General features: G+C 49.3%; 5 protein-coding genes across 12 annotated transcripts; 4 read left to right on the forward strand and 1 right to left on the reverse strand.

Annotated features, from left to right (window-relative positions):
* Positions 1–745: 745 nt before the first annotated feature.
* Positions 746–35,061, forward strand: RSPO1 (R-spondin 1). Of its 2 annotated transcripts, XM_073317581.1 has the most exons (7): positions 746–849; positions 16,453–16,845; positions 27,671–27,862; positions 29,745–29,894; positions 31,945–32,133; positions 32,217–32,349; positions 34,344–34,421. In XM_073317581.1, the coding sequence occupies exons 2-6, from the start codon at positions 16,752–16,754 to the stop codon at positions 32,339–32,341; spliced, it is 750 nt and encodes a 249-aa protein (XP_073173682.1). In that variant the 5' UTR covers positions 746–849; positions 16,453–16,751; the 3' UTR covers positions 32,342–32,349; positions 34,344–34,421. The 2 variants fall into 2 exon arrangements, with proteins under 2 accessions (XP_073173682.1, XP_073173681.1); XM_073317580.1 differs by lacking the exon at positions 32,217–32,349 and having other exon boundaries at positions 34,344–35,061.
* A 15,112-nt stretch (positions 35,062–50,173) lies between these two features.
* Positions 50,174–72,651, forward strand: GNL2 (G protein nucleolar 2). Of its 4 annotated transcripts, none has more exons than XM_073317914.1 (16): positions 50,174–50,353; positions 50,762–50,846; positions 51,808–51,902; positions 52,114–52,253; positions 55,203–55,387; positions 56,114–56,180; positions 57,912–58,070; positions 58,609–58,722; positions 59,536–59,664; positions 60,044–60,148; positions 60,721–60,879; positions 61,066–61,173; positions 62,711–63,138; positions 65,526–65,605; positions 66,341–66,438; positions 70,771–72,651. In XM_073317914.1, the coding sequence occupies exons 1-16, from the start codon at positions 50,290–50,292 to the stop codon at positions 70,831–70,833; spliced, it is 2,079 nt and encodes a 692-aa protein (XP_073174015.1). In that variant the 5' UTR covers positions 50,174–50,289; the 3' UTR covers positions 70,834–72,651. The 4 variants fall into 4 exon arrangements, with proteins under 4 accessions (XP_073174015.1, XP_073174014.1, XP_073174016.1 ...); XM_073317913.1 differs by lacking the exon at positions 70,771–72,651 and adding an exon at positions 66,592–66,770; XM_073317915.1 differs by lacking the exons at positions 58,609–58,722; positions 70,771–72,651 and adding an exon at positions 66,592–66,770.
* On the reverse strand, positions 70,318–77,384 carry DNALI1 (dynein axonemal light intermediate chain 1). The gene is made up of 6 exons (XM_073317918.1): positions 76,877–77,384; positions 75,418–75,557; positions 74,290–74,459; positions 73,103–73,281; positions 72,495–72,659; positions 70,318–70,679 (listed from the first exon to the last, which is right to left on the reverse strand). Exons 1-6 carry the CDS (start codon positions 76,955–76,957, stop codon positions 70,644–70,646), a joined length of 771 nt encoding a protein of 256 aa, XP_073174019.1. The 5' UTR covers positions 76,958–77,384; the 3' UTR covers positions 70,318–70,643.
* SNIP1 (Smad nuclear interacting protein 1) lies at positions 77,361–85,102 on the forward strand. Its single transcript, XM_073317917.1, is given in 7 exon segments — positions 77,361–77,417; positions 77,419–77,469; positions 77,471–77,779; positions 77,781–77,821; positions 78,204–78,306; positions 82,160–82,749; positions 83,454–85,102. Coding segments are annotated over 7 exon segments (1,407 nt in total). The 5' UTR covers positions 77,361–77,375; the 3' UTR covers positions 83,725–85,102.
* Positions 85,103–90,492: 5,390 nt separating this feature from the next.
* MEAF6 (MYST/Esa1 associated factor 6) lies at positions 90,493–100,919 on the forward strand. 4 transcript variants are annotated; one of them, XM_073318034.1, is made up of 8 exons: positions 90,493–90,654; positions 91,932–92,047; positions 92,653–92,740; positions 93,443–93,488; positions 94,844–95,036; positions 98,769–98,798; positions 99,604–99,637; positions 100,125–100,466. In XM_073318034.1, the coding sequence occupies exons 1-8, from the start codon at positions 90,559–90,561 to the stop codon at positions 100,131–100,133; spliced, it is 612 nt and encodes a 203-aa protein (XP_073174135.1). In that variant the 5' UTR covers positions 90,493–90,558; the 3' UTR covers positions 100,134–100,466. The 4 variants fall into 4 exon arrangements, 3 of the variants coding, with proteins under 3 accessions (XP_073174135.1, XP_073174134.1, XP_073174136.1); XR_012155662.1 differs by lacking the exon at positions 98,769–98,798 and adding an exon at positions 98,903–98,960 and having other exon boundaries at positions 90,494–90,654; XM_073318035.1 differs by lacking the exon at positions 98,769–98,798 and having other exon boundaries at positions 90,495–90,654.
* The last annotated feature ends 12,520 nt before the right edge of the window (positions 100,920–113,439 follow it).

Genomic DNA, 113,439 nt, shown 5'->3' on the forward strand with positions numbered 1-113,439 from the left:
GCTTTAACGCTCGTCTACTTAGTCTCTTCTCCCCTCGAGAGGGTAACAAGCTGCTTCTAATATTTGCTGTGTTTATGAACAGATGCAGTAGTGACTGCTGAAGACTTCATATGCCAGTTACCACTGAAATGTAAGTAACAAGTCAGAATTAACGGTCATAAATAAAACAGAAGAACCCTGTATGTTCTGTCCCCCTGCAGGGATTTACTGAGACCCTGTTGGCTTTGGATGTTACATTGGATGGTCCTTTGGTGAGCTCCAGTCCGGGTTTTGCAACAGTCACAATATTTTGGCTGGATACTGTCTTAGGAGGTGGTACTAGTCGGGTGGAATTCCCTCATGCTGGAGTATGCACTGGATGCTTTTACAAAGCTGGATACTCTGGTAATGATAATAATTTAAAAAAAACAACAAACCACAACCATACTCCTAGAATGGGGATGGAGTCTGTGGCCTTGTGGGCAGGCGTTATTAATGTGCCAGTTGCTCTGATATGATCACATACACAGGGAGCAGTGTGGGCTGATGGAGTATAAACTAGCCTGGATAATCTTTACGAGCTTGAAATCCTGCACATCCCAGAAGGGTTTGTTTCTCTCTGCAGAGTTTGTGAGGCTGCTCGAAATCTGCTTCAACCAACCAGCCAAACAACCCCCTGAAGCCCCATTGCACCAGACTTCCCCGTGAGCTCCCAGGGACGACTATTTTTTTTTTTTTTTTTTGGACAGAAACTCGCGTGTAACTTTCCCTGGAGGAACAGAGGATTTTTGTGATTGTTCTTGTGGTATTTTAAAACTGAGAAACTAAGTAGAGTCTCTTCAGCAGTCATGAGTGACTGACAGCTCAGAGGTAAGGGTTTCACAATGCATGTTTGTTGAGATTAAGCTTTCGCAATGCAGGCTGTTAGCTAGAAGTGTGAGCATTGTTGGCTTCTGACTTGTGGGTTTGCCTCCTGCAATATCGCTAATGAATTTGGACAATGGAAAGCTGTGAAGAATTACAGCAAACTCTGTGGGGATTTCCTCACTACCCCAACCACCAACCTGGGAGAAGTGTTACGGGGAAGGTGGGGTATTGCTTTTTGTTCTCTGCTTGTATGTTACATGCCAGATCTGAGTGTAGGACACAAGGGGAGTTATTCAGAAATATGTGTCAGGTTATTAAAGTGAGCTGCTGCTACTGGACCAACTACAAAATCCCACCAGCTGCTGCGCAGGAGTCTAGCACTTCGTAACTGGCTGTCCCACCGCAGCCACGGCCACCCTGACTTTCAAAGAGAGTAGCAAGCGTCTTGGTTACCTGAACAATCAGGAGGGTAGCTAACTGAGTAGGAAACTATTTGCATATTTAAATTGCCATGGATAATTCAGCCTCTTTGTAAAGGAAGGGGCCATCTGTGCATAGCAGGTACCTGCACAGCACCCGGTAAGTGCGTTGACTGGCCGTTTCTCACGGGGTAGCAGCATGGAAAGGATTAGAAGTGATGCTGGTAGTAATCAGACATCTGAGTTAACACCCCTTGCTGATGTGCAGTGGGAGTTCACCCATTGGGAAGTGCTGCTGTCTCCCTGTTTGGCTGTCCAACGGGTGGGATAACAGGGCACTGGGCTCCGCACTAGGCGGTGCTCCCAGAACCAGAGGGGCTGGCAGCTGATGTTTGGCTTTGCTTTGCTTAATGAAAGGTCAGAGTGTGGAGAAAAAAGCCTGCTTTCTGGGGAGCACCTCTGGGTACAAAGGGCTCCTGGTGCCATCTGCCTACAGCTATGAGAGGGCAGAACTCTGGGAGTTTGGGGACTTTCTGCCCCACAGATTCCTGTTGTCTCCTGCAAAATCAGGGCTACGGGGTCCTTTGCACCTCCCTCATTATGGAGAGCAGTACCCTAGGGAGACGCATCCCTTGGGAGCGGTAGGCATGTGAAGGAGGCAGGCTCTGCGGGCACTGAGCGTTCTCTCTCTGCCCAGCACTGTTGGGCACAGAGCTGAGCAATGCTAGAAACCTTTGTCTCCTGCCTAGGGATCCGTGCACTCAGTGGGACAACTCCCAGGAGTACGTACCGCTCAGGGGTGGCCCAACGGGTACCTGGGGTGGGACTGTTCACAGCTGAGGCTCCTGGGAGACAGCTGGCTTGCACTGAGACATCGAAGGTTCCTGGGTGGTTCCCATTATTTCAGATAGTCTAAGGTATTTTTCTGGGACCTGGCACCATAGCATCTGAGCACGTCGGAATATTGACCGGGTCTATTCTCAGCACCCCGGTGAGGCAGGGCAGGGCGATCCTCACCATTGTACAGATGGGGAAACTGAGACAGGGATTTGCCCAAACTTACATCAGACGTCTGCAGCAGAGCAGGTAACTGAACCTGCCTTTTCTGCAGCCTAGGCTAAGACCTGAGTATGGGACCGTCCTGCCTCTGTGTCACATACCAGTGCATGTAAAAGGCTGCACAGATTTGCACTCAGACCTCAGCTCTCCCCCCCCCCCCGACCTCACAAACACACCCGTGGGTGTGTAAAAGGAATACCAGATGTGGCAAAGAGAGAGGAAAACGAAACAACAGGGAGCAAAATATGCTCTCGAGAAGGGCAAGGTTCTCCCATGCCATGTCTGCTCCCAGCTCGACTCCCTGACCTCAGCCAGGGATCTGGAGACAGCCCTGACCCAGAGAGATGCCCTCCTTTGGGGTATGAACAGACAGAATAATCAGGTTTTGCCCAGTATCCCTGGTTCAGACAGCCCCAGCTGACAGCTCCTGGGGAATCACACCTTCTGATTTTAGCTTCCCCAAGTTGCTTTTACATGCTGAACTTGGCCTGTGTCTACTGGAGAAAACCTTGCATTACAGACCAACCCGGGCAGGTTGTGAGAGGAGCTGAGCAGTGCCAGGTTTTGGGGGCAGCCCGGCAGCACGCCCCAGGCTTGTGCTGCTGGAGTCCTCCCTGCATCTCTCCTGTCCCTGACCCAGCCCCAGCCCAGTCCCCTGGGTCCCTCTGTTCAAGTGGCAGCAGTAGAATTCCCCTAAGAAGACAGACTGCAAATTAGTTCACAGCTAAACTTGCTGGAACTCCTTGATCAGGGAAAGCACAAGACACCCACCCCCCAACCTCCTTGTCTTGCCCCAAACAAAGCTGGGGTCTCTCTTGATTTTTCCCAGTCTTGTTTTTCCATCTGCTTCTGAGGGGCAGCGCAGGACTCTGGGGCTCTGCAGGGTTCAGATTTTGAAGCCAGTGTGACAGTTAGACAGGACGGCAAGAGTGCTGGGAATCCTTTAAGAATCTTGTGTTTAGCGCATGCTTCCTTTTCATGGGGTTTCATCCTCTGCACAGACAGCGCTGCATGCTGCCCTGGAATTCCAAGCCCCCGTGTTTCATCCCTGTTTTGCACAGAGTGATTACCACATCAGCTTTTGACTCAAGCTGGCTTCTCTCAGGGCAGGTCTATACTGAAAACTTTTGCCAGCTCTGGCAGCTCTGTTGGTCAGAGGTATGAGGAGATGTGACCACAATAGCTTGCTACCAAAAGGCCCTAATGTAGACACCGCTACAGCAGCAAAACTGCGCTTTTCGTTTATTTTGCCCAGGGGGTTGGAATGAGCTCTACCAGCAAAGGGGCCGTTTTGTGGTATAAACTGTGTCCACACTAGGAGCGCTCTGCCAACGTAGCAGACTGATGTTGCTCTCCTGGCAAAATGCTCTGAATGGACGCCTGGCCTAAGCCATGGAGGCTTGGTGTGAATTTAAAGCAATTTAATTAAACGGATGCAAATCGCTGTGTGGATGCTCTTAAACCGAAAGAACAGGGGCTTGCAGAGGCTTAACCAAAGAGGTTGGTTTGTTGACCAGCCTGCAGCCTTCGGCAGTTTGCTCAGAACTGTATGGGGCTTTGCACTAGTTCTCTGAGGGTCACAGAGGAAGAGTGGGGGGTTCTAGCCTCATGTAGTGTGGGCAGGTGCCTCTTCACTTGTCTCTCAGTCTTTAAGTATTTGTGAGGGAGGCAACACTGGCTTTTGGTGACTGAGGTTAGCAGAAATATTCAGAGGATGCTTCTAAGGGAACAGCCGCACATTTAGCTCCCCCTTGGTCTGCTCTGAAAATGCAGCTGAAAACACCTCTTCTGAGTCTTCTCTCCCTCAGTCTGGACCTCTGCTTTTCATCTTTAATTTGCATTTTGTAAGTGCATTACTTAACTCAGGGACAGTTTCAGCAGATGATGCTGAAATTATGCAATGTAAAGTTCTACTGTGCAAAAAAGCACTGGGGGAAATTAGGGAACGTTTGCATTTGACCTGTCTGTGACGCTCTGTACCTCGGGAACACCCTACATCCCCTTGTTCATCTTTATAAAATGATCATATGGTATCCAATGCAAAGTTTGTCATGTTGGGTGTCTTTGGAAGGCTCATAATGCACTGAGCATGGTTGTTATAGTGATGTTATAGTAAGGTTATAGATTTCATATATATAGTTATGAGGCTGAAAATGTATCCTCATGGTTTAAAGCAAGCCCACGCAAAAACTCTCCAAGAACAGAGAGGCAGTTCACACCTCCTCAGGGCATGGATGGGACAAACCCAGCCCAGCCTCACAGGAACAATGGACACTGGCTTAGGCAGCAACAAAAGAATCTGTTAGACCCTTGAGGGAGTCACCCCGCCCTTTCTGTGGGCAGTTTGGGACTGCGATGAGGTAATGCTCACCTGACTCGGGGGCAGGGGGGGAAGGAAAGCCAAGAGGGAAGAAAGGACATGATGAAAGGGAGAGACGTTTGCCGTGCGCTCTCTCTTCCACCACATCTACAGACGCCAAGCAACTGAAGTGCTGATCAAAGCGGAGAGCCTGACTGAGAAGTAACCAGCCAGCCTGTGGTGAGAAGCATCTAAGTTTTTAAGGTCCTTGAAAGTGTTAAGATCAGCCTAGAATGCATTTTGCTTTTATTTCATTTGACCAAATCTGACTTGTTGTGCTTTGACTTATAATCACTTAAAATCTATCTTTATAGTTAATAAATTTGTTTGTTTATTCTACCTGAAGCAGTGTGTTTGGTTTGCAGTGTGTCAGAGGCTCCCCTTGGGTGCATGGTACATATCAATTTATTTGTTAAATTGACAAACTTATATAAGCTTACAGCGTCCAGTAGGCATAACTGGACACTGCAAGACGGAGGTTCCTAGGGTTGTGTCTGGGACTGGAGATACTGGCTAGTGTCATTCGCTTGCAAATAGTTGGGAGCAGCTTACATGCCAGAGGCTGTGCATGAACAGCCCAGGAGTGGGGGTTCTCACAGCAGAGCAGGGTCAGGCTGGCTCCCAGAGTCAAGGATTGGAGTGGCCTAGCAGATCACTGGTCCTGATAACACCAGATGGGAACGTCCCACTGTCCCAAACAAAATCCCCATGCACGCTCCAAATCTGCTCCTGATCCCATTTAATGGAGCAGTGCCTGACATGATGCCTCCTGTGCATTTATAATGATGCCAGAAGGCAGGTTAAGGTGCAGAAGGAACGCAGGTGCTGTGTCTCTCCCTCACTCACACACGCACCTGACCTCGTCATCACTCCCAGAACTTCAGGGCTCCTTTTTGGATTGCTGGGTCTGCTCTGGGAGGTGGCCTGTTTCACTACAGCGCGTCTGTCATAGAAGCAAACTGAGACGGTGACGAAGTTTCCTGCCTTAAGTGACTGTTTATAATGCGTTGCACTACAGGCAATCCTGGAGCACTGGTACATGCAGTGATGATTCTAATAAAGGTTTTAGCAGGTACCTAGAGGCCTACTGTGTACTAGGGGCTGTGTAGACGCCTAGTGAGAGACCGTCTCTGCTCTCCAGAGCTTACCGTCCAAATAGACCAGGCAGACGAAGCGTGGAAAAAATGGAGTATTATCACCCGCTTTTCACAGATAAGAATAAGTGACTTGCCCTAGGTCACATAGTGAGTCTGTGGCAGAACCAAGGACCAAATCCAGGTCTCTTGAGGCCCAGTCTTGCCCCTTTACTGCAAGGGCATTCTTCCCTGTCAGTCTAACCAGCACTATGGTATCTCCACCCCATGCTGATAGGTGGTGACCGCATGAGCTGCGGGATACAGCTTGGAGAGAGAATCTGGGACCCAGCTCAGGATGGTGGGTGGATGTGAAAGTGACTTGGTAATGTAGCCAAGCAAGGCAGTGGCAAGGGACAGGTGGGACCTCTAGCAGGCAGGAGTCAGTTCTAGACACAGTCCCTGTTGGTAGGCTCCCAGCAGCGCTGGTGTGAGTGCTTTGCAGAAGCTGGTGGAAGGACTCAGACCTCAACAATGCTGCTGCCAGGTTTTGTTCTTTTTCCAGTGCTTAGCTTGATGGTTTATGGTTTTGGCAGAACTTTGGCTCTGAAATATAATATCAAATAAAGACCTTCGGGGTAGGACATTTGACTTAACGCCGCTGATCTTTATTGCCTGAGGGATTAAGCAGAACAAAGTGGCTTTGCGTGTGTATGTGGACGGATGCTTGCTGGACGAAGTGATCTGACTATAAACATACGTGGCACTCTTCACTGGAGCATCTCAAAGCACTACCCTTGCGTGGGTGTTTGCACTCACTTGGTTCTCCAGATGGGGAAACTGAGGCTCAGAGAGGAAAAGTGACAAGTCCAGGGGAACTAGCAATTCAGTGTCAGCTTCAGAGCTAGAAGCCAGATCACCTGCCTCACCCCACCCCTCCTAGAAAACCTTCTAACTACCACCCCTCACTGTCTCCAAGTAACCTCATTGCACATTTTTAATGGGAGGGAAAGGCAAAGCAAAACGGAGCTGGTGTAATATAAACACAGGCTGAATCACTGCGTGCAAGCCTGGCGTTTTACTTTGTTTAACTTGTGAAGATTTATTTTAATCTGTATTTATGAAGTAGGTTTATTTAACGATGCTGAGGACTAGGCACTGTTGTCAGAAAAAGATTCTCCTGTCCACACCAAATCTCTCTGATGATTAGTTGACCTTCCCGACGAGATGTGTAAGTGTATAATAGCTGGGCCTTGCTCCTCCTGGGAACTGGCTGGGAGCGTCACACAAGCAGCTCCAAGTAGGGGTGGGAAGGCCGCCCTGGCTGCGAGATGGAGCAGAAGTGGCTGATGCAGGAGGCCTGGCTTCTAGCTCCAGCTCTGTTGCCAAATTGCTGGGTGGCCGTCAGCATGTCTCTGTGTCTCTGTTTCTCCATCCATAAAATGGGGATAATGGAAGCTACCCAGCTTTGCACAGCGCACCAGGGCCTAGGAATGCAACGGACTACATTTGTGCTAGGCATAGAGTTTAAGGCCAGACGGGACCAGATCAGCTACTAGGACCTCCTGTATGTGTCAGGCCAGCACCCGCATACTAAAGCCACGTACTGAAACGAGCCCCAAGTATCACAGCCCTCAGGAGATGGGACCATTCTGTGCCATGAGGAGGGACCAAAGTGCACCAGGGCGTGAGGCCCCCACAATGGCAGGGAGATGATTACGTGAGAGACACCCAGACCACCCTGGCAAGTGACCCGCGCCCAGCTGCAGGGGAAGGCAGCAACAACAAAAGACATAAAACCGCCCCAGGTCACTGCCAATGTGAGCGGGGGGGAAATTCCTTCCCAGCTCCACACGGGGCAATCGGTGACACCCTGAGCACGTGAGCAAGACCCAGCCAGGCAAGCCCCCGAGAGGGAGAATGCTCAATGCCGCCGCCGAGCATGGCCCACCTGTTCAGCCTCCCACCTCCAGCCACGGCCACCCTAACGCATCAGAAAAAGGAGTTAAAAGAAAACCCCCGAATACACTGGGGGAGGGGAGGGGTGGGATATCTCTTTCTGACCCCGGCACCTGGCTGCCTGAAACCCTGGAGCATGAGCTTTTCGGAACACAAGATGGAACCTGTGAGCTCCAGGACGGTTGAGTCCTGGTCCCCGCCGTCCTACAACCACACGCATACATTAGTCCAATTCTCTCTTAAAACTAATTGTTGTTTGCCCCCATAACTCCTGCTGGGAGGCTGTTCCAGAACCTCACCCCTCTGGTGGTTACAAACCTCCTAATTTCCAGCCTGAATTTGTTCATGGCCAATTTATCCCCATTTGTTCTGTGCCAGCATTGTCCTGTAGCTTCAATAGCTCTTCGCCCTCCCTGGTATTTACCCCCGATGTATTTATAGCAGTCAGATTCCCCTCTCAGCTGTCTTTATGTTAGACTAAACAAGCCGAGCTCTTCCAGTCTCCTCTCAAAGACAGGCTCTTCATTCCCCTCGTCAGCCTCATAGTCCCTCTCTGCACCAGTTCCAGTCTGAATTCATCTTTCTTGAACCTGGGTGACCAGACTTGCACACAGGACTCCAGCTGAGGTCTCACCAGGGGCTTGTCCAATGGCATTAATTTGTCTCTATCTCTACTGGAAATGCCTTGCCTGATACATCCTAGGATCACCTTTGCCTTTCCACAGCCACATAGAATCATAGAATATCAGGGTTGGAAGGGACCCCAGAAGGTCATCTAGTCCAACCCCCTGCTCGAAGCAGGACCAATTCCCAGTTAAATCATCCCAGCCAGGGCTTTGTCAAGCCTGACCTTAAAAACCTCTAAGGAAGGAGATTCTACCACCTCCCTAGGTAACGCATTCCAGTGTTTCACCACCCTCTTAGTGAAAAAGTTTTTCCTAATATCCAATCTAAACCTCCCCCACTGCAACTTGAGACCATTACTCCTTGTTCTGTCATCTGCTACCATTCAGAACAGTCTAGAGCCATCCTCTTTGGAACCCCCTTTCAGGTAGTTGAAAGCAGCTATCAAATCCCCCCTCATTCTTCTCTTCTGCAGGCTAAACAATCCCAGCTCCCTCAGCCTCTCCTCATAAGTCATGTGTTCCAGACCCCTAATCATTTTTGTTGCCCTTCGCTGGACTCTCTCCAATTTATCCACATCCTTCTTGTAGTGTGGGGCCCAAAACTGGACACAGTACTCCAGATGAGGCCTCACCAATGTCGAATAGAGGGGGACGATCACGTCCCTCGATCTGCTCGCTATGCTCCTACTTATACATCCCAAAATGCCATTGGCCTTCTTGGCAACAAGGGCACACTGCTGACTCATATCCAGCTTCTCGTCCACTGTCACCCCTAGGTCCTTTTCTGCAGAACTGCTGCCTAGCCATTCGGTCCCTAGTCTGTAGCTGTGCTCATCCTGTGCTTGACCCACATCACTCATCCTGTGCTTGACCCACGCCCCCAGGTCTCTCTCCTCCTCTGTCACTTCCAACTGATGAGCTCCCAGCTCGTAGCAGAAATTCTTACTATGAGACCCTAAGTGCATAACCTCGCACTTTGAATTTCATCCCATGATTGAAACATTCGAATGAGCACCAGTAACATCACAGTTCAGACCCTTTCCTCGTGGCCCCATGGTCTGCACGTGGTCTTAGTCTCATCACAGTGGGTCTTCTCGGTGGAGCTGCTGCAGACAGATGCAGAATGGACACTTGATGGCGTAATCCCCCTACAACATATGTACATGGAAACATTTGAATTGCACCTCACTCCTTTTCTCCTCTCCTGTGTAGTTGGAGCAGCCCTTTAGGATGAGTTGGGAAAGGCCCGTGGGACAGAGTTGGAGCAGCCTGTACTAATCTGTGGAGCTCGTGTACTGGTTGGGTTATTGTGTTGTGGGCTGTCTGCATAACTAGCGGGAATTCACTCTTGGGGTCTGTCGGGGGATACTCAGGAAAAGCACGTTATCTGGATCTTCCTGCTTGGATGAGCAGCAGTGAAGCAGCCAGCGACGTTGACATTTACACGGTCGTCTTTAGGTTTCTGAGCCGAGTGGGGCAGGTCCCACCCCTCTGAGCTATGAAAGCAGGGTCTGTGTGATCTCAAGTGGCCCATCAAGTGGCTCAAGTCTGTGCAGTGTCAGTGAGCCATCAGTCTCACATGCCGTCAGTTACTGGAACCTGACAAACAGGTGGGTGGGAGCAGAGGATAATTTCCTAGCAAGCTGAAAGTAGGAGGGTAGTTAGCTTCCTTCTAGCTTTACAATCTCGGAAGTGTCTGCAGCAAAGCCAAATTTTAGCTAAATATCTCGGCATGCCCCATCTCCAGCCAGGACACAAACTCGCTTGCTCTGCTGGGCCAGTAGCCACCCTGGCTTCTGAGGCTTTGTCTGGGGTAGAACATGGAAAATGAAAGGAATTTGCTTGGAGTATGTTGGCACCCTCCGAGGCTGGTTTCCAGGTGAAGCTCCAAGGCCTTTGCACAGCAGCAGCCCCAACTGGAGGGTTTAAGTGGGATGTAAGTGTTCCACAGACATGATGCTGGCCCTCTGCATGCGGGGAGTTTTCTCTCTGAAAGTCCTAGCAGCTGCATCTATTAGCTGGGAATGTTTGCCTAGACAGCAAATTCTGCAGGAGGACTGGAGACGGTTCTCAGAAGCCAGTTTTGAGTTCATAATCATGACTATTTGAACCAGAAACCTGCTATAATCAGCAAACGGAAAGCTACCATGTGACCTGTGGGTCCAAACAAAAGGAATAGTGCTGGAATTTTAAATACTGGACACATGCAATGAACCAGGGCTTTATTTGTAATGAAAGAGGTGTCAGGGCTCAAGCAATTTTTTTACTGTCATAACTGACATGGCAAGCCCAGAGGTGCCAGGGCTCTGAACTGCCAGACACAGAGGTGCTGGGGCTCAGCCCTGGCACAAATTAACCACTGCAATGGATAGCTTGTGGGCCGAGAATGATCTGCAGAAATTGTTCGCCGACTGATTTTTGCACCAGGAATTCCTTTGGGAGACTTGGACCCCATCTGCAGGGGGAGAAGGAGGCAGGACATGCCAGATTCATTGTTTGTTGCAAATTCTACACCCTGCTCTAGTCTGAGGGGGAGTTTTGGAAACTCCATTTCACCTTTCTCCTGAATCTGAGTCTGTTGGAGCAGCAAGGGAAATGCATCCCGGAGTCCAGCCCTCTCTCCTCTCTGCAAATTCCCTGTCTCTGGCCTGCAGATGTTACCATGAACTCCTCAGCAGCGGGGTGCACGTGGGGAGATTGGTGGGCTTCACATTCAGGTCCCAAGCCACACAAGGCTTTCTAGATCAAAAGCAATGCACAGAATTGCAGCGGGAAGCCAGTGCAGATGTCGAGGAATTGGAGCAAAAATGCTCCCTGTGACTAAAGCTAGATGGCAATCACCGCAAACACAGGGCGGTTGTAACCGTCAGGCAGTATTGTGCTGCATTTGCCCTATGCACAAGTCAGTGTTGTCTAGTCTGTAATAAGAGCCCGGCTGCCTGTTGCTCCAGTGCAAACCCTGCCGTGCGCGTCCAGAGAAGACTAGTCCCCCCCCGCCCGCTCCGTAGCTATGCTCCTGGCCTCACTGTGTCGCGGGTGGAGGCTCCCCAGGAGCCGCTTGTGGCAGACGGGATCCTGTCCTGGAGCCCCAGACGCTTGTTTAGAGGAGAATTCTTTTATCTGCCTTTGCTAGCTCTGCCTCCCTCCTACGGCGCCTCGGGTGGGAGCAGAGCCCGGGGAGGTGGGGCACCAGCTGGGCCCAAATCCAGGCCAACTCTGCCTCTCCGATGAGCTCTGTGAACCTTGCCTGGGCCCCAGGGAGTAAAACGATAACAATCGGACCAGGCCAAAGCTCTGGGCATGGGAAGTGCCTGGCTGCAGGTGTTAGGAGCTGGGAAGGTGGTTGCAGATTAGGATAAGTGTATCCGACGTTCACTTTGCTGCAGAAGGGCCCAAACTCAGCCACAATCCTCCCCTGCAAAATGTTTCTGCTCCAGGGCTGGATGTCTATGCTGCGCCACGTGACCATGCACACTCTCTCTTCGTGTCTGTGTCTGTGTCTCAGTCCGGGCCAGGGGGAAGGGGCTAGAGCTGCCCAAGGATCAGGCCTCCCCTGCACACATCCCCACTTTGGTAAACGCTCCTCGGCCCAGCTGAAGCTCTTGACAATGTTTATAAAGCAGCTTGCAGCAGACAGCCTTCAAAGCGCAGCACAAGGTGGTGTTTACCCGAGTGACTAACTATTTATTTGAAAACCCCCTGGATGCTGCTGCAGGACCTTAACGACAAGCACATGGGAAGCGCTGCGCTCCTGCCAGGGCAGCTTTTGGGGGGGCCATAGCAGGGCTGTGGTGAAGTTCAAAGTCACGGGGACCGGAGGATGACAATGACCCTTTGCCGGGCGTGTGAGAAATAGTTCCCAGGCCTCAGCATTGTTCTGCAACCAAAGCAGCCCTCAGCTTTCCATTTTAGCATGAACACTTCAATCGGAGATATGCTGTCACAGCACATGAGGCAATCCAGGGGTCGTGTCCCCCTCGAGCGGCTGGTCGATTAGAGGATGATGGTCTAGTCCTGCCACCAGCTAACAGGACTTACTCCTTCAGCTCAAGTGGTAGAGGCCTGTAGTTTGGGGCTGGGTTCAAATCCTGATGCCAACCAGTGCTCGGGGTTGTTACCCTCTCAGAGCAGGGGAGGGGCAGACTTTCCCAAATCCAGCTCCTCTGTGCAGATTTCCTCTAGCCTGTTCAGTGGAGGCCCTGCCCTGGCCCTCTGCCGTGGAGTGGGGGGGGGGCGGATCTCCCCCATCCTGGGCAGCGCCAGAGACCCCTTTCCTTACTCCCGTGCTGAGTGCCCAGAGCGGCTAGCCCAGAGTTCCTCTTGGCCATGGGGCCTGTGTTCAGCAATGGAGTTGAATATTCCCCAGCGCTGGCCCTGAGGCACGTTCTCACCCTCGCCGCTGCGGAAGCGTGTATCTGTTCCTTCCAGCTGGCGGCAGGGCAAGCCACAGTGAGTGAGAGGGGGGTAAAGGACTTCAGCGGGCCCAGAACTGTTCTCGAAGGCCCTGAGGCACTTCCACCGACTGCACTGGGCTTTGGCTCAGGTCTCAAGATCGTGTCCCACTAGATGGGACAAAAGACTAGGAAATGCACTGGGCTGGCCTAGAGGAACTAGCAGGGCTGTCGTGTCTCTGCACACCAAGGCCAGCCTGGGGTAACGGGAGCAGGATTGCACAAAAAAGATATTTTAAAGTAGTGGGTTTAACGCCCAGAGGAGTGCAGTGGAGATACAATTTCTCTGCGCTCTTGGCTGCTGTGGTGATGGGCTGGGGGGGAGTGATGGGAATGACCATCAGAATCCTCTTTGTCAGCCCGTGTGTCTCCAAGCCAGGACAGGTTCCCAGGAGAAGTCCCTGGGGTGGGGAACCAGAGGGGTGACCCCCTCCCATAGGTAATGCCTGCACGGGTTTGAAAGATCCATCCAGCCCTCTTCTCCAGGCCAGCTGTCGCTGGTTAGTACCTGCATGCTCGAAGGATTAGAGGCTGTGTTTGCAAGTGCTGGTCTGAAGCCAAAGTCTGAGCACTGTAAAAAGCCCGCTGGCTGCTCCCAGCTGACCTGCTGAGGGAGGGAGAGGCTGCCCCGCTGAGCTGGAGGAGGCACCTGCAGGTCGCTGCATAGCTGAGATGAGCAGCACGGCACTCGGCTTGAACGGTTTGCAGACTCATTTTGGAGGCCTAGGGCCAGATCCTCAGCTGGTGCAAATGGCCACGGCTGCACCACGGGAGCTGCACCAATTTATGCCAGCCAAGCACCTGGGCTCCTAGTGTACAAACTCTGCCAAAGCCCCATTCCCCTCAGCATGTGAGAGATCCTGGTACCATGGGGGGTGGGGTCTCTCCGTGCCAAGCGCCTAGCGGTTTAGAATCAGCACAAGCCCATTTCCAGCTATGTGTGGGTCTTACTGCAGCCCCCACCGAGCTCCAGCCCCATCTAGACAGGCCCTGGGAGCATCGGTGATGCAGAGTTATTTTAAAGGGATTAAAATCATTTTCCGTTTCATTTGACCTCACAGCGTGAATGTTGTCCCCTTTATTCCCACACAATGGCAGCAGTTGGTGGGGCTTTGCATTGCCAGCTGCACCCAGAAGAGCTGTGTCAGAGCTTTCTATTTAGCCGGGATGTCTCGCTTCCTCCCAGACACATAGTACACAGAAAGATCACCTCCTCGATCATTTCCAGAGCGAAGCAGTGCTTTGTTCCCTTGGCTGCACTGTCTGGGGGGGCAGTGAGCATATGTCTGAAGTCCAGGCCAACCCTGCCAGTTCTGCATGGTTGCTAGGTTTGTTAGCAAACTCTGTAGCTGTTGATCACACCTCAAATCCTGAAGCTTCCCCCTTTTATCCATCATTGCTCAGTCTGGGAAGTGTCGTGCTGGAGCTGGAAGGAAACTGCTTTTATCATGAAAACATGTTGCCCTTTTTCAGCATCTTTTGTTCAAGGGTAATCAAGATCTTCAGTTAGACCATGGAACTCACTGCCACAGGATGCCACTGAGACTAGAAACTTAAGATTCGATGCGCAATTAGGCATTTATTTGGAGGGCAAGAATGTCCAGAGTCGTCATGGCAGGTTGCAGAGTGGTAGCCGTGTTAGTCTGTATCAGCAAAAAGACCGAAGAGGACTTGTGGCACCTTAGAGACTAACAAATTTATCTGAGCATAAGCTTTTGTGGGCTAAAGCCCACTTCATCAGAGTCATTATGGTTAATCCTGAAAGAAGGGTATTGGAAGAGAGATAAAACTCCAGGCTTCAGGGCTTAAACCAATCCCTAACTATTAGGAGTTAGGATGAGACCTTCATGAGGGCAAATTATCCCGTACCTGCTACTGCAGGGTTTCTTACCCCTTCCTCTGAAGCAGTTGGTGTTGGCCCCTGTCAGAGGCAGGACACAGGCCTAGATGGACCCTGAGTCTGATCCAGTCTAGCAATTCCAACGTTCCTGAGAGTGTTACAAATATGAATGAATTAATCTGCTCTAGGGCACGTCAGTATTACTGGAGTGGAAAAGTGTCTTGTGGTTAAGGCACTGGTCCAGGACCAAGGACATCAGGCGTCATTGTCACAGACCCGTGTGACCTTGGGCAAGTCACTTAATCACTCCATGCCTTAGTTGCCCAGCTGCAAAATAGGGATAATAATTCTGCCTTGTCTATTTAGGTTGTAAGGTCTTTGGGGTAGGGGCTGTCTCTTACAATGTGTGTGTGCAGCAGCAGTTCAAGGGGGGCCTGTACTTGGTTGAGCATCACTGTAATACAAGTATTAATATAGTACGTCCATTTTACAGATAAAAGAAATGGGGCACAAAAAAGGTAAGAGACTTGTTCAGCGGTTACACAGCAAATCAGTGGTGGAGGCAGATGAGAACTCAGGGGCCCTGACTTCCAATCCCCTATTACAGACAATGGCGCAGAACAATTTGCTTTTTGTCAGAGTTGCCCTTGCCCTGATCTGTCCATCACACCACCATGGTTTTCCTCATCGAGCACATGCCGCCATTGCTTCCCGACTGGTACATCACTGTTCACTGCGGTGATGTCAGCACAGCTGTGAGAATAGTGTTTGTTAATTAACTTGGGCTTCCTCTGCTGGCTGGATCTGCAGTAGCAGCAGAGCGAAGGCAGGAGACAGCCCTAAAATGGCAACTCCTGCGCAGGGGTTGGTGAATTTATCAGTTATTTCTGATTTTTAAAACCTGAATGATCTAGGACACTCTCCAGGTAATGACAATGTTTTAAGGCTGGGACCCTGTTGGGCCTAAGCCTTGTCCCGGGCAGAGCTGACTGACACATGCCAGAAGAGTCATTTTGCTATTTCCAAGGTGTGGGGTTTTTTAAATTTTGTTGTGCAGGAAATTTTGGCTTGTGGTTCTGACCTGGGATTAATGGAAATTTCAAAATGCTGTAATTTCTGGGGGAACAGAACCTCTGAGTTTTGACCTGCCCGAGGGACAATCGTACCTAGTCTGTGTGAGGGAGCATGAGCAGCACTGTCCCTACGCACAGCATGAAATCTCAGTAGCTACAATCACATCAATAGCTACTTGCCCACGTTAGGTCACGAGACATTCAATGAGGCCCCCTTGACGGGAGACATCTGTGATGCTGGCAGCCTACAAGAGCCTCACCTACAAGCTGGTAGCGGTCAGATGAGCAGTGATCAGGATTGCTGCACTTTAAGTAAATTTTAGCCAGAAACAGGCCATCCCTTATTCAACGTCATGTTAACTTTCTCAAAGGAAATAGAAAAGGAGTACTTGTGGCACCTTAGAGACTGCCACAAGTCCTCCTTTTCTTTTTGCAGATACAGACTAACACAGCTGCTCCTCTGAAACCTGTCAAAGGAAATAGGTTGCTATTAGTTTTTAAGCAAACAGGAACTTCCAGATATGTCTGTGAAGTAATATTACCAGTCAATCTCCTCCCTGCAGATCGGCTGCCTGGGCCCCCCCCCTTTCTGCCCTTCCAGGGCTCTGTGATGTTGTTATTCCTCCTGGCCTGCTGTTTCGGCACTTGTATGTTAATTCTCGCAGCGTCCCGCTGAGCAGTTTATGCACAAGACGTAAAATAACATTCATTATTCCATAAGGTTAATCTGTTCCTTTTCCCTTCCAGTTTGTGTGGGTGTGTGTTTGGAAGCTACAAGCAGCTAACGCTCACGGCGTGGGAGCCCCCAGATGGGACTAGATCCACGCTCCTGTGCTCCTTATGGGTTTGAAGGTAGACTCATGTTACCTACTACCTAAGTTTTCTGTGGCTGATATTATGGTGTGCGGATATGGTCCTGTACCAGGCATCGTGTACAGACTTTCAGTTCTGATCCAGCCCAAGACACAGTAGCAGGAGCAAACCCAGACACCACGCTGTGGAACGGACTCTCGATCACCCTGCAGTCTAGGCACTGGGAAGTTACTATGCAGCTTGGACTATTTCTGGTGGTGGTTTTTCTAAGCTTGATGGATCTGACAGGCAGCAGCAAGGTGGTGAAGGGCAAGAGGCAAAGACGAAGTATGTATGAAATGCTTTTCTTCTCCGACTCCCTCTCGCGATGCAGAATGTCAGTGTCTGTGAGTAACAGGCCCCTGTTGTTCACTGGCACCCAAAGGGCAGGGGCGGGGAGGAGCAGCTGTTTAGGGAGAAGCTGGCTCAGGGTAAGCAATGCAGAAGGGGGTGGTAGGCGTGGGATCATTACCGCACCCAAAACATAAGGCAACAGTTTGACATGTCGCTCAGTCCCTGGCTGTGTAAGCTCCTCAGGGCAGGGGCTGGGGCTGTTTGTGTCTTGCCACGTCAGTACCTAACAAATCCCACAAGGAGCCTGGCTGGAAAGATACGTCCCTTTCTCTTGCTGTCAGATAGGGAACATCTATAAGTTTGCTTCCTCTGCACCCAGCTTTTTCTACCGGCTGGACTGATGGTTCCCTCGTCCCTTACTGAGCACAGAGCAGGAACTGGTTCCTCTGACTCTGCAGGAACACGGTGATCTTATGTTCCCCCAAAGCCTGCCCCCAGCTTGTAGCTCAAGGGAGACCCGCTGGGCTCCACTCTTCCTCCACCGCAGAGTGCTGGGTTTGTAACAACCTGCAGGCCTGTTCCAGATTTCTATTAAGGAACCTGCAGCTTCTAGGCCTGGGAGCAGGAGAGGCAGGGGTGGCCAGTGAGAGCCTGCGGTGGCTACAGAGTGTGTGGAAGAGACCAGAGGCAGGTGCATGGATGCAGGGAGGTAGGAGTAGACTAGCAACAGGGGCTGCCGGTGAATCAGGAAAATTCACTGCGCTGAGGGCTGGCGAGTGCACCCGGGAAACTGAAAAAGGGAATTTCCTCTCTAGCCTCAGCTCCAGGGATTATGAATGGGCCAAGCCCCTGCCCCTTGTTAACAAAGCACCCAGACTCTGAGTTTTCTGAGGATGGGCTGGTCTGGTCACTCAAAGCAATAAAACCATGTCAGCCTAAACTTCCTGCCTGAGATTGGCAGAGCCCAGAGACTGTCGCTCCCCCTCTGCCCTTCCTGCAAAAACCCTCTGCTTGTCTCAAGCCCAATGAGCTGGCCTCACCCTCTCTAAAGCCTGGTGAAAGTCATTTGGGCCCACCGGCCAGCATGACTCAGGTGTAAGTACCCGGCCTCTCAAGTGGGGGTAAACAGCTGGGCCCAGGTTGGCTCAGCAGCTGAGGCTGCATCTCACAGGGGCTCTGAGACCTGGTCTGCACACAAACTTGCATGGAAATAACAAAGGGGGGGTGACTTAAAACCCAGTTAGTTATTTTGGTGCAAGTCAGCATGGCATGAAAGGGGCTGCTGTTTGACGGAGTGGGAGTTGGTTATTGCTTTACAGCCTGCTCTCTGCACAGAGTTGCTCCCGTTTAACTAACAGTGCATTTTAAACTGAGGTAGTGACATGGGGGCAGCTTTGTGTGTGGATGCTCTCAGGTCACTTCGGCCGCATCAGGACGTGTGCAGGTGCAAGTCAGCAGCTGATATCTCCAGTTTTAAACTGATGTGAGAACATCCACACAGGGGTTTGCACTGGTTTTACTACTCTGGCTTTTTAATTGATTTAAGTTAAACTGGTCCAGCTAGTGCGGGTCTGTGAGTCCTAAGGGATGCCTGCAGCAGTTGCTTGCTCCAGGGAAGATGTGCTCTCTTGGTTAATGTTATAAATTACGAGTCCCAAATGGGTCTCAATTACACTCTTAGCTGGGGGGCCACCCATCAGCACCACAGCAAGGCAATATCTGCCATTGTGTCGAGCTAGCGACTCCTGGGGGCCCTGCGGCAGGGTAAGCATGGCGTCCCTGGCCTTGCGGTGACACCCTCCGTGTGCAGCTGGAACGAGCCACGCAGTGTCAGCCATTGGTGCTGGAACCACGGGGAGTTGGGGGGAGGCTGCCACCTCCTCCTGCCCCCTCCAAATACATGGTTTCCCATCAGCAGCACTCCCACTATAGACATTGTTGCACGCACACACACCCACACACCCCTCCGTGCCTGTAAGTAATGCCCGAAGCATGTACAGTTGATGGGGGAAGCCATCTGGCCTGGAGGACTTTACCCCAAATATATTGATCCCTGGTGCAACTTCAGGGGCATCAGCAGAGTTACAGCAAGGAGGAATTTGGCCCAATGCCCCTCTCTTGTCTTCCTCTCTCCTCCCCACCCCCCCAACAGAGGGGAGTAGGGGGGTGGAACAATTTGTATAGTGCGGGTGCTGAGAGCCACTGAATCAAACTGTAAACCTTGGATATGATGGAAAACACTTCAAGCCAGGGGGTGCGGCAGTTCCAGCACCTGTGGAGGGGAGTACAAATGGGCAGGCTGTATCTGCGAACTGAAGTACAGAGCTGTTCTGAACCAATCCAGGGTGAGGCCTCTGTCCCACAGGGCTCCCCACCTCCTTTTTCCCTGGCTAGCACTCACAGGCCCCTTCTCCCAATCCATAACGCACCTGGGAAGCTGCATGCCAAGCCTTGCCCTCCTGGCCCCTTCCAGTCTGATGGTCGCTGCCAGCCCATCCTGCATCAGGGCCATGTGTGGATCCTGTTCCTGCTGCGTGTGAACGCTTCATGGCAAGAGATGGTGCTTAGAGAGGTTGCTGCCCTGAGGAAACTGTGGGACCCGCTGGAGCACTCCTGAGATGTTAAAGCTGCCAGGAGTGGGAAAGCCAGGGACCCATGCTCTCCCCTGCTCTGAGGGCTCACAACAGCCCTTCCCTTTCTGCCTTGTTACATACGAACAGCCAGGCTGGATCAGACCAATGGCCCACCTAGCCCAGTGTCCAGTCTTCCAACAGTGGCTGATGCCAGGTGCTTCAGAGGGAATGAACAGAACAGGCCACCTTATCGAGTGATCCATCCCCTGTCATCCAGTCCCAACTTCTGGCAGTCAGAGATTTAGGGACAGCCAGAGCATGGGGGTTGCATCCCTGACCATTGTGGCTAATCACCATTGATGGGCCTATCTTCCATGAACTTATCTAGTTCTTTTTTGAACCCAGTTATACTTTTGGCCTTCACAACATAACCCTGGCAAGTTTCCACAGATTGACTGTGTGTTGTATGAAGAAATACTTCCTTTTGTTTGTTTTGAACCAGCTGCCTATTAATTTCAGTGGGTGACCCCAGGTTCTTGTATTACGGGAAGGGGTAAACAGCACTTCCTTACTGACTTTCTCCACACCATTCCTGATCTATCACATCCCCTCTCCCCCATAGCCATCTCTTTTCTAAGCTGAACAGTGCCAGTCTTTTTAATCTCCCCTCATAAGAAAGCTGCTCCACACCCTTAATAATTTTTGTTGCCCTTCTCTGCACTTTTTCCAATCCCAATATATCCTTTTGGAGATAGGGCAACCAGAACCGCAAGCAGTATTCAAGGTGTGGACGTACCATGGATTTATATAGAGGCAATATGATATTTTCTGTCTTATTATCTATCCCTTTCCTTATAAAGAAAAGGAGGACTTGTGGCACCCTAGAGACTAACCAATTTATTTGAGCATAAGCTTTCGTGAGCTACAGCTCACTTCATCGGATGCATTGTTGCATCCGATGAAGTGAGCTGTAGCTCACGAGAGCTTATGCTCAAATAAATTGGTTAGTCTCTAAGGTGCCACAAGTCCTCCTTTTCTTTTTGCGAATACAGACTAACACGGCTGCTACTCTGAATCCTTTCCTTATGGTTCCTAACATTCTTTTGGCATTTTTCACTGCTGCTGCACATCAAGCAGATGTTTGCAGAGAACTCTCCATGATGACTCCAAGATCTCTTTCTTGAGTGGTAACAGCTAATTTAGACCCCATCCTTGTATATGTCTAGTTGGGATTCTGTTTTCCACTGTTGCATTTATCAGCATTGAATTTTATCTGTCGTTTTGTTGCCCAGTCACCCACCTTTGTAACTCGTGGCTTCCTCATTTTTGTCTAGTTCCCCTTTTTGAAGTTAAATGGTACGTGGTGGGTTTCTGAGTTATTTCCCCCTCACAAGGGTGTTAAATTTAATTTAAATTATGGTCACTATTACTGAGCAGTTCAACTATATTCACCTCTTGGACTAGATCCTGTGTACCACTTAGGACTAAATCAAGAATTGCCTCTTCCCTTGTGGGTTCCAGGATTAGCTGTTCCAAGAAGCAGACGTTAAGGGAGTCCAGAAATTTTATCTCTGCATCCCGTCCTGAGGTGACGTGTATCCAGACGATATGGGGATAGTTGAAATCCCCCATTATTAATGGGTTTTTATAGCCTCTCTAATCTCTCTGAGTATTTCACAACCACTGTCACCATCCTGGTCAGGTGGTCGATAGTACATTTCTATTGCTAGACTCTTATTATTCAAGCATGGAATTACTATCCATAGAGATTCTATGGTACAGTTTGATTCCTTTTTTTTTTTTTAACTATATTTGACTCTATGCTTTCCTTCATATATAATGCCAGTCCCCCTCCAGCACAACCTACTCTGTCATTCCTGTGTCTTCTGTGTCTTTTGTACTTGGGTATTACCATGTCCCATTGATTAGCATCGTTCCACCAAGTTTCTGTGATGCCTGTTATATCAATATCCTCATTAAATACCAGACACTCAAATTCACCCGTCTTAGTATTTAGACTTCTTGCATTTGTATCCAAGCACTTCTAAAAGGTGTCAATATTTAGTTGTCTGTCTCGTGTGATGTCATTGAACAGGACTCCTTCTTTGACTGTTTCTCTTCAGTTCCTACCTGTACTTCATCAACTTCTATCTTCTCCTCTTTACTAGGATATAGAGCATCCCCTTTACTAAACCCTCCCCAAGGGATGGGTCTGTCCGAACCATGTGCTCCACCGCAGCTATCGCGTTTGGACAGAAGTAGCATTTCCCCCTCCGAGAAGGGAAGGGGCAGGAAAGCGATCTCCCTGTTACAGAGATCCTGGGACTCAGTGTCCCATGGGAGCAGAGCCCTGGAGCTCAGTGTTGGTGCCTCTCTTGCATGAGTTAGATCTGGCTGGATGCAAGCTGTCATCTCTCCGGAAGGGCGCGGCAGGGTCGCCATGCTGCCGGCCGAGCTGGGAATTAGCTCCCCTTTTCAGCTGCTAAGCCAGGCGGATCAGCTGGGGAAACATGCAGGGTGAGCTTCCTGAAGCAGCCCCAGTTGGGCAGCGCAGAGGGCGATGCGGCCAGAGAATGGGTGCTGCCATTCAGCCATCTGGGTCCTGTCGTGGAGCCTGAGCCTCCAGCGCCCACACCCAGGGATTCCACCTGCTTCCTCGGTCTCGTCGCCCGCTCCCACCTCTTTGGGAGCTCCTCCTGGGGAACCTGGTGCAGCAGCACCACCTGGCCGCAGCCACAGAGGACAAGCCCAGGCCTGCAGCAAACGAGAGATTTTGCTCTCAGGGGGGTATCCCCATTCTGTTCCTGACCCAGCGCAGACCGAGGGGATGTGCTGTATCCCAGGGGTTGGCAACCTACGGCACGCGTGCCAATGTTTAATGGCACACTGAGGCCTGCCGGGTCCCAGCCACCGGCCCCGCTCAGCCCGCTGCCGAACCCAGGCCGGACCCCGCCCCAGCAGGCAGCAGCGAGCCATTAAAAATCCTGCCTGCCCAGGCCCGCTCTTCCCCCTGCCCCTGCCCCAGGGCAGGGTGAAGAAGCTTGGTCCTGCCGGCTGCTGCTGCAGGGCAGGCAAGTTCCTCCTTCCCTGCCTCTTCCCCCAGCCTGCTGGGGTCCTGCCCCTCCTCCTCCCCTCCCTCCCTGCCGCCCATCAGCTGATGGCCCTTGCCAGGGAGGGGGAGAAGCGGAGCCAGAGTGCCCGCACTGCTCCGGGGAGGAGGCGGAGAAGAGGTGGTGACGGGGCCTTGGGGAAGGGGGGTGGAATCAGGGCATATCCCCTCCAGTCCAGCCTCCTGCACCAGAAACGGGATCCCCATCTTGGCCCCAGAGGTGGGCCCTGGCGGTGAGGGCTGAGGCCCAGTGGAAGTGGGCAGGCGGGCTGGGAAGCTTGCAGTGGTGCTGCCGGTGCGGATACGAGGAGATGTCGAGTTCTAGCACAACGTACCCCAAGCCCCGATTCAAACCGCTCCGGTATCCAGCGGAGCCTCGTGGAGCAGCCCCTGGGATGAGATGCCCCAGGCTGTAGCTCCGCACTGAAGCTGTCTGTCTGCGCGGCCCAGGGCTGGTTAATACAAACCATTGCACGATTTCCATTCGGGAGCGGAGCTGGGTGTCTCTGCTCGGTGATCATTGAGCAGTCACTATGTTCGGTTTGAAACTCGTGGGTCATTCGCTGTTCTGGGCGTGAGGCGAGTTGGTGACACGTACTGTGATAGTGAGCATGCCTCTGAGCAAACAAGACTTGGGGAGAAGGAGCTGATAAAAACCTCAGCATCTGGCCACAGAGAAGTGGGCTGAGAAGTGAGCACTGCGTTCGGGGACCACGGGGAGAGGAGCTCGCGTATGCCCGAGGCTGGGCTGCAAGCTCTCTGGCCGCACTCCAGAGCGGGATCAGAACATCAAGACAGAGGGTGGGCTCATTGCTAAGAGGGTCAAAATGAAGTGGTTCTCTGCCCCAGTGGGCAGTGCAGCTCTGCTGAGACGTGGGGAAAGAAGAGGGGAGGTGTCACCCCGCTTAAAGAGAGCCCCTATCCATCAGCACAGGGGACAGATGAGCAGGGCTGCTCGAAACACAGGGAAAGGGTTTCACAAAACAGTGCAAAATTCCTGTCCTGCCGGAGCAGGCACAATGAGAGAATGAAATCAGCTGCATCTCCTCTCTACAGGTAGGGGCCAGATTCTGCCTCCATGCACTCCCCCGTGGCTCCCTCTCATGCAGCTCAGTGGGAGCCCCAGCACCAATACAAGGGGGAACTTGGCCCTAAAAGGGGGAGGGGCCAAGTCCCAGAGTTAGCAAGAATTCAGTCCTGACCAGTAATTAGAATTTGTTCTGTTGAATCAGGAATCTGCTCCGATTTCTGTTACATTTTCTGTGCTTAGAACAGCCTCCGTAACCCAAACAGAACAAATGCCATCAGCAGCTGCATGGTTCTGATAAGGCAGAGCACAGAGGTTACTGAAGCGATCTCAGGGGTTTGCAAATTGCTCTGGAAGCAAGCGTGAGGTTTTTCTTTTCCTTTGCGAATCCAAGTCCTTGCCGCTCAGTTACTAGCCTGGAATTTAAAGATTCTGTCGCTCCAGTGCTTGCTTTTGAGGTATAATAAGTGCAGTATTTAAAATACAAAAAGATGTAGATGTTCTATAAACACAGACAATGCTTACATAATTAACTAATAAAAATAACCTGCATTCTAGCCTGCAGAAAATGTTAGTTTCAAAATAAAGCAGAGTTTTTTATGATAATTAGAAGCAGAAGATGTTCAGACATGAAAGTGGACATTTTTCTTGGCCTGAGATTAGGGCCTCAGCACTGGTCTCAGTTTAGGGGGTACTAAAAGCTCCCTGTTGCCTGATGTAACTGACCTATATAGGAAGTTTGGGACCTGAATCAGCTCCAAGCAGTTTGGAGAGGTATTCGGATGGTTTCCCCTTTTGGAGTCTGCAGACATGTGAGCCCAGCTTATCTGGGGCAGGACCCTGCTCATGAGGGAGGATGCTCCTCGGCTGAGCTGGCTACCTCCCCGTAAAGTATATGGCTGTAGGCGGATGAGGGCGTGTGAGTCTGGGCTGAGTGAGTTGCTCCAGGAGCCAGGCAATAAGCCAAGGCAGGCATGTGACCCTCCCCACTTTGGCCTGCTGCAGGCACATGCTCCCAGCCCACTTCAGGAGCGTGGCCGGGGACGTGCAGAGATGTGTTCCCCTGCAGATGCTCTAGGAGTGGTAGCCAAAGCCAGGCCAGGTGTTATTTCTGAGTGGGAGATGGAGTCGCTGGGCGGGGCTGATGGAATCGCTTTGGTGAGGGAGTCGGGGGGGGGGGGTGGTTATTCGGAGTTTATTACAGGGTTTGGATGCTGGCCCAAATTGCTGCTGTTGTTTTCATGATATTTATCTCCATGCTCAGAGCAACCAGACCAGGTGTGCAACAGCCCCACTCCCTCCCCACCCAAGTAGATTTGGGCGCGTGATTCCATCCACCGATGCATCCGTATGGACCAAGACAGAGTGCGAGACTCCATCTCTTTTGGGTATTAAGCAATCGCACTCGTCCCAGATATTGCTGCAGTTGCATCTGAAACGAGGCTGAGAATAGTGGCTGTGCGATGCTGGGCTGCAAGTTCAAATCACTTGCTCCTTGGTCATCTCTTCTAGCCTGCTCAGCCCGGGGGAAGGGGGCAGGGAAGGAGAGAGCCCATCTCTCTGACTATCTAATCCGGGTATCTATCGAGCACTCAGCAACGTGGTGTCTGGGTGCCGGTCCTGGAGCATCATGGGATAGGCTCTGGTGTGAGCTGTGCATGCAGCCCTCCTGGGTTGGAAGGGAGGGAGAGGAATAATGGGCAAGAACAGGGAATCCTTGAAGTCTCTTTCCCTTGTGCTGCAAGTTGGACACAGAGGAGTTTTGCAAACGTTACCTTCTCACGGCCAAATATGTTTTTCTCACAGTAGCACATATGAAGGCCAGTGCTGACCAGGGAATCCGGGATCCCGAGAATGCTGGGCCGCATTAGCTCAAGGAGCTTGCTAAATCTTGCTGAGTTGACAGATGCTTGTGTCCCATTGAGGAAGATGCAGGCCAGGCTTGGAAGGGGCCTCAGGAACAGATGTGTCTTGGCCACAAAGGACAACAGCGCTTCTAATGGCCACAGGAGCAATCAATTATTTATCTGGGTTTGACTCATTTTCTCTGGGTAGTATTTAAGCTGGAGCATGAGCTCACTCATTGCATCAAATATTAATGACAGGTCTCCTGAGAGAGGGATTTTTTTCTATGATGCTGCTGATTGGCCAGCAAAGGGTCCATTCTTACCTAAGAGCCAGCGCTAGGGAGCATTTCACATAGCAATAAACCATCTCGAAGCTGCAGGATCATTTGTGCCATCTCCCATGAGATGATGTGTGAGCTATTAGGCCCAAAGACACAGGGCTGCTTGCTGACAAGAAACATTCAGCTCTCTTCATGGGGGCTTTTGGAACTGGAGATTTCAAATGTTCTTCTGGGGCCAGCTTGAGCTGGGTCACATTTCTGGCAGGAAGGATGTCTTGTGACTCTGAGAACGTTCTAGCACAAAACCTGGGCAGCGTCAATCCCGGTTAAAATGGGAGCCTTTGGGGCGAATTTCAAATGAGAAGCTACAACAGGGAGGAGAGCCAAGGCAGACCCTGTCCAAGCATTCCCTGTCCAGCTCTGCTGATGTACCTCCACCCTGAGCTGCAGCATGCTCTGCATTTCCCCTCTCCTCCCCAGCTCTGCTCCTCCATCAGCAGCCCGACCTGCAGCAGCTCTTGCTATGCCGAGTCCTGGTTTTCCTCTTCAGCAGAAACGGCCAAATTAGCCAGTAGTTTTGTCCTAAAGACACATGAACATTGCGGAGAGGTGGGCCCAGTTTATCTCCTGCTGGGATTTGAATCTGGGTTCTCCAGAGGCATGTACCTAAACCATTATATCTCCAGGCATGTGTCAGTGCTCACACTCCATCCTCTCCACCCCATCCCTGACTTAGCAACAGTAACATCTGCTTAGAAGGAACATCAGGTTAGATGGGACAATAGGACTCTGTCTGATTCCCTCATCTCAGGGGGCTTCTCTTGTCTCCCAGAGTGTCCCATCCTCTGTTATCCATTGGAAGTTTAGCATTGAATCCTGACCAAATTAATGACGGGTTTGCACTTTTCAGGTTACATTCTCACTGGTATGAGGTTGCATTTGGCCAGGGAGGCACAGCTCTGCTGAAGGTTGGCTTGGGGTGGTGAAAGGTTGGGGTTTGACAGGCTGATATGAAGCGGGTTTCACCAAACAGAAGACAGATTGGGTTAGCTCAGGAACACGCATAGCGAAGGGTTTTCCTGTAATCTCTTCTTTCTGACAACTCCCATGTTGGACAGATTTGTGCCTGTTGACACCCACTGGAACATCCTCCTCTCCCATCGTTTAATCATAATTCTTCTACATTTCCCCTATTGTCCACATGTTGGTGCGGCCAAGGCACCATCCATACTGCGATGTCACACCTAGTAACTCTGCCATGTGTTTCACCACAGAGCCTGGGCAGATCTAAAGCTGGAGCTCGGGAACACTCCTGTCTGAAATGTTTATTCTGGAGCCACATCTGGCCTGCTGTCCCACAAAGAAAAGGTTGAAGTGAGGGGAAAATAGGAGACAGAGACAAAGGGGGACTCGGAAATGGGGGCTGGGAGGTCAGGGTTTGAGCGACCAGATTATCTCAGGCCTGAGCCATTTCGTCCATTCTGATGCCTGAGAATTTTTCTTGCAAAGAATTCCAAAAGGCTTGTCGGCTATTTTGACACTTTAATTATTGATCCCTGGGCCAGACCCACTCTCCAGGAATTCCACGCCAGCTGGTCTGCCCTGAAAGGCAGCATCCTCTACTTGTCTTTAGAAGGGGCAGTTTCCTACATGTGCTACCCCTTGCCAACTGGAGAGAGGAGTGCTGGTCTGGAGGAGGGCTCAGTCTTCTTGCCGATCCAGCCCGGGGACTCTTTGCTGAGACCGCCAAAGGGCCCAGATTGGGTTGGGGGTGAGGGATAGGTTGTGTCTTGCAGACACTTGGCCACAAGGGCTGAGTCCACTAACCACATGAACACGTTTTATAAACCTGAATAGCAGATGGAAGCCAGCGCGAGAGTGGGCCGTGTAGCAAGCTGCTGTTGTTACAGCCAGTTCCCTGGACAATCTTGCTGCTCTGCAATGTGTTTGTTAACCTGCGGGTATCTCTCTTGCCTTTTCAGTCAGTACCGAGGTGAGCCAGGGCTGTGCGAAAGGCTGTGACTTGTGCTCTGAGTTCAACGGGTGCCTGAAATGTTCCCCCAAACTCTTCATACTGCTGGAGAGGAACGACATCCGACAGATCGGGATCTGCCTGCCATCCTGTCCGCTGGGGTACTTCGGCGTTCGCAATCCAGACATGAACAAATGCATCAGTACGTGCCAGGGCCTGGGAGAGAGAAAGATACAAAACCATGCTCTGCACTTACAGGTCCTCACATCCAGGGCTTGCAGTGAGTCAACCCTTGCCTGCCCCCAGGATGTGGATCAGGGGTAATATCCCCATTATATGGATGGGGGAACAGGCCCAGAGCGGGAAAATGACTTGCCCAGAGAATATCCATAGAAAGGGATCCCTTTGCGATTTGCTGCTTGCAGCCCTGAATGCGGCATGAGAGCAGAAGAGAGATTTATCCCGTTTTGCACCTGAGATGGGAATGCAGTTCTCTCCCCTGCAGAGGTGGCTGCGTTTCCACCCACGAATGCAATGTCCCATAGGGGTTTATTTGAAACAGATTAAGAAGCAATAGCATGAGCCGAGGTGCCTTAGGCTTTCCCAGTGCCACCTAATAGCACCTACCAAGCCAGGGTCAGTAGAAGTAGCGCAGTGAGTTTCTCTAAGGTGGGAAAGAGCACGCACAGATTGTCCTACAGAGAGAGATACATCAATGGACACTCACGTAATGATGGCCTGAAAAGCCTGTCCGGCATCGGTTAGTTTGGACATCAGCCCCTTCTCTCAGCTTTTGACTTGCGTTTTGGCTACTGTGTCTTTGGTCAGGGTCCCCCAGGATCTAAGCTAGGAGCTGACTGCAGTCATTCTTGTTAGGAACTGGAAATTGCAGAAATTAGATGGGAAGTGCTGAAATGTGGCTTGGAACTACTGCAAGAGAGTGTAAATTGGTGCAACTCTGCTCAAGTCAATGGAGCTACCCCCAGTTACACCAACTAAATGTCTGGCCCAACGTATGTTAAACGTTATGCTTAAACCACGGAGAGCCACAGCCAGTGACAGACAAAATGTCCTCACGGGCCCATCAGCCAGGGTCAGGTTGCTATCATGGGTCTTTACAAGGTGGGCATGGGGCGGGGGTGGGGGGGGGCGAAGGGCTGAAGCAGTGAACTGTCAAACAGAAAGACTTAGAGACACAGTCTCTAATTTGGGCATTTCTTATTTTGTTGTGTGAATTGTCTGGCTTACCCACCGGGTCGAAGTGATGCTAACACATTGGTGTCGTAGCTGACCTCTTGAGGTGGGCATGCTCTTACTTCCAGGATCTTGTGCGGTATCTGGGGAACCATTGCCACAGACACCACCTCTTCCTTCGTCTGCCCATCCGTAATGAATTGGGTCTTTGGCCTGGGTCTGTCTGTCTTCCATTGCAAGGGGCTGGGCCGACTGAAACACCAGTGAGTGAGTTGGACCTGTGAACAATCCTGGGGTCATTTCATTAGCAGCTTCATAGAACCTGGCACCACAGGCAGCTTCTGTAGCCACACTAGAGCTGGGTAAGGAGTGACTGAAACTGGAGTCAGCTCCTTGTCTTCTTCCATTTTGGCTGATTGTCTGTCAAACTAAACAGGAGCCCAACCCTCTTGCAATCATATTGCCGAGATATAACCCAGCCTAGGCTGCTGCTGATGTGATAACTTCAGCAGAGTGGCTCTGTCTTGCAAGGGGCAATGGCAGAAGGAAACCAGTTTCCTTCGTGGTAGCACCACCAGGCCTGGCAGAGTGCTCAGAGACATACACTGGCTGTTTGCAGATTTCGTGGGCCAGGAGGGCTCTCTAGTGGGGTATCTAGTCCTCCCCTTTGCATAGCTCCACTCTTCCTTTCCCCTCTCCAGCAGATGGTGCCCAGTCTCCACCTTGAAATGTAACTTGACTGCAATACGCACTTTCCACTTTCAGTACCTAAAGGCCACAGAAGCCTGCCGGGAGTTGCTTTTCGATCATATCCATGGATCTGCTGATTTTGGCCCTGGGGGTAGAATTCAAACTATGTGGCTGGTTTTTTTTCCCTTTTTCCTCCCCAGAATGCAAAATTGAGAACTGTGAGGCCTGTTTCAGCCGAAACTTTTGCACCAAATGTAAGGAAGGTTTGTACTTGCACAAAGGGAGATGTTATTCCACCTGCCCAGACGGCTACTCTGCTGCCAATGGCACCATGGAGTGCAGCAGTCCTGGTAAGTGGCATTAAAGCTGTTAGAGCGATTGATTTTTCTGCCGGGTCCTGTAGCATTCTGAAGGCTCAGATTTGTGCTGCCTGTCTGTATGCAACAGCGTATTAATCCTTGCCCGCTTTCCCTGCTGCTCCTCCATCACCCTGCTGCATTTCAGTGACGTCCCATGAACAGCAGTGACCTGCTGGGGTGCCAGAGTGGGCAGCCCAGCAAGTATGTGAATGGAACAATTAACAGCTCAGCAGGTGCATTCTAGAGCAGTGCTACTCAAAGTGGTGGTCCGCAGACCGGTGCCGGTCCATGAGCCACCTGCTGCCGGTCCGCGCGCACATTGGGAAAAAAAATTGCCGGTCCCCCGCATCAGATAGCTTGAGAAGCACTGGGCTAGATGACCTGGAGGTACCTGAAGGGTTCGGCAACAGACAAGAAATTCCAGCTGACATTGTTGAAAAGTTTTCTTTTCCCTATGAGAACATCCTAGTAAAACTGGGGGAGCACAGGAAACACAGAGTGTATATGTGATCTTTCCTGCCTGGAGACAGATTTTCCCTGTAAGACATGCACCTGAACCCCCCTCCCTGCATCCCAGCTGTGCTGTGCAAAGCCAGGCAAACCAGAATCTGCCTCTTCATTTGTTCTTCGCTGGTGGCATATTTGCATCTGCAAAAAACAACAAACAGTCAGGGGCTTAACTCTGCAGGAAACTCTCCGCCCTTGCCAATTTAATATTTAGTTGCAAAATGCGTGATCGGTTTTCTGTGCCGGTTGCCTTAAAGCATAGTTGTGGTTTGGAAGATGTCAATAAACCCTGCAAGGGACAAGGCTAGCTGCAGCAGCATTCTAATGAGTGAAAGTACAGCCAGATACTCAACCCCCTGGAGGAGTGTAAAACCTTCTGGCATACTACAGCCCACTGTCCCGATTCATTGTTTGTTCGTTACTTCTCTGAAAACACCTGTTGCTGAGACTCACGATCTAAATGACGGACTCAAGGATATAATAGCCTCAGGAAGGGGTGGGGGGAGTACACCTCTGACCTGCTAAAGGCCCAGATGTGGGGTGCAGTGGGTGACAAAGACCCCATATGAGCACACACAAAAATTAACCATGCAGGAAACTTAAACTGTGGCAGGCTCCCCTCCTCATGCGAATGGCTCCTCGGTCTCGCCCGTCTTTGTTTCTAAAGTAAATAATTTTCGGCAGTGAAAATGAGGGAGCACCGTGTTTGTGTGGAATGCGGGGAACTTGGGGGCTAAGCAGGTTGGGGTCCCTCAAAACGAGGGACATTCGGGAGGTGTGCGAGGTGCGGCAGAATGCAGGCCACGGCCATGGGGTTATTTGGGTTAGGCAGACATCAAAAAGTGCAGACATGCCCATTGTTGGCACCCAGCTTCATGTGGGTGAGGTCTGCAGTGACCCACATCTGGGGTTGCCAAAAGGGAAAGGCCACGTGAGGCTAGGAGACAAGAGTGAGTAGAAAAAGCAGGAAGGGACTGTGGTGACTTGTTCTAGGAGAGGCAGATGTGATGCGCTCTGAGGGTCTAGGCATGTTCGAAGTGAGGCTTCCCATTCCCCTGCTGGGCCTCCAGGACCCTGTTCTGCAGGTGGAGCAGAGAATGGGCCAGGAGGAACGGTCCCCTCGGGAGAGATGCACTGAACCTTCTGGCTGAGGCCAGGTGCAGTCAGAGCCTTCTCCTCAGGCACACTGACTTGTTACGCGGTCCCTGCCTTGATCACCACAGCCCTGTGTGGTGCAGCCTGGAACTGGCGTTTGGACTCCAAGTGTCTCGCAACAGGCCCAGAAAATTCCCATCACAATAGATTTTTCCGCATTGTTTAAGTCTTTGAATAATGCCGGCGGCTCCACCCTAGAGCTCTGGCTGGGCTGGGGTGCGTGGGAGTATTGCACCTCGCCAGAGGCAGCTCTGGGGGAGACAGAGATCTGTCTGGGAGGAGCAGGCAGCCGGTGGCACTGGGGAGGGAAAGGGCTCCGGGGACGTGTCGGGGGCACTGGGAAAAGTAGTTTTCTCCTGACTCTCTTGCTGTCTGGCAGCACAATGTGAACTGAGCGAGTGGGGCCCTTGGGGCCCGTGCGCCAAGAAAAGGAAGCTGTGTGGCTTCAAGAAAGGCAACGAAGAGCGATCGCGGAAGGTTCTGCAGGCTCCCTCTGGAGATGTGTCTGTGTGTCCTGCCACCACGGAGCTCCGGAAATGCACAGTGCAGAAGAACCAGTGCCCTGAAGGTGAGCTGATGGCAGGGCATTTCACCCTCTCCCTTTGGGGACACATTCTGTTTGCTTGGCATTAACATGTAGTTTCTCTGCAGGATGTAACAAACAAGGCCCGGTCAGGAACTTGGCAAGGGCAGTCGAGACCCAGGGTCAGAGCAGAGGGAACCTGGGGCTGGAAGTCGTAGACTGCGTTCGTAGTCAGGTTCCAGGCTGGGGTTGATACCGAAGGTCAGAATCCAGTTTCAGGTGCCGAGGTGGAAGGTGAAGTCCAAACCAAGCTGAGGGCAAGGCCAGGCACTCAGGAGCCAGGAGCAGGAATAGTCCCGGCAGCTACCTGAGATCCATGCTGCTGCCTGGACTTCCTGGAATGCTCCTTGGTTTATATAGGGCAGGGAACCAATCGGGAACCACCAGGCTGCCCCATATCAGACCCCTTGAGGAGGGACTCCCCCGGTCTGTGTTCTCAGCGGATCATGGGCAGTGGAGCGCAGACTGGGTGGCAGCCTGGAGATGCCCGCTGCCTGGCAGCTCTGTAGGTCCAGGGTTGAGACCTGCTGGGCCTTACAGCCCCCAAATAGGACCTGCTTTGTGCTGCACCTCCACAGGACAGGCACGTCTGTGCTGCCTGATCCTCCTTGCCACAGCCCGAACTGACGGATGTGAGCAGCTGTGATGTGTTTCATGCAATGTCATGAGGCACTGAGCGTCTTGCCTTGCTCTTTACAGTGTGTGTCCAGTTTGCCTTTCATAGGAACGCGGCCCTGCCAAAAGCCTTTGAGGGCCGGTGTGCAACATGACAACTAGAAAGAACCCCTGGCTGTAAAAACAGAATGAGCCACTGAGCGGTTAGTTTCTAATAGGATCAAGCTTAAAAAATTGTCCCTGGACGCAGCTTGCCGTGTCTGCTGTATGTTGGCATTCTTATTCCATTAGCTTCTTCACTGGAGACAGAGAACACACCAAGGGCTGGAGCTCATAGTCCACTTACAATGTGATGGTTGGTAGATGGTTGGTCCACTTACAATGTGATGGATGAAGAAAAGGAGGACTTGTGGCACCTTAGAGACTAACCAATTTATTTGAGCATGAGCTTTCGTGAGCTACAGCCCACTTCATCAGATGCATTCAGTGGAAAATACAGTGAGGAGATTTATATACACACACAACACGAAAAAATGGGTGTTTATCATGCACACTGTAAGGAGAGTGATCACTTAAGATGAGCTATTACCAGCAGGAGAGTGGGGGGAGGGGAGAAAACCCTTTGTAGTGATAATCAAGGTGGGCCATTTCTAGCAGTTAACAAGAACGTCTGAGGAATAGTGGGGGGTGGGGGGGAATAAACAAGGGGAAATAGTTTTACTTTGTGTAATGACTCAACCACTCCCAGTCTCTACTCCCCTTACAGTATGCATGATAAACACCCATTTTTTCATGTTCTGTGTGTATATAAATCTCCTCACTGTATTTTCCACTGAATGTATCCGATGAAGTGAGCTGTAGCTCACGAAAGCTTATGCTCAAATAAATTGGTTAGTCTCTAAGGTGCCACAAGTACTCCTTTTCTTTTTGCGAATACAGACTAACACGGCTGCTCCTCTGAAACCTGTCAATGTGATGGATGGTTCCTCTCTAGCCCCCTTTGCAGAATGTTGTGTTTTCTTTGCTGTTCCTCATAGTCACTGGACTTGTGAACTCATGGAGGCTGATGGCTTGTTCATTCCCCTCCGGATTGCATTAGGACTGCAGTTGTGCTGGCTGCTCTGGGGAGCCCCGTTCTGGATAGTGCCTAACCCTCCAGGCAGAAGACAATAAGGAGCAGAGGGGAAAAGGCAGGCGTTGAGTTTAGTGGCTCTCAAATGCACAAAGTGAATTTTCCAATCATGCTAAGGAGTCTGGCCTGTAACCTCAGCAAATGCCGGCTCTGAATGCCCTGCCAGAGATGGAAAATTACAAAACCAAATTAGAATTTCAGTCATCTCACCCCTCTGTGAACACAAATAATACTGAGCTCAAGGGCGTGCACTTCAACCACCCTAACGCCTCAGAGAGCAGGAGAAACACAGGCCTGCAGCGTGCAAGCTGGTCACGAGGCAATGTCAGCACTCACTAGCCATTGGGCCAGCATGCCTGCTGGTCACAAGGCAGTGACAGTGCTCAGCTCTGTGATCAGCCAGCATTCCATTCGATAGTCTCATTTTTGCTCCTTTGCTTGGTTCCAGGAAAAAGGAAGAGAAAGGAAGAGCAAGATAACACAAATGGAAACAGAAACCGGAAAGACACCAAAGATGCTAAATCTGGCACCAAGAAAAGGAAAGGCCAACAGAGAGGGACTGTGGTCCCCATGACTCCAGCTAGCCCTGCTCAATAGCTGCCCCTTTACAGTCACATGATGGCAAGAGTTCATTGCTGCTATGTATATGAAAGCTTTATTGAACCAGAGCACTGCTACACAACAGACACAATCAGAAAGATAGACAGACAGACACAGAAACTATACACACACACAAAGACTGACGGAGACCACACACATATGCAACATAGACTGCAAAGAGCAAACTTCTAAGAAGAGGAGTAAGAAAATATAAGAGATGAAGCTTAAATGCGAAGGACTTTACAATGGGAAGCTGGGGAGAAAGTGTGAACCAGAGTGGAGGGCAGTGATGCAAATATTCCTGATTAAATGTCTCAAATAGAAGCCAGCCATGTAAACCCCAGCATAACGCAGCTTCAGCCAGAGACTAGAACTGATTTGCTCCTATTCCAAATCAAAGGATCTGGAATCGTGCAAAGGCAGTGGCGTGTTTCTATTCCCCCTTCCTTTATTTTGTGTTTTAAGCTGTAAGAGAATATATGTTAAACCTTTGTGAGAAGAGGTCAGAGATGTCTGCCCTGAAATGGCTTCAAAAATTTATTTCAAATTAAAAAAAAATCCAACAAAATGACAACCAAATTTCCGAGCGTATGGTTCATGGCTCAGCCCCCGCAGAAGCTGGTGGCCCGTGGGGCAGGGCCTTGCTTGCAGAAGGAAAACTCATAAAAGCTTTAAGAAAATCTCAGAAAATGTTGCCAGCTGCATCCTAGCCACAAATCAGTCGTCATTCACTTGCACAATCCCCATCTGTGTTCAATAAGTCCGGTCGGGAATTTCCCATCATGCAGCAAGTTGAGAAAATTAGAGGTTACAGCAAACCACAGGCTGTTTGATATTGCGATTCTGACAACAGTCGCAGCTGAAAGGATTCTGTGCTGGACTGAGGAAGGTGCTGATGCCTTTGTGCAGACTCCTCCCTAACCTAATGGAGAAAAGCCGTGCGGTCCCGTCTCTGCAGGGGGCAAAATGTTCAGAACCTTTACATCCATTAGAAAACCATTCATCGGCATGTCGCCAGTTGGACTGGCTCAGAATTAGCACCAGCACTGTCTAGGTCTCCCCACTTCTCAGCAAAGATTTAATCTCCCGGGTGAAATTCACCACTGTGCAATACGAGGCCTGTGGCCACAGGGCTTCCAGGAGACTGAAGCAGTGCGCACACACTTTGTGCAGCCCCTGTGCACAGGGTGGATTTTACCCAAAGCACTGTAGTGAGGCTGCATAGTATTCAGACTTATCCAGTGGTGCAAGGAGGGAGGTCCGGTCCGGTACGCCATACCAGTGAGCTATTTATAGCTGGTCCGCTGTACCAGTGAGCTATTTATAGCCAGTAGGCCGTACCAGTGAGCTATTTCTAGCCCGTCCGCCGTACTGGAAAGACACGGGAGGAGCAGAATGGCGGCCCCACAGCCCTTCCACGCAGCTGCGACTAGCATCTCCTGTCTGGGGTCTGTAGGCAGCCCCGCTGGAGGACAGGGCTGGGGGCGGTAGAGCCGCACTGGAGGAGCTGCTGTCGTGGGGCTGCCCCATGTTCTGCTCCTTTCGCCCCTGTGGTTCCAGAGAGGCCTGCGGTTCAGAAGTCTCTGGCGCAGCAGGAGGAGACAGAGATCCCCTCAGGTAATGTGGGATGGATCATGGGGAGCGGAAGGGGAGAGTGTGGGGCCCCAGGCTGGGGGCGGGGTGGGTTCATGTGAGGAGTCCCGTGGGGGGGTCATGTGGGGAGGCCACGTGACCCCCCCCCCAGCTGGTGCAGCATACTGGTAAGAAATGAATTCTACTTGCCCCACTGGTCTTATCTTTCAAAGTGTGCATCCCTTGGTGTAGATATTTGCAGACCCTTCTTCATCCCTTTAAGATCCAGCCGAAATCACTGCTCCCGAGGGATGGGCCCAGGCGAGCTGCCCTGCCCCATAGGGCAGTATCCTGGGCAAGCTGCCCACCCTCCTGGGGGTGTCAGGGGCAAGCTGTCCTGCCCCCAGGGGGGATCAGGGTGAGCTGACCTGCCCCCCAGCTGATCCCTAGCACTCAGCAGGTTTTGGTTTACCATTATTATTACACCTCTTTTGTTCCCCCTCTGCGTCCTGGCTGTCGCAGAGTGCGAAAGCAACCAGTGCTTCTCAGAAGAACATGCACTGGGGGAGAGCTGCCCCCAACATGTAATGTGCTGACACCTTCCGAGGTCACACATGGCCACCTGATGTGACTGGCTGCATCACCTCACACACCCGTCCTGCCTACTAGCTGGGAAGAGTGCTCGTTGTATTTCGAAAACACAAGTCCATGCAGTTGCAATTCTAGGAAAAGCTACTGGAATTCTCTTTTTGGCCCACCTGCCCTAGTGCAGTTTTGGCGGGGTTCAGAACGTGGGAGCTGCATAGTTGTCCCCGTTCCAGAGCTGCACGAAGCTCTCCGTGCCTGCCGTGCTGACAGCAAGGCCTTTGGGCCCATCATCCACTCTGTATTTAAGTAAACAAGCGGCCGTTATATCTTTTAGAGGGGATTCCATTTCAGCACAATGATAAATGAGCAGCATACCAGGCAGAGAGTGCGAGAGGTTCTCAAAACTCGTCTTTTCAATTGTTTATAGATCATGTTTAGATGAATCCTGGAGGAGACCTCCCCAGTTGAAAGGCTGGATCTTGCTTTATTTTCTGTTGTCAGCGAGCGGTGAGAGGAGTAGTCTGTTTGTACTGTGGCTTTGTACCTAACATGGACCTTTTCCCCTCCAGCTGTTCAGCAGCAATATCCGGTAACCCTTTTGGGAGTCTCACTTCACTAATTTCCAGCACCATCCCCAGGGCCCCAACCCGCTCCTCCGCAAAGATTGAAAAGCAGAGAGCGAGGGCATTAACAATTAATGATAATTATATTCCTGACTGCTACCATTCAGGGTTCCCTACAGTACAGAATATCCAGTATTAGCCTCCATATTTAAAAACTAAACTGCACATCAAGATAAATCAACCAGGCACATGTGGTGCTGCAGGGTCTTTGATTTGCTGTTGTTGTCATGTTGGTTTGGCAGTTACTTGTTATTTCAGAGGAGGAGAACAAGGCCTACGCAACACTTCAGTTCCACCCCAGTCCTATTTTGACATCTTAAGTGGTGCATAGCCCTTGTGTTAACCCTGTCCCAGGGAGGATTTTCACTCCAAATTTGTTAACTTGCAGTGGGGCCCCCGGTCATTAGCGAGGACTCTTGGCAAAGGTTTCCAATCCTCTCTGCTGGGTTGTTTTGGAATGTCTGCTTTTCCTGTCAGAGCAATACATTCAGTACAGATGTCTGACACTAAGAACTTTCTACACAAATGTCACTCGGATCTTTCTATTTCACAGTTAGTGCAGGGAGGGTTCACCCATTAATGCCAGGTGTGTCCAGGGAGCATCACCACCTGGGGTTTGGTTTGGATCCACTTAGAGCTAGTCAAAATTTTTCAATGGCCTTTTTTTTTTTAAACTGAAAATTTTGCAAAAGAATTTTATTTTGTGAAATTTGAGGGTTTTTTTAAATTTTTTCCCCTCTCTGCCTGTTTCAGCAGCAAAATGGAAAAACACAAAACAAAAACATTTAGTTTTGAAATTTTTCAGTAAAAAATTGTGATTTTTTTTTAAATCCGTTCTTTTAGAAAACTTTGACAGGAATTTTTTTTTCTAAAATTTTTGAAAATGTTCATGATTTTTCCCCGTGTGTTTTGCTTGTTCATTGACACCCCCAGATAGCTGGTTTGTGTTTGGGGATTTAAAAGCATTTTCCCTTTAGCCAATATGTTTCCAAGAAGAGGGGCCTGGGTTCAAACACCTAGGGAATGCTTGGGGGTGCGACTGCTCCCACTTTTGGAATTTTTTAAGAGAGCTTCATTCATCTCAGTTCAGTTGCACGTTAATGCTTTCTCAGTGGTGCTGGAACCATTTGTATAGTGGGGGTGCTGAGAGCCATTGAACCAAACTGTAAACCCTGGATATAATGGAAACCACTTCAAGCCAGGGGGTGCTGCAGCCCCCTCCCAACACTCCTAGTTCCACCACCTATGTGCTTTCTTTCCCTTTACAATACAAAATCTGCTGTGATATTCTCCTCATGGCATCACCATAAAACATGCTTCTTAGCAGGCTGTGGTGCTGATAATTTTTGTTCATGTATCGTTCACAAAGATCAGGGTGTTTCTCAAACAAGTGGTTTAAAAATATTTACAGGAAGGACAAAACATCTCTTATGAAGCAGTTTATTCTCCACAATTCCAGGCAGATTAATGCTTCAGGTATCTGTATGGCTACCTGTAAGGCAACACTATTACCTCTGGCATCTAAAGCTGTCCCACACCTCCACCCAATCTTTAATGGAATTGGAGGAGTGTTCTGTGCTATTCTGATAGATGAGATGGGGGGTGGTGGATGGGGATAGATAGATAGATAGATAGAATCATGGACATTGTTGGAAGCTCCTTTGGACAGAAATGTCTTTGTTTAAATTAGTGACACAAAAACATTTTTACTCACATGTCAAGTCAATGGCAGATTTCTTTTCAAAATCTGCCTGCATAGCTTCCAGATATTTTGCTTAGCATTTGGGTAATTTTTCCCAGTTCTGATGGAGCTAGAGCAAAGGAGAAGGAACAAAATATCACCACCCTACAACCCTCAGTTTTGAAATTGTTTAATTTCTAGCTCATTTGCTGAGATTTAGGTGCTGAGACAGACCAATCTCACCAAACACAGACTGGTTATAAGTATTATGCTTTCACCCTCCATGTTTAATATAAATCCAGATTTTCACCTGCCATGGTTAGGTTTAAAATGTGCACACACAGAATCCTCAAATAATAATTTACTAACCTTCTACTGCCGTAGAAGTGGAGGGAATGTATACATGTTTTAGTTCATGTTTACATTGAAATGATTTTTCACTCAGAAGAAGTCCAGGCTTTGATTAAAGGAAGGATACTCGGATGGTGGCCTCGGTGCTTTTTGATGCCACTATCTGGGTTACATTGCTGAAGGATTGCTGAGAGGAGATTCAGCACCTATTGACAGATTTTAGTAAATCAATGGACCTCACAGAAAGGGATGGTAATGCTGAACCGTTTTGTTTTTTTTTAAATCTCCATTTAAATGACAGAAATCCCAACTTTATACAACCAGTCATCCCAAATAAATCATTCTGATGGTATTTATATACAGGATAATATCGTGTACCCACCTGAATACCCCACTACAGGTCAGGCAGAGCAGCCTGCCAGCACCCCCCGGTATCTGAAGAGCAGCAGAGCCCTGCTGAGAACAACGGCAGTCTGGGGGTTGTAGGTTGATTATATAGTATTATTTACAACCAGTGCAAAGCAGCTTGGCTAGATTCTTGCGTGCCACCCGTCTTGCACATGGACCAATTGTATGCAAAAGTCCCAGGACGTTGGGCTGCTGAAAGATAAAATGCAGCACATGATATGCACCGCTTTCTGGAGAATAAATCACATTTTGTGCCGAATAAATTCAGATCACAAAATCTTCCTGTTTTACTTTATTTTCAGAGAGAATATTTATGTGTGAATGCTTTATATTCCAGATTCCTAATAAATACTTTATACATATGATAGAGAACATTGGCCTGATTCCAGCCACGTAGCCAGGTGGAGGGAACAGGGGGAGCGATCCAAAAAAAGGCACCTTTTGTGCTTCCCCCCGCCCCAGCTCTGCCAATGCTACCATAACTCCATGGCCTTCCACGGAACGACGCAGTGCTCAGTCAGGCCCTATACATCTAAGAGAACTGAAGGGGTTGAGTCTGACAAGCACCCTGCTCTCAGAGGACTCAATCCTGCAAGGTCTTGAGCACCCACAGGTGCCATTAAAGTCAATCACTGCCCATGCTCTTCATTCTCCCTGTTTTCTTACCATCACCTCCTTTCCCCCACCCCCTTCCTCCTGCTCTCTTTTCTTTGCTGATTTGAACTGCAGCTGTGGGAAGGATAAATCAAAGGCATTGAGCTCTGGGGTCTTATTCCTCTGTTAAGGAATCCCCAAACCTGGGCCATGTGCCAAGAAAGCCCTGTCACCCCATCTCCCTTCACAAGCTTCACCCTAGAGGATGACAACTTCATAGTCCCTGAGGGACAGTGTCATCCGGAGAGGTTGTGGTGAAGTATCTAAGATCTCTTGTTTCGGAGTAGCAGCTGTGTTAGTCTGTATCCGCAAAAAGAAAGCTCACGAAAGCTTATGCTCAAATAAATTTGTTAGTCTCTAAGGTGCCACCAAGAACTCCTTTTCTTTTTAAGATCTCTTGTGCCACCTTGGAGAACCTTGAAGACTAATACTGAAACATAAATCTGCCCTGGTATTCTGTGGGGACCAGTGCAGTGAATGGAGTCTCTAGACTGGTGTTGCCCTTATCCTAGCAGCATTAAACTAACAACAAATACAGTAGCTCCACACCACTCTGAAAAAGTGCTCTGAATAGAGTCAAGTCTCAGAAAGAGACTTTCTCCTTGATTTGCTCCTTGATCATTGAAAACTTGAAGAAAGATGGAGGTGATCTATTGCAGATGATGCTTGCTAAAAAGAATGACAACTCCAGTTGCTAACAATATGGTAAGAATAACTTAACCAACCCCCTTAGAACATCATAGAATCATAGAACTGTAGGGCTGGAAAGGACCTAGAGAAGTCACCAAGTCAGCCCCCTCTGCTCAGGCAGGACCAAGTAAACTGAGACCATCCCTTATAAACTGTCCAACCTGTACCTAAAAAACCACCAATGATAAGGATTCCACAATCTCCCTTGGAAGCTTATTCCAGTGCGTTACTACCCTGACAGTTAGAAAATTATTTCTAATAGCGAGCCAAAATCTCCTTGCAGCAGATTAAACCATTCCTTCTTGTCCTACTTTCAGTGGACATGAAGAAAAATTGATCACTGTCCTCTTTATAACAGCCTTAACATATTTGAAGACTGTTACCAGTCTTCTTTTCTCAAGAATAAACATGCCCATTTTTTAACCTTTCCTCATAGGTCAGTTTTTCTAAATCTTTTATCTTTTTTGTTGTTTCCCTCTGGACACTCTCCAATTTGTCTACATGTTTCCTCAAGTGTGGCCCCCAGAACTGGACCAGTACAGCAGCTCAGGCCTCACCAGTGCTGAGTAAAACACAACAATTACCTCTTATGTCTTACATACGACTCTCCTGTTATTACACCCTGGAAAGATATTAGCCTTTTTTGCAACTGTGTCACATTTTTGACTCTCATTCAATTTGCAATCCACCATAACACCTAGAGCTTTTTCTTCCAAAGCGTTTGCAATCCTTCCCAGCTTGGTGTCATCTGCAAATTTCATAAACCTACTCTCCATTCCATTTTCCAAGTCATTAATGAAAATATTGAATAGTACAAAACCCAGAACTGACCACTGTGGAACCCCACTAGCTATGCCTACCCAGTTTAACTACTCTTTGAGTACAGTCTTTCAACCAGTTGTGCACCCACCTTATAGTAATTTAGTCTAGACCACATTTCTCTTGTTCGAACGGCATGTGGGACTGTGTCAAAAAGCCTTACTAAAATCAAGATAAATCATGTCTATTCCTTCTCTCCATCTGCTAGGCCAGTAAAGAAGGAAAATAGGTTGGTTTGGCATGATTTGTTCTTGGCATATCCATGCAGGCTATTCCCTACAGTTCTATTGGCCATTAGGTGCTTACAAACTGATGGTTTAATAATTTGTTCCAGTATCTTTCCAGGTATCAAAGTTAGGCTGATTGATCTAAAACTCCCCAGGTCCTCTTTGTTCCCCCTTTTAAAAACAAGTACTATATTTGCCTTTCTCCAGCCCTCTGAAACCTCATCTGTCCTTCATGAGTTCTCAAAGATCATTGCTAATGGTTCCAAAATTGCTTCAGCTACTTCCTTATGTACCCTAGGATGAATTTCATCAGGCCCTGCCAACTTGAATCCAACTTATCGAAATATTCTTTAACATGTTCCTTCCCCCATGTTGTTAATATTAATTGTGTTGAGTATCTGGTCACCACTAATCTTTTTCGTGAAGGCCGAAGCAAAATTGGCATTAAACCGTTCAGCCTTCTTGATGTCATCAGTTATTAGCTCTCCTTCCCTGCTAAGTACAGGACCTACAGTCACCTTCATTTTTCTCTTGCTCCTAACGTAGTAAAAGAACCTCTTCTTACTGTTTCATATGTCCCTTGCTAGGTGCATGTCATTTTGTGCCTCAGCCTCTCTGCTTTTATCTCTACATGCTTGTGCGATTCTGTTGGACTTCTCCTTAGCAATTCACTCATGTTTCCCCTTTTTGACTTTCAGGTCATTAAACAGCTCCTCATGGAGCTATATTGGCCTCTTACTATTCTTCCTATCTTCCCTTCACATCTGGATAGTTTACAGTTCTGCTTTTAGGACTGTCTTCTTCAGAAACTGCCAGCTCCCCTGAACTGCTTTTCCCCTTAGATTTTCTTCCCACGGGACCTTACTTACCAGTTCTCTGAGTTTGTTAAAGTCTGCTCTTTTGAAGTCCATTGTCCTTATTCTGCTGTTCTCACTCCTTCCTATCCTTAGAATCATGAAAATCGATCATTTCATGATCACTTTCACCCAAATTGCCTTCCACCCTCAGCTTCGCTACCAGTTTCTCCCTGGTGATCAGAATTAAGTCCAAAATGGTTTTCTCTTGGTTTCCGAAACAAAAACTTATCCCCAGCACATTCCAATAACTTATTGGAAATTCTGCTATTTGCCATATTACTTTTTCAACAGATGTCTGGGTAGTTAAAGTCCCCCATTACTACCAAGTCTTGCGTTCTGGATATTTCTGTTATTTGTTTTAGAAATGCCTCATCCACCTCCTCTTCCTAATTTGGTGGTCTATAGTAGACCTCCTACCATGACATCACCCATATTTTTTACCTCTTTTATCTTTACCCAGAGACTTTCAACTGGTCTGCCTCTGGCCTCCTTCTGGACCTCAGAATAAGTATATATATTCTTGATGTATACTGCCAACACCCCCTCCTTTTTTGTCCTGCCTGTCCTTCCTGAACAAGCAATTCCCATCTATACCAATATGCCAGTCATAAGATTTATTCCACCACATCTCTGTGATGCCAATTCAGTCATAATTTAGGCTATGTACTAATACTTCCAGTTCTTCCTGTTTATTCCCCATACTCCTTACACATGTAATTATGGCAATGAGTCATTCTGCTGCCATCACATGGCCACATTCATTGGGGGGTGTTTACAGCAATCAAACCATAACAGAAGGTGTTGAGCAAAATTCAAAATGACTAAACATCAACAAAGGTCAGACCGGCCTTGTCAATGAAACTAAAGGCATTTGACAGGTATGACAGCCTGGCATGATGCCCTGACCTGCCCCTCCTGGTCTGGGAGCAATGGTGGGAAACACATCACTCTACTTATTTGAGAAACAACAGAGTGATTTAAAAAAACAAAGTCAGTATGTATCAGTATTGAAATGAATAAACTCGTGGGCTGCAGGGCAACAAATGGAAATGGCTGAATCATATATAATTAGATACATCAGCCCAGTAACCTTAGATGCTGGAATTCTTCCTGCCAGACCAAATTTGAGGATGATTCCTTCCACAGCTGCAGAGATACTGCAGGCCAAATACTGCCTATGTGGTATTTAGTCAACTTAGGTGGAATGCCCAAATAGTCAGTTCAGCTTGACTCTGCTAAGACTTCTGAAAAATCCTGGAATCCTTACAAATAACTAACATTGCTTTATTTGAAAGAACAGAAAATGGTAGTTTCAGAAAAGTAGTTGTCATGGAAAACTAGATAGATGATACTAAGGCCAGCTGGGACAATCATGATCATCCAGTCTGGCCTCCTGCATAACACAGGCCAAAGAACTCCCCCAAAAGAATTCCCAAAGCATATTTTATAGGAAAATATCCAATCTTAATCTAAAAATTATCAGTGACGGAGAATCCACCACAATCCTTGGTAAATTATTCCAATGTTTAATTCCTCTTATCATCAAAAATTTACACCTAATTTCCAGTCTGAATGGGTCTACCTTTAACTTCCAGCCATTGGATCATGTTATGCCTTTCTCTACTAAAGTGCCCATTATTAAATATTTGTTCCTCTTGTAGACACTTACAGACTGTAATCCAGTCACCCCTTTAACCTTCTATTTGTTTAGATAAATAGATTGAGCTCCATGAGTCTATCACTGTAAGGCAGGTTTTCTTATCCTTTATCACTCTCATGGCTCTTCTCTGAAACCTCTCCAATTTATCAACATCCTTCTTTTTCACAAAACGCATAGTCAACCTGTGGAACTCCTAGCCAGAGGATGTTGGGAAGGTCAAGACTATAACAAAGTTCAAAAAAGAACTAAATAAATTCATGGAGGATAGGACCATCAATGGCCAGAAGCTGGGAATGGGTGACAGAGGATGGATCACTTGATGATTACCTGTTCTGTTCATTCCCTCTGGGGCACCTGGCATTGGCCACTGTTGGAAGAGAGGATACTGGGCCAGACGGACCTTTGATCTGACCCAGTATGGCCATTCTTATGTTCTTGAATTAAGAATACCAGAATTAAACACAGTATTCCTGCAGGAGTTGCACCAGTCCCAAATACAGAGGTAAAATAACTTCTCTGTTCCTACCCGAGATTCCCTTGTTTATGCATCCTAGGATCACACTCGCTCTTTTAGCCACAGCATCACATTGGGAGCTCATGTTCAGCTGGTTATCCACCAAGACCCCCAAAACTTTTTCAATCACTACTTCCCAGGACAGAGTTCCCCATCTTGTAAGTATGGCAGACTGTAATGGGGTTCACTCACCACTCTTGCGCCTCCTGCCAGCTGTCATGGGAATTAGATCTTCAGGTGGTGCCTCGCCGCCATCACTCCTGATCTAGGACCCGTGTCTCTCCAAGGACCGCAGCATCCTCTTCAGCGACACAGCTCTCCGGCCATACCACACACTGTGCTCTCCCCTTCTGGGGGACCAGCAGTCCACTGTTCACAGCCACTTCCCTTAGTGGCTACTGCAGAAAATTTTCTGGCCGCTTCCTCGTGGCCCCAGCATCCTCTTTGCCCTTGCCTCAGGGCCTCAGCCTGCAAACCTCAGCAGTGAGCCAGGAGCGGTCTCTAACTCCCCTGGTTCCTGCTAGCAGCACTGCTCTGTCCAGAGTGCTGGCAGTTCTCTCAACCTTCCAGAGACACAGATCTTCCTCCCTGGACTCCAAGCAGAGAACTCCTCTCTGCTCGGCAGCTCCCTTTTTATATGGGAATGCTTGACTCTGATTAGCTCCTCCCTTCATCCCTTCTTTGATTGGCTGCCTCCTATGCAGCCTACCTAGGGCTCTATTAATCCCTTAGAGCCCAGTGTGGGGCAGGCGCCCCATCACACTGACATTCTTGATCCTAAATGTATGCATTTATATTTAGCTGTATTAAAATGCATACTGTTCGCTTGCACCCAGTTTACCAAGCAATCCAGACCACTCTGAATCAGTGACCTGTCCTCTTCATTATTTACCACTCCCCTAATTTTTGTGTCATCTGCAAATTTAATTAGTGATTATTTTATTATTTCTTCTAGATCATTGATAAAAATATTAAATAATGTAGGGCCAAGAACCGATCCCTGCGGGAGACCCCACTGGAAATAGACCAGCTTGATGACAATTCTCCATTTATAGTTACATTTTGAGACCTATCAGTTAGCCAGTTTTTAATCCATTTAATGTGTGCCATGTTAATTTTACATCTAATTTTGTAATCAAAATGTTGTGCGATACCAAGTCAAACACCTTACAGAAGTCTTAGTTTATGACATCAACTATTTTACCTTTATCAACCAAACTTGTAATCTCATCAAAAAAATATTACATTGGCTTGACAGGATCTATTTTCCAAAACCCATGCTGATTTGCATTAATGACATTAACCTCTTTTAATTCTTTATTAATTGAGTCCCATATCAACCACTCCATTATGTTGCCTGGGATCAATATCAAGTTGAGAGGTCTATAATTAATCAGCTCTCCCGTTTACCCTTTTTAAAAATTGGCACAATATTAGCTTTCTTCCAACCTTCTGGAACCTCCCCAATGCTCCAAGATTGATCGAAAATCAGTGCTAATGGTCCAGTGCGCTCCTCAGCCAGATTTTTAAAATTCTTGGATGCACGTTATCTGGACCTGCTGATTTAAAAATGTCTAAAGATGTTTAAAGATGTTGCACTTTGAAGATGAAAGGAGGAACGCACATTAATGTCAATAAACTCCCTGTATTTCACCCTTTGCTGCCCAGTGGAAGAATAAATGCGTGCAGCCCACTCAGTACATCTGGATTTGAACGACAGGACTTCCCATTCTCAAGCCTGGGGGGATCAGCATTGTCGCCTGTATGCCAACTCCTTTGAAAGGCAGAAATTCCCCCAACAAACCAATCCAGATGCCCGCAGGATCCAGCATGCATTTATAACAGGATTCTCCTTAACATACACTACATTTATGAAACTGACTTTTTCTGTTCTTTCAAAGAAAGGAACATTAATTTTCTGGAAGCAGTCCAAGATTTTTAGTTAACAATAAAAAGAGTGTTTTCCGAAGGAAAAGGGAGGGAAAAGGGGAGGGGTGGGGGAGGAAGGCAAGTATTACTCAACTATTTAGTCTAAGAGTTTGAAAATCAAAAGGATCATTTGACAGATTGATATCAACTCTAATAGAAAACACACCAGTCCTGGGAAAACTCTTCCGCATAAGCCTTAAGTCTGATAGCTTAAAAATTATCTACAATTTGGAATTAATTTTTTTAATTCCCACATCAGTGTGTATTTTGTAAATGCTTAAGGCACATATAATTCTGCTAAGAGAAAACCAGAAATTCTAGGCTTATCCAAAACAGACTGAAAATTAGAGGCTATTAATATCATCTTACAAATCATTCCGGAGCACTTCAAAAATTAAAAGTACCTCAGACCACAGGGACTATACAGTATCAAAAAGCAAAATGCTGCAAGTCATAAAAAACCCAGTCTCATTTTTAGAGTGTCTTAGCAGAAATAAAAAGAATTCTAAAACCAATAAAGTATACTTCCCACTCCAGTGCTAACAAGAAGTATTTGGAAGTGAGGAGCCAGAACCTCAGCTAGATCTTGATCCTGGAAAGGGTAGTTTCTCTGAGGTTATGCCAATTTACAGTAGGTGAGGATCTTGTCCAATGTCTATTAAAATCTGGCAGTGACATGAATATGTATATATATATCTATATATACACATACAGGGATGTTAGATATACAGTTCACCCCAACTTGTTTTCTTGCATTTGTTTGCAATGTCCATGCAGTTCTTAACATGACTGCTTAAAACACGTTTCAATCTTATCAATTCTATTCCTAAAAATCATTGCCCACAACCCCACACTAACAAGCCAGTGAACCCATGAGCATCACTGCTATAACAACAAGGTGGTGCCACCATGACCAACACTACAATACCAAACCAGTGCATCCATGGGCATCCCTACAACAACAAACTGGTGCCTCTGTGCCCCATGCTACCATAATAAACCAGCATGCAGTCTGCATGGAGGCATTTCAGGATGTGAATAGATTTCACGCTCAGACTAAGGATTCTTATTATTTTTCTGTGGGTAAAACAAAAATTTAAAAACAATGAAAATTCCATTGGCAGTGTCCTTGAAAATTCAGCTCTCCATTCCTCTTGGATGACTGTGGCACCCCCTTTTCAGGCCAGGGAAGGACGGCCCTGCTTAGCCTATCCAGTAGGTAAAGTATTGCCTCCAGCTCTGCTGTGGGGAGGTCACTCCCTGAATGGCTTTCTGTGAGGGATATGGTTGCCAACCCTCCCAGATTGGCCAGTAGTCTACCATCAATCTCCTGGTGGCTACTGAAATCACCAATCCGGGAGATTTGAATAGGCGGCTAAAAATCCGGTCGGGGTGCAGTGGGGCTAAGGCAGGCTCCCTACCTGCTCTGACTCTGCGTGGCGCCTGGAAGCAACCGGAGTGTTTGGCTAGGCACAGGGGCAGCCAGGGGGTCTCTGTGTACTGCCCCCGACCCGAGTGCCGGCTCCTCAGCTCCCATTGGCTGGGAACCAATGGGCGGTGCCTGCAGGCAGGGGCAGCATGCAGCGCTGCCTGACTGCCCCTGAGCCTAGGAGCCGGACATGCTGGTCGCTTCCAGGAGCCGCCCGAGATAAGCACCTCTCACCCTCTCCCGCACCCCAGCCCTGAGCCCCATCCTGCACCCAAACCCCCTCCCACAGCCTGCACCCCAACCACCTGCCCCAGCCTAGAGCCCCCTCCAATACTCTGAACCCCTCGTCCCCACCCCCCAGCTCAGAGCCCACACCCCCTTCCGCACTCCAACCCCCTACCCCAGCCTGGTGAAAGTGAGTGAAGTGGGGGAGACCGAATGACAGAGGGAGGGGGGATGGAGTGAGTGGCGGGGAGCCTCGGAGAAGGGTAATTCGCTGAAAACATCCGCTCAGTGTGCAGTTACAGTAAAAAAAAGCTAGGAGACTGTTAGGAACTATTAGGAAAATAGATGATAAAACAGAAAATACCATAATGCTACTATACAAATCCATGGTGCGCCCACACCTGGAATACCGTGTGCAGCTCTGGCTGCCCCAGCTCACAAAAGCTTTACTAGGATGGGAACAGGTATGAGGAGGGGTATGGAACAGCTTCCGTATGAGAAGCGGCAGGGCCCGGGTCTACCCTACACGCTTCCTTTGGGGGAGCGATGTCGCGCAGGGCTGTGAAACGTCCATACCCCCAAGCGATGCAGTTACGCCGACCGTAACCCACCGTGCAGACAGTGCTGTGCCCGCGCTGCGAGGCGCCCAGCTCGGAGCATCTTCATCAAGGCGGCACCGCTGCAGGCAGCGCCTGTAGTGTAGACCTGCCCCGGGACGGCACACGTGACTCTGGCCCAGGGTGATGTCATGGCCCTGGATCACCCTGGCCCGTGGTGACGTCACGGCACATGTGACTCTGGCCCAGGGTGATGTCATGGCCCTGGATCACCCTGGCCCGTGGTGACGTCACGGCACACGTGACTCTGGCCCAGGGTGATGTCATGGCCCTGGATCACCCTGGCCCGTGGTGACGTCACGGCACGTGTGACTCTGGCCTAGGGTGATGTCATGGCCCCGTGTGACTCGGACCCGTGGCGACGTCACAGCACCTGTGACTCTGGCCCAGCGTGATGTCATGGCCCCATGTGACTCTGGCCCAGGGTGACGTCATGGCCCCGTGTGACTCGGACCCGTGGCGACCTCACGGCACGTGCGACTCTGGCCCAGCGTGATGTCATGGCCCCATGTGACTCTGGCCCAGGGTGACGTCATGGCCCCGTGTGACTCGGACCCGTGGCGACCTCACGGCACGTGCGACTCTGGCCCAGCGTGATGTCATGGCCTCATGTGACTCTGGCCTAGGGTGATGTCATGGCCCTGGATCACCCTGGCCCGTGGTGACGTCATGGCAAGTGTGAGGGGGCAGGTGGTGAGGTCATGACCCCGTGTCATAGGCCCCCCCCGTGGTGACGTCAGGATGTCAGAGCCACCCAGGGCTCAGCTACAGACGCCGCAGCGGGCGGGGTTGCCAAGGTAACCGGGAGGCGGGGCATGTCTCGAGAGCGGGCGGAAACACGTCCCGTCGCCGCCGGAAGTGCTCGTGTAGCTGCTTCCGGGTTTGCCGCAGCGCGTGGGGCGCCCGCCAGAGAAGCGAGACCCCGCGGCCCGAGACCCCCCGGCCTCAGCATGGTGAAGCCCCGCTACAAGGGCCGGAGCAGCATCAACCCGTCCCGCGCCAGCACCAACCCCGGTACCGGCCCCCCCCGGGACCCCCCCCGCCTCCTTCCCGGGACCCCCCCCCGCCCGCCCGTGCTATTTCCCTGCTCCTCCTCCTGCGGCCCTGGGCCCGGGCCCTCCCCCAGCATCTTCCCCACCCTCTGGGAGCTGTGCCACGACCCCCCCCCCCACACAACAGCCTCCTCCGGGATGCGACCCTCCCCCCGCGACCTTCCCTGTCTGTCCCCCCCCCCCCCCCGCAAGTCCCTCCCCCGGGCCCCCCCCGTGCTGTGCTGCGACCCTGCCATCTTCCCTGCCCCCCCCGTGACACGCTCCGCCATGCCCCCCCACCCCCACCCGTGCTGTGCCACAACCTTCCCCTTCCCCCCCCCCCCCAGGTTCTTCTCTCCTCCTCCTCCTTGACTCTGCCTTGTGTCTCCAGATCGGGTGCTGGGCGCCGGGGGGCACAATGTGCGGGACCGGGCAACCATCCGGCGGCTGAACATGTACCGGCAGAAGGAGCGCAGGTGAGGCTGGCAGCTGTCCAGGGCCTGAGCACGGGCCGGAGTGGCCCCTCCACAGTGGGCTGCCTCTTGGCTCATGGGGGTCCGCTGAGCCACCTCCCCTGGCTTGTAGCTGTGGGTGAGCCAGGGCAACGGGAATCCCAGCAGCCCCATCCTGCACATGCACTTGGGTCCAGAATAAAAATTTTCCCGGTGGCAGCCTTGGGTCGCCTGTTAGGTGCAGACCTGTGCCAGGAAGGGCCACCGCTCTCCTGCAACACTGGAGCCGGTGCAAGTCTTCTCCAGGTCTTCTAGGTGGTTCCCAACCCACCAACCTACGCACAATGTTATGGGGGTTGGCGGCACTTGTATAGCTTGCCATGCCCATAAAGACTCATTGATGATGCATGTTCGTGTCTCCCACCTGGGTGACCCAGATGTCTCCTAATCTGATTATGAGCCAATGGGCAGTTGTTTCCAGTTGTTCACCTATAGTGACAGGGGGAGCAAAGGTCTGTGTGTGCGCTCGTTCCATTGGCTCTGGCACGTACGGCCAAACATAACGGCTCCATCCAAATATGCCCTGTGCCATAAAACTGACTGCCTAAAGCCTGACGTCATATCCCTTGTTCAGTAAACTGAGCAGGTTTAGGTCTGGTCAGTACTTGGATGGCAGACTGAGATCCTGGTCACACAGGGCCCTGTGGCATGTTTGCAAGAATAACCCTGGCATCTTGGCCAAATTCCAGTGTGGGTAAGGATATGCTGGCTGACCTAAATTCTCTTGTTGTCTCAGCTATATAAATTATTCTGCCCTTCCAAACAGTGCTGTTGCTGGTTGTGTATACAGTGTTTGTTTGCTTAGGGCCTTTCATTCAGACAAACCACAAGGTATTCGTATTGTCTTGGGAAGAGTGAACTGTGACCCTTGTTATGTGTCTCTGCTGCTCATGTACTTACACAAGCTCTCATTTTTCTCTCTTAGAAACAATCGTGGTAAAGTGATTAGGCCTCTGCAGTACCAGTCCACAGTGGCACCAGGCACAGTGGCAAGAGTGGAACCAAATATTAAATGGTTTGGTGAGTGTTTCTACCGCGTGACTCAGCGAGGTTAAAATAATGGTCACTCAGATGTTCTAAGGTTTGACTGTGCCTCTATCCAGTGAAACCATCTGTTTTTCTCCCTGGTATTTTCAGCTCCAGACAGAGCATTAGCGCATCACTTGGTTTGTGTGCCCTGTGCCCAATGTGGGGGACCTGTGAAGGTGCAATGTTTGTTTTTCTATACCAGGAAATACTCGTGTGATCAAGCAGTCGTCTCTGCAGAAATTCCAAGAGGAAATGGAGACTGTTATGAAGGATCCGTACAAAGTGGTCATGAAGCAAAGCAAGGTGCCGATGTCCCTTCTCCATGATCGAATTAGACCTCATGTGAGTATCTCTCATTTCCTCACACGAAAGACCAGTTCGGATAGTTCTGGGCAGGAGCCTTAGTTCCTAGGGTTATTTTCTGGAGTCATTTATGAATGGTCCTGTTGTATCTGTTCAGTTTGGTGAAGAACTGTATGGTGTCCTCTAGGGGCAGACTTGATTCCCTCATTTGATGTCACTGTCTCTTCTCTGGTAGAAGAAGGATGGATGCAGCTCTCTTGGGTGCCTGTTAATGCCACTGTGTCAGCCTGAAGGAATCACTGAGTTATCTTAGGTTTCGTAGCCGCTTACTATCCTTGGCTGTGGTCTTATAAGCTAAGCAGTGTATCAACCTGTGAGTACTTGGGTGGGAGAGTACAAGATGCTGCAGAAAAAGTTGGTGCTGACTCCCGATATGTCTACACTTTGAACTGGGAGTCTGACGCTTCCCAGGGATACCCAGGCCTGTGAGGCACCTCACTACCACCTGCTCTTAGCGTGAGGGAGCCTTGTCTGTGCTTGCTGGGGGTCAGCTCCCTAACTCCACAGGCAACACAAGCACTTTCCTCTCAGTCTATGCACGCTTCGCCATCTCTTTGCAGGTTAGCGATAGATACGCTCCCACTCTTGAGTCCTCTGGGCATCCCCCTAGAGTTCCCAGCCCCTGATCTACTGAACACTCACAGAATTCCCAGATCCTCTGCTCCCAAAGAAACAGTACTCCCTAGCTTACCAGTTACACTCTGGATCACAGCTCTGCTTAACACACAGCACTTAGGTTATTTTATAGAGAAAGCAAAATATAAGTGTATTTAACTGAACAGAGATTCAAATGACAGCAAGCAGAAATATTGGAAACAAAGGGTTAATTATAAATTAATTACCCTGTTCTAGAGCCTAAACTTCACTAACAAGATGCCCTCTTGTCTAATAAGGTATTGGTTACCACAAGTCCTTATCATAGCTTTTTTTCCAGCCAGGATGGCTGAGACCCTCTTTTCATAAGCTTGTCTCCCCAGATGAAGGATGCCAGGGCATCTTTCTGCACCCCTAGATATATTAGACCACTCCTTTGTTCTTCACCTGTAAACAGGGTCCTTGGATGGGACCTACTTAACCACCTACTTCAGGATAATCTGTATCTTAATTGGTCTTGGTCTCTAAAGGCTTGGATTTTATTGAAAAAAGAAAAGGAGGACTTGTGGCACCTTAGAGACTAACCAACTTATTTGAGCATAAGCTTTCGTGAGCTACAGCTCACTTCATCGGATGCTCATGAAAGCTTATGCTCAAATAAATTGGTTAGTCTCTAAGGTGCCACAAGTACTCCTTTTCTTTTTGCGAATACAGACTAACACGGCTGTTACTCTGAAACCGGATTTTATTGAGGCTCTACAGAGTTAATTGCTTAACTTGCCATGGACCTGTAAGTAACGCATCCTGGGTGAGCACTCCCACCTGTGCATTGAGGCTCCAAAATCTTATTCCTTTAACAAATCTGTTTGTCAGAGCTGGCTGGGCTGTGACACTTCTACTATTCATGAAACAGCGAAATAGCCTGATATTTGGTAAGACACATTTCCCATGCCTTGCAGAGTAGTTACTAGCAGCATTCCTGTTAGTAGAAGACTTTTAACCAGACACACACATCAAACAAGTTCAAAGCATTTTCCTCTTAGTACAAAATAGAAATTAAGGCATAGTTATCGCTTCATGTTCAGTCAGCTACAGAGAGTACATCAGTACCCCCTATTCTGCTTTTCAGTACCCCCGAAATTATCCTGTTTAAATGTAGCTCTGGAATCCTGCTTATGAGCAGGCAAAGGTGGTTGTAATGTTGGGTGTCTTGGTCTGATGACTGGTGAGAGTGTGGCTCTGTTCTGAGTGAGAAGGCCTGACTCTGGGTTTTCATCAGGCTGCTTGTTTGCCCTTGAATATCCTCTGTGGTTCGCAGTTGATGTACTGTGAACTCAGACTGTAGCTAGCAGTACTTTGAGTGGGTTACTGCGCTGGAATATTTCCCAGGGACTGGGAAGATTTATAAAATGAATATGAATGAAATAAAGCAAGTGTATTAGCTGTGTGTAACCAGTAAGAAGGTCTGTATTATCCATTGGGACTTTTGGCAGGAAATTTGCCTGAAAGCAGTTTGTGTTAAAGTGCCAGGATAGGATTGGCTGTGGCAATTTGTTCCCGTGCCATCTCTGGTTCTGGTGCTTGTGATGGCACAAGTGACAGCCTGACAATGAGTTCTTGAGGATGCTGGTCTCACCCTGCTTGCCTCCTGTTGTATGACAGATCCTGAGTCAAAAATTCCTGTGCATATAACCTTCTTTCAGGCACATCAAGTTTTAGTTAGGATCAAGTTTCTTTTATCACATCTAGGTTATTATTTTGGACTCTTGCTAGATGTTTTCATATGAAGACTTTCCATGTGCATCTAATAAAATTTTTACCTAAATTAAGGGAAATGTTATCTGAAACTAAAATGCACATTAAAAATGAGTGATTCTTTCTATCCATGAAGTAGATTCATTTCTAAGAAAACTTTGGCATTTGTAGCTGGTCTAAAATAAAAACTACGAATTTGAGCATGATTATTCTTGACAAAATTTGTGAATTTGGCGAGATTTGTGCACTTGTTAGAAAAACAAAGGACTGATCAAAGATAACAGTTTTAATTTTCATCATTGTTGTCTTAATTATATTTGACTAAGTTTATAATAAAAGAAATGAAACACAGTTCTTTGGCAAGTGTAACATCATTTTTATTGGCTTTCCTTTTTATTAAACAGCTATTCTTGTATTTCTCAAAGGGAGTTAAAAAAAAAAAATTTAACTCATCCAGAAAATGCATACAACTCTTCTTGTGACAGGCTCTTTGGAACTGAACTCAGCCTTGGTATGTTTTGAGCCATGGCAAAGTTAAAGCATGTTTTTATTACTTTTTACCAACCTATCTTCCCTCAGAATTCCAAAGTCCACATTCTTGACACAGAAACTTTTGAAACGACCTTTGGCCCCAAATCGCAAAGGAAAAGACCAAATCTTTCTGCAAGTGATGTGCAGTCTCTTCTGGAGAATGCTGAGGTCTCCGCAGGGACCTATGACAGGGGCAAGGACCGAGACCTGGTGATGGAAGATACTGGAGTGAGGTAAAAAGCAGGGAGGAGTTAGTTACGGTCAGTGTTTAAATTCCCTAAGAGCCACGCATATTTTAGTTTTACCCGGAAAATGTCCCCTGTGCTACTAGTACTGTACACCTTTTGGGCAGGGCCTACAGAATATGAGAGGCTGAGGGGAGCTAGACTATTTAAGGTGTCCAACGTGGTCAGTATTTGACTTGGATTTTTTTCTCTTGCCATCTGTGTGCCTGCATAGTTAACCTAGTGGTTGCTTCCATATGCATGTACCCTCAAGTGTAATTCATGATGTGTGGCATCTCTGAATATCTACCAAGGGTGTCTTGAGATTAACAGGAGCCCAGTAAAAAGAAAAGGAGGACTTGTGGCACCTTAGAGACTAACCCATTTATTTGAGCATGAGCTTCCGTGAGCTACAGCTCACTTCATCTTATGCTCAAATAAATTGGTTAGTCTCTAAGGTGCCACAAGTCCTCCTTTTCTTTTTGCGAATACAGACTAACATGGCTGTTGCTCTGAAAGGAGCCCAGTAGGTGCACAAATACAGGCATATGAAAAGATATATCTGTTTGAACCTCTTTATAGGTATTCTTTCTGCATATTCCTAGGCTGATCAGGACTGTGTATAACCCAAGTATTTGTCACTTTGGCCTCATCTCCTGCGAGTGCAGATGGCATCAGAGAATGCATCCTCCAGGTATTTCAGCTGCTGACATGTGTTTGATATCCACATCTTAGGGATGAAGCACGAGAGGAGATCTACAAGAAGGGACAGTCCAAAAGAATCTGGGGTGAGCTTTACAAAGTAAGTGTAATCATGTAGAAGTTGAGAGAGACTCATACATTTGAATTCCCACGACTTGCTCATGGGAGGTGATTTTTAAATTGGTGATCACTCAGCCAAAGGCAACAGCACACAAGCCTGCACAAACTAGTAACTCCATAGAGCAATGATTGGGATGGCTCTGTGAAGACCCTTTTTGTTGATGGGGCTGGACTGTAAAACCAAGTGTGGGCATAGTGGCATTCCCTTCTTTTTCTTAACATATGTACAACATGCCTCACTTGGCAAGTGACTAGAATTTATCACCAAACTTGGTCTGCTGGTTGGATCATTAGATTCCCCGGCCCGGGCACTGATGAGGAGCGTGATATGAACGTCGATCCATATCCCTCAGCATTTCCATGGTTAAAGCTCACTGGAACCATAAAATAGGTGATGGTTTCCCTTATAAGGAAGGGTGGCAGGTATATTGCTTGCCTGCCTGCTCTCTTGTCAGCCTGTTCAAGAATCTAATTTGAAACTTGACCCCTCTTAACCCCGAGGTCTGGTACCACTGTGCAACAGCAACTAGAACATGGGAGAAGAAAGGTGTAAACGGATAGGGATTCCCACAGTCTTCACTCAGACTGACCTTGAATCTTGAACTCCTACCTCAAGGGGACACACATCTCATGTAAGCATACAACCTAGTGGGTGACTGTCAGGGTTAAGGCACAAACCTTCCCTGGGTCTTCACTACAGATAAACCATTCAGACTATGTCAAGGTTGTTTAGCCTAAAACATCAAATTCTGGTATTTTGACAGGGTTTCCTCTGGAAGGCTCTGACCTTCAGCTCCCTCTGAGTCACATTGACTGCTCGAGGAACGGGAAACAGCCAAAGCTAGAGTGGTAACAGGAACAGATGTGCATCCTCTTACTGCTAGACTAACGTGATGTTGCTCTGAGTTTCTAAATGCAGCTTATAACCTGTACAGCCACCTCTCCACTTAGAGACCTTGTAAAAGTGCTGAGAATGATAAAGCAACCTGAATGGATTTCAATTAAATGGGTACCAAAAATGCAAGAAATAGATGTGAAACAAATTCACTTGGTCTGAATCAAGCCATAAAATGACTTCTCCCTGCTGCAGGTGGTTAGCTGACTTCACATTCCCCTTGTTTCTTGTGTGTGAAAATTGATTCAAGAAACATTTTTTGCATCATGATCACCGATAAAATGGTAGCAGTGATTCTGGAATGTGCCTGCTGGAACTGCATTTGTACTCCATTCAAGGTTTTACTAGTGCCCCTGCTGTGAAACAATTGCTCTTCAACTCCACTGATTGCTGGAAACAGTGCCAGTAAAGGAACATGATCAGGTGGCCTAGGCTCCACATTTAGGTGTAGAGTTTTACAAAACCAAAGTGACTCTCTCCTAGTTTACGCAGAGTCATTTTAATTCTGTTTATTAAGGTGATTAATTAGAGCCTTTCTCTGGAGTGTTTGCAACCAAACTGCCACAGCTTCGTCCTTGCACACAGGAAGCCAGTGACAGTCTATGGACACAGAGTAACTTCACTGTCCACCACAGCTTCAGTGGGGAAAGTAAACACCTTGGATGTTAGTCTGTTTGACGAACGGAAGGGATAGTGCGAGCTGCACATTGAGTGGGGGAAAATATAAGTTTTTTTTTAGCTTGCCCATTTCCCCTTAAAAGTGCTGCATTAGCTTTCAGCATGAGGGTCCAAACTCCTCTCTCCATGGATTTTCAGGTGATCGATTCGTCTGATGTTATTGTGCAAGTTCTTGATGCTAGAGATCCCTTCGGGACTCGTTCCCCGCATGTCGAATCTTACCTCAAAAAGGAGAAACCATGGAAACATCTCATTTTCGTCTTGAACAAATGTGACCTTGTCCCTACTTGGGCCACCGTGAGTACTGTCCTTCCTGCAGTGCCTTCGTTTTTCTTTGGGGGTGTTTGTAGCCTATGCCCTGGTGCAAGTGTCAGCCCTCATGCCGCAGGGTACAATGTAACTGTGGTCAGTGGGAGCTCCTCTAGGACTTCCTGCCGTCAGAGTAACAGTTACACTGCAAATGCTCCCATGTTTTGCTTAGCTGATCAACAGTCACCAGCCACAAACTCTTTACTTCCTTCGGCTGATTGTAACAGTTCAGCTTTTTTCTCGCGAGTATGCTAAGTGTTAGCCCTCTTAAGAGCTAGCCTGTTTTATATTGTTCAGCAAATTGGATTTAGCTAGCAATGGAAGGTTTTTGGAGCATTGTCTTGCATGTATAAAATGGAAGGCAAAGCATTTACTGTAGCGTTTGAGAAACAATTCAAAGATCTTTGAATTAGCAGTTTCCTTAGCCAATTCCTTAGACAGTCCTGTGATCAGGCTAAGTTGCTGCACTTGTTTTTCTGGGTCTGTAGCATGACCCTCCTTGCTCAGCACTGTGCTTTCTCTCTAGAAACGCTGGGTTGCAATCCTCTCCCAGGATTATCCAACACTTGCTTTCCACGCCAGTCTCACAAATCCCTTTGGCAAAGGAGCCTTCATACAGCTGTTACGGCAGTTCGGAAAGGTATATAACAGGTTTTGGGGTTTTTTTCTCTAAGTTGCTGGGCTTCAGGGTGGAACATGTCTTTCTGCAGCAGCCTAGACACTGGGCTATCCATGTCAGTGGCTGACTCTATCTGTGAAAAGCCCTTCTTTGGGAAGTGATTGGAACGCGTTCCCTGTTTATTGGGAGTTATTGAGAAATGTGCAACACAACCCAGCCAGGCTCAAAACCCAGTCTGACCAGATACATACTAGTTAATTGGTGTTGTCTCGAGGTCACCCAGTAAACTCCCATTAATACTACTTAGGAACACATGAGCATGTAGAAGGGAAGAATGTACTTGTGAAGCTCATTTATGCCCTGCAAACAGGTACTATCCCATGAAGATGCTGCCACTTTGAAGTATTCATCTTCCTGAGAGAAACAAGTCAACAGAATAGTTTCCTTTGTAGAGGACTGATTTCCTCTCGAGTCCCACATCTGTGTCTATCTTGTTGACAGATTCCTATTTATATTTGTTTCTCAACCTAAGTGCTTTTCAACTTAAGACATCAATGAGTAACTTCATAGCAGCTGAAAAATTCTGACTCTTCAAACAAAAGTTATGGAATATTTCCTTCAACGCTTCAAATCAGCTCTTAGAAGGCCTGCTAGCTGCAATAAATTTCTCTTATTAGAGGGACCCAGTTCCTTGTGATCAGGTTTGCGTTGGGACTGAATTTGCTCTTCATTTCTAAGAGGAGAGGAATTGCTGAGAATTCACATTTTGGAATTTTAATAGCAACCATGCATTTCTCTACAAGGCATTCATAAATGTGTGTGATTTCTTAACAGTTGCACACAGACAAGAAACAGATCAGTGTGGGCTTCATTGGCTATCCAAATGTTGGCAAGAGCTCAGTGATTAATACGTTACGATCCAAGAAGGTCTGCAACGTGGCCCCCATTGCTGGTGAAACAAAGGTAGGTAGGCAGGCAGGCCATGAAAGAACCTTGGTCTTTGGGCAGGTAAGAGTTCCTAGACACAGAATATAAACTTAATCCCTGGGGCAAACCATGGGCTTGAATTTATGCAAAAATACATGGACATTAGTGTTACGACCTGGTCCAGTCCTCCTGTCTGAACGAACACCATCTTGTGATGGGATCCAACCTCTTGAATCCCACATAATGCTCAGCTTCCTGGCGCTGGGCAATAGCTGGTCACTGTCCTTAACTCTGGGTCTCTCGGTCCCTCAGGTTCGTAAATTGCAGTGCCTGTTTTAAGGGTAACCTTAAAAATGCAGACTCCAGGGCTGCTTGTGGAGAAGGGTAAAGCAGGGTGCCTGTCGGTCTCTTGCAGGTCTGGCAGTACGTCACCTTGATGCGGCGAATCTTCCTCATTGACTGCCCAGGTGTAGTTTATCCCTCGGAGGACTCAGAAACTGACGTTGTACTGAAGGGAGTGGTGAGTGTCTGCTGAGAATGCTGCAAAGGCCCGTTTCTCTGCTGCTGATGCAGGTGGTTTGGAGAGATTTTAACACTGACTTCCCTCACCCCAGGGACAACTTGTGATCTGTACGTATGGTAAACTTCAGAATGGGGATGAGGCTGCGGGCAGTAATCGTGCTCTTTGGCCCGACCATAGGATGGAGTAGGGTTCCGGGAGCCGAAGCAGTGCGCACACATGATATCTTACTTAACGTACAGAGTAAAGGGAAGTTTTACACATTTAAAGTGAACCTGGGTGTCTTGGGGCGTGGGGTGGGGTGTAAAGTTTGACCCTTCATTAGAATCTCTGCATTGCTTGGGACACTGTAGAACTTCTGCAGTATTAGAGCATAACGAAGAGCTGCCTTTCCCTTTAATATCAAGCTAGAAGAGTTTCCATTGTGGGTGGGAGGAAGAAGTTGGAGAGGAATTGCTGAGGCTGAAATCAGTTTGCAGCTGTGCTTGCCCAGAGCATCTGAGCCTTTGAATTCTGTCTGACCCACAGTGAAGCTCAGAGGGGCTGGCTCTCTATTTCCCCCTCATTTTTAGGTTCAAGTTGAAAAAATAAAGAGCCCTGAAGACCATATCAGTGCAGTGCTCGAAAGAGCGAAGCCAGAGTACATCAGCAAGACGTACAAAATTGATACCTGGAAAAATGCAGAGGATTTCCTTGAGAAGCTAGCCTTCAGGACTGGAAAACTGTTAAAGGTGAGCCAGATTAAAACACTGTCTGCATTTTCACAGCTCTGTGTAACCTCAGGTGAGTGAGGAGTGTTTGAGTGAAGTCCCACATTATACACGGGGAATTCAAATCGCCAAGCTCCGGTGAGATGAGGTGAAGCGGGTACATTTGCCCTTGTGAGTGCAGACACAAATCATTACTGTCTATTCCAGGGTGGAGAACCTGACATGCAGACTGTGAGCAAAATGGTCCTCAACGACTGGCAGAGGGGCCGTATACCATTCTTCGTTAAACCACCAAATGCAGAGCCAGTGCCTCAGGTGAGAACACTTACTTCCATTCCTGCAGACGTGGTAACCCATTTCCCATTTGCACACCATTTCTTAGCAGCTTCACTAGCGTAGCTGAGGAAGGTTTTCCCTTAGTGTTTCAGGTAATGCTCATTTGAATTCATTAAACAGAGAGAGAACACAGCAAGAATGCAGCAGTGTCCTGACTGGTTATTTTAGCTGTTTTGTGTTGGCTAACATGCAGACATTTCAGTAACTTTCACAGTATTAACTGGTGTTTAATTTGGGTGGCAAATAAATTCTCTTTTCCAAAGAGATGATTGGAAATTTGTTATCATGAAACTTGTGCACAGCATTAGGGTTTGTTTTGTAGTAGGTCTAACCATTCAGGACCATGGCCCCTCTCTTCCCTCTCTCTGGTTCACCAAGGGCATCCACCCTTAGGCCCTGGCCATCACTTCTCTTAGCTGGAGACCTGCATCTCTCCCTTCTGACCAGGGTATTTCCAGGTTGTACTGTTCCCTGCCTACACTGTCAATTCCCCGTGTCTAAGCAGGCCTGCTCTGCTTTTCTCCTCAGAGGCAATAAACAGCGTAATTGTCCACAGTTAAGTTACCACCCAGCTCTTTCTAAGCAAGCACACTTATTGTTAAGATAAAAGAGAAAACACATAAACTACAGAGAAAACACATAAACAATAAACGAACCTACAAGTATGCTAATAAGCTCACCAGAGATCACACCAACTCCAGTAAGGGCTCTGGCAGGTGATCAGTCCTTCAAACTCCACATGGGTTTTTCTGGGGCCACACATTCATAACAGGTGTTGACTCAGAACAAGCACCCCCATGGGTCTGTGAGTCACAGCTCTATACAGTTTGGGACTTGGATCTGTGAATAAGTGATTCTGACAACGGGCTCCTTTTCAGGGCGAAGCTTCAAATGGCTGATTTCTTGTCTAACCAAAGGGGTTACATGTGCATACGCCTCCCCTTAGAGGTTTCCTGGGAAACCCACTTAACTTTGAAAGTTCACTTTGTTTCAGATGGTCCTTTTGAAGCTCTTATCTGATGTGTAGCACATGAATTACTTATTCAGTAGTTCCTGAATTGCAGAGACTCTTGGATTGTTTCCAGCTTTTGCCACTCAGTAGCAACTGTGGATATTTTACCACGAATGTTTTTTTAAGGGATTGCATTATGGCCAGTCCCAGTTCATAGCCCTGTGACCCCTGATGGAGTTTCTGGAATTATGTGCGCTCTTTCAGGATTATTTGTTTTTTGAGAAATGTAAGTGAATGTGAATTGCTGTGATACATAAAGGACAGAGGGTCCATTCTGTAGGATGTGGTAACTGATGGCAAATTATTTGAAGATACTAATTGTTTCTGAGTCAATTTACTGGCCCAGCTTCTTCCTACCCTACCTGAGACTATGGCGGTACAACAAGGCACATGGCTGATTTGGTACAGATTGTTGGTGGTCAAAGTGTATTTGAATGTTTAAGATCTTGCCTGTAGGTGAAATGCCTGTGGTGCAAGTCTCACCTTTCTTCCTCTTGTTTATAGCCCTCATCTTCCTTAGAAGTAGCTGCGGTGCCAAGCCAAGCTGACAGTGACGAGCAGAGCTCAGAGGCTGTTGCTTCGAACACAGAGTCGATAGGGGAAGAGGAGAACAAAGCAAACGCAGAAATGAAGCAACTCATGTCTCACGTCCGGCAGAACTTTGGGAAGATTAATGTAGCAACTCAGTTCTTGGAAGAAGATCTGGTTCCTGTAGATATGTCAGATATTAACACGATGGACAGTGATCCTTCTGGAGGAGAGGAGGAGGAGGAAGAAGAACAGCAGCAAAATTTAGCTGAGGATGACTCCAACTCCCATGGAGAAGGTGCCAGGGAGGGCCCCAAGGCAGTTATTAAGGTTTTGGAGGAAAAGATTGCAAAATACAAAAAATTCCTGGACAAAGCCAAAGCCAAGAGATTCTCAGCAATAAGGTACTGGACTCTCTTCAGTTTTGAGAGTAAAAAATTGTACAGGAGAAGAGACTGGGCTGAATTCAGTCCTATTATTGGGTTCACTGAATCACATTTCAGCTGCTTCCCTGTGTGTTAGAATTTCTGTTCTGGGCCAATATATTCACCTTAATTGAATGATCTTCTCTTGGAACCAAACATCTACTTAGCTGAACTTTGAATGAGGCATATTTATCATCTTAAAAACATCTAATGCTCTGACATTTATGGAAAAACAGCTTCTTGTGCTGTCATGAGTGAGTTAGTATTCTGTTTCTGCCAGCCTGGGCTGATACATGTTCTTTCAAAGCATTTAGTTTGCTCCATGCTCACTTCTTTAGCTCTCCGGACGGAGATGAGCCAGTGGAAAAGCCATAGTTTGCCTCATTTTGGTGTCCTTAATCAAAGGCCCTTAGAATCACTGAACTATACCACATAGCGAATCTAGAACCAGTTACCCTGAGATCTTGCTTGATCTTTGATGTAGTGAGGCCAGCGGTTGTAGCTTGATGCATCATCTGGACATGCATGCATCCCTGAGATCTGGCTGGCGGATACTGCTGGCCCAGTTTGGGCATAACTGGGTCTGCATGGATAGTTGGAGATCTCCCACCAACTTTGTGCAGGACAAAAAGGATGGGGACCCGGCAGGGTTGGCAATTTCCCAGAAAAAATTGTTTAGGACAGAGCTCTGGTAAATACTGGTTTCAACCCAATTAAAACCAGGAAACTGGTAAAAAATAAAATTATTAAAATATACTCATGAAAATTACTGAAAAATATTTAGCAATTTGATAAGTTTTGCAATGCATATAGAAAACTGAAATGAGTTGTGACATTTTCCTTGAGAAAATACTGAGCCAAATGCACAGACATTCCAGTGTTTAGTACTATATTACATGTATCCGTATTATACTCACTGCAGTTTTACTCTTTATTTGTAAACCCTAAATTAATCTCTGAATCTGCTGCCTTAAGTAACCACCATTTCAGTGTGTAACTAAAACTAAGTGTAATGTGGTTTGCAGTAACAAAACAGTTTTTAAACCAGAAAATGCCTTGAACTGGGATTAACTAGCTTTTGCTGGGGCAGTAGAAACCACCTCTGGTCCATACCATGCCCTCCCTGGTACTAGGGATGACTTTTTCACTCTCCTTGCACTGCACAAGCCATGGAGACCAGATTATTTGAGCATCTATTTCCTGAACGTGACTGAAGCTTATGGCTTTGCTGGTATTCTATGGGGGAGTTCCCAGAGCTGCTAATGGAGTCCCTTCATAGAATCATAGAAATGTAGGACTGGAAGGGACCTCAGTAGGGGGTCATCTAGTCCAGTCTCCTGCACTGAGGCAGGATTAAGTCATATCTAGACCAGTGGTTCTCAAAACCGGCCCGCCACTTGTTCAGGGAAAGTCCCTGACAGGCCAGGCCAGTTTGTTTACCTGCTGCATCCACAGGTTCGGCCGATCGCAGCTCCCACTGGCCGCGGTTCGCTGCTCCAGGCCAATGGGGGCTGCAGAAAGCGGCACGGGCCAAGGGATGTGCTGGCTGCCCTTCCCGCAGCCCCCATTGGCCTGGAACTGCAAACCACGGCCAGTGGAAGCCGCGATCGGCTGACCCTGTGGACGCAGCAGGTAAACAAACTGGCCCGGCCCGCCAGGGCCTTTCCCTGAACAAGTGGCGGACTGGCTTTGAGAACCACTGATCTAGACCATCTTTGACAGGCGTTTGTCTAACGTATTCTTAAAAACCTAACAGGGATTCCACAACCTCCCCAGGTAATTTGTTCCAGTGCTTAACTACCTAACATAAGGTTTTCCTAAAGTCTAACCTAAATTTCCCTTGCTGCTATTTAAGCCTGTTTTTTGTTGTCCTGTCCTCAGTGGTTAAGAACAATTTATCACCCTCCTCTTTATAACCACATTTTACGTACTTGAAAACTGTTATCTTGTCCCCCTTAGTCTTCTCTGGACTAAACAAACCTGATATTTTCAATATTTCCTCGTAGGTCATGTTTTCTAGACCTTTAATCATTTTTGTTGCTCTCTCATGTTACTGTCTTCATGATTTTCATGCATGCAGATGAGTTTGGATAAGTTAGACTATCTGTCAAGAATGGACTTTCTAGGTCTTAGCAAGAGGGCTGAGGAGGGCTCCCAGCAAAGCCATATGACCTTGTACAAGTTTCAGGTATCTTGCAGACTTCTTTGAATTGTTAATAAGATTGTGGTTTTAGAACTGGCTTTTTGCTGAGCACCATGGGTACTGTTTGTCTATATGTAGGAGAGGCCTATAGAAAAGGTGGTATCATGGTGCTGTTTAGGGCTAGCACAATCCCATAAAAATGTCTCTGCTTTATCTGTTGCAGAATCCCCAGAGGGCTCAGTGAAAAGGTATTCACAACATCTGAGCAGAAGTCTGAAGAAACCAAAGAACCAGAGGCCAGAGGTAACATGAAAAGGTCTAGGGATGCCCCAGGTCTTAGCACAGAAACTCCAAGCAATGGGGGCATTTACTGCTAGTCTCTGGGGCGAGTTTCTTCTTTCCCTAAAACTATTTAAAATTTGCTGATGAGCTAATATGACTTGATGGCTCCCTGCAAAGCTGTAGGTTGTTCTTGTTTCAGAGCTCTCACCTGTTTGTCCAGATTGTAAAGTGTTCTGCCCCCTCTAGCTATGTGAATGAGGGCCAAGGGGTGGTGTAAGAGTCCTGGTGTTTCAGGCATGCAGGGGGGTGATGGACAGCTCACATAGCACTCCCTGTACTGAGCAATAGTCCTGGCCCAGCAGTTTCCCTTCCCAGGGAAACGTGGTGAGGCTTGATCTGATGGCATCCAAGATCCTGTTTCCCTTGGAGTCACCACTGAGCGGGCTCAGTTTGCGAGGTTTGAAACCAGCAGATGGGGATTTGACTCTGACACTATGGGTGTGCAGTGGAGTTGTCCCATTAGATAGAATCTTGCACAGTGCTTTGAAAATTTGCCCTTAATAGCAGCTTTTATCATATCAAATGTCAAACAGTTCTCTGACAAAACAGACCCCATGTATTACAAATGTGTCTTGGGCAACTCTGGCACTGTTCCATGTGCTGAAAGGCAGGATTGGCATGGAGCCAGCTCCCTTGACCTATGCGAACAGAGGTCAGTGCTGGAAGGTGTCTTACTGTTTAAAATACTGCTCTTAGGGTGCACAAAAAAGGGAAAGAAAAGGAAAGCACAAGAGGATGAGGAGGAGGATGCCCTTCAGGGTAAAAAGCCTTGTAAGAAGCTTACATCCAAAGAAGTAAGTGTTACCACCTCTAATTCCAGCTGCAGAGGGCAGGGAGTGGAAGCTTTGGCTCCTTCCAGATACCTCAGCTTCTTGCATGTAAAAGGTGGTGGGCGATGCACAGTGCAGTGTGTTAGTTTTACAAAGTGTGACTGCATCTCTTTGCAGAGGAGAAGAGCTGAGAGGCAGCAGCATACCAAGAAAGTTGGGGTCCGATACTACGAAACTCACAATGTGAAAAATAAGAACAGGAACAAGAAGAAAAGTGACTCAGAGGGACAGAGCTCAAAACACAAGAAATTTAAACATAAGCAATAACTGGGGCTCTTATTAAATTTAACATTAAACCAGTGCCTCTAGATAAAATTTTTTTCTTCATGTACGACTTGCATTTCTAAATTCAAAGCCCAGCCATGTGTCTTGGCACAGTGATAGATGAACATAAGAATGGCCTTACTGAGTCAGACCAAAGGTCCATCCAGCCCAGTATCCTGTCTTCCAGCTGTGGCCAATGTCAGGTGCCCCAGAGGGAATGAAAGGAACAGGGAATCATCAAGTGATCCATCCTGTCACCATTCCCAGCATCTGGCAAACAGAGGCTAGCTACCATCCCTGCTCATCCTGGCTAACAGTCATTGATGGACCTGTCCTCCATGAAATTATCTAGTTCTTTTGTGAACCCTGTTATGGTTTTGGCCTTCACAACAGCCTCTGGCAAAGAGTTCCACAGACTGACTGTGCATTGTGTGAAGAAATACTTTGTTTTGTTTGTTTTAAATCTGTTGCCTACTAATTTGGCGACCCCTAGCTCGTGTTATGCGAGAGCAAACACTTACTTATTAACGTTCTTCACACCAGTCATGATTTTATAGACTATCATATCCCCCCCTTAGTCATCTCTTTTCCATGCTGAAAAGACCCAGTCATATTAATCTCTCCTCATATGGAAACTGTTCCATGCCCCTAATGATTTTTGTTGCCCTTTTCTGAACCTTTTCCAATTCCAATAGATCTTTTTTGAGATGGGGCGACCACATCTGCACGCAGGATTCAACATGTGGTTGTACCATGGATTTATATAGAAGCAACATGGCATCACATTTGCTTCATGGTCTCAATGTGCATAAAAAGCATTCAAATGAGTACATGGTATTCCCACAATGGCACTGCATAAAAGTGGCTAATGTTAGTCCATGCTGTGATCTAGCACCAAATTAAAACCTAGAACCATAATTACAAAATCCTTTTGGAGAAGGGGTGACTTGAGTTAGGAGCTGCAGCTTGCTGGATAGGCAGCAGTCTGTAAACATCACAGGGTTGGAATAGTGGAAGCGATTGCTTGAATTCATGCCAGAGGTTCAGCCTTTTACCTCATTTGAGTTTAGCCGTGTATTCAAGACAAATAGTGCCTCCAGCTTCATTACCTGCCACTTACTCTGCTAGCCATCTCTCTGTATCACGAAACAACTGCACAATTAGGCACTCTTCAGTGCAACTGCTTGCTAAGAGACCTGGGGGACAGGGAAGGAAGGGCTATGGCAGACGAAGAGACACTGGAAATGTGTGTCTGGGGCAGGGGTCATTCACAGGGCTTCGAGCCTCTTAACTGTTTTTAATTAGATGAATTTTATTAAGGGCCATGTTTGTCATGGGATTTGAAGCAGGAGCAGTACTTATGTTCTAGTGCCTTTGTCAGAATAAGGTGCTGTTTTCCAGAGTAACAAATTATCAGGCCCCTGGAAATGGCAGTAATGGGAATCCTTATTGGAAATCAGAGACATGGCATAAAGTTACGTTGTGAACTTGGGAATTCTCACCTGTGCATGTGTGAGTTTATCTTGCTGGGAGTTCTAATCACTGCTAAACCAAACACTCGTCCACTTCATTGGATATTTGGCCATCCACAATTCTTGAGCATCCAACTGAGACATGCCTTGGAAGTGTTCTTGTGTCTTTGGAGCTATAGAATCACTGAGTCCTGCTCTTACTTAAAATGAATCCCTTGTCTTAATTCCTTACTTGAGTGAGTAACCACTTTGCAGCTTGTCAGGACCATTGAGCCCTAACAGTGATTTTGGCAAAGGAATGAGCCTGGGATAAATTAAGTTTCAGGCTGAAAATGAGCAAGGGAAAACTGAAGCAGTAACAGGAAACACTGTTTTTTTAGGTATTCACAAAATGGAAGTCTCTGGAGGAGACTAAAGTCTAAGTCCCTCAAAATTTCTTCTTTTCTGGATATTAGAGTCCAAGATAATGGAAAAAAGGATGCAGCCCTCCTTTGCAATAACTTTCCCTATGCTGTGAAAACAGAAGCTGCGAATTATGACTTAAATGACTGTTACCCTATGATCCTTTTCATTCCTCATCAGCTGAACAGAGTACAGCTGGTAGTACCAAAACGTAGGCTGAAACTTGCTTCAGCAGCTACTGTCACAAAGCTCTTTAGAAAGTCTTTCTGCAGATTCTGAAAATGAGCTTTTCTGACTCCAATTCATGACTTAAAATGAGTCATCTTTCAACAATATCTAGTTGTATAGAACATGCTAGTTATGCAAGTGCTACAAGTGAAGATTTCAGTCACTCTTGTTAAGACAACTTGTGCTTGGATGAGCCCCACGCTCCCTTTTTGCAATGATATTAAGTCCAGATTAATTTTTAATGTTGAATTAATTCAAGGTGCACTGGGAATAACAATTACTATTTTTAGAGGATTTTGGTATGGCGAACAGTAGCTTTCTCCTCTGAACTCTACTTTCCTAATAAATTACTTCCCTCTTCAGTTAACAGTAGAACAAAAACCTATACAACTGCATGGGAAATGGCTTTTAAGTTTTCTTTAGTGAAGTGTCTAGTATCTGGTTCTGAGTGGTACACAGCAAAGAGACTTTTAGGCCTCAAGTTGAGTGGTTCTCAACCAGGGGTCCAAGGCCCCATGGGGGGCCACAAACAGGTTTCATGGGGTCCGCCAAGCAAGGCCAGCATTAGACTTGCTGTTTCTCCTCTCGTATACAGAGTTGCATGTGCAGAAGGTGTCACTACCAGAGTTTCTAGGAAAGAAATGCAGTTGCAGCAGGCAGTGAGAAAAGAGCACCCCCTTGGCTGGATGGTTGGGGATTACGTAGGTGTTCTTCTGCTGAAGCGAACTGAGGACACCAAGTGATCACACTTTTGGTTGGGTGGGCAATGTGGTAATCGTGCATGTTTAACACTAGTGATGAACTATAAACAGAATAGTAAAGAGAACTCAGGGTTGGAACCAAGCTGGGCTCTGTGCCATAACAAGGTTCCAAGAATTTAACCTTCCATTGGGGTAGATATGGCCCTTGCTAGGAAAGGCAGAAAATGCACCGAAACCTGCCATTCCTTAACTAAGACCAGCACTTTTAAATGGTCAGAGTGCCCCACCAACTGCCTGTTGAACACTGGAGCCAAAGGTACCCAGTTGCATTCTGTCCTGTTTTATAAATTTTTATTCCAGGGAGGTACATGTGATGTATGCTAGAGCTCAGCAGGAAGTACAGCATGTCAGAGACATGCACTGAAAATAGTGAGATGTGGGATGCATTATACAGTAGCAATGAAGGTGCTGGGCCAGACAAGTGACTGGGATGAGGAAAAGCAGGCTAGCAATGTTACAGCATCTTTCCCACACATACAGCTCAGAAGAGCAGAAAGCAGGCTGGCCCCTTACCATTCACATCCAGCCGTACTGGCAGTTGTACAGCTTAATAGAAAGCTCAGGAGTCTGGACCTGCTTCCACCCCAGAAACAAAATACACTCATTTTAGCAGAATGAGTATTTGAATGGTACACTCCATTTGATATTAGTCCAATGCTTTGTGTATGGTACTTCTGAAATCTGTACAGCATCTAACAGATCTAGAGAGGCAGAAGTGCTAATGTAAAAAAAGTTTATTAAAAATAGTATGACCTTAACAGTGATAGGTTAGAGAATCACAGAGGCAAATCCCAGACATGTTCAGCATACAAAGAGCTGGATGCTGAAAAGTCACTGAAAATGAGGTCACAGTAATTAGCAAAACATTTTAATCTATTAGACTAGGGAAGGGGAGAAGGAATACAATTGCAATGTTTCTAGTTACTTTAAGTGTAGAAATCAGGATCACTTTATGAAGGAGACAGACCTGGGTCACTAACCACAACGGCCTTGCTGAGAGAAAGATTTCATGAGTTCTTCCTGCAGGGCCCCACAAGGAAATCTACTTCTTTGGTGCAATGATGCCTTCAAGTTGGGCCTGAAAGACAAACAACTCATTAAGTTCACTAGACTCAATCTACACCCCCACCCACCATTGCTGAAAGGTGACAGTTTTCCATTGTTTCCAGATCGAGGATGCTAGGAAGTTATTTGAATACTCCAGCGGAACCAGGCCAGGATTTTTCTCCTGATTATTTCATTCCTTACTCCATGTTTTATAAATTAGTTTGTTTCATTCTTGGAACAGATGTGTTGCATTATAAGAAGAAAACTAAAAGTTGGTCTTGGTTCTATTCAGTGAAAGACCCATTTTATAACGTAAAGTACTGAAAATGAAATTAAATAAAAGTTGCTGAAAAAGTGGTTTGTTCTCGGATTTCAGGCTGTATTATGCTTGCTAAATTAAACACTTGGCTCTCAGGGTTTGGAATGCAAGCTCTGACTCAGAGACAAAAGTATCTGGGAACTGCAAATTTTTCAGTCACAGAGACAACTTGACGCCCAAGTCCTGGATAAAAGAACTTGCTACTAATGCACAGGGAGCTTGTACTGTATGTAACTTCCAGTACTTAAATCAACAAAATAAGTGGTAGCAATTGTAAGTGTACAGCTCTTTATAAATACTTCTGGCTCAGGAAAGGAATATGGATTTGGTAGCAGCATATCTTTGGTCTAATGGCTACCCCATTCTGTGGCCTAAGACTCTGCAAGGTGGTCTGAAACTAACATTATCTGAGGAAGTCTTGAGTGTAAATGTGATAAAGTCAAAGATAAGGAAAGTAGCTCTGAGTGCTAAGTAAAGAGATTTAGTTCTGGCCAGGAAGGTTCTGGGTTGCTTTAAATAGATATTTTTACCACAAGCATGAAGTAACTTTTCAACAGCAAAGAAAGACATGTTATCCTGGGATCAGCTAACACAAACCCTGCTTCCATCAAATTAAATATTTTTGGCCTGGAGAAGCATCTTAATTGCCAAAGCCAGGGTGCTTTGTTTTAGAGTGAGAGTTACTCCTTCTGTCTCAGAGAACTAGACTGCCGTGATCCACATGTATCAACCAGCGAAGCACAGCCCTTGGAAGAGTTATTTTGACGTATTCTGGCTCCAGGAGACAGCACTAGCAGACAACTGGAGAAGTACTACTAGTTACAATACAGTAGTTATGCTTTAATCTGACCAAAGCAAATGCTTCCTGCCTTAGGAACCCAGTTAGTAAAGCTCACGAAAGCTTATGCTCAAATAAGTTGGTTAGTCTCTAGGGTGCCACAAGTCCTCCTTTTCTTTTAGTTAATAATGTGTCACTGCCATTTACTATCTGTAATTCTACTGCACAACAGGAGAGAGAGACGGGAAGCTCCCAGAAAATGTAGTGATATTGCCAACGAGTTCCCCTAAAGATTGAGATTCCAATGCAGCTGAAGACATGTGGTTATAAAAAATTAGGGGTTCACAGAATCAGCCCATGTGACAGGTTCAGATTCAAGTTTCTTCCAAACAATTACTTTGCCCTCTACTGGAAACCCACACATTTAAATTTGTAACAAAAGACCTATCCAAAAGTTCTTCAACTAAATCCCAAAGTTGCCTCTGACCCACAAGCAAGCTGTGAAGGTCAGCAGGTGGATAGGATATTATACTGACACATGAAGAGAAGTGTAATAATGTGTCAGTATAATAATGCCTGCATCTGTAATTTTCACTCCATGCATCTGAAGAAGTGGGTTTTTTACCCACAAAAGCTTATGCCCAAATAAATATTAGTCTTAAAGGTGCCACCAGACTCCCTGTTGTTTACAAAGCAAATATTTCAGTTGTTTTCCTACTAAGACATTGCCATCAGGGTTTTTTACTAACCTTCAACTGCTGATTAGTTCGTTTCAAGAACTGCACCTCTTCACCATGTTTCTTCTCCTCTACTTGCCGCCTTTCACTTTCACGTTTTTCAATAGCTTCGCATTTAGCTTTCTGCTCATTCACTTGTCTTTCCAACTCTCGCTTTTCATCTTCTAATTCTGCAATCTTTTAAAGAACATAGATATGCCCGACATTCATTGCTATGTTTGTGAAATACAATGAAGATATAAGTTATGCATTTTACAGTCTTTGAAGAATAAAAATGATAATAGCCAATTTATCCATTAAAAAGCAGCCTCAGGGAATCAGCAAGATGTGTGTTTTGATGATCTGTACTGCCACCCAGTGGAACTAGAAAGTTAAAAAAAAATCTAAATGGCATACTTTGAACGAGTTTATTGATGAAATCAGAAAATGACTCAAATGTGAGTAGTGGAGCTGAGTGAAAAATGGTGAAGGTTTTGTTGGTTGATTTTGTTTGCAAAAAATTGTCAGAAAGCTCTACTAGATATGTGAGAAAATATGATCTGCTGAGCCAGCATGAGGAAGATAAGAGACATTTGTGTGCCAGATCACAGGTACATTATGAAGTTATCAGCCCCACTTACTCTCTTTTCCATGTCAGATTTGCCCTGCTCAGCCTGTAATGCCTTCCTCATACCAAAGGCAACACTGCTCTCATACAGTGTCTGATAGGCAGCGATGGTCATTCGGATTTCATCTCTGACTCGAAGCAGCAACAGTCCCCGCTCTGCACAGTTAATCGTAACCTCACGGATAAGTTCATCTTTAAATAAAAAGGGCATAACAGTAAAGATAGAGGGAAAATGTTTTACATAAGTATCAAGACAAACATTTTGACATGGGCCAGTGTGCCTGGCAAGGTAATTATGGCCATGACATTTGAGGTGTTCAAGGCAAGGCAGTGTAGACCTGAAGCTTCCTATTGCTAAGGAATTACAAATCAATTATATTAATAAGAATTCTCTCTAAACCAGTGGCTGGTATCTTCCTCCAGCCTCCGGAGTTGGTCTGTAGCAGCTGGAGGACTAGCATAGTGTCACCAAGATGTTTAATAATTTAAGATGAATTAATTTAGTTACTGGAGTATGATCTAAGTGTGGTTGGATGAATCTTTCCCTCCCATGCAAATATACAACAAATCCCAGCTTACTCTTCAATGCTCTGTTGCCACAGTAACACCTCCTCAGTGTCAGCTTGTATATAGATTTTTTTTTAAAATATTGTTCTGTATAAAAGCTGACACTAAGAGGAACCCCAGTTGCAACAGGAGTGCTTCATCTATACATGGTAGTGAGAGATGCTAGAGTGACAGACTGGGCAGCCTCAAGAGGGCAAGTACAGTATGTTTAATAACAGTGCAAGCTTCCCACATGCACTGTCTCCTGCCAGTGTGCCTCAACCCTGCCCTGTAGGACCCATTTAGGCTGAAAGAGGAAAATTTCTCTTTAGATTTCTCTTTCTTTCTAGAATGTACGTCCATTCTAACCTTGGGTTCTTTGCTGAGACTTCGCACAGAGCCCTACTTGTGTTAATTCTGATGTCGATCTCTGCACCAGGAACTGAACCGAGATCAACAGGTCATCAAACAGGCATGGGATGGTAATGATTCTCATTCCCTATTGACTGGGGTAGACTGGAACCCGTACACCTTAGATGAAAGTCTCTATTTCCCATTCCCTATGTCCTGAGCTATTCAGAAACTTCAGGTGTTTTAGTATCATTCAAATAAGCCTTTTGCTATGATTTCTGGGACCTGGATGTATTCACTAACCAAAGCATTGTGAGTAGAGTTCCCTGCGGACAGGACAAATCCCAGTTTCTCGAGCCTGTCTTTGCTGTAGTTTGAGATCCAGCTCTTCCTGCAGATGAACTACATCCATTCGGGTACTGGGAGTGGTGGACACCTGCTGAATCCATAGCTGATTGTCTTCCACCCATTCTCTGCATCACAAAAGCAGCACAGCTTAGTTTGTTAGCCATATTCATTGCTTTCATCATAGCTTCACTGCCAATAACAAGCATTGACTGCTATCAGCAACAACCTAGGAGCTGCCTCTGGATATGGTTTGATCAAGCATATGCTTGAGCACTGATTTCCACCACAGACTGAAAGAATCCCATTTTTTGTTCACAGAAGTGTGCAATACAAGCATTCTCTCCACCCTCCACAGTCATTACAACTGAGAGACAATGTCAGCACAGCTTCCGATCACTGCCCTGATCCTTAAACAAATGCTGCCTTCACATCTTTCATTATCCCTGCTGAACTGGCATGTCAACAGCAGAGGGAGCGCCGGCGTTTTACACATGCATGTACACTTCTCTAGTTACAAACTATAGAAATGATCCCTGAAAGTAGTCTAGCAAGGCAGGAACTTTTAGCTACACAACACTTGGATGACAGCAAACATGGCTAACTGCACACTACACAACCATCAAGCAAGACACAAGACTTAAAAACGCTTGGGGACTGCTGATTTGTGTCTGATACTACGTCAGGAAAAAAATTTGGATTATATTACTTTAAAAACTGATGTATAATTAATCAGGGCCATTTGCTACCTCAGTACGTCATTGAGGAAAGCATCTTTGTCAAATTCAGAAAGAGCCAATATTGTTACAAATTAGACAACATACTTACTTAACTACCACTCATCACCCAGCACAAATAACCAGCTATTAGATGGGCCACATTCATTGACAGGCACAAATATTTAATTTAGCTAGAAATCCATCCACCACTCTCTCCCCAACACCATTTTGTGACATTCACTGAATCCCAACTTCCAGACCCCCTCACTGCCTGCCTCTCCCTTGCCCTCCAGGTCAGAATTATACATTGCTGACTCTTCCTGCGATCCTAAAACCATGGTGAAAGGGAGAAAGAGCAGCTTCTTACCTTGGTGGCAGGATTGCGTTTAAGATTTCTTCTGCTTGTTTTGTTGGATCTACAGATGTAGGAGTTGTCTTGGGTTTTGGAGGAGGTGGCACAGGTCCTGTTGACACAGGCTGCTGAGGACTCACTTTCAAAGAACGCGCCTGCAAATGAGAAACATCCCGGGACTATACAGGCAGGGCACACATTCCAGCCATAGCGTGTGCGGAAGCAGACCCCAGAGAGACACTGGGGCAGAGAAGGAGGCCACTGATCCCACAAGGGAAGCCAACCTCCCCCTCATCCTCCACTACCCCCACTCCTTCCTGCCCATTCCCCATTCACACACCCCTCTCCCACATGTTCAGAGGATCTATGCAAGTCAGGAGAAAAGAGAAAGCCCTTCCCCACAAAGACTGTCAGCACACGTGGGGAAGGAAAAGTAGGGAGAAGCAGTCTCTTTATTGCTTTTTAAGGACTCTACTGACAAACAAACACAGGCTCCCTATGTCCCCATCTCATACACCCCCCACCCCGCAACAGGGTCACCCCCAGAGTCCCCATCTTAGGCTTCTCACATGCTCCATCCTTTACATACCTCTCTCCTCCCCCCCACGAGCCCCCTCCCCGCGTACCCTCAGCTCCGCCCGGCCCCCCCCAAAAGCCCCCTTCCTGCGTACCCCCAGCTCCGCCCGGCCCTCCCCCAAAAGCCCCCTCCCCCCCAGCTCCGCCCCAGCCCCCCCCACGAGCCCCCTCCCCGCCTACCCCCAGCTCCGCCCCAGCCCCCCCCACGAGCCCCCTCCCCGCGTACCCCCAACTCCGCCCGGCCCCCCCCACGAGCCCCCCCCGCCTACCCCCAGCTCCACCTTCCCCCCCACACGAGCCCCCTCCCCGCGTACCCCCAACTCCGCCCTGCCCCCCCCACGAGCCCCCCCCGCCTACCCCCAGCTCCGCCCCAGCCCCCCCCACGAGCCCCCTCCCCGCGTACCCCCAGCTCCGCCCGGCCCCCCCCACGAGCCCCCTCCCCGCCTACCCCCAGCCCCCCCCACGAGCCCCCTCCCCGCCTACCCCCAGCTCCACCTTCCCCCCCACACGAGCCCCCTCCCCGCCTACCCCCAGCTCCGCCCGGCCCCCCCCACGAGCCCCCTCCCCGCGTACCCCCAACTCCGCCCGGCCCCCCCCACGAGCCCCCTCCCCGCCTACCCCCAGCTCCGCCCGGCCCCCCCCACGAGCCCCCTCCCCGCCTACCCCCAGCTCCGCCCCAGCCCCCCCCACGAGCCCCCTCCCCGCCTACCCCCAGCTCCGCCCCAGCCCCCCCCACGAGCCCCCTCCCCGCCTACCCCCAGCTCCGCCCGGCCCCCCCCACGAGCCCCCTCCCCGCCTACCCCCAGCTCCACGAGCCCCCTTCCTCACAGCTCAGCCCCCCCCGCCCCACGGCTCCTCCCCCCCAATATCCCCCAGTCCGCCCCCCGCAGTCCCTCACCTTCGGGGAGCGCTTCTCCGGGTTGCGGCTCACCAGCACCGGGGTCTCGTAGCGGAGCAGCGAGTCCGCCGGGGGGATCATGGCGGCTCAGGGGCCCGCACTCTCCCCGTGAGCGGTGTACCGTCACCATGGCAACAACGGGCCGCGCCCCGCCCCGCGCCGCAGCGTCGTTTCGTCATCACGTCCCCCCTCCGCGCTCGCGAGCGGTAAAGCCACGAAGACAGCCGCAAAGAGCAGCAGCCGGCTGGACGCGCATGCGCCGTAGCAGGTGTGTCGGGGTGGGGAGGTAGATGACTGCACCTGCGCCGTGCGCATGCGTAGAGTGTAAAGCGTCTCGGGCGGCCCCTCAGACGTGAGCGAGACCAAGGGACGTCACTCGCTGCCTCCGTAGGCGGGGAACCGCTCCTCGGGCCCACGCGGCCCAGCCGCCCCCCGAGCGGGCCCCCCCGCAGAGAGCCCGGCTGGGGCTGTGCGGCCCCAGGGCTTCCGGGATCCCAATATGGCGGCGCGCTCGCTCCCCCGTGCCCTCGCGCAAGCCCCGCCCCCCCGCTCGCTCCCAGCCCCTGCGCCCCGCCCATCCCAGCCGGCGCGTGCCGCGCAGGGCGGAGCCGCCGGGCCCGCGCGGCCCCGCCCCCTGGCGGCAGTGCTTCCGGCTGGCCGCGCGCGCTGCGCCCCGGAAGCGGAAGCGGGCGCGGGCGGGGACGGAGTCGCTCTTCCCGTTGGCCTGTGACTGGCGGGGCCTCGCGCAGCCGCTGCGTCCCGGCCTGCCGGGGGCTTGCGGCCGCAGCCATGGAGGAGGCCGAGGCCGAGCGGCGGCGGCGGAAGCGGCGGCGGCAGGAGCAAGCGGAAGCGGCGGAGAAGCGGAGCCCCCGGCGGCCCCGCTCCGCCCGGGGCAGCCAGTCCCCCCCCCGCCGAGCAGGGCCCGGCCCGCCCGGGCCGCAGCAGGTACCGGCCGCCAGACCCCGCTCGTCCTCCCGGGCGGTCCCTGTGTCCCTGCCGGTCCGCCTTGTGCTCAGGGGACCCCGTGCCCCCGGGGAGAGCCCCCCCCGGCCCCCGGCGGAGATTTCCCATCCCCCACCCCGCTCAGATCTTTCCTCCTCATCCCCCTCTTCCTCCTGTCGGGCCCGTTCATCTCCCCCACCCCCAGTACGCACAGTGGGGAGACCCTCCGACCCTTCACCGTCACCCCATCCTCCCGCGGCGCAATACAGTGCAGGGGTAGCTATAGGCCAAGGTTAAATTACCACGTGCATTTCGCACAAACTTTCCCTTTCCTTTTTTTCTTGGGGACTGTGGACCCAACAAATTATCTTTTTAATATTTAAAGGTCACCAGCAAAAAGAAAGAACAAGTCCTCTACTAAAAGAAGCAAGTCTCCTCGAAGTAAAAGAAGTAGAAGCCCTCATCATATTGTAGTCAAAGTAAAGCAGGTAATTTACTGGATGTTAACTACGAAGGGCCCAGTGCTGAAAATTACTCCACATGATTAATCTCCTTCTTGAAGTCTGTGGGGATCTGTGAAACCACAGTTATCTGTCTCCATGGAGTAACATGTGGGAACTGGGTCTAAATTGGGCGATGTGACTAATGTGTCACTTGATTACCCCAGTATTTTCTTTTATCAGTTGTTGTAATTTGTATATTTAGGAACCTATATTTAACTCTTAAAAATAAACAAATTATAACTACCTCAGATTTTGCTGTAAATGGTTGAGTATCCACAGGAATTAGCTATTAATGATTCAGTAAGAACATCAGGACTGTGTCATGGTACACCTTACTGTGCAAGCTGTTCCATTTGCACAGAGTGCTGTTGATTTCAGTGTTGTCACACCCAGGTACAGGATTCTGATCAGGTGGAGTAGTACGCTTTCTTGGGGCCTTGGTGACAGCAGCAGGATTCATAGACTTTAAGGCCAAATGGGACCATTATGATCATCTCGTCTGATCTTTTGCATGTTATAGGTTACAGAACCTCACCCATCCACTCCTATACTAGACCCACAATCTCTGGCTGAGTTACTGAAAATGTGGAATGCTGTGCTTAACTTAAATAACTCCTTTCCCTCCTGGATATCTATCCCTTTGATGTATTTATAGAGAGCAATCATGTCTCCCCTCAGCCTTTGTTTTATCAGGCTAAACAAGCCAAGCTCCTTGTGTCTCCTTCCGTAAGGTAGGCTTTTTATTCCTCTGATTATTCTAGTAGCACTTCTCTGCACCTGTTCCAATTTGAATTCATCTTTGTTAAACATGGGAGACCAGAACTGCACACAGTATTCCAGATGAGGTTTCACCAGTGCCTTGTATAATGGGAATAACACTTCCCTGTCTCTGCAGGAAATACCTCACCTGATGCTCCTAGTCATCCTGTGATCAACCAATGCACCTAGGTCTTTCTCCTCTGTCGCATACAACTGATATGTCCCCAGCTTATAGCAAAAATTCTTGGTAGTCCCTAATTGCACTTTGCATTGTTAAATTTCAACCCATTTCTATTATTCCAGTTTTCAAGGTCATCAAGAGCCTCTTGTATGATATTTCAGTCCTCCTCGGAATTGGCAGTACTGCCCAACTTTGTGTCATTTGCAAATTTTATTAGCACGCTCCCACTTTTTGTGCCAAGGTTATTAATAAAAATTTTAAATAAGATAGGTCCCAACACTGATCCCTGAGGAACTCCTTTCAGTTCTAATATTAATCCCTATCTTCTCCAATGTAACTAATAATTTGCCATGTGGAACTATATCAAATGCATACTGAAATCCAGGTAGATAAAAGCTACTGGATTTCCTTTGTCTAAAAAATCGTTATCTTCTCAAAGAAAAAGATCAGGTTGGTCTAGCACAGTCTGTCTTTTGTAAAACCATGTTGTATTTTATCCCAGTTACTGTTTAGCTCTATTCCCTTAACTACTTTCTCTTTCAAAATTTGTTCCAAGACCTTTCATACAAGTGAGGTCAAAATAATAGGTTTGTAGTTTCCCGGATCACTTTTCCCTTTCTTAAAAATGATACTATATTAGCAATTTTCCAGTCATAGCCAGTGCCCCTTGTTTAGAGATTTATTACAAATCCTTGCTATTGGCCTTGCAGTTTCATGTGCCAGTTTCTTTAATATTATTGGATGCGGACGATACCAAGCTGGGATGGGTTGCAAGTGCTCTGAAGGATAGGATTAAAATTCAAAATGATCTGGACAAACTGGAGAAATGGTCTGAAGTAAATTAGGATGAAATTCTATAAGGACAAATGCAAAGTATTCCATTTAGGAAGGAACAATCAGTTGCACACGTACAAAATGGGAAATGACTGCCTAGGAAGGAGTACTCTGGAAAGGGATCTGGGGGTCATAGTGGACACAAGCTAAATATGAGTCGTCAATGTAACGCTGTTGCAAAAAAAGTGAACATCATTCTGCGATGTATTAGCAGGAGTGTTGTAAGCAAAACACAAGAAGTAATTCTTCCACTCTACTCTGCTGTGATTAGGCCTCAACTGGAGTATTCCGTCCAGTTCTGGGTGCCACATTTCAGGAAGGACGTGGACAAATTGGAGTCCAGAGAAGAGCAACAAAAATGATTAAAGGTCTAGAAAACATGACCTATGAGGGAAGATTGAAAAAAAGGGATTTGTTTAGTCTGGGAAAGAGAAGACTGAGGGGGGACAAGATAACATTTCCAAGTATGTAAAAGGATGTTACAAGGAGGATGAAGAAAAATTTGTTTTTCTTAACCTCTGGGGATAGGATAAGAAGCAATGGGATTAAATTGCAGCAAGGGAGGTTTAGGTTGGATGTTAGGAAAACTTCCTAACTGTCAGGGTGGTTAAGAACTGGAATAAATTGCCTAAGGAGGTTGTGGAATCTTCATCATTGGAGATTAAGAGCAGGTTAGTCTTGCCTTGAGTGCAGGGGACTGGACTAGATGACCTCTCGTTCTGTGATTCTATGTAGCCAGCAGCTTTTTGCCGACGGAAGAGAGCTCTCCTGTCAACATAATGAAACCACCCCTAATGAGCGATGGTGGCTTTGTCAGCAGGAGAAGCTCTACAACTACCACTTACGCTGGCAAAATTTACGTTGCTCAAGGGGGTGTTTTGGGGTTTTTTCGCACCCCTGAGCAACATAAGTTTTGCTGACATAAGTTGTAGTGTAGATGGGGCCTAAATCGTTAACATAAAAATTACTGAGTTGTTATAGTTGAGGATTATTTTTCCAACTTTAATATTGTACAGTGCTCCTCCAGAGTGTTACTCATACATGTGGTCTATTCTAGTCATTCCATTATACAACCCTCTTTGCAAGAGATTCCTCTCATGGTTTATCTCACTTACCAACATCCCATATCTTGGTTCTCACAGAATCACATGTGGGGAAACTGAGAACCAAGATATGGGATGTTGGTAAGTGAGATAAACCATGAGAGGAATCTCTTGCAAAGAGGGTTGCATAATGGAATGACTAGAAAACTGGCTGTTGAGTTCAGGCAAGGAATAAGCAGGCAAAGCAGAAGAATTCTGAGGGAAGAAAGATTTAGGGTTTATGCAAGTGTCAATAGTACTGAAACATGCAGAAAACTGAATAGACAAAATATTAGGAAAATTTATTCTTAACATTGCTCTGTGAAATGTCAGTAGAAGAGCAGTGGTTTGGAAACTTGGTTTAGGTGGTTTTTTCCCCATGTGTGGAAGTGACCAAACTGTTAGACCATAGAAAATATCAAATATTTTAATTTAATTTTTTTTTTTAGATTGTAAACCTTACAGGACAAGGATTATCTTTTCTGTTTGTACAGGACCCAGCATAATCCTCAGTGAGGCTTTTGGGGTACTACCATAATATAAATGTTTATAATAATATACAATTTAAGCTAAGAAGCCAAATACTAGTAAACTGTATGTAACTCAAGAACCTCTACTTTTTAGAATAAAGTAACTGAAAAACTATTCTGCTTATATTTATCTTACAAAACATGAGTTCATGGTTACATATTCCCTGAACAGTCAGTCATCTCATCAACCCCCTAATTCAATGCAGGGATTGTAGGTCTGTATTCTCTTCTGGAGCTAATGTTATCTGCTCTAACTCAGAGACCTAAACATGGGTCTTAGCAGGTGAATGAGGAAGTAATTTTCATCCACTTTTTAAAAACCTGTATACTTGATGATTGAGTTTTGTTCTATAGTTCCGTATTAAATTGAAATTTTAAAGACCAAACAAAATTCCCTGTGTTTTTTCATCCTTAATTCTAAATAGATCACTGTAAGGTTTTCTTTGTTACAGGAGCGAGATGACCATTCCCGGAGAGGACATGAGGAACGACAGCACAGAGGTCAGTCAGAGCAAGAACACAGACGAGATAGAAATGGTGACAGAGACAGACACAGAGAGCATTCAAAGAGAAGGAAAAATCCCAATGAAAGGCCAGGAGGTCGAGGGTATGAAAGAGAGAGGGATACCCAAAATCTCCGTGAGCAGCAAGATGAGAGGGAATTTTATAATGAGAGAAGACGTGAGCATCGCCAGAAGAATGAAGCAAGCAGTGGTGATGAGACTCTGGACCTTGGGAAACCTGATGGTGAAAATAAAGACAAAGATCCAACCAATAAAGAGAAACCAAGTTTTGAACTGTCTGGTGCACTCCTAGAGGATTCAAACACCTTCCGAGGTGTTGTGATTAAATATAGCGAGCCCCCGGAAGCTCGGATTCCAAAGAAACGATGGCGTCTCTACCCTTTTAAGAATGATGAGGTTCTCCCAGTCATGTACATTCACAGACAGAGTGCTTACCTGCTGGGCAGGCACCGAAGAATCGCAGATATTCCTATTGACCACCCCTCTTGCTCCAAACAGCATGCTGTGTTTCAGTATCGGTAAGTGTTACTCACTGTGTCCGCCTAAAAAACCGGATTGTAGTGGAGGCTAGAAGTGAATGGCATGTAGGGTACTCAAAATCCTCTGCAAACTAGTAAATTTATTTTCTATTTCAGAATTAGCCAGATTTTACATACAACAGCTGCGTATCCTTTTAGCGGTAATCAAAATTACCTTTGATTCCTCACATCTAACCATAGGCAGCCTTTAAGTAAGGCAAAGAGTACAGCAGTAATCAAAATAGAATTAGACATACATTGGAACCGGAGTAACACTTGTAGTCTTGCTTAATAGGTGAAAAGGAGCATTTCCAGATTGGCCCAACACAATATGGGGTGCTGGCTTTCCTTTGAAGCAGCAGGGATTGCCCACCGCTGGAGGCAGAGTTGCTGTTTGTTGATGGAATTAATTATTCTAGTTTAACAATTTGTATATTACTAATCTTGATCTTTTTAATGTTTAAAACATGGCACAGGCTTTCGTTTAACTTCAGCTCATTCTATATGGAGAGAATTTTTTTTAGGCAGGCTGAGTGCCTCATATCTTTTCAGAGACTTAACTTTCTGTATTTAATGAGATTTTTGGAAATTGAGGTATTAGCGATCTTGAAGTTATTCTGAAAGATCCATCTCCATTTTTATTAACAGCATAAAGTTGCTGGTTATACTATCATTATGGTTTAAAGGTTTTCTGTTTTCGCCAGGCTTGTGGAGTACACCCGTGCCGATGGTACAGTTGGGCGCAGAGTCAAGCCTTACATAATTGACCTTGGCTCTGGCAATGGTACTTTCCTAAATAACCAACGGATTGAACCTCAGCGTTACTATGAATTGAAAGAAAAGGATGTGCTGAAGTTTGGGTTCAGCAGCAGGGAATATGTCCTTCTCCACGAATCTTCAGATACATCTGAGGTGGACAGGAAACCTGAGGAGGAGGAGGAGGAAGAAGAGGAGGAGGAAGAGTCAGACAGTTAACAGATCAGAAAGAGACTTCAAAGATCTTCTTCCAGTAGAACTTGAATCTGGATGTGAACATTGGAGCATCACAGCACTGATGCCTCTTATTGCCTTAAAGTCTTTCCTCTGTTGCTGATCAGCTGTCACTGTAGTTAATTTTGGGAAACTCCTGACTTACTCATCTCCTTTGTAGTTTTGAAATTCATCAGGAAATACAGCTTTTGCTTTAAGAGGATTTTCCCTAATAAAAAGAAAATAAAATAGAAGGCACCTGAAAGTGAGAGTTCCAGGGATGGAGCTCTTCATCACATGTAAAAATAAATATGTAAGGTTGTACTTAAAGAATATGGAACAAAATAGGCATTTTTAAAAAGAACATGGTTTTGCAAACTCTTTTGTCGACAATCCTTTGAAATTGCTCCTTTATTCTTAACTAGAATCTTAGGTACAGTGAACATGATCTGATGTTTTGTAGTGTCCAATTATTTGATGTGATTTGCTGAATTGTACGCACAGCAAACCACTCACTAAGCAGAGGAATTGATCAGGTTTGTGTCACTGAAAAGGAAATGTTGCAAATCTTCTCTTAGTATTCATATGATTTGGGTAGCCAGTTTGCATTGAAATGATTTTTCAGGGAAGGACATTTCACCAGAATACCTTGTAATTTATAAGCAGTGTAGCTTGAAAAGAAAGAAAATGCTTCATGGGACCTGAAGCTATGATAGCGTGGCTTGCTGTCGAAGGCTGTATGCACTCAGTATGTTGCAAATGTTTGCTGACGTTGCCTCTGGATGCTGATTTTGTCCATATTTGAAGCCACTTTACTTTGACACCACTCTGACCCATGAATCATTTCACATAATTTCTGCATTTAATTATGTTACCATCAAAAAGAAAAATATCCAATGTTTTAACCATAATTTGCACTATTTTTTTTTAAATTTTACGTTATGGAAAATATCGTACTGTCATGTCTGAAATAGTTTTTCACCTGCATGTAACAGAAAACAGTCAATATTTTATAATTGTGAAGTTTGTTTCAGAGAAACGTTTTGAAAACATGGAACTATTTAGATTTGCATATATTCAGACATCTGCTTCCTGAGTTTTACCTTGTGATATAAGAAATGTAACTTATTTCACTTTGATTACTAATTTTCCCTCGTATTTGTGATGTATGGGCACATACTGTCTTCATGTGTTATGTATATACTTCTTGTGTGTATATACATAAGTTGTATATTATACACACAACTAAATTTTATTGTGTAAATATGGGGTGTACAAGCGGGTTTTCAAACAGTAGGTATAAGAAGAATGTGCTTTGGATAGCAGACTGTCCTTTATATGTACTCTGGGGTTTTTAAATAAAGAATTTGTAAATTTAGCCCTAGCTGCCTTTAGTTGTAACGTTTTTCTAGTGTCCAGCTTGGTTTTGCTTTATATTTTCTGAAATAGATACTATATATATTTTTAATAAAAACGCACAAATACAAAAAGAGAGGGTGGGGGAAATTCTAATATTGAGGGTAGGCATTGTTTAGAATGCTGTAATACATTCAAGGAAAGGCTAGATGGGTGAAACATAGATAATTCTAGAATTGTATTATGTTTGGTAATTCATTACTTTTATTTTTTGTTAATACTATAGTACTACTTTATTTCATCATAAAAAGCAGGAGTACCAGTCGTAGGATGAAATCTCTCATCTTTACAAATGGCATTAATGTGGTTTCATGGCTCAGTGGCAGATCTGTGTGCGTACACTTGAAGATTATTTTGTGTGTCTGCTTTAAAGTCGGAGTGATCACATGTAATTCAAACCAGTGCTGATTATACTTCTCGCAGAGCTGAGCAGTCTCTCACTTCTACCGGCAGCACTCAAGCCATCCTAGTTTTTGGTGTCTGTGTGCTGTTGCGTGTTTCTTTTGTAATCTGCTTGTACACCCATCAGGTACTGAGGTCAACAAAGACTCCAGCTAGGTGATTTTATGTTCTACTCTGGCAGATCCTATCTGTACACTCTTAAAAATGCAGTGAGTTTGTTCTGAAAGTGAGAGGGGGTGCATATGGCTCAAACCAGAGCTGTGTGCACATCTGCTATTGCTGGGCAATGCCTGAAATGCTTGCGTGGCTGCATGGCATCTAACCAAGTTTAGTGTCTGCGATTTCCTGTTGTGTTGTGTCTTCTGGAATGTGGACATATATTCATTAAGGGGTGCCTAGATCACCAAACAGATTATATGACTTGACAGATTCAACCAATACTATGAAAGTGGGCTAGTTTTCCCTAAATCTTTACTTTTTTCAGAAAGCGTCACCAGCACATTTTGGATTATTTTTAAAATTAAAATGTTGGCTGCAACTAGCTCAACAGGTTTAACCTAGTTAGACAAAACAACATATAAAGCCTAATAAAGTGTGGTACTGATTTCTTTTTAATAAATATGACACTGGCCCATTAGAATGGATCTTCCTTCCACAAAGAGAAGAGACAGAGCTCAAATACTCATAGCTGTGATGTAAAGGTGAGATGAAAAATATGAGTAGAACACTTTTTCAGATTTGTTCACTATTTATACACTTCTTGATGCTGATTTGTGACCCTTTCAGCTCCATCTAAGGAGTGGCATTGATTTGCTTCAGGCTGAAGCCATGTCCAGTCATGGGTCTGGATGTATGAAATGTCTACTGAAATTCCTAAATAGTGTACAATGTGGTGATTTGTGAATTACCCTTTTCAGACTTGATTCCACTGTGTACAATAGCACAAAACTATTATCTTGATTTTGCTGTACTGCATCAGTTTGGGGTTTTTTTTTATGCTAGACCAAACCGGTTTCTTATGGTGGAATCCAACAATGGTAGTACACCAACACACTCTATGGTGGTGTGAAAACCAAAGCAACCCTCTTTCTAAATGCAACATCCAAATTTACGTGCAAGTGATTTCTTGCCCTTTTTTTATTAGTGTAAAATCTGATGACTCCTTGTATCAGGCCATGAAAACACTAAGAAATACATGTGTGTAAAGTTAGGACTATTAATATTATGCAACTGATGTGCTTAAGTGTTTGTAGGATTGGGCCCATAAATTGTCCTGCTTGGACAATGAGAATTTTACTCAGTATTTCTTTCCATCGCTCTGTTCTGCTGTTCCTGGGAAATAGCTTGCCCCAATTGGGCATGGACCAGCTCAGTAACTACCAATGCAATGTGATGTTTTACTGTTGGTGATTGAAGTATTGATTCAAATATGATCAAATTTTCCTTAAATTGTTCAAAAGCTTGCATCTTTTAAAAATATCTTACGGCAGTTCAAGCTAGCTGCCATTTGCTAAGCATCACAGAGGTTTACATTTTGGAACTGAGTTTTACCTATGGAAAAGTGTTTTACTACAGTATGTGGAAATATACCAGTTGTATCTTTTGAATGGTTGTGTCTACACTTTGTTATAAATGGCACAGTATTTAGCATACAGTATGTTCAAAAGTATGTTACATTTGTATCAAGTCAAATGTATAAAATCCATTTTAAATTAAAATTCTAGAATTTCATCCGACCTGCTTTAAATGGCATGGTGAATGTGTTTTTTAACAAAGGTGCTGGGTGCAAGGCTATTACTGTACTTATTAATACTGCAGTAGCGCAGGGGAAGGGAATGTATATCAATATTTCTTATAATATAGCCTTTTGTTCATATACCCTTTAATCTAGCCATCGGTAATTTGGCTGATTTCTTAGTGTGTCCTGGGAGAGGTGAGTCTTCAGAAGGATATGGAGCAGGAAGAGAGGAGTTGCTTCCCACCTCAACTGGGGGGAGGGGTTGAGGAGCTGGGATCAGCTGGGCAGCTGTAGAGGTTATAAAGAGAACAAATGAGAAACTAATGCTGTTGGTTACTGGCCCCTTTGGATATCTGACTACGGCCAAGAGAGAAACTTTAATAACCCTAATCCATGCTACATGACTAGAGCTATGAAATACGTCAGTGCCATAGGCCTGTCTACACTGACAGTTGTACTGATGTGACTATGTTGGGGGGGAGGTGGGTTTTTTTGTATTTTAAATTATACGGATATACTGGTACAAACGGTGGATGCAGTTACACCAGTATAGCTTATTCCCTTTCCTATACAGGAATAGCTATGTGGGGATGGGACACGTTTATAGCCCCATAACTGCATCCACACAAGAGCGGTGTAATGCTTTAATTATACCAGTAGAGCTAGAGCAGTACAACTTTCCCGTGCAGACAGGGCCTTGCTGGCCCTCCTGTGTGTCACGTGCTTATTAGTTGGTGTCAGTAAACTTGAATCTTCAGCAAAAATGGAGCAAATGAAGCCCCTTGTTGGAGGCAGCTTTAGTATTTCTAAATCTTCTGGAGCGTAAGTGGTATTTGCATAGAAATCAGAGCGGGAGGGCCACATTGCTGTGTGCAGCAGGAGCAGAGCCCTTGACAAGCTACAGTATGTTCAAGGGGACAATGAAGGACATTACAAACTTCCAAACTCCTTCAAACATCTCAATAAAATTCTGATCTATCCAACAATGTCCCTTGGGATGTACATTTTCTTTACAAGAAACTAACTGCCAGGTAGAAAAAAAATGATCATTTTGCTAGAGAAGCAAAACAAAATCCTGTGAGGTTTGCATAGTTAGTAACCAGGGCTAATTAAAGACAAGCTTATTCGGAGAACAACTGATACGATTACAGTGAGGTCACCGTAAGAGATTAACCTAACTCCAGAGAACAGCAAGGGGTGACTAGGCTAATGAAAACTGTTTCCTTTAGAAAAGTATTAAGCAGTGAAAACACAGAAGTGGATCTCCTTCAAAATGCATACGAAGGGCTTGTTGAGGGGTGGATGGGGTGGTGGGTGGAACTTGAGTAGGGGGTGGCAGGTTTTAGCGCTTGTCTGGGTCTAGGTTGGATGAGGGTGCCAGGGGCTGGGGGGGGGGGGGGGGAGTTTCTGGATGGGGGTGCCAGGGATGGGCTCTGGTGCAGGCTGGATGAGAGCACCAGAGGCTGGGGAGGGCTTTGCTTACAGGGTGGATGGGACGGGGGGGGGGGGGCACTGGATGGAGGTAAGTGTGGGTAGGGCTCAGGTGGATGGTGCTGGGGGCTCTGAATGCAGGGTGAATAGGGAGGCCATAGGGGACTCAGTGCAGGGTGGCTGGAGGAAAGCTCTGGGAGGGGGTGCTCTCAGTACAGGATGGATGGGGGTCCTGGGGTGGGGGTCTCTATGCCGGGGGGTCTCAGTGCCGGAGGGCCCCGGGGGGGTGTCTCAGTGTGGGGGGCTCCTGGGGGGGGCTCGGCGTGCAGTGGATGGGGGTCGCTGAGGGGTTTGGGGGGGCTTGGTGCAGGGTGGCTGGGGATATTGGGCGGGTGGCTTGGTGCAGGAGGTTCCAGGGGGCTCGCTGCAGGGTGGATGGGGATATGGGGTGTGCGTGTCTTGGTACATGGGGGTGCCTGGGAGATTTGGGGGGGTCCTAAAGGGGTCCCAGGGCAGCAGGGTGCTGGGGGGGCTTGGTGCGGGGTGGATGGGAGTCCCAGGGGGTTCGGGGGGGTCCTGGGGCAGGTCCCGGGGGGGTCTCGGTGCAGGAGGTCCTGGGAGGCTTGGTGCGGGGTGGATGGGGGTCCCCGAGGGGTTGGGGGGGCCCGGGAGGGGGTCTCGGTGCAAGAGGTCCCGGGGGGGGGCTCGGCGCAGGGGGGTCTCGGTGTAGGAGGTCCTGGGGGGAGGCTCGGCACAGGGGGGTCCCGGGGGGGGGTCTCGGTGCAGGAGGTTCGGGGGGGGCTCGGCGCGGGGTGGATGGGGGTCCCGGGAGGGGGGCTCGGCGCGGGGGGCTCGGTGCGGGGTGGATGGGGGTCCCGGGGGGCTCGGCGTGGGGGGGTCCGGGGGGGCTCGGTGCGGGGTGGATGGGGGTCCCGGGGGGGGGTCCCGGGGGGCTCGGCGCGGGGGGCTCGGTGCGGGGTGGATGGGGGTCCCGGGGGGGTCCGGGGGGCTCGGCGCGGGGGGCTTGGTGCGGGGTGAATGGGGGTCCCGGGGGGGTTCGGCGCGGGGGGGGTCCGGGGGGGCTCGGTGCGGGGTGGATGGGGGTCCCGGGGGGGGTCCCGGGGGGGCTCGGCGCGGGGGGCTCGGTGCGGGGGGGTCCGGGGGGGCTCGGCGCGGGGGGCTCGGTGCGGGGTGGATGGGGGTCCCGGGGGGGTCCGGGGGGGCTCGGCGCGGGGGGGGGGTTCGGGGGGGCTCGGTGCGGGGTGGATGGGGGTCCCGGGGGGGTCCGGGGGGGCTCGGCGCGGGGGGGGGGGTCCGGGGGGGCTCGGTGCGGGGTGGATGGGGGTCCCGGGGGGGGGTCCTGGCGCGGGGGGCTCGGTGCGGGGTGGATGGGGGTCCCGGGGGGCTCGGCGCGGGGGGGTCCGGGGGGGCTCGGCGCGGGGTGGATGGGGGTCCCGGGGGGCTCGGCGCGGGGGGGTCCGGGGGGGCTCGGCGCGGGGTGGATGGGGGTCCCGGGGGGCTCGGCGCGGGGGGGTCCGGGGGGGCTCGGCGCGGGGTGGATGGGGGTCCCGGGGGGGTCCGGGGGGGCTCGGTGCGGGGTGGATGGGGGGTCCGGGGGGGGGTCCCGGCGCGGGGGGCTCGGTGCGGGGTGGATGGGGGTCCCGGGGGGGCTCGGCGCGGGGGGGGTCCCGGCGCGGGGGGCCCCTCCCGGGGCAGCGGGAAGTTGGGGCTCCGCGGCTCGGGGCCCGGCCGGGTCTCAGCGCTGCCCCCGGCGGCCCAGGCCGGCAGCGCAGCCCGGCTGCGGCCCCCTCCCCCCGGCGCGGCTCCCGCCCCGCCGCAGGCCGCAGCCCATCATGGCGGCGCTGCACACCAAGGCCGGGGGCCCCCCCCAGATCCCCGACACCCGCCGGGAGCTGGCCGAGCTGGTGAAGCGCAAGCAGGAGCTGGCGGTGAGGGGCAGGGGGCGCGGCCGCCCCGCTCCCGCCGCGTCCCGGCCGCCCGCGCTACGAGAGGCCGCGGGCTGGGGAGGCGGCTAGGCCGCGCCCCCCCCGCGGCCTCCCGCCCGCGCCCCCCCCCGGCCTCCCGCCCGCGCCCCGGGTCGAGCTGGGCCCGCAGCCCCGCCGTGGGGCCAGGGGGGCGTCTGGGGAATGGGGCTGGAGAGCCCAGGGGAGGGGCCGGGGGACCGGCTCTGGGGGGCAGTGAGGATTGGGGTGGGGAATGGGGGGCAGCGGTTCTGGGGGGGCAGTGGGGATTGGGGTGGGAAATGGGGTGCACCGGCTCTGGGGGGGCAGTGAGGATTGGGGTGCACCGGCTCTGGGGGGGAAGTGGAGTTGGGGGTGCAGCGGTTCGGGGGGGGTGGGGATTGGGGGTGCACCGGCTCTGGGGGGCAGTGGGGATTGGGGTGGGAAATGGGGTGCAGCGGCTCTGGGGGGGAAGTGGGGATTGGGGTGGGGAATGGGGTGCACCGGCTCTGGGGGGCAGTGAGGATTGGGGTGCACTGGCTCTGGGGGGGGAGTGGAGTTGGGGGTGCAGCGGTTCTGGGGGGGTGGGGATTGGGGGTGCACCGGCTCTGGGGGGCAGTGGGGATTGGGGTGGGGAATGGGGTGGGAAATGGGGTGCAGCGGCTCTGGGGGGGAAGTGGGGATTGGGGTGGGAAATGGGGTGCAGCGGCTCTGGGGGGGAAGTGGAGTTGGGGGTGCAGCGGCTCTGGGGGGGAAGTGGAGTTGGGGGTGCAGCAGTTCTGGGGGGGTGGGGATTGGGGGTGCACCGGCTCTGGGGGGCAGTGGGGATTGGGGTGGGGAATGGGGTGCAGCGGTTCTGGGGGGGGAAGTGGGTTGGGGGTGCAGCGGCTCTGGGGGGCAGTGAGGATGGGGGAATCTGGGGGGGATTAGAAAACGGGGGGGATATAGAGGGCACATTGGAGAGTAGCGGTATCTGGGGGGTATCCCGCTTCCATGACAACAGGCACGAATCCCCGGGCATCTCCTGCATCCTTCCCCCTCCCCCTTTTCCATCTGTGCCCATCCCTCCCTGCCTGCTCCCCTGCAGCAGGCATGAACCATGAGATCTGGGGGAGCTGACCCACGTCCAGAGCGCTCACAGCCTCTGCAGACTCCTGGGAGTCCCTTGGCAGTGGCCAGCTCTGGTACCCCTGGGATCATTGACCGGCTCTGGGGATATGCTGGCATTAGCCTCGTCTTCTTTTGTTCTGTGCTTCTTATACCAGGAGACCCTAGCGAATTTGGAGAGGCAGATCTATGCTTTTGAGGGCAGCTACTTAGAGGACACCCAGATGTACGGCAACATCATCCGTGGCTGGGACCGCTACCTGACAAACCAGAAGTGAGTGGAGAGAGGTGACTTTTCTGGGTGCCCTGGTTCAGGGGATAGTAGTTTCACTCTGGCATGTAACATTTGGGCTTTTTGCTTCGTAATATGTTTCCATCCCAGTCCTGAGGTTCTGGTTTCTAAACAGCTTTGATAAGTGGAACTTTTAAAAAAATAAGAGATTGGGATTGTCCCTGAGGTTAGCTAATACACAGGGCATTGTTTCTCTTAAGATGGCTTGTGTGTGGACCAGTTGAAACTACATCAGCCAGTAAAACTTCTCTGTGCACTTGTATCTTGTCTCCCTCTTCCCAGCACTAAAGGGGGCCTTATGGGTACCGGGGACTCGTGGAGCTCCCCAAGTCTCCATATGTTTTCAGGGGACACAGCATGTAACAGGCACGATTTCTCTTCAGATAACTGTAAGGACATAGGTGTAGGGCATTCTCAGGGATTAGTAACTGGTCCATTAGGGACTTTTGTGCAGTGTCCTTGGGCTGCAGTGTCTTTCTGCCTTGTCCTAACCTGCAGGTTATGCCTTGCGTGGGTAGATAAGGGAACAGAACACCGTCTGACATGGTGACTGAGTATTTGCAATGAGGCCGTGCTGTGTATTTCAGAAACTCGAACAGCAAAAACGACCGAAGGAACCGGAAATTTAAAGAAGCTGAACGACTCTTCAGCAAATCTTCGGTCACCTCCGCAGCAGTGAGTACGGCGCTTGTGGCCTGGCAGCATGCAACGCCAACTCAAGTCCTGAGCTTCCTGGGCAGAACTGCCTGGCCTTTGCCCATGAACATCGGGGAGGACAAATCTGAGCTGAACAGATCCTATATTGTACACTCTCCCCTCCATCATTTCTCACTCTTCTCCTTTCTTCCAGGTTGTGCTGAATTGTTCTTCATGGAGTTTCCTTCAGTTGTTCACTTTGTACCTAACAAGGGGAAAATAGCCTGTTTATTCTACTTTCTTTGGCCTCATTGAGAGGAAACCCTGGGGTGGCTGATCTCTCACTGTTCTTAGGACTACTCCCCTTGGCATAGTTTGTGCCCTTTCAGTGGCTCTGTTGATCTGTCTTCTCCTCTCACAAGCATCTCCCATCTGCCCATAAAATTCACATCTGCCGCAATGCCCAAATGTCTCTGAGAGGAGGGAGTGGGGGACAGACAAATCAAGAAACTTCTGTGTCTCACGATCCTATTTCTGCCCTCATTGGCATTCTCCCTTCTCTTCCTTTTTGGCTTTAATGCCCTCTCCTGTCGTGACATGCTGAGTTTAGACTGCAGGGTCTTTGGAGCAGAGACCAAAGAACCACCTCTTGTGCTGTGAGGGGCCTTGCATGCTTTTGAGATCTTGAAAAAAATAATAAATGGGAATCTGTCTTTATTAATGTGCCTTCTGATTTTCTAGGCAGTCAGTGCATTGGCCGGAGTTCAGGACCAGCTCATTGAAAAGCGTAAGCTGCTACTTCTTTCCTCTCACCACCTGACTAACTTGGAATGAAGCAAGTTGCTTCCTGAGGAATTAGGTCACGTGTCTGTTCTCTTCACACCATAGGCACCGGCTTCTAATTCTCCTTGGGGGTGCTCAACCCCTGCGCAGCCCCAGGCCCCGTCCCAACTCCACCCCTGCCCCTTCTCCGCCCCCTCCCCTGAGCACGCCCCATCGCTGGTCCTCCTCCTGCCTCCCAGCACCTCCTGCATGCCACGGAGCTGTTCCTCTGCGTGCAGGAGGCGCTGGGAGGGAGAGGGAGGAGTTGATCAGCGGGGGCCATCTGTTGCAGGAGTTGTGATGGGGGGAGTTTGGCTGCTGGTGGGTGCTAAGCACCAGCTAATTTTTTCCTGTGGGTGCTCCATCCCTGGAGCACCCATGGGGTCAGCGCCTATGCTTCTCCCCTTACCAGGTGCACGACCAAGGGTAATTATGGTCCTGTTAGAGGGTTCCCCTTCCAGCACTGTTTTAATTGGTCCTTGTGATTCCCTGTCGGTTAGGTATGCTGCTTTTCACACCCCAGCAATTGTGTTGCTCTAAATAAGGTCACAGTTGTACTCATTACAAGTGTATATGTTAAAATGTAGACCTCTCTTTTAGCAATGGCATTATCTTTTGTGTCTGCTTGAACTGCTGACTGCAAGTGAAGTGTGTTTAAGTGGGTTTGGTATTTTTGGGAGGTGAGGCTCTGGGGGTTGGAGCTCTGGCTCTTTTTCTTTCCTGACATTAAATGGTAAGTAATTGTCAGTGGATCTGAGTGCCTGCTGCCCAGAACCCCTGGCATCTGTCACAAGTTTCACACAAGTTTACATCTTCCCTCCTGAGTTAGCAGAATCGCTCACTGTTCGGCTTTGATGTAGAGGTTGAGTGCACCAACTTTTAAGCCACGATAAAAGGGATTGTTGGGGCTGGCTCTCTGCCTTTGGGGCTGAGAGTTTTTGCTCTTTCTTGGGTGCTTAAGGGCATTGTGTGGCATATACTATAGAAATTGGTATGCAGTAAATCCATTTTTACCCGGGTTATTCCTGAATCAGGTGTTGATTGAATTGGCTTTGATTCTAGCATGCATCTGTTTCTAAGGGGGTAACTTGCCACACTGAGGAAATGCTGCTTAGTCCCGCTTAGTGACCTTTTTCTGTGCTATCTACTGGAGACGTTAAGCTGCCCTCCATGTGGCTTCCATATGCGGTTTGCTGCTGCACTCGGGATTTGGCTCCAGCGCTTCCTTATTCTGGGTGCGAAGGGATTCACCAGGGTCTGTGGTGGGGCTGAACGGATGGGAAGTAACAGCTGTGCTCTTGTGGGTTTGTTGTGTTCTAGAGGAGCCAGGTAGTGGCACAGAGAGTGATGCTTCTCCAGACTTTCACAATCAGGAGAATGAGCCCAGCCAGGAGGATACTGAAGAGCTGGATGGGACTGTGCAGGGAGTGAAACCGCAGAAAGCCGCATCTTCCACCTCCTCGGGGAGTCACCACAGCAGCCACAAAAAACGGAAGAACAAAAATCGACACAGGTTAGTGGGGCCAGCTGCCCTCACCACGTCCTCTGAACAGCTGGTTGTTGCCCAAATGGCATTATGGCCTGAAAGTAGCCAAATGTATTCAAGCAATGAGCAGTTCAGACCACTGGTTAGTTGGGGTCATTAAGTGCAAATGACGATCTGATTTCTCGCTTCATGTTAACCTGCAAATCACTGAATCAAATTTATTACATTCACTGGGTGACATCAGACAACCTATCTGGCCCCGCTCCCATAATCTCCGGGAGGGATAAGAGTGGGAGACATTTAGAAATAGTTGGGCTAGTGGACTGAGCAGGGTACTGGAAGGCAAGAGCTTCTGATTTCTAATCCCGGCTCTGATAAGATACCTGTATGGCCTTGGGACAGGACCCCTCCCTTTTCTGTGCCATTTCAATTTCTCAATCTGTAAAGCAGAATAATACTGGCCTGCCTCCCAGGGGGAGAGGTTACAATCCAGTCCCCTTGGTGCCTGCATCTTGTTCTCTGGAATTGAGTGAGGTAGGGACGTTGACAGATCTGTCTGGGGAAGTGGATCAGGAAATAAACAAAAACGCTTTGGGAATCCAGTGATTATAAAAGTCCTGGAAATCCTGGATATTTTCACCCAAACTTTGCTCCCAAGCCATTTTTGTTGTCATTTGGCTCCAGACTGAGCCTCTGTTCCATGTGGTGTTCTGGAGCTGCCTTGCTTTTCATGTTCATTTGAACGCAGTTGTAAGGAAGCTGACCTCACAGCCATGTAAGAAGTAGTAAAGATCTCACAACCTTCACTTGGTTGCCCTTGGGTGGCCAATTCCGAAATAGGTGGCTTTAGAGATGGCCTATTAGAGATAATGTCACACCACATGGATAATGCCATTTTCTCTACAAAATGATGTCCTCCGCACAATGTGACCTCGTATGTATTGTGCATTCAAAGTCACTCTGTGTGGAGGATGCCATTTTGTCGAGAAAAATGGTGTCCTCCAGGCTGTGTGACCTCGCATGCACCATACATGTGAGGACACACTGCAGAGCAAAATGGTGTCCTCTGCACACTCGGGATCACTGCTGCCCCGTCTGCTGGAGGCGCACCCCCATTTGGGGTCACAACTCACAATTGGGAACTGCTGGGTTATGGGCAGGTGTTTTGCCTGATACATTCAACTCCCTTTTTGAAGTTGACTGGATTTTGCGGTGTCAGTGTCTCTTTAATTCTTAGATCCAGGATTTCCTTCCTGCTATAATATTACAATTTAAAAACGTTTGCTCAGTTATATCTCCTTTTAGTTCCTCATGAGCTAGGAATCATGAAGTAGTCTAGAAAGACCTTTTTGGTTTTTCCTGTAGGTAGCTAGAAACAATTTCAGAAGTAACAATAGTTTAAGAACATAAGAACGGCCATACTAGATCAGACCAATGATCTAGCCCAGTGTGCTGTCTTCTGACAGTGAACTGGTGCCCGATGCTTCAGAAGGAATGAACAGAACAGGGCAATTACCAAGTGATCCATCCCCTGTTGTCCAGTCCCAACTTCTGGCAGTCAGATTTAGGGACACCCAGAGCGTGGAGTTGCATTCCTGATCATCTTGGCTAATAGCAATGGATGGACCTATCCTCCATGAACTTATCTATACTTTTGGCTTCACAGCATTCTCTGGCAATGAGTTCCACAGGTTGATTGTACACTGTGTGAAGAAGTACTTCCTTGTGTTTGTTTCAAACCTGCTGCTTATTAATTGCATTGGGTGACCACTGGTTCTTGTGTTATGTGAAGGGGTAGATAACATTATAGGTTTCTTGCAATATGAGAGGAAAGGGACATCCTGTAAAACTAATAGACAGCACATTTAAAACTGACAGAAGGAACTAGTTTTGAAACAAAGCATACTTAACCTGTGGAACTCCCATCGGTGAGAGATCTTTGAGACCAAGGCTTAGTAGGATTCAAATAGCAGTAAGCCTTTATGTGGGCAATAAGAAAGTTCACAGTTACATTAGATCTAATAAAAACTTTATAAACCTTCATGCTTCAGAGCATAAGCCAACCACTAGCGCCAGGAGTTAGAAAGAAACTCCCACTCTGGGCCAGTTATTCTGTTACAGGGTTTCTTGTACCTTCCTCTGAAGCAGCTGATTCTGACTACTGTTGGAAGCAGGACATTGAACAAGATGGAAGCCGGGTCTGATCTGGTATGGCAGTTCCTATGATCCTAGAATGTAAAGCAGAGAGAGAAATCTAAATAATACAAAGTCACTTACAATTAATTGACTGTTATTCTAAAATGCCTTAGTGTGGCCAGTTACTGAATCTGACAAGTCTAACTGTATTTGATACAGCTCTGTGACATTAAAACTGACTGTTCTTACTAACTACTTCCTAAAATCCTTCCAGCAAAGGAAAAATTCCAGGCACCATCCAGGAACATGAAGCTAGTCGCAAGAAATTAATGATGTAACTCTAGGTGCTTTGAAATGAAATATACTGGGAAATGCTCTTTGGAAACAGACACCTCCTTGTTTGCCCATTTCTCTTGAATGTCCTGAGATGAAAGTATTATATAAGAAATCTTGAAAGTCTGTCACTGGGGCTGCCCTCTGACTGCAAATCCTGATTCACGGCTCTCCCAGTCGTTTGCATAAGCTGAGTGCTGACTGAAGCTTTGGTGGCCGCTGGAATGGGCTGTCTTCAGGCATGGCTGACACTGCTTGCAAAGTAGTCCAAGCTTTCCTACTTCATACCTCACCAGCTCTGCTAGCAGTACTGGTGCTGTTCCGGCGTGGCGGGAATATCCAGCTCTCACGTCCGGCATCTGAACACGGTGAACCAGGTGAACGGCGTTGGCCGTTGCTCATGGGGGCCCTTAGTTCCACTCTGCTGTGCAAGTGCCAGGGATACCGTCCCCTACCAAAGCATCCCGAATTCAGCGACTTGCATCAGCCGAGGAAGAGCTCACCTTCCGCAGGAATGCTGCTTCCTCTTAGACGTTCCGTTGCAACAAGGCTACTGAGTTAGGACTTAATACCATTGAAGCGTCATGTTAACTCCCCTCTTTCTAACCAATACAATTGTTGGATTCCAGGAGGAGCTCTCTGGAAACAGAGCGCCATGGTGGATGTGCGAGCGTGTGTGTATGGATGCTAGAGTCTGCTGATGGGAGTGTAACTGTTTGGTAACTAGATTCAAACAATTCACAGTGTTTTCTTTTTAGGTTTATAAGTGAAAAGTGTGTGTGTGCATACATACAACCATATTTGAATGCGAAATTGCTAAATATTTCTATGACAGCCTCCATCTAGCTGCCTGAACCAACTTCTCTGCTTCTGCCCTAATAATCTAGAGAGAGCCTCTGCTTTCTGAGTGCCCACTTGGTTGTCTTTGCGTGCATCGAAAGTTCAGTCTCTGTCTGGAAGCTAATGTGCTATTCCAAATAGCTGATGGCTTCCTTTCTCTGCGTATAAAAATACCTTACATAAACCACTCTTCCTCTGTTTAACACCTCATTTCCCAGCAATCCACTTGGGGAGGGGGGCTCTGCACTGCCGAGTCCGGAGTGCTTTTTTGTGCCAAATTCTGGTAAATAAATAAATAACATATTCTATATAAAATAAGAACTTTATGGCATTTGGACATTGGCTTTATTTTTTTCTATAATCTCGCTAGGGTGGCTAATCAACCTATTTATTGAATTCATTAGTATATTAATGGCTATTGCTTTCTTCCTTTCAAATGCTGCCCCTCAGCCCGCCTGGCATGTTTGATTATGACTTTGAGTAAGTTTGACTTGAATTAGTACTTGTGCTGTCTTGTTAGTGTGTAGACACCGATGTGCCTTTCTGAGACCTTTCTAACCCATAGTTTATCTGTTTAATTGTAGGTATGTATATTAGGTTAGGCTGGGAAGTTTTTTTAAAAAACAGAAAAACATGATGGAGGTAACATTTTATTTAATAACTTCAGCAAAATTAAATCAACTTTACTCTTCTGCCTCTTTATTTTGTTTTTAAAACTACAGATAAACTTTATCTTAATAAATAGTTAAAAACTGATTTCTGGCTTTGCTTCCTAAAGAGATTAGTGGCATCAATTTGGATATTTTCCTCTGGAGAAATGTAATAAAGCCAATCCCCTTGATTTTATAATACCTGTTGTCTCAAAATCCTCTTTCTCTGTATAGTCCAAGTAAGTAACTATTACCACTATGTCTGAATAATTACCTGTGGCATAGTTACATCTATCTCTTAACAAATTAACATAGAGCATGCATTTTAATCCCATTTTTGCACGCTGCATAACTTCCCTGTGATTTTATTATGAACCTTTGATAACTGTTTCTCTGATTGAGTGGGTGGAATATGCATTTCGGCAAGGTGTAAAGAGTCCGCTCTCATTGATGTTGTTGGTCCTTGCCCAGTAATGTTGGGACAATGATTTGGCTCGTCCAGTTCGGAGAACGTGGATTGAATTAACCAAATAGCCTTTGTTGTAGCCTGTGCCATATGCTGTAGCTGGTTCTTGGAACTCCCATTGAAGTGTAATGTATTGAAATGGACATTTCTCTTCTCTTTCCCATCACAGGATTGATCTCAAGTTAAACAAAAAGCCACGAGCTGTAAGTATCAGTCCTCCTGTGTCATTATTTTTATTGTTAGTCTGTAGTCTGAGGTTGCAGGCTAATCCCCAGCACTCTAGAGTCTGCATCTGCCATGGTTTATGCTCTCTCATTTTCATGGTGGGGGAATAGTTAGCGTGAAATGAGCAATTTCCTTGTGGATTTATCATAGCTGGATTTATGTTGCTTGTTACCAGATGTTGGTGACAGTTGAGAGCCCCATATATTTTACTCAAGAAAAATTGTTTCACACCCTTTCCAGCTGTGATTATTAATCTAGTAAATTGAAAACTATTGGTGATTGGTCGACATATCTCTTAGTTGAAGATTTTGAAGATGAGGGTGTTCAGCTACAGTAAAATTCTCTTCTCTCTGCCTGCGTGCAAAGAATGATGTGTGTGCTTCATGCCGTTGCGTGTGAAAGCTGATGAAAGCTGTGAAAGCTACTCTGGGGGTATTAATGTCCTGCCCTTTCCCCTCTCTGCAGGACTACTAGACTCATCGGTGCCGAAGCTTCCCGGATCTAGGCCCCCACGTTGAGTCCACACTAAGAAAAACATCAGTTGACTGAATGAGCACAATGGGCAGCTCTCCCACCGAGTGTCTGCACATAGGAGTAGTTCACTCAAAAGTACTAAAGTGTGTGTGTGTTTGGGGGGGGTCGGGGGGGGGGGGGATAGTCTTGTTTGGCTACATTGGACCATGTACTTTGTGTCATTTTAAAATCACCTGAAATGCAGGAGGACTAAGCTGTGGTGTCACCCATCTCTGGTTCCTGAGTGCGACATTCTTCCCCCACAGCTGGCAACACACACCCTGCAATCGGCTGGTTTTGCTGCTGCCATCACCATTGTCTGTAATAACCATTGAGAGATGTTGTTGTTCCATTTTATACCGGAATGGGGGCGTGGCTCTGTGTGTCCCATGCAGGTTGTAAATCTGTTAGGTTATTTTTTTAATACTGATATTTAGTTTGTTTTTTTTAAACCAAACTATACAGTTGACAAATTGGCTTTTGATTTTTCCTTCTTAAATCTGATTAGGCTGTTCATTTTTCAGAATGATCCACTTGAATTCTTACCTTAGTAGAGAAGAAAGTGGCTCACCCCTTTCCTTCATCTTTGATCTTAACACTTCCCCTCCGTTTTTTTCGGGGCACTGAGCTACAAGGAGTGGTTGGACCTCGAAGCCATCTTGCTCCTAAAGGTTGGGTGGATTCTCTTTTTAATACAAACATCTGTCATTTGTATATAAAACAATAAAAGTCACGTTTGTCTCTCTTCTCATGTCTTGCTTTGCAGTTGGAGATGTTTCTGTGTTTTGTTTGTTCTAAGCCACTCAAGAATTTCCGTCATTCTTCTCCATTTATTCTGTGAGGTTTTCCTGAATTCCTCTACTTTCAGGTACAGCGTGTGTTTATGCAGCTCCATGAGCCTCTTAGGAATTGTCTCCTTTACTCCTCCTCCTTGTATACACACACAGTGGTGACTGTCAAGGGAGCCAGGAACTAGCCTCCTTTTGTGCTAATTATTCACAGCTCACAACTAGAGAGATCTTGGGCAGACATGACCACTTGCTGATGTTGCCGGAATACCTCCTGGTAATGGGTGAGCAGCCCTGACTGTTCTCTGAACCAGCACGCCCATGCACAGGGATGGGTGTCCTAACCAGGGTCAGGAATGTGGTGCTGCCCTTTCCGGGGGGCAGAGCTTTGAGTGCCGCTCACCAGTGTTACCTGGGGCTGAGTGGGGTTTTAGCACCTTTGTTCTCATGCTACAGTCTCTGGAAGGGAGTTGTGCCCACTTGCTTAAACCTCTCCAAATCGCCATGAGGTCTGTGTGCTGCGCCCCTCAATTGCTCTGTATTAGACTCCATGTTACTGAGCCTTGCCTTCTTGGGGACTCCATTTGCTTCCTAGCTTTTGCTTGGGTGACTGCAGCTCTGCCCTTGCCAGTGGAGTAGCAGAGGCTTGACTTCAATACCATGCAAGGACTGTTAGGTGCCGTTCTACACTAAGACACTCATTTAAGGCCAGGTTGCCTGCGGGGAAAGTCCAAAGCGACAGCAGCAGCGGCTGAGTCCCTTCTTATTGTACGTTCCAGTCTTGGGTTCACCCACAGAGTCACACTTGCTGTAATAGCTGGGCAATTCCTGTAGGCAGCCTCTCTGGGCAGGGGCGGCTGCTGTTTTGGCTAGCGTGGAGTGCTGGCTAGTGCTGAGAGACACTGATTTAAGAGGAAGAGGCACACCTGTTCTGCTTTATTCTTCTCTAATCTGTTCTTCCTTGCATTATAACTTGGCAGTGTCAGAAGATTAAAACTAGGGATGGGTAAACATCCAAGAAACTGGACAAGTCCTGAAAATCGCCCTGTGTTCCCCAGCTGCTTTGGAATAAGAACAGCTCTGGCCTTGAGTTTTTGGCTACTCGGCCTTGGTAGCATGGAAAACCCACAACAGCTTTTCCTGTGCTAATTCCCCTTATCCTGGCCCAACGCAGGGACTGCAGAAAGGCATGAACTTGGTAGAGTATCGTTGGCAAACCTTTTCCGACCTCGGAAAACCTGCTGCCGCTCCCAGCCAGCGTCGGCGGGAAGGGTGCGGTGGACACAGCTTGCATTGGCAGCCGGGCACAGTGTGCTGGAATGGAAGCTGCGCTGGTGGTGACAGCAGTGGGTACTGCTCTGTGCTCTGGCTGGTGGATACGTGCTATCACTTACAGTTCCCTAGACACCTATGCAGAAGGAGATTTGTACTGTAACGATTATAAAGGGGGGCAAGGTTAATGCAGAGCCATCAGCAAAGAGCTAGGGGTTGGCATTTTTGGGCTGGGGCCTGGGCTTTGAATCTCTGGGGAGGTGATGACTTTCAGCAAACAGCCAACTCTCCCCTTTCCCAAGAGGCCTGTGCTCTCCGCCCGCCCCAGCTCCTGAATCTCTTTGTTTCGATGCAAACTGTCTGGTGCCCTACTCAGCTCAGCAACAGGGACAGAGAGATCAGGCTGGGCCAGGAGCCCCGTGAGGCCAGGAGCAGGGTAGGGCATGGGACGGTAGCTTTGTACCTGTGCAGACACTGAACTGCGATTGAGCAGCCTTTGGAAGCAGGTCCCATGCATTGTGGTTTTTGTTCCCTTTAACGATATTGTGCTGAACAGAGATGTGACCACCCATCAGTCCTGGGCCCAACCCAGCCTAGCTGCAGAGATGTTTTGGTTTTAGAGCTGAAGACCTGGTGCCCTTTCTGATATGTAATGTATACACTGTAATTACCTCTGCTGGAGCTGCTCACTCCTCCCCGGGCTTCTGTGCGTTGCTGACGTTTTGACTCACTTTTTTATCCCAGTATGTTAGGGGAGCAGAAATCCCCAGCCCTAGGCAGGCTGGACAATCTGAGCTGTAGCCGCATCAGTCACTGTAAAGAAAAAAAAAAAAAAAAAGGCAAAGCTCACTCCTCAACGAGCGATGGTTTTTTCCCCAGCCTCTGACATTTCAGGAGTCACCTCAGTGACTGGAGTATGCAAATTAAATGGCAAATGCATTGCTCACAGTCAAAGCAAATTTGGTTATATTAATATCCAGCAGCTCCCTTTCAGGCTATATTGAATTATAGCAGCACTGTAGCCATTTAGAGACAGGAGAAATGAAAAGACCAGACCCGCTCTCGTTCCCTAGGGCTTGTTCTGGCAGAGGGACTCATTCCTATATCTGATTGTCAGAGTAAGAGCCAACACTGTGTCCTTCACTTCAATAGCATTCTCCCAGCTGGGTATTCAGCATGGAAAGCAGATGAGACGCTATGCAATGTCAGTTAACAAAACACCAGTTAATTTCGAGGGTTAGGAAAGGAGCATTCAGAAACTGACCGTGTCCTCCTGAACCTGGAACTTCTGCTCTTCCCTGTGTGCACTTTTTTTTCTAATGAACAGAAATTATTAAATGTAAAGATTTCAAAGCTGTCTAAGAATAGAACCCTGGTATGTTGCCCCTAGCCCTGTGCTTTGATTGCATATGCCCACAGGGCCGTGTATCTAGGCAGACTGTTATATACATGCTAATGAAAAAGGCATTGAAGAGAAGGGGGGACACATCCTTTCCTGGCAGCAGACCCACTCTTTCCCATTGCACAGGGCATGGGCTGGTACAGGAGAAACTCCTTATAGACACAACAGGGGCAGCAGGGAAAATCCACTAATTCCCTTCACTGCCTTGGTCACCAAGAGGATTAGCCAGGAGTTTATCAGTCCCGAGCAGGTGGCCTAGCAACAGCCAGGAGCTTGTAAACAGCAGAGAGGAAGCAGCAGATCTGGTCACCGCCTTCCCCAGCCCATTCAGCACCTTGCGAAGTGCAAGACTCTTCCATTGAGCATTTCGCTCCGTGCCCCACGCTTCCCAACTCCTGCAGCTCTGGCGCCCTGAAGGCAGGTAAGGGATGGGATGGTGCTGGCACCTGTCCTCTTCTGTACACACCATTCTATACAGGAGCCTCGTTGTCTGGATTAAAGGGAGTTGCAGCCCCTGCAGGGAATAGTTCATGTTTGACTGTAATTAAAGGATCATAGAAATGTGGGGCTGGAAGGGACCTCGAGAGGTCCTCAGGTCCAGTCCCCTGCACTCTCTGAGGCAGGACCAAGTAAACCCAGACCATCCCTGGCAGGGGTTTGTCCAACCTGTTCTTAAAAGCCTCCAGTGACGGGGATTCCACAGCCTCCCTTGGAAGCCTGTCCCAGAGCTGAACTGTCCTTAGAATTAGACATTAGGAAAAGTTTCTAACGATAGCTCCCTTGCGGCAGATTAAGCCCGTCGCTTCTTGTCCTACCTTCTGTGGCCAAGGAGAACAATTGACCACCGTCCTCTTTGTAACAGCCCTTAAGATATGGGAAGATTGTTCTCAGTCTTTTCTCAAGACTAAACGTGCCCCTTTTTTTTAACCTTTCCTCACACATCAGGTTTTCTAAACCTTTGATCATTTTTGTTGCTCTCCTCTGGCCTCTCTCCAATTTGTCCGTGTATTTCCTAAAGCGCAGCACCCAGAACTGGTCACAGGACTCCAGCTGAGGCCCCAGAAGGGCCGAGCAGAGTGGGACAATGCCCTCCCTTGTCTTACATGCTGCACTGCAGTTAACACACCCAGGACACTATTAGCCTTTTTGGAAGCTGCATGCAGCACATAGTTGAGAGGGAACAATCAAGGGAATGAGAACTGATCCGGCGAGCGGCTGGCGGCAGTGTGTGGCCACAGAGTGTATGTGATAACAATGCAGGGGCCTGGCCTTGACTCTTCTTCCTGGTTTCTCCTATTTAGGGACTCAATGAGGAAACCTAGCTCCCCATCACTGCCCCATCGGTGGCTGCTTCGCTCGCGAGCCTGGTGCAGGTGGCTCCTGTCTCTAGTAAGGACGACCCTGTCTGGGCTGCTGGTGCTCTGGAGGCTGATGTGGGTTAGTGTCATCCGAGGCAGTGAAGGGAGCAGCTGGGCCACACCCTGACAATAGTGGGAGCTTCCTGCCCTTCCTAGAAATGCAAGTTTCACAGACACAATTGAGTGTTGACTTCCAGGTGTGAGCGCTTGCTCCCTGGGCGGGTAAGGCTGGGAGCACCTCAGGGTGGCTGGGAGCACCCCAGGCCAGGCAGGCTGCTGGAATGGTTATTATTTATGGCTGGTATCACATTGACACTAATTTAACCATAAATTCCTTTATTAAATCCAAAGCGGAATAAGAAAAGGAGGACTTGTGGCACCTTAGAGACTAACCAATTTATTTGAGCATGAGCTTTCGTGAGCTACAGCTCACTTCATCGGATGCATCGAAAGCACGAAAGCTCATGCTCAAATAAATTGGTTAGTCTCTAAGGTGCCACAAGGACTCCTTTTTGCCAATACAGACTAACACGGCTGCTACTCTGAAAGCGGAATAGTATTTACACAATTATGCTAAACATGCCTAAAGAACAAGCAATTGACTACGTCTTCACAGCCCACGGACTAACCCCAGGGGTGCTGAGACCCTTATGGGATGGCTCCGGTGTGGTCAGGCAGATATCAGCAATGAACCCTTTCACAGGTTACTTTTTTCATCCCCTTTGACAATCATGTGTTGTCATTACTAGCCATGGCCAAATGAAGGAGTTTCTTAAATAGTAAATTATTTACTGCATCTGGTATCCTATTAACCACGTCTGATTTCTGTTACTTTGCCCAAACCTTAAGGAAGGTAACTGGTATTTCGAAGGGTCACCACAAGTTTGACACAACGAGTCGTCTTTCTCATGCTCTCACGCTTTTTGGTTCCATGCCTATTGTTCATGCTAATGTCCCAACGCAATGTAAAACCGTACTTCACTCAGATCTAATGTGGGCCTGTCTTCCTACCCGGGGCGGGGAGTGTGCCTTCTGCAACGACCCCCTTCCCCCGCGCCATCCCCAGAAGTGAGGTAGGGGCAGGGTGAACAGACTCCGGCTGTGGAGGGTCACGGCTCCCTTTGGAAGGGCAGGGTTGAGGGGCACTGCTCAGAAGCTGGGGGAGGAAGCACAGGGAGAGCTGGGGGTTCCTGGGGCAGGGAGTGGGTGCTCTCAGCTCTGAGGCCTGGATCACTCTGCGTGTCCCACCCTCGCTAAGTGCAGCTCATGCTGGATTTGTGCTGGGAAAAGTGACAGGGCAGCACTGTGGTCACGGCAGGGCTTGGCTGGGCCTCACTCTCTTCGTGGCGGTGCAGCTGGGAAATCCTGCCGCTATGCCTTCTGCTTTTCCCAATAGAGTTTATTCCCCGGTCCAATAACAGCCCAGCTTCATTGGTCCCCACAGGCTCTGACCGCCGTGTGCCCAGCCTGGCGTAACTCCGGCGGACACAGTCCAGCCCAGACACCACAGCCGGAGGCGCTCCGGGAAAGGCTCCAAGAGACAGAGAGGTGCAGGGCCGCCTGCCCTCTGTCCTGGCCGGGCGCTTCCCGTCTCATGCTGACGCTATTCTCACCCATCTCTCCTCTTCCTCTCTAGCATGTGGTGTTCTGCTACAAGGTTTTCTGGGAGCTCGTGTTCCATTTCGTGCGTGAGGTAAATGGCACTTGCAAATGCTGGCTCTGTCCCTTGCCTCCACAGCCGTGCTCACATGGTGTTCCTTGTTCCGAACCGTGACCATGCACACGGGTCTCCATCGGAGCTTTGCCGAACGTTTCCACCCTCCCATGCACTCGGAGCCAAGATGCATGGAGCCAGCGCATCCCGAGTAGAGGAAATGTGCTTACAAAACAGGGGCAGGCTGGCTTCCACCACCCGGAAAGGGGTCTGGGAGTGTGGGGGCGTTAATTAGCTCTCAGACCCATTCATATCCATTATACCAGATCCCTGCACTTACTGGGGAGGGGTACAGACACCTGCCACCTGCTGAGGACCCTCCGTGACACCCAGAACGTTTCACTTGCATCCAGTATATTGCACACCCAGAGTCACTCCTGCACCCAGTGTGAGTCTGTGCCTTGCGCTGGTGGGTCAGCCCTGCTCTGACCCAGGTGCACTTCACTCCCCTGTCTCTGCGCCTCGGGGAAGGGCTACAGGCGTGTGTGTCTCAGTGGGTCTGAACCTTCCTGGAAGGGTCTGATGCCCAAGCAGCAAGCAGGCAGCCTCTGGGCCCTCCTCCCCCACTACCTGATGCAGCGACGACCTGGGCTGTGTTTGCCTGGGGGCCCCAGGCCGAAGGGAGTGAGCTGGGCTGGGCCGAGCCAGTCTTGGCCATCTCCGTGTCTGGGGCTGCGCGTGCTGCCCCACTGACTATGTCTGGGGCCGACTGGCTTGCAGGTCAGCGCAGCGCTGGGATCGTGGCTGGAGAGCTGTAGCGAAGATTGCGATGGGGGTGGCGCTTGCATACCTGTTCCTGGCCGGCAGCAGCCCGGGGCAGGTCAGTACTCTGGGAAGCCACAAAGCCCTGCCCCGGTTCGGCAGTGTCCTGCAGCGCCCGGGACGTGCTGCGGGCTCCCTGGGCTTTCCCCACCGGGCAGCGAAGGCTGGGTGTCAGGCTGGGCTGCAGGGCAGGTGCCGGGCTGCAATGAGACAGGCCCTGGGGGCTTTCTGGTTCTCTAGTCACTTTGCTCTCAGCAGACGCAGGCCCTGGGGCCCAGGCTCTCCCTGTACATGTCCAGAGGACGTGCTCAGCCTTACAGCTGCAGCAATCAGCTGGGTCAGGCCATGCAGCCGGGAGAAGCGTGAGCGTTCGGCAGCATAAGGCCTTGTCCCCACGGGGAGCATCACGCATGGCTGTGGGCAATTGCACAAGCAGGGCTGTCTTGCTGTCTCCTAGGCCCTGGGGAGCTGCAGAGGCTGCAGGACGCCAGCACTGCCGTCCTGGAAAGGCTTATGGGGCTGGAGGCTGAGGTCAAGTATGTCAGCACTGAGCTGCGTGCAGAGAAATTACTGTGGAGCAGCAGGTACCTGGAGCTGCTGAGGGAGCAGCAGGAGCTCCGTGAACAGGTAGGCCCCAGGCAAAAGCCACAGCCACACGGCTGCCTCCCCAGCGTGCCAGGGGGCAGGGGCCTTTCCTCACCTGCTCTCCCCTTCCCAGTTCCAGGAGTGGGGACGGAGCCAGGGGCCTGAGGCCAAGGACACCCTGGAGATGCAGAGCAAAGCCGAGGCTCCCAGTGCGGATGGATCTGATGGGTGGTGCATGGGAGACAGCGGCTGGGGCCTCCAGACGCCGTCAGGTGAGGAAATCTCCAGGAGACTGGGGTGGCAGGAGGCGCAGAGAACGGTGTGCCCCCATGAGTGTGCCACGGGGGTGGGGGCCGGGGAAAGGACCCCCGCCCCCAGCCTCACCCAGGGTGCAGCATCACCTGGGCGATGAGCGCTACCTGGCTCTCTGGTGCAGGTTGGTCCAGGGCGACAGCCAGGGCAGGGGGGACTGCGGGGCCAGCGGCTGTCCCGGCCCGTGCAGAGGGGGAGGTGGCCAGCGTGCTGTGCGTGGCCTGCTGGCACGTGGCTGGGGGGAGGGGTCGGGCAGGTGGCATTTGTTGCTGGATGCCCCATGGGCCGAGCCTGGCTGCCGTCTCCCGTACCCAGTCACCCTCCCATCTGCTGCCTCGCAGGGGAGTGGCCGCAGCCTGTCCGGCCAGACACGAGCCCCTGCTGCACGCTTCAGAGCTGTCCTGCTGCCAGCTGCCCAGGCCGGGCGTCCGCATCTTCGGCTTTCGCATGCTTCATCCCCAGGCCCCAGCTCAGCACCCGTGGACGTGGGCAGGTGCATCCCCGGCTCCGGCTCCGGCCCTGCACTCTGAGTGCAAGCTGCTGTGGATGGGGCCGAGGGGGAAGCGGCGAGGCTCCTGCTGCCAGCCTCGCTCCCCTGGCCTCACTCGCTGAGCTGGGCCCAGCTCCCCCAGCATGGTCAGGAGGTGGAGCCCGGACTTTGCAGGGCCCAGCCCCCAGGATTGTTCCCTGTAGTCTGCTCCCCACAGCAGTGGCCAGTTCACATCCGAAGGGGAGAAGCAATGAACCCCCCCCGCCCCAGTTCTCGCTGCCTGTTCCATGGGATGGTGCTCGCGCCTACCCCCTCACATGGTCACCAGGCACGCCGTGCCCCAGAGCACACCAGTGCCGTGGGCAAGGGCAGTGTATTGTCCCTCCTACAGAGCCCGGGCAAAACACGTATGGCGAGTGCTGGAGGGGGTGGGGGGTCCAGGCCATGGGCCCTGGTGCTGGTGTGGGAAGTGGGGGACAGGCCCTCGGCCCCAGTGGGGCTGCAGGTTCGTGCCCCGGCTGGGAGGAGGAGACAGGCCCTGGGAGGTGGGGGGAAAAAGGAGAGGCCCTGGCCCCAGTGTCAGTGGGTGTGGCAGGCCCTGGTGTGTGTGTGGGGGGGGGGGCGGAGGAGGGACAGGGTCTCAGGCCCAACGCCGGGCTGTGGAAGGGGAGAGGATGCGGCTGCAATGAGCTGAGGCAGGTGCTGACGGGGAACCGTGAGCTTCGGGCAGCTGCCAGCAGGTGGCAGGCGCAGCACGTTGGCGCCCCAGCCCGGCTCCCAGCCCTGCTGGGGCTGCTCCGGGCTCACAGGCCACTAGCCCCCTGGGCTAGTCCACGGCGTGGCCCCCACCTCAAGGGCTACAGCTCCTACAGCCTCCAGGGAAGGGCCCTGCCAGAGCCGGGCTGGGTGTGATGGGCAATTGGCTTCCCCCCACTTCAGTGACTGTGCTCCTGGGCCCAGCGGGGACTCGCTCCAGGGGGCTGCCCCACCAACTGTGTCCCCTTTGCTGTCTCTTGCAGCACCCAGCTTCGCAGGGCCCAGCAGCACCCTGGTACCCGGGCGTCCGTGCCACGTTCACCATGGGACCTGCGCCTCGGGCACAGAGCCAAGGTCCTGCTGCAGTCAGGCGGGGTCGGTGCGGGCACCATCCGGTACCTGGGGGTCTTCCCCGACCAGGCCGAGGTCTCCGTGGGAGTGGGGTTAGAGGACCCGGGTCATGGGGCACACGACAATGTCCTGGTGGGGCACTGCTGCTTCCCCTGGTGGGTCCTTCCTCTCCTCAGCGGGGCACGGGCATTGGGCACTCGTGGGGCTGGTCCCAGGGTTGGGGCCCCTCCCTTGCACACTGGGATGCCTGTTGGCAGCACACAGCGAAGACGCTCGTAGTTTAGGCTCAGCCAAAGGGAGGGGAGCCACAGATGGAGGGAGGCGGGGTTATTTGGAGGGACGCCCATGGGAACAACAGGAGCAGCGTGCAGCCCCATGCACCAAGGTTGCGGAGTGGGTGCTGGTATGAGCAGCAGCCAGTGGGGGGCGCTGGAGAGCAGTGCTGAGGCACTGGGCCTGGTCCCTTTGCAATCGCCCCAGCCAGGGACTGGGCGCAGGCAGAAGTCTCTGCAGCCCTAAGTGGCCTGGAATCGCCCAGCCCTGCAGAGGATGAGCCAGCCCTGCGGGGGCCATGCTCTGAGCTGTACGAATGGCAGCCGTGCTCTCGGCAGCCCTGGCAGCAGCTTCACGTGCTGTGTCTCTGTGGTTTTATTGCTGCAGCAAAGCCGGCCATGGAGCGTTCGTGCCCTTCCGCAAAACGCTGATGGTCGGGGAATAGGCCCCCACCCTCGGCATGGCATTGAGCGGGAAACATTCGCGGGGCGACAGGAAATGGCCTTTGCCCAGGGCTGGGCCCATGGGGCACAAGAGGGGCCAGGAGGAAGAGCCCAGCATGACTGAGCTGCAGCAAGACCCGGAGCAAAGGGCCTGAGCCGTGTGGAAAGCCAGACGCAGGGCAGGACCCGTTCCACCAGCAGCAGGTCGTCTTGGGACCCTGGGGGCTGTCACTTCCGAGTGGGCAACACCAGGCCGGGGCAGGTTCGGCTTGTGAGCGCCCGACCAAGCACCATCGGCAGCGCAGGCGCCTGGGCAGGGGCCATTGCACTGCGCAGAGCCCACTGCCCTCCCGCTAGGCAAGGCTAGAGCTGAGGGGAAGGATCAGGCTCCCTGCTAGCCAGATTACCTCTCAGGGGACCGTCTCTGGGCTCTCTGCCTGTGTTCAGCTACTTCTGGAGTAGCTTCGTCTGGGTCAGGGGACTGCTCCCTCTGCCTCGCGTCTCAGCATAAGGGCTCCCTGCACACACACACCCCCCCGCCCCTCCCATGGGGCACTAACACAGCGTGGCCAAGGGTCGGGCACTGGCGACTTGGGCCCCCACACTCGTGGTCCTCAGGTTGTGGGCCGCATTCTCTGAAAGGCCGACAGACCCACTCCCCCGCCGGCTGGCAGAGCCTACCGATGGTGCCACCCACCACTGGCTCGTGGCTGGGCTGTGGGGCTGCATACTGGCCCCAGGGGCCACATGTAACTGCATGTGCGGCATCTGTTGGGCGGGGAGCCAGGAAACCACCTCCCCACCAAATTCACTTGGAAACAGAGGCCTCCCACTCCCAACTCCCCAGGCTTGACCAAGCCCTGGTGTCTTTGCAGTGAGGCTCCCATGAGCAGCTGCACCAGCCCAGTCTATCTATGCCGCCCCCCCCCCCCCGGGTCCACTCTCACTGCATGACCCTAGTCACTCCTTTGGTCTGTCGGTGTTTGCCTGGCCCTGGTGGGGGATGACGCCCCTGCAGGGGGGCTCTACCTTGCGCCAGGCCCTGGCCTCAGGCGTCACCTGCCTGACTTTGGTGCCCCAGGTTTTGGTGAGAAGAAAGGACAAGCTGTGGCCTGCTGGCAGCTGGCTCCAGCAGGCTAGGCTGATTCACAGGAAGGCGTGAAGTGTCTTGCCCACCAGCCAGCTGCCGGGAACCCAAACCAGCCACAAACATGGGGAGCTGGGAGCAGCCAGCCTAGGGAGAACTGAAATCACAGGAGGGAGGGGAACCAGAGACATGCCAGGCTGAGCCAAGGGCAGTCCCGCTCCAGGGATGTCACGTCAGCACCGGCCCCAGCTCCTGCCAGCTGGGTACACAACTGTATCAGCAAACGGGGCTGGAGTGACTGCCAGGAAACAAAGCAAACAGGCCCGGGCTTACCTGCCCTGCCAGGAGCTGGGGCAGGCCTGGCCTCTCGCCCAGAGAGCCAAGGGAGGGGACCAGCCCCGGCCAGCACTGGGAGTGGGCTCATGCAGGCCCCTTGGCCAGGCCCAGCCCTGCTGCGAGCAGAGAGAGCTCCCGCCCCCAGCCCTGGCCCTGCAGCGCTCCCAGCAGGTCTGTTTTGTAACTGGGTGGTTTGTCCTCAGCCCAGGCTCCTTCCTGCTACCCAGCCCTTTCCCGGTAGTGATCAGGGCTCAGCGAGAAGTCATAAACCGGGGCCTAGCCCACGGCAGGGGTGGCCCTGGCATGCTGGCTGCACCAGAAGTTACCGAACACCCGTCATGCTGCTAGCGCACCAGGCTGCACCGGGCATCCTGCTGCTGCAAGCTCTGCGCCCCTGGGCAACGGCACCAGGCCCACCTCACGGTTGCTGCCACCATGCTGCTGACGCGGCGGGGAGAGAGCAGCACCTCCCCGCTGCAGGGCACCTCCGCGTTCTGTCCTGCCTGCCCAGCGCAGGGCTTCCAGCTCGCTCGGGCGGGTCGGGGAGCCCCGCGGCCAGACACCCGCTCTGCTGCTCCGGGGCCTCTGGACAGGGGCACAGAAGACGCTGCTTGGGATGGAGAGGCAGTTGGGGTGAGCGCCCCCCTCCTGCTTATGGGCTCGTGCAACCCCCTCTCCCCCAACTGCCTGTGGGGAGCCATGCAGATACTGGAGAAACATCCAGCTTCTGGCCACAACCTCAACAGCCCCTCCAAACCCTCGTCCTGCTCGCCCGTCCTGGCCACACCCTGACACTGGTAACGACCAAACAGGGAGGAAACCTTCTAGGCGACGAACTGTGCCCCAGCCCCATCTTTACGTGCCCTTCATCCCTGCCCCTACTCCCCTGTCTGCCCCTGGCCACTGCATGCTCGCCAAAGGTAGCCCCACCCCAGACCAGCAGCCGTTTCCGGGGCTAACGCTTGACCAGTGACCTAGAAAAGAGGAATAAAAGACAATGCAGCAGTAGCATGGAAAGGCTGCATTTGCTCCAGGACACTGTGCCGTTGTAAAGGTCACAGCCAAACAGCTGTTCCTGCTCTGTGCTCGGTCGGCTGCCAGCCAGCCTGCCAGACACCCACTCGGGCAGTGAGCTGGACACACTCGCTGCACACAAAGATGGGGGCACAAACTGGGGGCAAGCCGCCAAAGGAGGCAGTGAGATGGACAGCCAGGGTCCCTGCCCAGGCACTTGGAGGCCGCATCCTGGCTGCTGCTGAGCCCAAGGACCGGTGGTCACACCTGGACTGCATGCCTGGGCCTAGCTGCACTAAGAGACATGGTACCCAGGTTTCAAGC

This window comes from Lepidochelys kempii, chromosome 19 (genome assembly GCF_965140265.1).
Source record: "Lepidochelys kempii isolate rLepKem1 chromosome 19, rLepKem1.hap2, whole genome shotgun sequence".
In the NCBI taxonomy this organism is placed as follows: domain Eukaryota; kingdom Metazoa; phylum Chordata; order Testudines; family Cheloniidae; genus Lepidochelys; species Lepidochelys kempii.

Bases quoted from the DNA above. Each gene is read 5' to 3' on its own strand.
- RSPO1 (XM_073317580.1), top strand. From the start codon at position 16,752: ATGCAGCTTGGACTATTTCTGGTGGTGGTTTTTCTAAGCTTGATGGAT. The intron at 16,846-27,670 runs GTATGTATGAAA...TTGCCTTTTCAG, and splicing joins GGGCAAGAGGCAAAGACGAA to TCAGTACCGAGGTGAGCCAG. The intron at 32,134-34,343 runs GTGAGCTGATGG...GCTTGGTTCCAG, and splicing joins GAAGAACCAGTGCCCTGAAG to GAAAAAGGAAGAGAAAGGAA.
- GNL2 (XM_073317913.1), top strand. From the start codon at position 50,290: ATGGTGAAGCCCCGCTACAAGGGCCGGAGCAGCATCAACCCGTCCCGC. The intron at 50,847-51,807 runs GTGAGGCTGGCA...TTTCTCTCTTAG, and splicing joins TACCGGCAGAAGGAGCGCAG to AAACAATCGTGGTAAAGTGA. The intron at 60,880-61,065 runs GTGAGCCAGATT...TGTCTATTCCAG, and splicing joins GGACTGGAAAACTGTTAAAG to GGTGGAGAACCTGACATGCA.
- DNALI1 (XM_073317918.1), bottom strand. From the start codon at position 76,957: ATGATCCCCCCGGCGGACTCGCTGCTCCGCTACGAGACCCCGGTGCTG. The intron at 72,660-73,102 runs GTAAGTGGGGCT...GTTCTTTAAAAG, and splicing joins AATCTGACATGGAAAAGAGA to ATTGCAGAATTAGAAGATGA. The intron at 70,680-72,494 runs GTTAGTAAAAAA...TTTGTCTTTCAG, and splicing joins GAACTAATCAGCAGTTGAAG to GCCCAACTTGAAGGCATCAT.
- MEAF6 (XM_073318033.1), top strand. From the start codon at position 90,559: ATGGCGGCGCTGCACACCAAGGCCGGGGGCCCCCCCCAGATCCCCGAC. The intron at 92,048-92,652 runs GTGAGTGGAGAG...TGTGTATTTCAG, and splicing joins CGCTACCTGACAAACCAGAA to AAACTCGAACAGCAAAAACG. The intron at 95,037-100,377 runs GTTAGTGGGGCC...CCTGAAATGCAG, and splicing joins AAGAACAAAAATCGACACAG to GAGGACTAAGCTGTGGTGTC.